Source organism: Dermochelys coriacea, chromosome 1 (genome assembly GCF_009764565.3).
Source record: "Dermochelys coriacea isolate rDerCor1 chromosome 1, rDerCor1.pri.v4, whole genome shotgun sequence".
Classification (NCBI taxonomy): domain Eukaryota; kingdom Metazoa; phylum Chordata; order Testudines; family Dermochelyidae; genus Dermochelys; species Dermochelys coriacea.
The window spans coordinates 295,068,565-295,212,743 of NC_050068.2; the positions used below are offsets into that span (position 1 = coordinate 295,068,565).

General features: G+C 40.9%; 2 protein-coding genes and 1 long non-coding RNA gene across 7 annotated transcripts; 1 reads left to right on the forward strand and 2 right to left on the reverse strand.

The window, feature by feature from the left end:
* Nucleotides 1-3,288: 3,288 nt before the first annotated feature.
* ATP23 (ATP23 metallopeptidase and ATP synthase assembly factor homolog) lies at nucleotides 3,289-15,612 on the reverse strand. The gene is made up of 6 exons (XM_043494217.1): nucleotides 15,438-15,612; nucleotides 12,468-12,513; nucleotides 12,276-12,357; nucleotides 8,655-8,792; nucleotides 6,592-6,675; nucleotides 3,289-3,828 (listed from the first exon to the last, which is right to left on the reverse strand). Exons 1-6 carry the CDS (start codon nucleotides 15,610-15,612, stop codon nucleotides 3,625-3,627), a joined length of 729 nt encoding a protein of 242 aa, XP_043350152.1. The 3' UTR covers nucleotides 3,289-3,624.
* Nucleotides 15,613-15,687: 75 nt separating this feature from the next.
* On the forward strand, nucleotides 15,688-64,219 carry RPAP3 (RNA polymerase II associated protein 3). Of its 5 annotated transcripts, none has more exons than XM_043494197.1 (17): nucleotides 15,688-15,781; nucleotides 26,802-26,960; nucleotides 30,896-31,036; nucleotides 33,331-33,453; nucleotides 37,357-37,484; nucleotides 39,665-39,786; nucleotides 40,232-40,302; nucleotides 41,628-41,762; nucleotides 45,709-45,836; nucleotides 47,085-47,206; nucleotides 50,006-50,076; nucleotides 50,205-50,321; nucleotides 52,237-52,448; nucleotides 55,488-55,683; nucleotides 56,749-56,846; nucleotides 58,515-58,626; nucleotides 61,175-64,219. In XM_043494197.1, exons 2-17 carry the CDS (start codon nucleotides 26,808-26,810, stop codon nucleotides 61,199-61,201), a joined length of 1,956 nt encoding a protein of 651 aa, XP_043350132.1. In that variant the 5' UTR covers nucleotides 15,688-15,781; nucleotides 26,802-26,807; the 3' UTR covers nucleotides 61,202-64,219. The 5 variants fall into 5 exon arrangements, with proteins under 5 accessions (XP_043350132.1, XP_043350122.1, XP_038244386.1 ...); XM_043494187.1 differs by having other exon boundaries at nucleotides 58,515-58,615; XM_038388458.2 differs by having other exon boundaries at nucleotides 15,780-15,928; nucleotides 58,515-58,615.
* Nucleotides 64,112-78,444, reverse strand: LOC122456166. The gene is made up of 2 exons (XR_006274864.1): nucleotides 78,085-78,444; nucleotides 64,112-65,967 (listed from the first exon to the last, which is right to left on the reverse strand). It is a non-coding gene; the product is annotated as an uncharacterized LOC122456166 (long non-coding RNA).
* Between the last annotated feature and the right edge of the window lie 65,735 nt (nucleotides 78,445-144,179).

Here is a 144,179-nt window from a genome sequence, read left to right on the forward strand (position 1 = left end):
CTCAACTGGACAGGGATAAAATGGCTCCTTCAACGCATCACTTCCTGAAAGCTGAAGACACCTGGAAGGGAGAAGACTGAGCTGGCCATCTAAGTACTCGATGTCATTGGCTATCTTGGATAGACACATTTAACCGTCTTATTTTCCAGGAATTCAGATTGCCTGCTAGCACATCAGGACAAGACTATAGTCAGGTCCATCCTTTGCTCCGCCTGTATTTGTGGCATCAACTCCTGCTGTGAACAGTGACTGAGCTGAAAACTGACAGCTGAGCAAAGTAACACACACTTTCTCTTGGTGACAACCCAAATCACTCAATTGACTACTTGCTGAAACTGGGTACTTAATTATTAAGGGCACATCCATGCTTGTGAACGTGCTTTAAAGACTGTCACAGAGTTAGGCTTTGTCTACACTGGCAATTGAACAACAAAACTTGTGTCTTTTAAAGGTGTTACCCTGAAAGACAGAAGTTTTGCTGCAACAAGTGCCAGTGTAAACAGCACATTGTCAGCAGGGAAACCACAAACACTGCTCGTTGGGGGTGGAAGTTTTTTGTCAGCAGGAGAGCAGACAACTAGCAGCTACACTGCACAACTTTTAGCGGCACAGCAGTGATGACACAGCCATATTGCTAAAAGCTGTGTAATGTAGACAAAGCCTTAGTATGTGTCCTTGTTTTGTAACAGGTTCCAACCAATATTGTTGTAAAATAGCTTTGAAATTGAACAAGTTACTGTTGCTAACTAAGATTGTGAAACAGTCTGCATTTGTCTATTATAGTTAAGTTTGAAAATGATTAGATTTGTATTGGTAAATGTCAATAAATGTTGATTTCATCATACTTGCACAAACTGACAATATTTCCATTGATGACTGAATTTACAGAAAGGCAAAGAAAGAAAATTCTGCTTGAAATTATTAGAGTTTGATTTAAGACTATTTACTTTTTATGTTTTGACATATGTTGACGACATTTGTTTTAATAGTTACAAAGCTTTAATTTTTTAAATCTTAATGTCACTAAATAAGTGTGACCCACCCACAATTTTCTGCAATTGTGAACATTTAAACAAACAGAAAAAAAAATTAAACCCAATTTCCCACAGCTGTGAAAATTTAAATTGATAAAAATAAAAAAAAATGCTTAACAAGTATGTTATCCATCAAAATTATAAAAATAAAATAAAAGTTGAATTCAGCCAAGCCTAACTTCAGTTAATGATTTCACACTGGCTTTCAAGTTTTAAGTGTATACAAATGTAAAAGGAGATCACATATGAAAGTAGGAGTTTGTTAGTCAGGAGTGTTAATAAGATCCTGGGGCTAATATAATTTATGTGGAAGCAGGTTAAGAGCCGACTACTATAGATCTGTAGGGAAGGAGACGTGGGGAAAGGAGGGGAGTGGTGTGTAAGTAATTGACCAAATTGTCTTGTTTTAACTTGGGTGGTGGTTCCTCTGTGGTAACACCTCCCAGTTGATAACCAATTGGCAAAAGTGAGTTCCTATTCTGAGGGACTGAGTCAAAATCTAAACAAAGTCACCTTTCCAAGACAATGATTGAGTATCATTGTTGTTTTTCATTGTGGTTGTGTTGATTCTGAAAACCTGGATGATTATTGTATTAATCAATTTTCTAGCCAGTGTTAGCAAAATCATAGTCCATTACTACTTTTACCTTGTATCCTATGCTATTAGTTGATGTTATTAAGGACAATTAATAAAACTCTATAAAAAAAACCTCAGTTGGTTTTTCTTTAGTTAAGCAATTGAAATTCAAATAGTGCTAAGAAAAGCAGTACAGATAATCAGTTTACTTAATATTTGTTTTATACCTTATCTTTCTGATACCCTTTACATAATGCTGTTTGTGACTTAAGGCTTAGCTATGTCTACAGTGCAGAGCCTGTGGCAGCACAACTATGCTACCAGAGCCCCCAGGACAGAAGCAGCATACAGTGACAGGAGGAGTTTTTCTGCTGGTGCAGGAACATCTTGTCCCCCAATGATGTTAGCTATACCAACAGAAACAATCTTCTGTTGGCATTGCAGTGTCTACATTGGTGGTTTTGCTGGCATAGCTATGTCTCTAGGGGTTGTGGGGGTTTTCACACCCCTGACTGACACAGTTATACCATAAGAAGTTTTAAAAGTGTACAACCAACCTTTAGGTTACGATTCAGTAATTTAATATGGGCAGATGTAGGAGTCTATCTGAGAAGAGCCCCACAAGTCACGGCATGGAGCACCCTGCATAGGAGAAGGGCCAAAACTGTATATTTGTAAGTAGTCACCTTAGATGAAAGGGTATCTCATTGTCCCTCTTTAAACATTTAAAAGAAAAAGTCACTATTTTTAAACAACCACTAATAGCATAAAACAGACTGGCTAAGATTTTTAGAAGCGGACCTAAACTTAAGTTAAATACATGGTTAAATGTGCAAAACTGAATGCCTAGAAGTTCCCACTGAAGTCTAGGGGAGCTTCTGTGCTCATTTGAAAATCTAATCATTTATTTAGGGCTTGGATCTTCAAAGGAGTCTAAGGGTTTGTCTACATGACACATTATTGCCCACCAGCTAGGGTGTAAATTCTAGCACGCACAAGTGAGTTGTGCACTAACTGATGCATGTAGACCCTGCTGCGTGTTGACAGTCATGTTTCAAGTAGGACTCTGTCAATGTGCTCTAGGTAACTTTTAGTGCACGCAGCAGGATCTAAACAGACTGTTCGTGTGCAACATGCTGGTGCACACTAGAATTTACATGCTTGCTGGTTCTACACTAACGTACCATGTAGACAAGCCCAAAAGGGAAGATTCACAAAGGAGACTTAGGCTCAGTGTTGCAGCACCTAACTAGGTGCTTATGGAATCACACCACCAATACTGTTTTGTATGGAGCCCAATCTGGTAGGCATCCCCCTAAGGTAGCCTCTGAGCACTACTACTGCATCAGCGAGTTAGGCAGGGGAATGCCTAATTTGTGAATCCTGCCAGGGCTTAGGTGTCAAGATTTGGGCATAGACACTGCTGCCTACCAGCAAAAATTTAGGTGCCTAGGAAATATAGTCACCTACAGGGTTTGGCAGCAGCTAAACAGAGGTTTTGAGGATCTAAATATTGGACTTAGGCACCTGAAGCAGCAGTTAAGCACCTAAATCCCTTTGTGGACCTAGCCTTAAGTGCCCATATGTGGATTAAAGATCCTGACTTTAGGTACCCACTTTGAAAAAGGAATACTCCATTTTCAATATTATATACAGACATATCTACACAACACATAATTTGTAAAAATCTGAACATCTTAAATCACTTTATTCAGTAAAGATAAAAGACATTTTGAAAATAATTCTTAATTGGACTGAGCAGATTTACACATTAATTGAAATGTGTGGATTAAACATTTGATAGGTCAAAAGAAACACTGAAAAACAGGAGAGGAAATACATGGTTTACAGCTCTTGTTCATTTACTCAGATTATTTCTGACTTATCAATGGAACTTGGCTTTTGTGTAAGCTTTCCATAAAAATTGTAGTTTACTTGTCAAAATTTCCTCTCTCCACCAGCACCTTCCTAAGTTTTCAGTGTGATAGCACTGCTAATGATTAATAGTCACCTTTACAAATTTGCATAATATCGATCCCGGTTCTGAAAGTTTCTGTAAGCATACTTGGCATCTGATCTACTGTGTGGGACTCTTCCGAATGGTTCATGATCATTAAAACAGGAGTCAAAAACTCCATCCACAGCTTTTTCTGCTGTTTCTTTGCTTACTTTTCTAACAGCCAAAATGGAGCGAATGGCTCTGTCTCGTACACAGGTCTGAAAGAAATGGGGGGGGAAAAATTGTAGCTACGATTTGAGGTCACAAATTACAAACCATTTTGTACAGATCTATCTAAATGTTAGTTCCTATTGCATGTGTATCAACATTAAGGTTACAGTTAATTATGTATCACAGAAAACTGATACCATTCCAAATAGATCTTAAAAACAAACTTGTGATCATTTAAATGTATTTTTCTTTAATCTAAAATTAACTATTTAATTTTCTTTATGCACCTAAATCTTCATGTAATAAGAAGAAATGCTATTTTTCTTTGATTAGCAATAATTCAAATGCAGTTTAAAACTCTGGCTTTATGTAAAAAAAAAAAGCATACAACTTAGACATTCACATGAGAAAATCTGCTCAAAGTTGAAAAGCCACGTGTCAGTTAGCCTTTTTCAACTATCATCAAATAGAAGATCTAGAGGACTCGACTCCTCTGCCATCACTCTTCCTTTCTGTGGTAACTTTCCCTGATCCCACCTTTCTGTAGCAACTGCTACCTATTGGGCTTTTCCTCTAAAAAGAAGAAAAGGATACACAAGATCTCCAAGCCACTGTCAGTAATTGCTGCTCTAGATCAGCCAGGAATAGATTTATTCAAGTTCAGTCCTGTAATCTGTACTTAAGTAAAAGTCTCACTGAAATCTCGGGGAGCCTTTCCTGACTAAGGGGCTGCATGTCTGACTCTATACTAAATTTATATTGTGAACTGGCTTTAATTTATTTTTAATCCTTTTGAGTCTTTCCATACATAGGAAACAAAAATTAAAACTTCAAAATAAGAGTGACTAGGGTTGACCAGAAGTGTCTTCTGAATTGGATTTTTTCTGTTCTTACTGACTACCCACTGTAATTAATTTATTAAGCAGTAGTTCAAGCTGGAAAAACCACCAGCTCCTAATTTAGCTTTTTTAAAAAATTCATTGGTTCTACCAATGCAAAAATCTTATTTTTCGCGGGAATTTTTCTTCTAAAAAAAATGTAACCCTTTAAAAAGTGTCTTAAAAGATATGTTAAAGCCTGATCTTGAAGGTTCTCCTCCTTTCAGTTTTGTCCTTAATTTAGAGCCCTTCCATCTTCAAAGGCACAGCTCTGGAATCTGTTTTCAGGGCCAGATGCTCCCTACCCAAATTAGAATGATAGAGGAAAACAAATGCTGGTAGAAAATGGACAGAGAAGATGCAAAGATAGCTGATGGAAGGGAGCAAATCCCTGGTATGTTCCCAACCTCTGACCAAGAGAAGCCTCTTGCACAATCACTGGGGGGTCAGGACTCCATGGCTCAGGGCATTCCAGGGACTGGAGTAGAGACACAGTAGTATTCCATTCCACACCCTGTGGCCAGTGAATGTAAAATGATACCAAATGAGAATGCTATAACTTTGCACAAGTGTAAATGACTAGGCAAAGAGTGGGACAACAGAATCCAGGCTTAATTATAGGGACAACCCATCCCTGGCAGCTTTCAAGGTAGGATGGAGGGAATCAACAATGTATTTGCCTCCTAAACTTTTGGCTGGCTAGAAAGGGAAGGAGCAAGGATAGCAGAAGGGACAGAGAGCAGACAGGCTGCTGCTTTGTGCAGCAGCATTCAGCCAGTCTCCTCTTCCTGCCAGCTGCCATTTAGCTCCTGTACAGAGTAGGAGTCTCACTGGAGCCTGCTGCCAGAAGGAGCTGCTTTATCCTTCTGATGAGGCAGGAGAGGCTGTAGCCAGCTCAGCTCCATCCCAGCCCACCTATGCCCCTCCCCTGAAAGGGCCTGGGAGCAATAGAAGCAGGGGGACAAAGAGGAGTCACTACCAAATCAGGCTTCCATCAAGCAGCAGTTTCTTCTCTCTCTCCTCCTTAGGAGACAGATATAAGGGAGGAGAGGAGCCAGGTACATGGAGAAACTGCAAAGAGGGCAATGGAGTGAGGAGACACTGGGGGCATGTCTGTATTAAAAACTTAAGTCAACCTACGTTAGGTTGACTTACAGCCACCACAGTAACTACTGTGGTGGTTAATGTCCACACGACCCTCCTTCCATCAACAGTGTTCATCCATCCTCACAAGGAGCACTTCCATTTACTTAAGAAGGGCAGTGTGAGTGTGGGGCACAAGAGCCCAGGCTCACAGCTCCGCACGCAGCTCCCCACTAAGAGCCCGGCTGCCCCCCATCAGCTACCAGCTCCCAACCTGGTCTCTCAGCTCCCTGCGCTCTTGGCTCCCCATCAGGAGCCCAGCGCGCCCCCTCCCCACAGCTCTTAGCTCCCCGCTCGTCTGTGCAGCTGGGCTCCTCACTGGGAGCCCCTGACTTACCCTGGTTTTCTTGTCAATTTCAGTTTCAGGTGGAACCATGAAATTGACAAGAATGACAGCCAACACCTCAGATACAGGGGTAAGCAGAGGGATGTGGGGCAGTGTATGGAGGCAATTTAGAAAAACAGAGAGGTAGGGATGACTTGAGGAATGGGAAGCTAGGAGAGGCAGAAAGGACAAGGACTGAAGGCAAGAGAGCTAGAGGGGAAAATTTGGGTTTTGGGAAGTGGGAGGCGAAAGTCAGATATGGATGGGTAGGCGGGCAATATAAAATTATATAAAATTTACAATGATTTCCCATCATCTACTGTTTTTCCTGTGGTAAGATTGTGGCTAGGAATTTAATAGGAGTTGGTGTATTGCTTGATGGACTACGATAATAAAGTCCAAAGCCATACTATACTGTTCCTTAACATAAGTCAGCATTATTTACAAGGCACAGTCTTCTTTACCTGATGGTGCTGTTTTAATCCAAATTTAAATCTGGTCATTTCATTTATGAGTGAGCAGTCTCCACTGAGATTAGCAGCTCGAATCTATCATGAAAACAAAAGACCACAGAAAATAAGTGGAAAAGTCAGAGCATTACAGTAAGTCTTAATATAATGAAGCAGTTTCCTGTATTTTTCTGGTGGACTCTCCCTCTTTGTGCTTAACTGGGGAACACTGAACCCTTCTTTGCCTTCTTGGTGTCAGCTATGCCAGGGCACGTTTTATTGACCACCATCTTTTCTCCTGATTTTGCTCTCTCCTTTTCATAGTACTTCTCCGCCCCTATATAAGGCTACATATTGTTCTGGAGGGAATATCCATTGGTAACTCCGGGGGGCCAAGTCATACATGCTCTTGCAAATTAAATGAGTGATCAGGGAGCAGAGAAGAAAATTTAGATATGTGAGCCACTGCTTGAACTTGAAAACCCTGTGAGATGTTCCTGTTGCCATCTGCATTAGGGACTACTGTAAGAGCAAGGAAGGCAGGCAAGTGGCTTTCAAAAAACCACCTGCTGCATTTTCCACAGTAGCAGGAACACAGTTGCGTTAAGAGAGTACAGACAGAGTCATACACATTTCTCTTCCTCTCCCTCCTCCAGACTAGTCTGGGGCTTCCCTGGTATAGCCTATCTTCTGGGATGGGAAACACTGCTCCAGTAGTTTTTGTGTAGAAAAAAATGTGTAGAAAAAAATGAATCTGTTTCATAAGAGGAAGCTAGTATTTGTACTGGTGAATTTAAAAGATTGAAAGGACAAAAGTTGTTTAGACACAAAAAACGGGCCAAAAAGTACAAGCAAGCAATTCCCAGAAAAGTTTGATCCCAATCTTGTGTTAAATCTTATGTTCAGCACATTGGCACTCTATTACTCTCTTAGAGACAAAAAGCAGGTAGGTAGATAATGAAATTTCTGAATTCCAGAGTGGCTTTAATGATATTGTATATGTGGCTACTAGATACTAAACCAAATTCATTTCCAAGAAGAAGAATTACAAGAAATCACAGCTGATTTTCACTTAAAGTGCATCTTCTCCAGATAAAACAAATGCAAACATGATATACAATTTCATGTACCTGTATAAAATCTGACTTTTTTGTAGCAAATTCATTATATTACTTCTCTCATTAGGGCAGAATACTGAATCTGCAGTTTTACAATGAAATCTGTAAGTTTATGCTATCAACTCCAGATATCATTCTTCACAGTTCTTGAAAAGTACTCCTAAATGTTTTAAACTAAAATGACATAGACACCATTTAACTCTATACATTTAGATTATCTTTATTGGCATAGAATAATTTTTTTTTTTGTTACAGTGAGGAAATTTTCGACTTTATCAAAATGAGAAAGATGACATTTACATGGAAATATATACACATAATTCTAGTTCATATTCCAAAATGAACTATTAGTAACCTGTGTAAGTAGCTTAGTTTCGTTTCATAATCCATCAAGTTATCCATGCTACACAAGCAGCTATGTGCCACTCAATCTGGTAATAACATTCTCCAGGAAAGGATTAGAGTGTCATGAACAGAGGTTTATGATTATTAAGGCTACAGTCAACAAAATAATAAGTAAATATTTTTTACAGGAAGAGTCACTTCTGTTATTAACCTTGCCTTTGAGCTCTAATATACTACTATGAAGATTATGCAAAATATCAGTATTTGTAGAAAAAGGAATTTTATAAATACTGTACTATCATCTACATGTTTTTATTCTGTAGCTATTGAAACATGATAATGTTCACTTCATTACATATCAGAAGCAGATAAATATGTATTACATTTGTTTGTTAAACTCCAAAACATAGTATTTCAACTTGTACTTTGAACAAATCTGGTCTCTAGATTGAATCAACAAAAGGTAGGAGGGAGGATGAAGAAGGAGTTATACTGAATTATGTTTGGATAGAACAGAATGTTTGGCTCAGCACCAAAACCTCTAATAGCCACCAGTAAGTAACACTCAGACTCAAGTAAGAAGCCTACTTGTGTGTGACAAGCACATTGACTTACCTCTGAACAGGCTAAATGTTTGACATTGCTGAACCAGTCAACATGTGCACGACAGTGATCAAAAGCATGAATCAGTTCATGTGTAACTACGCGGTTCATATGGGATTGTTGATGAATATTGTTCTGGCATAGAACAATCTGTAGAACAAAAATATAGGAAGTCTTTAGCAGAAAGTTAAAGGAATTTTCATTGCAAGAGTATACTAGCTTTGAACAGTATTACTGGCTTCCAATTTCTCCCTATCCTATTGGAATTATTTATTCAATCATTACAACACTAATTTAACCATAATTCCTTTATTAAAGTCAAAGGTCAAATGGTATTTATACAATTGCTCTAAACCTACCTAAAAGCCTAACTAATAAGCCCTTTACTACATCTCCATAGTAAAAAAAAAACACAAAAACAAAAAACAACATTTTACAAGCATTTGATCAAGATACTTACAAATGGGCTAAACCCAGGGGTTCTTAGACCCATAATCATTAAATCATACATGTGTACGACTGGAAGAGACCTCAATAGATTATCTAGTCCATTCCCCTGTACTTAAGGCAGGACTAAGTAATAACTAGATCATTCCTGACAGATATTCATCTAACCTGTTCTTAAAAACCTACAATGATGGATATTGCATAACCTACCTAGGCAATTTGTTCCAGTGCTTAACTATCCTGAGAGTTAGGAACAACCTTTTATTTACTTGAAAACTGTTATCATAACCCCCACCCCCAGACTTCTCTTCTCCAGACTAAACACACAATTTTTTCATTCTTCATTCATAGGTCATATTTTCTAGACCTTTAATCATTTTTGTTGTGCTCCACTGGACATTCTCCAATTTGTCCACATCTTTCCTGAAACGTGACATCAGAACTGGATACAATACTCCAGCTGAGGCCTTATCAGCACAGAATAGAATGGAAGAATTACTTCTCATGTCTTGCTTACAATACTCTTGCTGACAAATCCCAGAATGATGTTTTCTTCTTCTGCAACAGTGTTAATCCACCTTTCTGCAGTACTCCTTCCTAGACAGTCATTTCCCATTTTGTACGTGTCAAACTGATTGTTCCTTCTTAAGTGGAGTACTCTAAACTTTATAAGTGTACTCTTTACGTCATTATCTAAATCATTTATGAAGATATTGAACAGAGGCAGACCCAGGAACAATCCCCGTGGGACTGCACTCGATATGCCCTTCCAGCTTGACTGCAAACCACTGCTAACTACTCTCTTGAAACAGTTTTCCAACTAGTTATGCACCCACCTTATAATAGCTCCACCTAGGTCAGGTGGGCAAACTACGGCCCGCGAGCCACATCCAACCTACCAGCCAATTTAATCTGGCTCTCAAGCTCCTGCTGGCGAGCGGGATCTGGGGCTTGCCCCACACCCATGCTCCAGATGGAGACAGGGTCCATTCCACGCATGCGTGTTGTGGCTCCCGGAAGCAGCAGCATGTCCCCCCTCCAGCTCCTACATTTAGGGGCAACCAGGAGCTCCGCGTGCTTCCCCTGCCCCAAGCACTGCCCCTGTAGTTCCCATTGGCCAAGAACTGCAGCCAGTGGAAGCTGCAGGGATGGCACCTGAGGTCAGGACAGTGGGCAGAGCCACCTAGCCGTGCCTCCACATAGGAGCTGTAGAGGGGACATGCCGCTGCTTCCAGGAGATGCTTGAGATAAGCACCACCCAGAGCCTGCACCCTTGAGCCCCTCCCGCGCCCCAAGCCCATGCTCTGATCCCCCTCCTGCCCTCAGAACCTCTCGATCCCAGCGCACCCTCCTGCACCCCAAACTTCTCATCCCCGCCCCACCCCAGAGCCTACACCCCCAGCTGGAGCCCTCACCCTCCCTTCCCCCCGCGCAACCCCCTACCCCAGCCAGGAGCCGCCCCATCCCGCACCCTGAACTTCTCATTTCTGGCCCCAGCTCAGAGTCCACACCCCCAGCCAGGGTCCTCACCCCCTCCTGCACCCCAACTCCAATTTTGTGAGCGTTCATAGCCCAGCATACAATTTCCATACCCAAATGTGGCCCTCAGGCCACAAAGTTTGCCTGCCCGATCTAGGTTGTATTTCCCTAGTTTGTTTATGAGGTCACGCGGGACAGTATCAAAAGCATTATAAAGTCAAGGTATATGGCATCTACCGCTTCCCCACTACTCACCCTGTCAAAGAAAGCTATTAGGTTGGTTTGACACAATTTGTTCTTGACAAACCCATGCTGATCGTTACTCATCATCTTATCTTTTAGATATTTGCAAATTGATTACTTGATTATTTGCTCCATTATCTTTCCAAGTACTGAACTTAAGCCGACTGGTCTGTAATTCCCATCTTGTCCTTATTTTTCTTTGTATAGATTGGCACTACAGTAGAATCTCAGAGTTATAAACTGACCAGTCACCCACATACCTCACTGGGAACTGGAAGTACACAATCAGGCAGCAGCAGAGACCAAAAAAACAAAAAACATAGAAAGCAAATACAGTACAGTACTGTATTAAACGTAAATGTAACCTAAAAAAAAAAAGGAAAGTTTAAAAAAAAAAAAAAAAAAGATTTAGCAAGGTAAAGAAACTTTGTGCTTGTTTCATTTAAATTAAGATGGTTAAAAGCAGCATTTTTCTTCTGATAGTAAAGTTTCTAAGTTGTATTAAGTCAATGTTCAGTTGTAAACTTTTGAAAGAACAACCATAACATTTTGTTCAGAGTTACAAACATTTCAGAGTTATGAACAACCTCTATTCCCAAGGTGTTCGTAACTCGGAGGTAAATACACAGTAGAACCTCATTCCAGGCCTCTGGAATCTCTTCCATCTTTTTTCTAATGGCTCAGATATTGCCTCAGTCAGCTCCTTGAGTATTGGATGTATTCCATCATATTGGTTGGCTCCAACATGGTCAGGCAAGTATTAGGCAATGTACCCTTTAAGAGTTTACTTTTTATACCCTTTAACAATCCAGAGATGTCTTGCCAATTACTGACATCAGCTAAAAAATAACTTGAGATCGTGCACCCTTATTTCCAGTCTTAATCCAGATAAGATTTACAATCTCTTCCCCTCCTTCTTGCTGACTAAATGGTTTTTCCTTCGCATCTGGGTTTACATAGGCCCCAATTTTTAGGTAACATTGGTATGTGGGGTTGTTAGGGCCGTGCTGGCTCATTTTAAGACAGATTCTCTTTCTTATTTAAAACCATCTGCAGTCACCCAGTCGATTAGAGGCCTTCTTTTCAGAAACTCTCTTTTATTTTATTATTCTTTGAACTAGACATCCTCCCTTAGTTCATTTCTTCTGGCCTGTAACTCATTATTTTCAAGGCCTTCCTTCTACCATGACTTCAACCTGCTGGGTACTAATATTAGTGGTGTTATCTCCAAATAATAACTCATACATAGTGCTTTTCATTAACACAGCTCAAAGCACTTTACAAAGAAGCATCAGTAGCTAAGCACAAGCATGGATCTACCAAATTTTAAAGTTAACTTTCTTTTATGTACTTAAATCAAACTTCCAACATTATTTAAAAATCTGATTTTGATTATAAATACATGTTTTTGGAATCTTCTTTTTCACTCTGTAGGGTATTAAAATAGACAACATCAACGCCCACCTGTGATGTTGCAGCATCAAAACCTCCACTGACACACCCATCACAGTCTTCACAGGCAAAGTGCCGATCTTTATGAACAGTGCTGAAAGGTCAAGAAGTATGATGTTAGAGGCAAATTTTAAATAAGATTGCTAAGGAAAATCCATTACTATAGAAGTCAATATAGAATACACAAGTCAGAGGTTGACCTACCAGCCAGACTGCTTCATAGCATCAAGAAGTAGTTGAGCATAAGGACCTAGAAAAACAGTGCTGCAATCAATTTCTCTACACAAAATTTTGTATAGCAAGTAAAAGTTCAGTTATTAATTACATAAAAGATAATTTCGAAGTGAGATGCAATTAATAATTATATGGTGATGAATTGACACTGCATCTTAAATAAAGTGCATTATGACTTTCTTTGGAAAAGCACTAGATGAAAAGTCAATTTACAGTTGTCCCAGTTCAGATTAATTAAAAATGACATTCAAAGCCACACAATGCTCAACTCACTGCAGGGCACACAGACATAGTTTAAATAGCAAATGCTTGTGGAAAGGCCACTACTTCTGAATTCTGTATAAAACTTAGTGTAATGTAATGTCAGGCCAGACCTCCACCTAAAACTTTGGTCGACCTAGCTGTGGCCTCCCTTTCTGATACTGCAGCATGGTGTTGCATATGTAGTGTACACCCAGCCTCAGTGTATAATAATGGAGACTAAATGTAGAATTAGCATATGTCCTCAATCTACAGAAAAGGGCCTTCTGGGTAAAAAGAACATATAGCAGCCACTTCTGGAAGATTATTTTCTTAATTAATTAACGAGAATTAGTGCAGATATGGAAGATGAATAAGGAAAGTTATATAGCAAGACAAGAGCCCAAGAACAATGAAGGGGCTTTTTAGAGGTGATCCCTGTAACAGAAACATCCAGTTACTCACAATTAAACCAATTCCTACAGTATCGTCACAGATGCCAAAAGCTCCAAATATCCCCCACCCCATCTCTGCCCACTGCACTGCCAAAATCAATACAGTAAAATCTCTTATCCAGCACTTCACCAACCAGCAAGCTCTGTAAACCGGCATCTCTGATCTGCACGGAAAGTCCGATTTATAGTGCGGTTGGTGTGGGGCCAGCAGGGGGCTGGGGCATGGGAGGGGCTGCAGGGCGCACTCTGGGAGGAAGTTTGGGGCAGGTAGTTGGGGCACAGGGTGCTAGATGGGGGGGGGTGGGGCTCCCTCCGGCAGTTCCCTGTCCCTGCTATGGCTGATGGAGGCATGGCCAGGCAGTTCTCCAGGCACTCTGCCTCCGTCCCCCAACCCCGAGTACTGACTCTGTGGCTCCCAGTCCATGGCCGGGAACTGCAGCCAATGGGAGCTGCAGGAGGTGGTGCCTTCAGACAGAGACAGCCTGGCACATGCCTGCTTGCAGAGCTGCCTGGCCGCACCTCCGCCAGGAGCAGCAGGGATGGGGAGCCGCCGGAGATGAGCGCCTCCCCCCACCTCCTGATGTGGTACCCCGAGGCCTAGCCACACCTCTGGTAAGAGCTAGAGTGAGGATATGCCACTGCTTCTGAGAGTTAGTTGAAATAAGCATTGCCCGGAGCCTGTACCTTTGAGCCCCTCCCGTGTCCCGAGCTCCTGCCCTGATCCCCCTCCCGCCCTCCAAACGCCTCGATCCCAGCCCGGAGCCCCCAGTGCACCCCAAGCTCCTCATCCCCAGCCCCACTCCAGAGCCTGCACCCCCAGCCAGAGCCCTCAACTCCCCTGGCCCAGCCCAGAGTCCCCTCCTGCACCCTGAACTCCTCATTTATGGCCCCACCCCACAGCTTGCACCCCCAATCAGAGCCCTAACCCTCCCCCCATGTCCCAGTCCCCGCCCTGGTCCCCATCCTGCCTTCCGAACCCCTCGGTCTCAGCCTGGAGCACCCTCTTACACCTCAAATCCCTCATCCCCAGCCCTACCCCAGAGCCCGCATCTCCAGCCGGAGCCCTTACCCTGTTCCCCTCCCACCCCCTGCATCCCAACCCCCCGCCCCAGCCTGGAGACCCCCATCCAGCACCCTGAACTCCTCATTTCTGGCCCCACTCCAGAGTCCACACCCCCAGCCAGAGCCCTCACCCCTCCTGCACCCAAACCCAATTTTGTGAGCGTTCATGGCTCGCCATCCAATTTCCATACCCAGATGTGGCCCTGAGGCCAAAAGGTTTGCCCATCCCCGTCTTAGCACTTCATCATTGACCTTTGTAACTGTGCAGATGCTTGTCCCAGCGATATTTAACGTATATTTTAATAACAAATACTCATTGAGAATACGTACAAGTACACGCTCATAGTTTTAGCGAGGACACCTGCGTTTCGGGTATTGCGCTCGCCATGTTGCGTTCGCACAGTAAATGACGCCCCAAAACAAATGCTGTTTACCTGACCTCCCTCTATTAAGAGGTACCTGACGCTTATGGACACCAGGCAGGGTCCTTCGGAAGCCGAAGACTTTGCTCCCATCCCACACCACGGTCAAGTTTTTAGCAGATTAGGGACAAGTCAGCAATGGGATCTGAGTTACTATAGAAAATTCTTTCCTGGGTATCTGGCTGGTGAATCTTGCCCATATGCTCAGGGTTTAGCTGATTGCCATGTTTGGGGTCGGGAGGGAATTTTCCTCCAGGGCAGATTGGAGAGGCCCTGGAGGTTTTTCGCCTTCCTCTGTAGCATGGGGCATGGTTGACTGGAGGGAGGCTTCTCTGCTCCTTGAAGTTTTGAACCATGATTTGAGGACTTCAGTGGCTCGGACATGGGTGAGGTTTTTCATGGGAGTGGGTGGGTGAGATTCTGTGGCCTGCGCTGTGCAGGAGGTCGGACTAGATGATCAGAGTGGTCCCTTCTGACCTTAGTATCTATGAATCTATGAATAAGAACAACCTTCCCGGTCAGTATCTGCCACTGGCCACAGTTCGCTACCCCGGCCCAGCGGCAGAGGAGGTCAGAGAGCAGCTTTAACAGCGGTAACTGCGACTGGTAGCGAAGGACACCTGACCGCCGTTTTTCACACGACACCCGGCCCCCGGGGGAGAAGCTCTGCGCCCCCGGCCTGGCAGGCCCCTCCAACCCCGCACTCAGAGCCGACCCCGCCGCGCCCACAGGGCTCGGGAGCCCCCCGCCCCGGCGCCTACTTGTGTCCAGGGCGATCTTCAGCATCACCCGGCACTTGTGGTTGAAGGTGAAGAGGCTGGTGGCCAGGAAGCTGCGCTGCGGCTTGGCCTCGCGGCGCCGCTCCGGGAAGAGCCGGTAACCGAAAGCCTCCCCCTCGGCCACCTCCGGCGGCGGCGGCGGCTCGCTCCGATCCATGGGCCCGGCTTCCCGGGCAACTTGGAGACGTGCCCCCGGCAGCGGCGGTTCCCGGGCAAAGGTCAACTCCGGCACCGCCCCGCCAATCCCCGGGGCGGCTGCGCACCACGTGCCGCCAGCCGAGGGGCGGCGCGGGCAGCCATGACAGCGGCGGTAACGGTCGCTCGCGGTGCGCGGGGGGTGCGGGCGGCAGCTGGGCCGAGGCCCCGTCGCGGCCGCCGGCACTAGGAGCGCGGCGGAGTCTGTTTCCAGCCCCAGTCCCAGCCGCGGTGCACTCGGGGAAGCGCCGGCCGGAGGAGGCGGTACCCGGCGCCAGGTGGGGTGTGGAGGGCGCGGGGCGGCGGTTTCAACCCCTCCGGGGGCTGGGTCCCAGGTCTCCTTGCCGGGGGTGGGCGCCTGGGATGAGCCCGAGCAGTCACGTTTGCTTCCGCACCGCCAGAGAGCGGCTGCAACGGCGGGGCGCATGTGAGACGCCAGGGACCCTGGCCTGCCCCGTCTCTGCCTGCCCCTTTTCCCGCCCTCATCAGGGCAGCGCCTGAGCCCCTCGGGGCACCAGTGGGCTGTGAACAGCGCTGCGGGCCCAGCCTGTAGGTGGGGAACTGAGGCAGAGTAAGGCCTGGGGTCAACAAAGGCACTTAGGCGCAGGGCTGGTGCAAGCACTAGGCAAACTAGGCAGCTGCCTAGGGGGCCAAGATTTGGGGGGTGCAGAAAAGTGGTCCCCAAAAGTAGGACCACATATCAATCAAGAGGCTGGCAGCAGATTGCAGACTGGAGGGAGGACGTAAGAACCACGTTCCCAATGACTTGCTCTCTTGCGCTCACCTCCGGGGGATGGGGGGTGCAAGGTGGAAGTTTTGCCTAGGGTGCAAAATATCCTTGCACCGGCCCCACTTAGGCGTTGCAACGCCGAGCATCCTAGGAACAGTCTATGGATCCACTGAGCCCGAGTCAGGTGCTGAGACGCCGCTACCATGCATGAGAGAGTTAGGCACCTTAAACTGTGATTTACACCAGTGCTTGTCAACCAGGGGTACATGTACCACCCGGGGTATGCAGAGGTCTTCCATGGGGTTACATCAGCTCATCTAGAGATTTGACTATTTTTTTCAAGAGACTACATAAAATGCACTAGTGAAGTAACTGCAAAGTAAATGACTTGTTCATACTGCTCTATATACTATGCACTGAAATGTAAGTATTATATTTATATTCCAGTTGACTTATTTTATAATTATATGATAAAAATGAGAAAGTATGCAATTTTTCAGTAGTAGCGTGCTGTGACAGTTTTGTATTTTTCTGTCTGATTTTGTAAGCAAGTAGTTTTTAAGTGAGTTGAAACTTGGGTTACGCAAGACAAATCAGACTCCTGAAGGGGGTACGGTTGTTTGGAAAAGGAGAGAGCCACTGAGCTACATAGCCAGCATTCTAGGAAGGAGAAGCTTGCGTAAAATAGCCAGGGGTGTGTATGTCTAAGCTTAGTTGCTCTCAAAGGGGTAGGTGCCTCAGTTTGGGCAGTGAGGAGGCACCTGTCTCTGTTAGCGATCTGTAGCTAGGAACCCATCTCTTGGGGTATGTCTACACTACACTCGAAATTAGGTCGAGTTTATAGAAGTCGGTTTTGTAGAAAGCATTTTTATACAGTCGATTGTGTGTGTCCCCACACAAATGCTCTAAGTGCATGTAGTCGACGGACTGTGTCCAAAGTACTGAGGCAACTGTTGACTTCCGGAGCTTTGCACTATGGGTAGCTATCCCACAGTTCCCGCAGTCTCCACCGCCCATTTGAATTCTGGATAGAAATTCCAGTGCCTGATGGGGCTAAAACATTATCGCAGGTGGTTCTGGGTACATATTGTCAGGCCCCCATTCTCTCCCTCCCTCCGTAAAAGCAAGGACAGACAATCATTTTGCGTCTTTTTTTCTTGAGTTACCTGTGCAGACGCCATATCACAGCAGGCATGGAGCCCGCTCAGCTAACCGTCACCGTATGTCTCCTGGGTGCTGGCGGACATGGTACTGCATTGCTACACAGCAGCAGTTTATTGCCTTTTGGCAGCAGACAGTGCAGTATGACTGGTAGCCGTCATCGACGTAGTCCTGGGTGCTCTTTTAACTGGGTGCCTGGGCAAACATGGGAGTGACTCAGCCAGGTCATTTCCCTTGTTTCGTCTCATGGCGATTGAGTCCTACCAGCAGTGCACTGTCTTTTAATCTGCAGCTAGCAGAAGATGATGGCCAGTAGTCCTACTGCACAGTCTTCTGCCGAGCACCCAGGAGGTGACGATGGCTAGCGGTCATACTGCACAGTCTGCTGCGAGCATGATGTAGAAAGATAGATGAAGTGGCTCAAAACAAGAAATAGACCAGATTTGTTTTGTATTTATTTTCTCCTCCCTCCTTCCCTCCCTCTGTGAAATCAATGGTCTGCTAAACCCAGTTTTGAGTTCTATACTTGAGGCGGCCATTCAGTTTCTCGCAAAGCCACCCCCTTTGTTGATTTTAATTCCCTGTAAGCCAACCCTGTAAGCCATGTCGTCAGTCGCCCCTCCCTCCGTCAGGGCAACAGCAGACAATCGTTCCGCGCCTTTTTTCTGTGCAGACGCCATACCACAGCAAGCATGGAGCCCGCTCAGATCACTTTGGCAATTAGGAGCACATTAAACACCACATGCATTATCCAGCAGTATGTGCAGCACCAGAACCTGGCAAAGCGAAACTGGGCGAGTAGGCGACATCAGCGTGGTGACGAGGGTGATGAGGACATGGACAGAGACTTCTCTCAAAGCACGGGCCCTGCCAATGTGGGCATCATGGTGCTAATGGGGCGGGCTCATGTGGTGGAACGCCGATTCTGGGATCGGGAAACAAGCACAGACTGGTGAGACTGCATAGTGTTGCAGGTCTGGAACGATTCCCAGTGGCTGCGAAACTTTCGCATGCGTAAGGGCACTTCCATGGAAATTTGTGACTTGTTTTCCCCTGCCCTGAGGCGCAAGAATACCAAGATGAGAGCAGCCCTCACAGTTGAGAAGCGAGTGGCAATAGCCCTGTGGAAGCTTGCAACGCCAGACAGCTACCGGTCAGTCGGGAATCAATTTGGAGTGGACAAATCTACTGTGGGGGTTGCTGTGATGCAAGTAGCCAACGCAATCAAAGATCTGCTGATATCAAGGGTAGTGACCCTGGGAAAAGTGCAGGTCATAGTGGATGGCTTTCCTGCAGTGGGATTCCCTAACTGTGGTGGGGCCATAGACGGAACCCATATCCTTATCTTGGCACTGGAGCACCAAACCGGCAAGTCCATAAATCGCAAGGGGTGCTTTTCAGTAGTGCTGCAAGCACTGGTGGATCACAAGGGACGTTTCACCAACATCAAGGTGGGATGGCCGGGAAAGGTACGTGACATTCGCATCTTCAGGAACTCTGGTCTGTTTCAAAAGCCGCAGGAAGGGACTTTCTTCCCAGATCAGAAAATAACTGTTGGGGATGTTGAAATGCCTATAGTTATCCTTGGGGACCCAGCCTACTCCTTAATACCATGGCTCATGAAGCCATACATAGGCAGCCTGGAGAGTAGTCAGGAGCTGTTCAACTGCAGGCTGAGCAAGTGCAGAATGGTGGTAGAATGTGCATTTGGACTTTAAAAGCGCGCTGGCGCAGTTTACTGACTCGTTAGACCTCAGTGAAACCAATATTCCCTCGGTTATTACTGCTTGCTGTGCACTCCACAATATCAGTGAGAGTAAGGGGGAGACGTTTATGGCGGGGTGGGAGGTTGAGGCAAATCGCCTGGCTGCTGGTTACACACAGCCAGACACCAGGGCAGTTAGAAGAGCACAGGAGGGTGTGGTGCGCATCAGAGAAGCTTTAAAAACCAGTTTCATGACTGGCCAGGCTACGGTGTGAAAGTTCTGTTTGTTTCTCCTTGATGAAACCCCCCCGCCCCTTGGTTCACTCTGTTTCCCTGTAAGCTAACCATCCTCCCCACCTCCCTTCGATCACCGCTTGCAGAGACAATAAAGTCATTGTTGCTTCACATTCATGCATTCTTTATTAATTCATCTCACAAAAAGGGGGATAATTACCCAGGTAGCCCAGGAGGGGTGGTGGAGGAGGGAAGGACAAGGCCACACAGCACTTTAAGAGTTTAAAACTTATTGAATGCCAGCCTTCTGTTACTTGGGCAATCCTCTGGGGTGGAGTGGCTGGGTGGCGGGAGGCCCCCCCACCGCATTCTTGGGCGTCTGGGTGAGGAGGCTATGTTACTTGGGGAGGAGGGCGGTTGGTTACACAGGGGCTGTAGTGGCGGTCTGTGCTCCTGCTGCCTTTCCTGCAGCTGAACCAGGTGCTGGAGCATATTAGTTTGATCCTCCAGCAGCCTCAGCATTGAATCCTTCCTCCTCTCATCATGCTGCCACCACCTTTCAGCTTCAGCCCTGTCTTCAGCCCGCCACTTACTCTCTTCAGCCCACCACCTCTCCTCCCGGTCATTTTGTGCTTTCCTGCACTCTGACATTGTCTGCCTCCATGCATTCATCTGTGCTCTGTCAGTGTGGGAGGACAGCATGATGTCAGAGAACATTTCATCGCGAGTGCGTTTTTTTCGCCTTCTAATCTTCGCTAGCCTCTGGGAAGGAGAAGATCCTATGATCCATGAAACACAGGCAGCTGGTGGAGGGAAAAAAAAAAGGGACAGTGGTATTTGAAAAGACACATTTTATAGAACAATGGGTACACTCTTTCACAGTAAACCTTGCTGTTAACATTACATACATAGCACATGTGCTTTCGTTCCAAGGTCGCATTTTGCCTCCCCCCACCACGTGGCTAACAGCGGGGAACCTTTCTGTTCTGTTCATAGGCAAACAGCCCAGCAGCAACGGGCACCTCTGAATGTCCCCTTAAGAAAAGCACCCTATTTCAACCAGGTGACCATGAATGATATCACTCTCCTGAGGATAATACAGAGAGATAAAGAACGGATGTTGTTTGAACGCCAGCAAGCATACACTGCAATGCTTTGTTCTGCAATGATTCCCGAGTACGTGCTACTGGCCTGGAGTGGTAAAATGTCCTACCATGGTGGATGGAATAAGGCTGCCCTCCCCAGAAACCTTTTTCAAAGGCTTTGGGATTATATCCAGGAGAGCCAAGAATGCCAGAGCAAATAAATCATTAAACAATCTAGCTTTTAAACCTTGTATAGTATTTTAAAAGGTACACTCACCAGAGGTCCCTTCTCTGCCTGGTAGGTCTGGGAGGCAGCCTTGGGTGGGTTCGGGGGTACTGGCTCCAGGTCCAGGGTGAGAAACAGTTCCTCGCTGTCAGGAAAACCGGTTTCTCCGCTTGTTTGCTGTGAACTATCTACAACCTCCTCATCATCATCTTCCTCGTCCCCAAAACCTGCTTCCATGTTGCCTCCATCTCCATTGAAGGAGTCAAAAAACACTGCTGGGGTAGTGGTGGCTGAACCCCCTAAAATGGCATGCAACTCATCATAGAAGCGGCATGTTAGGGGCTCTGACCCAGAGCAGCCGTTGGCCTCTCTGGTTTTCTGGTAGGCTTGCCTCAGCTCCTTAAGTTTCACGCGGCACTGCTTCAGGTCCCTGTTATGGCCTCTGTCCTTCATGCCCTGGAAGATTTTCACAAATGTTTTGGCATTTCAAAAACTGGAACGTAGTTCTGATAGCACGGATTCCTCTCCCCATACAGCGATCAGATCCCGTACCTCCCGTTTGGTCCATGCTGGAGCTCTTTTGCGATTCTGCGACTCCGTCATGGTCACCTCTGCTGATGAGCTCTGCATGGTCACCTGCAGCTTGCCACACTGGCCAAACAGGAAATGGAAATTCAAAAGTTCGCGGGCCTTTTCCTGTCTAACTAGTCAGTGCATCTGAGTTGAGAGTGCTGTCCAGAGCGGTTACAATGGAGCACTCTGGGAAGCTCTCGGAGGCCAATACCATCTAATTGCGTCCACAGTACCCCAAATTCGACCCAGCAAAACCGATTTCAGCGCTAATCCCCTTGTCGGGGCTGGAGTAAGGAAATCTATTTTTAAGAGCCCTTTAAGTCAAAAAAAAAAAAAAAGGGGGCTTTGACATGTGGATGGGTGCAGGGTTACATCGATTTAATGCTGCTAAATTCGACCTCAACGCCTAGTGTAGACCAGGGCTTGGAGTTATCAGAGGAGTGCTCTTAGTCTTCTCTGTTGAAGCTGCTCCACTTCGAATCAATGCTTAAATAGCCATTGGGCCACAGAGAAAATGGACTGACTGTAAACTGGTGGTTAGGGCACCCCAGGAGATGTCAGTTCCATCCTCCCTGCTCCAAATGATTATTTAAGTATTTATCCAAAGCTGAGCACCTACCACGGGGGAGATTGAGGGTGCTTTATGTGACCCGGGGTGCCTATGGTAGTCCTCACTGAAAATGCTAAAGTTGGGGCAGGCTGCCAAAAGGAGAGCAGATGCTCTCAAAACTGGTGGTTAACACTGACATTAGACTCCCCAACCAAACTGTTCTGATTCCCCACACTGGTTATCAAGAAGCTGAAAAAAGAAATCCCACAGCTCTCTTTATTGCATTCCAATAAGGTGAGGAATTATTTTAAACAACTGCTCACTATACAAAATGTTCTTCTGAACCCCAAAAGGCCATTACCAGGCCAATTTTAGTTTGGATCTTACCCACAATACCATGTTGCCAAGCAATCTTTTGGTATCTAAAACTAAAGGTTTATTAGAAAAGAAAAGGAAAAGAACAAGAAGAGAGTTGCTAAATGGTCCAAGTAGTCAGATACATACATAAGACTTCATAGTCCATATATCAGGTTCTTAGCAATATTGGTAAGTTTGCTGGCTTGAAAGACCCTGTGGAACTAGGGACGTAAAATATTAAACTGTTAAATGGTAAACCAATAAGTATTAGTCTTACCGTTCACCCACCTCCTTCTGATCAGCGGGTAGAAGTCCTTGCTGGGGGCGGGGCCTGCATGCAGATCACCAACAGGTTCTTCTGCAGTAGAGATACCATTTTGGACACTGGCAAGAAGTGAATTATGGCACCAGGAAGGAGAGGGTATCACAAGAGATCACTGGGAGCCCAGCTCCTTCTTAAAGGGGCCGAGTCGATATTAACGATATTAAAAAAAAGTCCCTCCAGCCCCATGGACCTGAGGGGAAATACTTGCACAGACCCAGGGGTGACGATCCTGGCGGAAGGATACTACTCGCTAGGCCAAGAAATGCCTGGCAGGGCAGGGAAGCAGGATGAGCAAACTGCCAGTCCGGGGGCTTCGCAGGGAGTGGCCAGCCAGGCATGGGGAGTACATTTAGAGTGGGGGGGCAGGGGCTGGAGGCCCTGTTGAGGGGTAAAGTAGTCCCTGACTTCCCCCCGTGTCACTGGAAGGGGTTTGGCTGAGGAGGGGATGGCGCGCTGGTTGATGCTGCAGTTTCAGCTGATAATTGAAGGGAAAGGAAGCTGCTGCTGGGGTAGCATGGAGCATCTATGGAGGCCACATCAGCACAACCTAGGTACCTGGGGCTCCTCTCCCTTTTCCTGGGTACTGAGGATGCAACCAGGTGCTGGGCCCTCTCTACTGCCCTAAGCTCTCTTGGCTAGGCCTGTTGTGTCACCCCCCGGTATGAGCTCAGCTGTCCTTCCCCATCTGTCCAGGACAAGTGGGAGGGGAGACATGCCATTGTAAGCATTGTGAGGTCCAAATTGGTTAACTGGTTAAATGATACAATTTGAATTGTTTAAAGGGGTACTTCTTAAAATGATATTTACGTTCCTGTCTGGAACACATCCAAAGATTGGCTGGGTCATTCAGTCCTTTGTTCAGAACTTCAGTTTGTATAGAATTTAGGATTGAAGATAAAATGGAGACGATGCAGCTGCCTTTTATATCCTTTGGTTTGTGGCTTGCAAACAGCATCACACCTCACATCAAAATATCCCATTGCTCAGTGATTAGAGCCCCTTTCTGAGATTTCAAATCCTTCCTGCCAATTAGGCAGAAGGCGGAGTTGAACCTGAATCGTCCACATCCCAGGTGACCACTGCACTAAATATTGGAAGACGACAACTCCTTTGAGCAGATTTTGGATGGGACCTGATCTGATAGGTACCCGCAGTCCACCTACCGGATTGGGCTCTGCACACAAGATAGGCAAATGAATACCTGTCTTCTCCCAGTTTGTGCATCACACTGGCATTAGGCATCCAGATGCCTGGAGTGAGGCAGCAGTGTAAGTGCCCAGAGACAGGAATTTATATGCAGAGGTAGCCTGTAAACTTACACACCAAGTAAATTTAGGTGCCTGTGGGGTTTGGTGGGAGTTTTGTGAATCGTGGTTGAGTTTAAAACTGGGTTTTAGGTGCCTAAAGTGAATTTTAAGTGCCTGAATTTAGGTTTAGGCACTCAAGTGCCTTTGTGGATCGGGGTGTAAGTGACTTGCCCAAGATTGCACAGGAAGTCTGTGGCAGAGCTGTGAATTGAATCTAGGTGTCCTGACTAGATAACAGGGAGGAAGAGGAGTTATTTTAATTAAGGGCCAATGTGGACACAAGAACAAATGGATATAAACTTGCCATTGACAAGTTTAGGCTTGAAATTAGGCAAAGGTTTCTAACCGTCAGAGGAGTGAAGTTCTGGAACAGCCTTCCAAGGGTAGCAGTGGGGGTAAAAAAAACCTAACTGGCTTCAAGACTGAGCTTGATAAGTTTATGGAGGGGCTGGTATGAGGGGACTGCCTACAATGGTGTGTGGCCAATGGGTGACTGCTAGTAGCAAAAATCCCCAGTGGCTGGAAATGGGACACTAGATAAGGTGGGCTCTGAGTTACTACAGATAATTCTTTCCAGGTATCTGCCGGATGGGTCTTGCCCATATGCTCAGAGTGTAACTGATTGCCATATTTGAGGTAGGGAATTTTCCCCTGGCTCATCTGCAGCATGGGGTATAGGTCACTTGCAGGTTTAAACTAGTGTAAATGGTGAACTTTCTGTAACTGCAAGTCTTTAAACTACAATTTGAGAATTTCAGTAACTCAGCCAGAGGGTACGGGGTCTATTTCAGTAGGTGGGTGAGGTTCTGTGTCCTGCAATGTGCAGGAGGTCAGACTGAAGATCAGGATGGTCCCTTCTGACGTTAGTCTATGACACTCCCAATCCAGTGATTAGTCTACCATAGACCATCCTTTCCTCTTCACTTCCCTTATGTATGTAACTGTATATGTTAATTTTAGCAGCATGTCTTTTCATCACATGATTGAGGAATCCTATGCCAAAATATCATAATTTGTTCAGAAAGAAGCCTTACCTTGTTCACCTGGTTAAAGGCTTCTCTAATTAATATCTCGTCCTCCACAGGTTGAGAGGTATGAATAGAGAAACTTTAGTATGCAATGGAATTCCAAGGTTTTTGTTTAGGTCCCTATCCTTCAAACTCTTAAATATGCTAGTACACTTTACAGGGTTCTAAATTAACAGGATCAGTGCTGGAAAGGGACCTGAACGTTGGTGTGCTCAGCTCAACGAAGACCTCTGCTCATTTGCAAAAAAAACAAACAAGATGTTCGGAAGCATAAGGAACAGGCTATAAAATAGCAAGAATAAGAGAAACAGAAGAGAGCCAAATTCAGTCCTAATATTTTTTTTTTTTCAAATAACACATAATTAGATTATAGAACTCATTGTAACAGGATGTCAGCGAGGCCAAGAAATTAGCAGGATTCAAAGATATTTATATAGATAGTAAGAATAGCCAGAGTTATAATAGTTAATGGTTACCAAAAAAATAAGTAGGGATATAAAACTTCATTTGTAAAGGTTTGAAACAATTTGTAATTTTTACAAATTAAAATGAGACCTTCATGGAAGACAGATTATCCCACATCTGTCTATTACTGGGTTTCTTGCAGTTCCTCTGAAGCATCTGTTGCCAGCCACTTTGGAGACAGGGTACAAGACCACTGGTATTGTCTGATCTGATCTGGTCTGATCCAGTGCTGCAATTCCTACGTTCTAAATTCATTGCAATGATTTAGTAAAATGACCTTGGCATCATTCAGGATAGTTCAGGGAGAGCATCTGTTCAGTGTGCAGGAGTAGTCAAAAACAAGCAAAAAGTTACACTGTATAAAGAACGTGGATTAGTGATCATGAAAATATTAGCCTTACCTAAAATAAAGATATCTAATGTTAAATTCTGGTCATCCTGTCTCAAAACAGATATACGAGAAGTAGGAGTCTAGGACTCTGAAAACTTTAAGGTGTGGCAAGAGTAAAGAGATTAGTAATATCTAATTGAAAAAGCATAAAAATAACAGAGGACATAATGCTAATATACAAAATAGTGACTGGAATAGTGGAGAAAGGCCCCATCCGCAGGCGCCGTCCCTGCATCTCCCACTGGCCTCAGTTCCCAATCAATGGGAGTTGCGGGGCAGCGCTTGGGCCAGGGACAGCGTGCGGAGCTCCCTCGCTGCCACTACACATAGGAGCCGGAGTGGGGATACACACCTGCTTCTGGGAGCCACACAGAGCCATAGCACGCGCAGAGCAGGGCAAGCCCCCGACCCTGATCCCTGGCTGGAGCGCCAAAGCCGGACCCTGCTTCCTGGCAGGAGCTCGAAGGCTGGATTAAAACATCTGAAGGGCTGAATGTGGCCCTCGGGCCATAATTTGCCCACCTCTGATCTATAGAATGAGTACATTTTATAGTTGCAAATTTTTTGTTAAATGTTAACTTTAAGAAGCCAATTTCCTTGTTTTTTCACACAAGATTGTGTGATTACGACGTTTTGAAAAATTATTGGAGGCATATTTCCTTTAATACAAGATCACATAGTTGTCACCTTCTGGATATCTCCTTGACTTGCTCCTTAAAGAGATGATACACCTTATCCATAATAACGAAAAACATGACTTGTTTCTTTCTTTTGAAATGTTTCAGTATGTCAGAAAAGTTATAACTTTCCTTCATTTTAATAACTTGTTCTCTTCTCATCTCCTTACTTTTTCCTACGATGTCTCTGCTTACACTGGTGGGAAGATTCAATCATCCATGCAAAGTAATTCAGTCGAGTTCAGGCATGATTTTTTTCTCATTTTATAGAAACTAGTTTTCTTCAATAATTGCTTTTGATTCTCATCAAAAACCTGTTTTTCCCCAAATTCAGCAGGTAACAATGACTTCACCAAATAAAGCGCTAGAGCTACAGCTGCAAATGAAGCAAAATGCTGAAGAGCTGCATGATTTTGTGAGAGAATTAGAAAGCTGGGAAAAAGATATTAAGCAGATGGATTCTGAATTGATGAAACAGACTGGTGCCCCAGAAGAGGTAAATTCAAGAGTCCAATCTCAATATTAACACAGCTATTAATAAAAAAATGGTGGTATTTGTTTAATAATTTATCATTTAGTTTTGGAGTTTTTTTGCATAGGTTATGATCCAAAGTGATTTTCATTTTAATAGTCTAGGGATACGTTACTCCTGTTCCTCAAGGATATTTCATAAAGACTAAGGATCAGTGTCTCCTAAAATCTAAAGTTAGAGAGAGTACCATGTCACGACCTAACTATCATCATGGGAGACCTGAATGCTAAGGTCAGTAAGGACAATACAAACAATGACAGAGCAATGAGAAGACATGGGTGTGGCACCATAAATGAAAACGGAGAAAGGCTTGTTGATTTCTGTAATATGAATGAACTAGTCATCGGCAGAACCCTATTTGAACATCGTGAAATTCACAAGCTGACATGGTGTTCTCCAAATGGCGGAGATAAGAACCAGATTGACCATATCATGATTAATGGCAAAAGGGGATGCTCACTAACAGATGTGAAAGTGAGAAGGAGTGCATATGTTGGCAGCGTCCATCACCTTGTGACAGCCTCCATCAAACTAAAACTGAGAAGTGTGGGTCCACCAAACAAGGGACGTAGAAATTATGATATTGACAAGCTAAAGTCCCTGAAACACTGAAAGCCTCCATTCTGCAGTTAAAGAACAAGTTTCAAGCACTTGCTTGATGAAGAGGAAGGGAATACAGATGAGGAGATCAGCAAGAAGAGGGACAAAGTTATAGCAATTTATAAACAGAGCAGTGAAGCCTGTCTAAGCTACAGGCAGAAGAGAAGGAAGGAGTGGATTTTACCCAGCACGTGGAATATCATAGAAACCAGATGAGCCCTGAAGAAAAAAGTTTTAGATGCAAAATCCCAGAAGCTAAAGGACAAATACCACGAGCAGTATAGCAAGGTACGCTGGGAGGTCAATTTGTGAAAGCAGACAAATAGCGTTATATTGATAATCTGGCAACAGAAGTAGAGGATGCAGCTGCTTGTGGTGAAAAAGGAACCATCTAGAAAATGATGCATCTTATCAGTTACCAACAAACACTCTCATCAGGAACTAACAAGGACAGAACAAGAAATACACTGGACAGAGCATTTCAAAGCATTGATGAACAGGGAGTCACCTAAAGAGGAAGCAAACATCCAGGAGGCAGAAGATCTTGATATCAACATAGACACCCAACTAAGGAAGAGATCATTCAAGCCATCAAATCCCTTAAAAAATGGGAAAGATAACTTGAATGCAGAATTGTTCAAGGTAAATCCTAAATTAGCAGCATGTGTCCTGGCCCCTCTATTTACATCAGTGTGGGAAAGAGAAAACGTGCCAAATGAGTGGACCAATGGGGTTATAGTGAAGATACCAAAGAAAGGAACTCTCAGTGATTGTAATAACTGGCATGGTATCACACTTTTATCTGTGCCAAGCAAAGTATTGTGTAAGATTATAGTCCAGTGAATATCAGAAGCAATTGATAGTGTTCTCAGAAAAGAGCAAGCTGGTTTTCAGAAAGGGCATGGATGCACAGACCAGATCTTCACTCTACGAAACATAATAGAACAGTGCTTAGAATGGCAACGGCAACTTTACATAAATGTCATAGACTTTGAGAAGGCTTTTGATAGCATTTACAGGACCAGCCTATGGCGCATTCTGTGGGCATACGGAATCCTTTCCGTACAATCAATGTAATCAAAAGCTTCTATTTCAACTTTACATGCAGTGTTGATTACAGTGAGCTCAGTTTTGAATTCAAAACAGGAGTACGTCAGGGGTGTGTCATGTCTGCAATCCTCTTTCACATTGCCATCGATTAAGTAATGCGGCGTACAACAGAAGACATTACAAGAGGCATTAAATGGACACTTCTCATCCCTTGAAGACCTGGATTTTGCAGATGATGTCGCTCTCTATCACATACTCAACACTCAGGTTTCAGAGTAGCAGCCATGTTAGTCAGTATTCGCAAAAAGAAAAGGAGTACTTGTGGCACCTTAGAGACTAACAAATTTATTAGAGCATAAGCTTTCGTGAACTACAGCTCATTTCATCGGATGCATTGGATGCTGTAGCTCACGAAAGCTTATGCTCTAATAAATTTGTTAGTATCTAAGGTGCCACAAGTACTCCTTTTCTTTATACTCAACACTATATACAAGAAAAAACCACTCAACTCAACGCATTCAGCCAGCAAATTGGAATAAAAATCTACCGCAATAAGACAGATATCGTGATCTTTAATATTGTCTCGCCATTACCTGTATGGATAGAGGATTATGTCCTCACCAATGTAGGTACTGCCAAAGAATGTGAATGTTTCATCAGCCAGGACAATGGAACAAGCCAGGATATCCGGAACAAAATCAGTAAAGCCAGGAACACCTTCAGGAGCTTAAATACTGTCTGCAAATCCTCAAAATACAACACCAAAACCAAACTTAAGATTTATTAGAGCTGTGTACTTTTAACACTACTTTATGTGCAGAATGCTGGAGAATGAGAAAGTATGACATGTCCAAACTATCTTCATTCCATACAACCTGCCTCAGAAAAGTCCTACATATCTTTTCGTCCAGAACAATCTCAAACCAAGATCTATTGACACAGTGCAGCCAAGAGGATCTTAGCACCGTCATTTCCAGGAGGCGTTGGAGATGGATTAGTCATGTGCTTTGGAAACTGGAAACTGATTCCATTACCAGAATAGCAATAAGATGGATACCTGAAGGCAAGCAGAAACAAATCCTCCTGAAAACAACATGGCAAAGAGTTATGGAAGCCGACCTGAAAAACCTGGGGCAGAGCTGGGGAACCGTTGAAAGACTTGTCAGAAACAGACCAGAGGTGTAATAAAAACATGATGATGATGAAATCCTCTTTGATGTACTCTTTTGAGAAGTCCTGTTGATATCACGGGGCTCCCTGCATAAGTAAGGCAAATAGGATTTGGCCCTCTACAAGCAAACTGATGCTTCAGTATAAAACTGTAAAAGAATTTAACAATCACTACAATATGTGGAGGTGTATGGTTTCTTTCTATGCAGTGTAACTTTGTGTGGAATCCTGGATCCATTGAAATAAATGGCATAACTCCATTGATGTCAGTGAGGACAGAGTTTCACTGTCTGCACTCAAATGGATAATTAATATTCGTATGAAATGTGCCACTGGCTTTTAAAATGTTTTATGTTTCAGAGGAAAGAAAACACATGGAGACTTACAGAATCAGCACATTTCCCAGTCAAACATGCATATTACAGATTTTTTTTTTGCTGTTCTTTCCTTTTTATCCAAAATAATATATATCTATTTATGTCTGAAATTCAAATCCAAAAATTAACTGAATCTTGTTTTACATAATCACAAAGAGGTTCAACCATGGTAAACATCTTAATGTCTGTATTTTTTATATTGCATTTAAAACTTCCTGTTAGATTTATATTATCCATGAGGAAGAACTTTGTCAGCTTGTGGAGCAGCATCAACATGAACATTATTTGAGTGGACCTACAAAGCCGGGTGACAAACAGTTTTCTTCAAAATGTTTTGGATTTAGGGAAACCTAATCTAAAACAAAACTTGAGCCTATCTTACCTCAAAATTGTGACACTATAAGGTCTTACGCACTTTCATTTACATTTATGTACAAAGATTTTCATTTTCCAAAATATTTGTGAGTATTAAAGTTTACAGACTCTCAGAAGAGAAAGCCAGTTATGTATTGATAGTAAGAAAAGCTGTACTGCCTTAAATCTGCCTTCATCTTAAGACGTGCAGTTTTCAATCATCCTTTGTTTTAAAAAATAAAAAAAGTATTTTACTGTAAATGTTGTCCTATCTCATCTGAAAAAAAATCTCATAATTATTTCTCTGTTAAGTTAAAACTACACTGAAATAACTGTTGTTCTACCTAGAATTTACCACCAATTCGAAATGAGGTATATAGGAAAAAGAAGAAGAGCAAAGCTAAAGTACCTTCTAAGAAAACAACTGAGGAAAACAAAAAAAACAAGATAAAATCTTATGACTATGAAGCATGGGGAAAGCTTGATGTGGTACGTTATTCCAGTAATATGGTATACTTAGTTCATGTGTCATGCCTAATTGATACTATTGCTTAATGTTATATTTCATTAGTGCCTAGAGGCCTGCTAGGTTGGTTCCCAATTGCACTAGGTATTGAAAAACAGAAAATAATACCCCCGCCCCCAAACAGCTTACATTTTGGTCCTTGAAAAGATGTGAAATAGGATACTATAATTTATTTTAAATACAGTAGGTGTGAATTATTCCACAGTAATTACACCCTGCTCTGGCTCATATCATAAATTTTGGCATTAAGAAAAAAAGGTTTTAAAAATAGTGTTTTATTTTAAATGTAAAATAATTCTGCGAGTAGTAGTTCAGAGTAGAAGGAGAAGAGCATGTGAGGTGAATATTTAACATTTTTATTGTAAGTTTTTAATTAATAGAATGGAGGTATTGGTAAAAGAAGGTGGTATACATATTTTTAAAACATTTTTGGCATCTCTTTTTATTACTATTATGTGTGAATAAGCTTTGTGATGAACATGGTTTTTAAAGCAAAATATTTGGAAAATAGTTTCTTAAAGTACCTGCCAAACCCTGAGTTCATGAGCTCATGCTGCTTCTGCTGCTATTGATATTGTAAGCATCCAGACCGATGCAAGAAGTGTATTGAATTAAGCTGTTGTGTAAAGGCTGCATACATTCTGTTAATTATTTGGAATCAAACACATTTAACCTGTGAAAGTTTTGGAGCTGAAGACTTACTAGTGTAGTGTCTCTTAACTAGCTTCCTGAAGTGTAAGCAGCATCGTGTTTAAAAGGAATGGAAACCTTCAGGATACCAATAGGATGCCTCTTATGAATTTTAGTGTCAGGTTTCTCATTGGATATGTCTGAATAATGCTACACAGTTAGGTTTATCCAAGGAGGTAACAACTTACAGAAGCTGGAGATTTGAGGATGGCTATTTTTAAAAAATAACTTTGATTACAATTTTTTAATGTTTCTGTAGCTTTGAGGTAGATATATGCTATGTTTTTTTAAAAAAAAACTGATTAACTTTCTTCTGATGGGAGTCCAGTATTTAAAACTTTAATCTGATCTGAAAACTAAAATACTTAGTAGAAAGAGTATTAAGATACTAAGCTCATCCCACTTCTATTGACATTTCAGAAAAGGGTAGTTCTATGTGAGGTTTAGCATGTTATCAGCGATTAAAATGTTTGAATAAGCATTGGGTGTGGAGTGGGTTTTTGGGATGACAAATATTTCCCTGTAAGAGTGAACTTTTTTCATTGCTGTGTGGTGCGTTTAGCATGGCTGTACATATACTAAATGAAACATGGTAAGTGCAGAGAGACATCTTGTTTGTATATGAATAAATTTTTCCAAGTACAAAATTGTAAACTGAGATTCACTAAAACTAAGTGCAGTGAATACACAGTAATACTGTGAAACAAATCACAATTTCATAATCAAAACTGCGTGTGAAAGCTTTTCATTTAATCATGACTTATTGTGCCACGTACACATTTTTAAAAATGATAATGAAAAACCGATACCACTGTCAATTTCAAATGTTACGGTTTGGATTACAGATTACAAATTGAGTGATCTCCAAACATACATTGCAATCCCTGCTGCAAAAAGCTGTACAATTCATTAAGGCCTGAATTCAGGAAAACACTAAAGCATGTGCTTAAATGCTCTCTTGATTTAGAGAAACCTGAACAGGAATCTAAAATGCCTGATGTAGAATGGACATTCAGGTAGCTCAAGGTTTTTTGTGAACTTCATGGAGTATGGCTGTGTTTTAGTCACAGAAAATAATTCTGTATTTCAAACATTTGATGGTGTATATTTTCAAATTTATGCAATTTTATACTGTATGTACAGCTGTTAGTAAGCACCAACCATAGCACCATTATCAGTGTTTAAATATCTGTAATAACAATGAGCATTTTATAAGAACCCAAATAGAATAACTTAGTTTTACTATTTTTAGTGTGTTGTTGTCAGGGAGTTGTTTTATTACCTTTGAATATTTCAAAATCAGCTTACAAAATTGTAAGTCCATACATTCTTAGGCCTCAATGTTGTATAGAGATCTGCACAAGTGAACCCCTGTGGCTGAGCAAGATCGCAACCTTAGTTAAATAAAGACAAAACAAAGTACTGCCAGTAGTATTTGTAATAATTGACAAATGTATTTTTAAAAATCCTATATCTAGTTTGTCCTTTATCGATATCTAGTTATAATTTGTATGGAGTCGTGGATTATAATGAACATTATACACGTGAATTTATTTTGTGTTTTTAGGACAAAATACTTGAAGAACTTGACAAAGAAGATAGTACCCATGATTCCTTATCTCCAGAATCGGACTCTGAAGAAGATGGAATTCATATAGATGCAGAAAAAGCTCTTGCTGAGAGAGAAAAGGTTATTGCTGCATTAAATGACCCTTAAAAAAAAAGACGCAGACATTTGAACATTGGCTGCTGCTTCAAGTCGTTGTCCACATGGATTCCGTTTCTGGTGAGCATGTGCCCATAACAGATTCTTTTAGACAGCAGTATCCGTTGGGACCATGCTCATGCCCTACATACACTTGAACTGCACCACCCTCTCCACACTCATACTCCCTGACCCCCGGAAAGGACATAAAGGGTGCAATGGGCCCAGTTATCCCTCACTTCTTTCTTACTGCTCCTGACAGCAAGAGAGAACTGTTGCAGTGTCCACATACTCCATGCACTGAACTGTTAGTTGTCAGGATAATTAGCATTGTTTATTAATGTACTTAGTTAATAGTTACTTTGTTACACCATTTGTCTCAAAAAAAAAAAATAGATTAGATTTGGAGTTTACCTGGTACTTAGTTGATATGGCTAAAAATAAATCCCTGGGATTTAAAACTTGTCCTTCTTGAGAGGCAGCTATGTTGTTTAATGGTGGACAGTCTTGGTGTTTCTTCTGCCTTGGTGAGGGACTGAACACTTATCAGGATTCTATCTGTTCCTATTCCAAGAGTATGCACAAAGCCACTGAGGCTTATCTTAAGCTCTACTTTTAGAGCACTAATGAGGGCCTTTTCAAAGCCCAAGGCTAAAAAGTCCTGCTTCCTCGGTCTATTTGAATGAGCTCTACACCAAGCTCCTAGGCACTTTCTTAATCTAAAATTAACGAGTCTGGCAGGACAGACAAGAACTCCTCTACCCAGTCATTGTCTGAAAGTGGTTGGAAGCAGCGCCGCTCCAGGATCAAGCACACACATGGTCACCTGTCCTGGTGCCCAATAAAGACAGACAAAAGACCTACCATGACTCAAGATCTGATGCCCCTCAGGCAAAAGGCAGTTGGTAACCCAGACTGGGTTCCTCTGATGCTTTGACACAGTTAGTCATCAGGAACTCATGGCAACATCTGAAACCATGGTCTTCACTTCCCTCAGTACTGCCATTGGAACATCTACACTTGAGCCTCAGTGCCCGTGACTAAGACTTCATCTCCACAGTGCAGATGTTCCCAGCACTGACGTTTTAGGTACCCATTCGTCTAATGGTCACCAGGCTATTGGAGTTACCCCTGCTATCTGCATCATTTAGCAGAGGTGCTTCTGCCTCAGTGTTGACTTCTGATGTGGCTATGGTAGTGATGAACTCACCTGTTAAATCCTGTCACTTGGGTGTGGGAGGGCCCTAGAACACCTGACAATATAGCTTCCCCCATTAAAGGAAGCATATTCATTTTCTTCTTGCCCTTCAGAGCATAACAAGAATAAATCTCCACATACATCTCACTCTTCCTTGTATAAACCTTACTGGTCAGATAGATTCCAGAGAGTGCCATTATAGGCATAGACATCAAGAAACTTGAGGAGAACATTTTTTGTGGCTTCACCCCCATGGCCTCCACTCCTCTGTAATTCCAGGACACATTGTGCTTCCCTTATCCTCACTCTTCTCCTGCTCTGTAGTTGTATCTCTCTCTCCTACTAGAAACCATAAATTTACTCAGCAGGGTCAATTAGTACAGTCTCACAGTCTGCAACAACAAGACCATGACAATGAAGAATAGCAGCTGGAGATGTAAGAACACTTATTCTAAACAGCAATTCCTTCTCTTCACTTCTACTCCTAGCTAGATAGATAATTTCAGGATCTTCTGAGAGCTTTAAAGGCACACAGCAGATATGTTAGAAATTTCGGTAGAGGTAGTATAGGAAAATCCACACAAACTACTAGGTATCCTGCACTCTTTCATGTCTTCAAGTAGCCTTACCATGCCCATTAATGAAGGCTTGTTAGAACAGCTAAAATCTTGTAGCAGATCCCAGCACCAATGGCACCTAATTCTAAAAAAGACAAGCAATATCAGGTTTCCTTTGAGGGATCATTGAGCTCATTCTGCCTTTTGATGTCCTTGGGTGGGTGGGAACATCACAGAGATATCTAAGGCACAGATATGGCCCCAATGGATGCGGCTGAAAGGATCTGATCTTACATGCATGGGACACATGCACACCAGAAGCAGAATCTGGGTGGACAACACAATCTCAAAGAATCACAGTTGCTGTAGGTTAAGTAACCATTCTTTTCTCTCTCCCCTCCAATTTCAGCTAGGATGTATGTCGTCTTCATTTTGCCAAGGCCCACGATTCCTTATATTCTGAGTGAGAAGATTCTCTTCTGATCTTCGCACAGCATTTAAGTCAACTTTCTGCTTGTTAAAGGGGCTAGGTTGTTGAGACTGAACTTCCCTATCTTAGATATAGCACAGCTGTAGAAATACTGTTCTGTCTCCCCTTCCTCCACCACCTTGCCAGCATTCCTCATCCTGGACCTAAAGTAGCTAAATCTAGGAGTGAGAGAGTAGTTCAGTCTTTGTCCATAGGTCTTATCCTTGGTCCTTCTGTTGACTTCGAAGAAGGATGCCAATTCTGATTGGGAATTTTTTTTTTCTCCATTTATTTATCTGCTCGGGATTTGAGGTGGGAACACTAACTCACTATATATGACTGCACAGAATTCAGATGGTACTAACTCTTTGTCACTATCAACCTTGGCTGGACTTGAAAGTCTTCATATCCTGTTGTCGATCTCCTGACCTTTCCATTTCTTTTATGAAGTATAAGTTTTTGATTCACTATCTCTCAATTCTGAGCTTCCAGTTTACCTGTATGAGTCTGGTGCCTTGTACAGCAACTGATCCCTGGGCTCAGTAGCTTGCAGAATTGGTAATCTTGTGAGGCGGCAGCAGGCTGTTAAGAGTAAAAAAAAGTGTGATGGGTATATTGTCTTCCTTCCTAGAAATTGTGTTCCCACAACTGTCCTAGATCCAACCATCTGAAAAAATAAGAACCATTACTTCTGAATTTCTTATACCTGTCCTGTATTATCTTAGTCTCTCTCATTTATGAGTTAACCTTGTAATCACTGTTTTCATGGGACACTTTTTTGTGGGACACTTTGTTTTCCCATTATAGATTGGGACAGTTCATCTTGACTGATGGACTGGACAAATATTCGTCACAGGATTTTACATTGGCTTATTTCCTGTACTACTATTATTTTTGTAGCAAATTTTGTTTTAAAATGCTATGTAAATTATTATTGGAGTATTATTGGCAGAAAACACATGAATGTAGAAAATATACACAACTCTCAGGGTGCGTCTGCATTCAAAGTGGTGTCAATTATGTCTTAAATGTTGCTTTAAAATCTAACCCAGACTGACTTTTCTGAATGCAAATAGAAAGCTGCTTCCATAACCGTGGAAACAATTCCAAAACAATAAGTTCTTCTTTCCCATCTCTTCTCCAAATTATACTTGGGCAAGCCAATATTCTGGCCTCAGAATAACTTGTAACATAAAAGGAAAATACAGAAGGTACTATGGCATGATATCATAAACCTTCTTGGAAAGCTAAAATACTGTGATATTTGATTGGATTTTCATTGGTAACCTATGAAGATATTTTAATAATTACGGGAATTCAAGCAGCAGTGGTCTGTATTAAATTTAGTCTTAACAAGCTGGATTACCTTGAAATAATAGTTTAGGACAAAGTAAACCATTTTTATTACAGGGATATTAAAAATTATTGACTGTAGGAAGGTGAGAAACATTTTAGAAATGTTTTGTAAGTAATAGACTAATGATAGCAGTGCTTGGAGACTTTAAACTGGAATGTTTAACCCAAAGTATAAAATGCTTGTTCTCTTTGCACCACAAAATTAATAGACTGAACTGAAGTGTGTACAAAATGTTTCTTTAGCAAAAGACTATACTGTGACAAATTGACAACAAGCTGCTGGTTTTTTGTTTTTTGTTTTTAAACAGGGCAATATGTACTTTCAGCAAGGAAAGTATGATGAAGCAATAAAATGCTACACAAAGGGGATGAATGCTGATCCGTACAATCCAGTCCTCCCCACAAATAGAGCATCTGCTTTCTTTAGAATTAAAAAGTAAGACTTGTTATCCCATTTTTTCTTTGGAATACTGTTTTGCTTTGAATTGTAATCATAAATATGTTGTTTGTCATGCTAAGATCCACAGGTCTGTTTATGTGCATTTTCAGCCAGCTTGCAGCTTTGGAGATAGAATTTGATTTGCCAGGATGGAAAGTGTCTTTTTCTGAAGTTATCAGTTTCAGTCTGCCTCCACAGCTTCAAACTGGAAGTCCCAAACTCCCTGTTGTAGAGTATTTGAGTGAAGACACTTTTTTGCCCTCTAATATAGCCCCAAATTTTCACAGTGCTTCCAAGGGTTCCCATTTTTGGCAGAGGGAGATTGCTTTTCACCCTACTGCTGAGGCACTGTGGTGTCTAGAGACCCTGCACACCTATTATATTGGAGTGCATCATAAAAAAGAAAAGGAAAAAATATTTTTCTTAGGGATCATCTATACAAACACTTAGATTGCAGCAAGCTGGGGTGTAACTAGCCTGCCGTACACCAAGTGTCCATGTGGACCCTGCTGCTGCACATTAGCTATTTCCTAGTATGCTTTAATTTGCCCTGTTTGGGAGTAGATTAAAGTGCACATGGGAATTTCTAGTATGTGGCAGCATACACGCAAAGTTCCCTAGCGCAGTGCTTCTCAAACTATCTGATGTGGCAGACCAGCAATTTTTTTTTCCGATGTGCCAGGGACCGATACCACATTTGCCAGGGACTGGTACCATATTTGTGCCATATTATCATATTCGCATAGGCACGTAGCATATCCGATCAGAAAAACTAACATTCTTCACTGTGTTAATTGGAATGGGAATGTGGCATACTCACGGAGATGTTCCTATTTAAATACATTGAAGACTGACTGAAAGGCTGTGCATCTGTGCGGATCGTATAAAATTACTATTATTCATTTACGATCCAAGAAAATATTATTTGAACATTCACAGTAATATTAATTATTGTCAGAAACAATATAATGAATATAATAAAAGTTGGCTGACATTTTTTAGGGGACTTATCTGCTCCCACCTGACACCTGCTGCTGTGTCTTTTTCCTCCACCAGCTCCGCTGATCAGTGCAACAACACCAACAATAATAATTAATCCTCCTCTCCCCAAACCTGCGCTCAACTGTCTTCCAGCATCAAGGGGCTACTTTTTTTTTTTTTTTTTTTTTTTTTTTTTTTTTTTTTGGAGTGGGTGGAGGGGTGAGGAAAGAGAGGGGATGGCAGCCAAGCCCCAGAAATTGCCAGAGATGAATGAGTCTTCTCCTTATTAGTGTGTCCGTAGGCTTTGTCTGCTTGGGGCTGGTCGGGGACGTCGTGAATGGATGGCACAACATGCAGGAAACACACATTACACACGCTGCAGCTCGTGCAGTGCCTCTCCCTCTCCGTGGCATAAGGGTGAGGGGTGGGGGGGCAACCTGGCCAATGGCAGCAGCCGCAGCAGAGTCGCTGGCAGCTGCTGTTGCAACAGCTGGGGTCGAGCCAGCTTGAGTCGGGGCAGCACGCGGGGAGTGGAGCAGAGCCGGCGCGAGCAGAATGTGCTGCCTCGCGTCCCAGGCGCCGCGGACCGTCAGCCGATGGTTCGCGGACCAGCACCAGTCCATGGACCACCACTTTAAATAGCACTGCCCTAGCGTACTTCAGTCTGCTCCCATTTCAAAGCAGGCTAGGTTAAAGCTCACTAGGCAACTTTTAGTGCACAGCAGTGTCTGCACGGACACTTAGTGCACAACAGTTTAGTCTGGGGTTGATTTACACCCCAGCTTGTTGTGAACTAAGTGTTCATGTAGATAAGCCCTTACTGCTCCTTTTTATCAAGTACCTCAACTGAGATCTAAACCTCATTTCTGGGCATGATCCAGGCAGTTTATTGAGAATTCAGTCTGGGCAGCAGGTATTGCTCTAGCCTCCTCCAGATGTCAGGAAAAGTCTCAGCTGTTTGTTTTTTGCCCTTTTACTCCCAAAGGGGATTACCATCAGAATAGTGCTGAAAATACTTTGAGGAAGAGTCAGAGTTCCTGTCAACAACTAATGCCGAATACCGCCTCTACGCACCATCTTTATTTAGAGGGTTAATGTCACTGAATCCCCCCTCTAATGTTCTGTCATACTTTGGGTAAATGTTTCTCTTTAATCTAAATTGTATTCAAAATAAATAATTTCCAGTATTGTTATAGGTTTTCTGTTGCTGAATCTGACTGCAATTTAGCACTTGCACTAAATAAGAATTATACAAAGGCTTATTCCAGGAGAGGAGCTGCTCGCTTTGCTTTGCAAAATCTTGAGGGGGCCAAAGAAGGTTAGTTGTTTTTGTTTTTTTAAACAATTCTTATTGTACGTGCAAACTATTTTATACACTTACTACGCTAAAGCTTCTTTTTGTAGATATTTGTTTTGTTTTTATCCCTGTTGATAAAGGACTCTTGATTTCCATTTTCAAGAAGAAATCAAATGGGATGCCAGATCGAGTTTATCTGGCAAGTTGAAAAGGGATAGTAAGTCTAAATAAGAAGAGTAGCTACAAGTAGTATATGAAATAATAAGATTTTTAATGGCTTAGAATAGTAAACTCTGTGTGATATCTTAAGCCAGCTAGCTAGGTTTTTTTGTAGTACCACAAAATGACTTGATAGAAGCTGTTAGTTCGTGTTTTGGTAATAGTTAAATATGCTAGTTTCTAATTTCTCACCTGTAATGTTGTTATATTAAAAATATGGAATTTTGATGTCCTGTCTACTATTTAGATTATGAAAAGGTTTTAGAACTTGATCCAGATAACTTTGAAGCAAAAAATGAACTCCAGAAAATCGATCAGGTAAGAGAGATGAATCGTTGCTAAAAGTCTAATAAACACCTTTTTTTATATTTAACTTGATTCATGATGCCAAAAAAACCCTTTGTTAATTTTATGTTTGTTTTTAGTACATGGCATATTTCCCCCCAGGATTTTAAGGAAGTTTTTAGCCTACTTCTTGCAAATTAATAAGCATTGATCAATGAAATGGTAGCTCATTGATCTACAGTGGACTAACCCATATAAATCTTGGTGGAAAAAATAGTGGATACCAATATTCTGACCATGTCATGTTTCTAACCTGTTTTTGATATCTTAAACAATTTTCATCCTCCTATCTATTCGTGTGTTGTTTTTTTGTTTTGTTTCGTTTTTTTTAAATGTTTGTGATCAGTCCAGCACAAGTCACATAGTAGCGCTGTATATAAGTGGACGAACTTTACATGTTCTGTTAGCTACAAAGTAATTCTGGCTGAATGTAAGCTTGAATGCACTCTACTTATGCCTCAGACTAATTTTTGTAGTTGGGAAGCGTGGGTGAGTGGGTGTAATCATGGCAGGAGATCAAAAATCTATGTGGATTAAAATCTATGGTAGGTCCACCGTGCAAGCAGTGTACTGCAAGAATGTACATTATAATGAGCTGTGATAAATACAAGTTTCTCAGAGTCCAAAAATATACACCTGTTATTTTGGAAGCATTTGGAAAAGTTACTTTTAAAACCAATCTTCACCCTTTAAACATTGTAATGAACTCGAAAATGATTTGCCAGCTGGAGCTATGTTATACAGACAGTGCTGGGAATAAGCTACAACTGTGCTTCAGAAACTGGAACATCAGAATAAGAATTTTACTGCCCTCTGCTAAATATTTAACAAAAATCAAAGGTGTGCTTCACAGAGACGCTGTGATGGAAGCATGTGGTAGGTAGACACTTCAACACAATGAAGAGCTCTAGTCCCTTTTAAAAAGCTAGTCCCTTTAAATGTTTTTATTTCTAACAGTGAGAAATTGTATGCAACCAAATTATAACGAAGTAGCTTCCTTAAAAATAAATAAAATGCTTTCCAAGATAGTTTTGATTAGACTACAAATTGTGATATATTCCAGTTGAAGAAGAGTGCATGTGCGTGTGTGTGTGTGTAGATTTGTCTACATGGTGCCTTAGTCCACACCAGAAGGGGTGTAAATTTTAATGCGTGCCAGCATGGTGCGCACTAAATGGCCTGTGTGCATCCTGCTGGCATACACGTAGACAAGAGGTGTGTGTGTGTGTGTGTGTGTGTGTGTGTGTGTGTGTGTGTGTGAATAAATTGAATAATATTGCTGATGCTATCTATCCCAGGCTCTAACATCAAAAGAAAATTCACAACAAAATGAAGCTGAAGAAGTCAGAAAGAAGCTTGAATTAACAGAAGAAGAAAAGAAGCAAATAGAAGAGCAGCAGCTCAAGCAGAAGGCTATTGCGGAGAAAGATTTGGTAAATCATATAACCTTTACACATGAGGGGAAAATGAACAAAACATTTACTCAAGATATGTAATAGTATGCTATAATTTTACTGTGCAAGTATGAACAACAAAAGTACATAGTATCTTTTTTAACTTTGTACTTCATTCCTTTGTTCATCTGTACGAAGTGTGTATTTTTTAAGTGTGTATTTCATTCCTGTGTTCATCTATACGTAATGTGGATGGGCCCTGGATTGCCTGAGAGGAGATAGTTAAAGAGGGAAAGGAGACATAATTGAATGGACCAGGAGGAAGATTTTAGAGCATCATTTCAAATGGAGTGGCCGCATTGGATGCTGGGAAGCTCAGCAAGGAGAAGATGGCAGTAGGGAAGATAGGTGCCAAGGTTCCAAGAAGAGGGTTCTAGTAGTGTGGAGAACAAGAAAAAGTCAGATCTTGGAAATAGTATGGGAGGAAGAAAATTTGGACGTGACTGGGCTCTGAGAGGGCTAGAGAGAGGGCAGAGTTGAAGATGGCACCAAGGTTCTGGGCCTACATAACTCTCAGGATAGTGGTCATGTCAACAGTGACAGAGTGGAGAGGGTTTAGAGGGAAGATAAAGTTTCATTTTGCTCAGGTTGAGTTTAAGTTGATAGTAGACCTCCATGAAGAGATGTCAAAGAAAGGGACTGAGTGGCAAGAGTGGATGGAGACAGAAGTGTAAATGTACACTTGTTACTAATTGACATAAATAGCACAGGTGAAATCATATGAGCGCTTAAAATATCCAGACAGAATGCAGAGGAAGAAGAGAAATGGTCAAAGAGTGGATCTTTGTAGCAGGAGGAATGAGGTGTTTCCACCAAAGGAGATGCTAAAGGAAGGCAAGGAATAACACTTTCATGAAGCAGGATATGATCAGCTGTTAAAAAAGCAGCCAAGTGATCAAGGAGGATGAAGATGGAGTAGAGGTCCTTCAACTACTGTTATGAGTTCTTTAGAAACTTTGATAATTGTATGGAGGTAGATTGGAGAAAGAACTAGGATGGAGTTGAAAGAGAGGAACTTGAAGCAATGAGTTTAGAAACTGAGGGCTAATGGTAAATGGAAAGATAGGTTAGGGTCAAGAGTGAGTTGTTTTAGGATGAGGGAGACCATAGCAGGCTTATGCTTGTGAGGGGAAGGAACCTGAGGAAAGAGAGAGTGAGGAGGAAGTAAGAGTGGGGATCAGGCGATAAAAGATGGGGTCATTGGTGCAGATGGAAGAGTTGGAGAAAAACAGCGTGTGAACCTTTGAAGTTTTGATCTTGAAATTGAGGAACTGGAGTAAGATATAAGAGAGCTGGGTTCAGTTCCTGGCTCTGCCACAGAATGCCTTTGGACAAGTCACTTAATTTTACTGTGACTCAGTTCCCTATCTGTAAAATGGAGTTAATACTTCCCTAATTTATAAGGGAGTTGTGAGGATGAATCAATAAATACAAGGGAAACACATGGATATTCAGGCGATTTGGGGAGTGATTAAGGGTGAGGTGAAACATTAAAGTACATAGACTAGGAGGCAGCTGCAGATTTGGCCCTGGAATAGAACTTGGCTTTTTTTTGTTTGCTGGGTTGTAAAGTACTAAAGATGTGCCTCCTTGCTGCCATTTTCAGGGTCTCCAAGAAGGAAAATGGAGAATGTCTTCTTTGGAGCCATCTAGAAAAAATCTCCACAATGACTCCCTTATCCACTGTAGTATCCTCTCCTTTCCAGCAAGAAGGCAGAGTTGGAGAAAAACAAAGGCACTAATTGCCTGTCTTCTATCTCTTGCAGCAAATGCTGCCTTTCTTGTGTTGCTGGAGTCATAAGCAGAAATGAGGCTCTTAACTTTCTTTTCTTCTAGGTTTTTCTTCTAGGTTTATTGCGGGGTGAGAGGGTGGAAGGAGTATTGTCTCCAGATAAAATAATTAGGAGCCTTTTTTTAAAATGGTCTCTTTTTCATCATTTTTCAAGGCAACAGTGGTGCCAGGTATATTTTTTTCAGAATAGCCATAATAACTAGAGATACAGATCCCTATAGTCAGGGGGAGGAATTGTGCATTGTCAAAGCATTTTGTGATCTGATGATGATGAGTTAGAGGGCCTACATAGAGAAAGGGGATCTCTTGGCTCTTCTTACAGCTAAGTCATAGACCAGGGTGGCCAACCTGAGCCTGAGAAGGAGCCAGAATTTACCAGTGTGCATTGCCAAAGGGACATAGTAACATATCTGCAGCCCCCTGTCAGCTCCATCTACTACCCACAGTGTCTCCCACCCACCAGCAGCACTGCCGATCAGCACCTAACCCTCCATACCTGCACCTCCCACCCGCTGCAATCAGCTATTTTGTGGTGTGCAGGAGGCTGGGGGCGGGAGGAGGAGGAAGAGGAGCAAGGATGCAGCAAACTCAGGGGAAGGGCCAGGGGCCTTGGGGGAACGAGTGGAGTGTGACTGGGGCCTGGGGCAGAGCTAGGGTTTGAGCAGTGAGCACCCTGTAGCACACTGGAAAGTTGGCACCTGTAGCTCCAGCCCCAGAGTTGGCACCCATGCAAGGAGCCTCATATTAACCTCTGAAGAGCCGCATGTGGCTCCAGAGCCACAGGTCGGCCCTGTCGACTATTTTTAAGGATTCCTTACGCTGAAAATCCTGGGTGCTTTTGTTTTTCCTCTGTGCTTATGAGTTTTCTTCCTTCTCACTTATTCTGCAACAGGTGGAACTGTAGGTTATAGTTGGGTCATATGGAGCCATACAATCTTGAAGTAACTCAGTAAGCTTTTCTATAGTTGATGTCCTTTAACTATCTGGAAAAAAAAATGCATCATAGATGTAGATTTCTACCGTAATGCATTAGAATGTTTTGCCACATGCATTATTTGTGATTCTAGATTTTATTTCTTCCTAAAGTATTATTTTCTAGTCTTCTTCCAAAGAGCAGGGATCTGATGAATAAATTGCTCACCTCTACCCTTATCTGAGCAATGATTGAGTCCTTCTTTTAATAGGGCTGAAACAGTGGAATCTCCCATCGGACTTTAAAAAAAAAAAAAAAAAGTTTATACTTTTTTTAAATAACTTTCTATATGAAACATAATGTAAAACATTTTTTTTTAAATTCTGCAAGTTATAATACTTATTTTTCATCAGTATTTTTGTCACATTTTCTAAATGAAGTTGCGTCAATTTATTTTTCATATAAAGTTAGTGATAAATTTTATCAACAATTGACATTTGGTCTTTTTATCACATTCTCGTATATATATTTAATAGAATACAGACACACACGTATAAACAATAGAAAAAAAATATATGTATGTATATGTATATGTGTATATATATGTGTGTGTGTTTGAGTATGTGTGCCTGTATTCTATTAAATATAATCATCCGTTCTCCTGCTGGTAGTAGCTCATCTTAAGTGATCATTCTCCTTACAGTGAGTATGGTAACACCCATTATTTCATGTTATCTGTGTATATAAATCTCCTCACTGTATTTTCCACTGAATGCATCAGATGAAGTGAGCTGTAGCTCACGAAAGCTTATGCTCAAATAAATTTTAGTCTCTAAGGTGCTACAAGTACTCCTTTTCTTTTTGCGAATACAGACTAACACGGCTGCTACTCTGATACCATCTCACACAATGGTGCTGGTCTGTTGTGAGAAATTAATTTTGTGAAGAATATTTGAGTAGTGGTAAGGTTAAAAAGTTAATCCATGTTTGACAGTTTTTCCAGTGTGTTATTTCTAAATATGCAAACTAAGTAGACATCTGGCTACAAAATGTCTCCCATTTAATGTAGGTACTTTAAGTACTTCTCAAACCTAGCAAATTTTAAAGTGCATCACTTATTAATGTGACTCACCTTGTTAGTATTTATAAATGCTCACCAGTGTATAGTGTTTGTCAGAACTTCCTTAATATTATACAATTTTTCCATTCAAATATATCAGGGAAATGGATATTTCAAAGAGGGAAAATATGAAGCAGCAATTGAATGTTATACACGTGGTATAGCAGCAGATGGCACCAATGCACTTCTGCCAGCTAACAGAGCTATGGCCTATCTAAAGATTCAAAAGTAAGTGGTGTTAAGTGTATACTTCTCTATTCTTTGTAAATTGGGAAAAAAAATGATACATCAGTTTCATTTAAATTCAAACCGTTACTGCCATTCATTCTACCTTCTACTTAGAATTCAGTGTAAAATATATTCAAACAAATGTTCAGTTCTTTTCAATATCTCCTTTAATATACGCATGTCATCTTGTGATTAATTTTTAATGAAAACATTTTGAAAGAGAGAAAAATGGGATTAGGTTGAAACCACAATGAAACTTGAATCATTGTCTCACAATTTGACCAGTCCTATTTTTCTTACTTTTAAAGTTCTGTGCAACTGTACTCACGTCTTCAAAGGACCTGGATCAATGCTGTTTATGTATGACAAAAAAGATAGAAAGTTGCTAGATGTCTCATATAGGATGTAAGAGAGCTAATTTTGCTAAAGAAATTAATTCAAATTTCAAACTTCTGAAGGAATGGTTATAAACAGTCTATAAAACATTTTTTAACTGTACAAATTCTTTTCAGTTATGGACATAAGAAGGTAGTTGGGTTTTTGTTGTTGTTGCTGTTTTGAGTAAACCAAAAAGTCCCAGTAACAATAGACACACGTGCTTGTCTCTGGAATTTAATTTTACAATCAAATGAGACAAATGTTTCTACCATTTGTAAAGGCTTTTTCCATGTAGTATGTGTTCTTCTGTGTGGCTGTCACAAAATTCAGGTATAGAACCAATATATTAAAGTGTATAATATAGAAAATTTTAATAAGTCTGCTAGATTACACTTATTTGGAAAAATACTGCTTTCTAAAACTCTGTAGTTTTGTTGTGTGTTTCTGTAAAATAAAAAAAAAACAGTCTAGAAATAAATACTGTAGACAGAAGCTGGGGATTTACATCTATGATATCACTGGATGTAAGAAAAACTAAGGCTAAAATTTTCAAACCTAGGGGCCTAAAGTTTAAACCCTTACATTGAAAGTCAGGCCTCTTTTTTATTAAGTGATTAAATATCAAAGGTGTACTGAGCTCCTGAGCCTCCCATTGACTTAATGGGAGCTGGGGATGCTCAACACTTCTGAAAACTAGGCCACTTCTATTTGTGACTAAATATGGATTTAAGGATTTAATTTTAGGCATCCGGATAGTAAGCTTTGGTCCAAATGTTTATACCTTGGAGAAACTTATTTTTTTTAATATTGAAACTGTGTTTTCATTACATGATTAGTATAATAATCTTTTAAAATTTATTTTCTACTGAGATATAAAGAGGCAGAAGCAGACTGCACACAAGCTGTACTACTAGATGTTTCCTATTCTAAAGCTTTTGCCAGAAGAGGGACTGCCAGATCAGCCCTAGGAAAGCTAAAAGAAGCTATGCAAGGTGAGACTTTGAATGCAAGTAAATGTTGTGATGGGTTAGGTACCATATGTAGATTTATTTAATCCTGGTACTTTAAACATCCAATAAACAACTAAACCAATTTATTGGCATTTCCAGTATATTGGGGCACGACTTCTAGGAAGACCACTTTTTTGGTACTATGAGTGTCAAATCTCTAATTTTTTGTATTGGTAGGCCAAATTGAAGATTTATTTCACCTGCCACCCCTTATTCATTTGAACAGATAATTTTATGTCGCTAAAGATTGCAATGGAATGTATTATTTAAAGAGTGTTGTAGAAGGGTTCTAGGTTTGGATTCCTGCAAGGAATTGGGGCTCAACAGCATGGGACATGAATACTGGGAGAGAGGGAGACATGAAGACTGATACAGTAACGGTCATTAAATAAACCTAATTTTTAAGCTTCAGCATGTGTTTTTAGTATTATCTCTAACCAAAAACTACATTAAGATGGAGTCTAGTTTGAGAATAGTAATTTAGGGGAAAATACATCACAGGAAAAGTGTGACTGTTACAGAAAGAAACATGATAAAACTAGGAAATTCAGAATTAAGATTAAATTTAAAAAGAATCCAGACATGTTAAAGGTATGGAAATGCAGAGTTAAGGCACCTAAACAACCTTACCCCTCTGTACTAACACGGTGCAATAACCACATAATTATAATTAAAGCATTTTAGTATTTATAGTTCCATTTTAGGTAAAAAATGTTTTAAAGACACACTCGTTTGTTTTTTTTCTCAGCCCTGCTGCCTTGTGGTATCACTACAAGACAGAGTTATGGCTGTTTGGGTGCCCTAATTACATATTTGTAGTTCCTATTTAAGTGTAACTTGCCAATCAGTCTTAAGTATGGAACTGTGACTGGTACTTTCCTAATAAGTCTTATTTTAACATAAAATAATAACATAACATAATCTTTTTCCCACCTAGTTATAAAATGTTTCTTATATTACATATTATTAGCTACTAGGAAACAGTCTAGCTTTATATTTTTCCAATTTAAATGGAGTTAATTTTTATATTTTTAATTTATTTTAGGGCTGTTGATTGATTAACTCAAAAAAGTTAATTGTGATTAATCAGACTGTTAAACAATAGAATGCCAACTGAAATATATTAAATATTTTTGGATATCTTTCTACATTTTCAAATTTATTCATTGCTATTACAACATATAATACGAAATGTACAGTGCTTACTTTAAATTTTTTAACACAAATATTTGCTTTGTAAAAATGATAAAAGAAAGTGGTTTTTCAATTCACCTCATACAAATACTGTAGTACAATCTCTTTATCGCGAAAGTGTAACTTACAAATATAGATTTATTTATTTTTATTGTTACATAATAGCACTCATAAACAAAACAGTATAAAACTTTCAAGCCTACAAGGCCACTCAGTCCTCCTCCTTGTTCAGCCAATCGCTAAGAGAAACAAGTTTGTTTACATTTACGGGAGATAATGCTGCCTGCTTCTTATTTACGATATTATCTGAAAGTTATAACAGGCATCGCATGGCACTTTTGTAGCCGGCATTGCAAGGTATTTACGTGCCAGATATTCTAAACGTTTGTATGCCCCTTCATGCTTCAGCTACCATTCCAGAAGATATGCTTCCATGCTGATGATGCTCGTTAAAAAAAATGTGTTAATTAAATTTGTGACACAGTTTTCCCCCAAGGAGTTCTATATCTCCTGTTCTGTTCTGTTCTACCTGCCATATATTTCATGTTATAGCAGTCTCGGATGATGACCTACCACATGTTGTTTTAAGAACATTTTGACAGTAGATTTGACAAAATGCAAAGAAGGTACCAATGTGAGATTTCTAAAAATAGCTACAGCCCTCTACCCAAGGTTAAAGATTCTGAAGTGCCATCTGCAATCTGAGAGGGATGAAGTGTGGAGCATGGTTTCAGAAGTCTTAAAAGAGCGACACTCAGATGCGGAAACTACAGAACCTGAACCACCAAAAAAGAAAATGAGTCTTCTGCTGGTGGCATCTGACTCAGATGATGAAAATGAGCAAGCATTCTGCTCTGCTTTGGTTCGTTATCAAGCTGAACCCATCATCAGCATGGACAGGCCCTCTGGAATGGTGGTTGAAGCATGAAGGGACATATGAATCTTTAACACATCTGGCACCTAAATACATTGCGACACTGGCTACAGCAGTGCCAGACAAATGCCTGTTCTCACTTTCAGGTGACATTGTAAGCAAGAAACGGGCAGAATCATCTCCTGCAAACTTGTTTGTCTGAGCAATTGGCTGAAGTAGGACTCAGTGGACTTATAGGCTCTAAAGTTTTACGTTGTTTTATTTTTGAATGCAGTTATTTTTTTGTACATAATTCTACCTTTGTAAGCTCAACTTGCATGATAAAGAGATTGCACTACAGTACTTGTAATAGGTCAATTGAAAAATACTATTTCTTTTGTTTTTTATATTGCAAATATTTATAATAAAAATAAAGTGAGCACTGTACACTTTGTATTATGTTGTAATTGAAATCAATATATTTGAAAATGTAGAGAACATCCAAAAATATTTAAATAAATAGTAGTCTATTATTGTTTAACAGTGCGATTAATCATGATTAATTTTTTTTAATTGTCTGACGGCCCTAATTTACTTGTAAACTGATTATTTTGGAGGCAATTACATTTGGAAAAAACAGATCGTTTAATAAAAAAAAAAAAGAAAAGAAAAAGACCAGAAATGCTTCAACATGAAACTTACACATTTTTTTCTCATATTTTTTATTCACTTAGATTTTGAAACAGTTTTGAAGTTGGAACCTGGCAATAAACAAGCAATAAATGAACTAACCAAAATACAGAATGTATGTATGTTTGTGACTATATGTTGCAGTTTATTAACAGAATATTTCTGTGCTTAGATTAGATGTATAAATGTAATGAATTTCATAACTAACCTTTAATTTTAATTATCTGAACAATTATCTTTAAGGAATTAGTTGAGAAAGGGCTGTGGACTTACCAGGAATGTCCTGAACCATCCGCAGAAGAAACAGAAATACGAAACCTGGTGCAGCCCATTGATAAGCCCTTACATCTTAGATCAACTGTAAGTGGGGGAGAAGGAGGGAAACATTTTGAAAATATAGAGGGGCATGGAGAAATAGTGGGGTTCAACATTTAATTCCTTCCTTACCTGTTGTGTTGTAAATGTAAAGTGATATTTGGCATGCACGCTTTTAGTGTAAAAATGCCTTATTTAAACATATGTTAAGATAATGAATGCAGTTTGCAGATACAGATTTCTTCATGCATTAACTTACACTATTCATAATTTTAATTTTTTTCTGTTTCTTATAAATATAAGGTAAATTCCCTGGGACACAGAGTATTTACTGTGTTTTGTACAGTGTGAAGCACACTGATGTTTGATATACATTGTATATTGTATACAAAAATACATTTTTTCTTAATTTAATTAACTTCCAAACAGTTTTGTTTCTTGATTCCGTTCATTGTAGTATAAACCAAAATTGGTAACAGACTAAAGTTAGGTAGAAAATAATGTCCTTTACTTTAAATTTTAAAAATAAGTATTGGATTAATTACATCCAACTAATAGATATTGTATAATACAAATGTAATAGAATATATCCTCTATAATATTAAATTACACTTGATTACATCAGCTGTAGCATTATTGACATGCTAATTTTCAGCTTAAAAGCTGCACTAACTGGAGATACTAAATATAGATTAATTTGTCCTTCGTGGTTGTATTAAGGTTAGACATTTACTGACAGTTACAGATTTACTGTCCTACTCTGCTCTCTTTTCATTGATTTTGCAGTACAAAGAGAACAGAAACCACTTGTATCTCCCCGGTGGAGACCCTACGCCTCTCCTGACACGGGACAGGATGGGTTGTGTCCATAATTGATTGCATTCTGCCTATCCCATGATAGAGGACTGTTCTTTGGAGATTGTTTCTAGTTAGCCTAGCTGTTAGAGCAATTCACACTGTTCTAACCTAAGGTGGGGCTGGGCCAGAGCTGGGGACTGGAAAGTCATAACTGGTTCCCTGATGGCCTCTTCACTGGGTTAAGCAGATCTCAGTCATGACAGAAAATCTGCCCCAGAATCTTTTGCATTCTTCTGTTCTTCCCTTTAACAGATTAATTGGCTGTTTGAAATTCAGAGTCCCATTACTAATAACTGTATATAGCCTTGCATATATGCATAACACACTCTGCTCCCAAAAGATTACATTCAGTGGATGGAATTCACCCTTCATTTGGGTGGCTGGTAAAAGACCCTGAGGTCCTGTGGAGGGCCTGTAATATGATGTCTGCAATTTGTTGGAGATCAGGCAGGGATCAAAGTAATTATTAGCAAAACTGGAACAAATAACAAATTATTTCAGTAACAATGGGTAGGCACACTATGGAATTCACTGCTTCAGGATGTCATTTAGTCAAATAGTATGGCTGGATTTTAAATTTTGTGACCACAGATGCATTTGTAGTTATTTATGCAAAATAAAGCCAATCAAATCTCAGTGCTATGTCTGTCTTTGGATACAAAATTTGATTGACTAGTGGACTGGCCAAATATCTTAGATCCTAAATTGAAAGATTAAAGAGCCTCTCAGAAGAAGTGTTTTTTTTGGGGGGAATGGGGGTTGTTTTTTTTAATTGTCTGGGAAAACAGAATATAGAAATGGAATGACTTTGAGGTGAGGACGCCCCATAATACATACAAATAAAGTAACATGGTAGCAGGGAAAAGAGCCAAATGAGAGAGAATATTTTTAATTTTATGATGAGTTTTGAAGTCACAAATTTATAATAAATATGTAAACAATTTGTATATTTTTATTGTAAAGTATCTGCACTGGACACCAGCACACACTAACATGGTGGCTCTGGGATTCTAGTCCATTGTAAACAATAGTCTTTTATTTGTAGTCTTTACAAAGAATAAAGTAGAGTATCCCACTGACCTTAGGTGTTTGTTCTATTTAGAAACCTTTGAGAAGAATATTCATTGAAGAAGTTGGTGATGAGATGCAGAATATTGATGTGCCTAACACTACTACTCTAGTCAGTAATTGGATTAATTCTACAAGCGTAGAAACAACAAAGAATCTAAGTCAAGATGACCTCTTAACCACATCTGATACTCCTAGAGCAAAACAGTTGAAAATAGAAGAAATCGGTGATATACCAGCCTTCCAGTGAGTATAATAAACTCTTTGGTTTCTCGGATTTGATAAGCAAACATGGCAGGGTATATAATCCTTCTCAGATTATTACATGCTTTGAATATTGCACCAAAAAACCTTGCTTAAATGTGGTTGTAATTGAAATTTGAAAACTTAATTACTGTATTGTTTTTATTAAATAGTCTTGTAGCTATATACACCTTGTTTGAAGATTTACTTTGGAAACACAGGTTCACAGAATGTATGTATGTGTGTGAGAAGGAGAGAAACTTCTGAAACAAATATGAGCCTTTTAGATACAGGTGGACAAGTTGTTAATTTAGATTGTTTTGTTTAGGTATTCCAAATATCTGAGGGAAGTTATGTAATTTTGATGTATAAAATATACTACATTTCCTATGCACTACATCTTACCTCAATTATAGAAGGTCATTGGGAATTTTAGGGCAAGATTCTCAGGAGTGCTAGAGGTCTGCTCTGGACACTTGGGGATGGGAGGCAACAAAGATGGTATTAAGCATTTTGCCACCACTTCTCCAATTGTGGAGGCAGCCAGGAGCCTCATGTCTGCTCTAAGTTCTGTTGACTGGTAAGAGCTCCCAAGGAGCCTGTGGCAGGGTCAGATTCCACAGCACCCCCTTGTGGCCCACAATGGCACTATTCACCATCTCAGTTTTCTCCCAAGGAGTAGTCTCCATCAGCCCCACCCAGCAAGGTACTGGTAACGAATTTAAACAGTAATCCCAGTGCAACATAAACAGAAAGGTATCGGGGTAGCCGTGTTAGTTTGCATCCACAAAAACAACAAGGAGTCTGGTGGTACCTTAAAGACTAACATAAAAACTCCACTTCTTCAGGTGCATGGAATGAAAATTACGGATGCAGACATAAATATACTGACACATGAAGAGAAGGAAGTTACCTCACAAGTGAAGAACCAGTGTTGACAAGGCCAACTTGATCAGGGTGGATGTAGTCCACTCCCAATAATAGATGAGGATATGTCAATTCCAGGAGTAGCAAAGCTGCTTTTGTAATGAGCCAGCCCCTCCCAGTCCCTATTCAAGGCCACATTAATGGAGTTAAATTTGCAAATGAATTTTAGTTCTGCTGTTTCTCTTTGAGGGGCATTGATGGCATGTATAACGTTAGTAGACGTGCAGGTGAATGAGCCTCTGATGGTGTGGCTGATGTAGTTGGATCCTCTGATTGTGTTACTAGAGAAGATATGGGGACAGAGTAGGCAACGAGGTTTGCTACAGGGATTGGTTCCTGGGTTAGTACATTGGCCAAACTGGACAGTCCTTAGGTAAAAGAATAAATGGACACAAATCGGACATCAGGAATGGTAACATACAAAAGCCAGTAGGAGAACACTTCAATCTTCCTAGACAGTCCATAACAGATTTGAAAGTAGCTATAACTTGAACAAAAAAACTTCAGAAACAGACTTCAAAGAGAAACAGTAGAACTAAAATTCATTTGCAAATTTAACACCATTAATTTGGGCTTGAATAGGGACTGGGGGTGGCTGGTTCATTATAAAAGCAGCTTTGCCTCTCCTGGAATTGACACCTACACATCTGTTATTGGGAGTGGATTACATCCACCCTGATCAAATTGGCCCTGTCAACACTGGTTCTCCACTTGAGAGGTAACTCCCTTCCTTTCATGTGTCAGTATATTTATGTCTGCATCTGTAATTTTCATTCCATGCATCTGAAGAAGTGGGGCTTTTACCCATGAAAGCTTATGCTCAAATAAATCTGTTAGTCTTTAAGGTGCCACCAGACTCCTTGTTGTTTTTATAAACAGAAAGGTTCTTCACCCTTCTTGGCCAAGCTCTCAGGCCTTTCCCACTCTCCACAGAGCACTGACTCAGGGCATTTCCCCTCTGGGAGCCATCTTCCTTCCAGGGTCAGTCATAGGAGCCAGTCTCCTTCCTGAAACCCTCAGTCCACCAGGCTGTTTGTCTGGGAGCTACCCTTCTTCTGAGCCTACTAGCAGAATCAGCCTGCCTCCCCCAAGCTCTTGCAACCCTTTGAAGTCATCCCATAACCCCTTCCCAGCTGGGACTAATAATTAAACAGGGCCATCTGCTCCCTAGCTGAGCAAGATCAGCTGGAGGAAGATGGTAGCTGACCTGTTTTGACTAGGCTGAGCCCAACTCCCCTTAAAAGGCCAGTAAGCCTGTGACAGAGTTATTACATTGGCTGGAATCATCCCTGGGATGACTCCTAAATTGGGGGTGTGCTGGGCTGGGTGATAGCTCCCTACACCCAGGTGTTGGGAATCCTTGATTGGCTGTTTAAGCCAATTTCCCAGGCTCTTCGAACTGTCGGAGAATATTAATATGTTATTCCTTGCCTTTTTTAACATATTTTTACTAATTGGAAAACGGTCTGGAAAAATTTAGTTCTTTTTTCCCTCCCCTGAACAGCTGAATGGATTCAATTTATAGTGTTTTTAGGGCAAAAATATATTTTTACAGCCATGTTCTAACCTCTAAAAATATACTGATTGAAATGACAAATTATAGGAGAACAAATGGCTGCACTGTAATCAGTGTTGAAAATGTTTTCACATTTGACATGCTTATTGTTTTGAATTATGAAATTGCAAAGAAAACTTATTTTCTTATTCTTGCAGCTGTGGAGGAAAGAATTTCTATAATGCTGATATATATTGAATGGTAGAAGTGTTTTGTGCTCTAAAAACAGTTATTTCTGGAAATATAATAAATATGTAGCACATACTTCTTTACAGGACTGGAAAATCATTTACATTGAGCAGTCAAATCATATTTTAACAAACATTTAATTAGCTCAATTTAAATATGTTCGTTTGCTTTTATTTCAAAGCTTAGGAATATTTTTGTCTGAAGAAAATAATTGCTTTTTATACAAAATATTACTAAAATCTTGAAAGTGAGGATATTTATTAAGGCTCAGATTTGCAAAAGAGATGGTACCCAATAGCTCCAACTAAGACTTCTTTATGAAATGGACAGAATTTTTATTTTAAAATGTACAATTAAACAAATATTTGTAGGTCCCCTACCAATATGAAAGAGATGCCATCAGCTACACTTCAATCATCCAGTCTGAAAAATCATCTAGAAAAAGAAAAATCATTACTTCCTGCATCTACATCTGATGTTCCTGCAATCCCTGCAAATTCATTCCAGCTTGAATCTGATTTCAGAAAATTGAAAGGCTGCCCAGATAAGATGTACATGTACCTAAAGGTAAGAGAAGTAGTATTCCTTGACTACAACTGTGCTTAAAGAAATAGTGTCCTTTTATGTTGGTGGATTGGGAAATTTAGTGTCTAGAATGATTTAACAGTTCACAAATGGCAGTATCTTTATCTTCATTAAAACCCTTTCCCATGATATCAAGGAGCTTTGACTCCATGTGAAAATAATTTTCATTCTGTGCTTGATTTTGTTTTATTTCACATTTACAATATAAATCTATGAATGGTGTCCTCATTTTTTTTTTAATCCCTTCCTTCTAATTTAGGCCCAAATTATGTAGGTTTCAGAGTAGCAGCCGTGTTAGTCTGTATTCGCAAAAAAAGAAAAGGAGTACTTGTGGCACCTTAGAAACTAACAAATTTATTTGAGCATAAGCCTTCATGAGCTACAGCTCACTTCATCAGATGCTTCCGATGAAGTGAGCTGTAGCTCACAAAGGCTTATGCTCAAATAAATTTGTTAGTCTGTAAGGTGCCACAAGTACTCCTTTTCTTTTTTTCCAAATTATGTAAACACACATCTTGGTATCCACATTGAACTCCAGTTACTCACATGTGTGTTTACCGGATTGGAGCTGTAGCATTGAAGAATACCAGCATTCTTATTCCTTTATAGGCTGTATAGATATTTTAAAGTGCCTCAACCTACTTTAATGTATATTTTAATTCAATAGTTTTGAAGGAAAAAAGTAATTTTAGTTCCTCCCTTGTTACCGAGGGTTAATGTACGTTTTTTAAAAACCTTTAACAATCACTTGCAAAAATGTACAAGTAAATAAAATAAAATGAGTAGCTCTAAGAAGAAAAATATATTTCCTTGTAACTTCAGCTATCTTTTCAACAGAATGTAGAAGGCTATATGCACAATAGGCCAAAACTTATTCTTGTAGCTTTTTTTAACTTATTTCCAGGAGTGCCCATGATGTTGGTAGGCACTATAAAAATATGTGGAAGGGAATGGATCTTGCTAGGAGAACTTAAAATGATTAGTTTCAGTTTTCACAATTCAATAATATTTTGTCTGTAAATAACAGTGTTTTTTATTCTTCCAAAGCAAATAGAGCCTTCGCTTTATCCAAAGCTGTTCCAAAAATCCTTAGATCCAGATGTATTTAATCAGATTTTGAAAATTCTACGAGACTTTTACATTGAGTAAGTTCATTTCCTCACTAATTATCCTAGGGTTCTATATTGCTTGCTGCCAACAGAGGCTTTTTCGGTTTAGTATACCAAACATATAGTCTATAGTATATAACGCTGGCTTATCAGGATGTAGTTATTTAAATGTATTCCTCAAGAAATTAATTTTCAGTACAGAAGAGTATTTCAGAAGGACCAGCTAGGAGAAAATTGGTAATGAAATAAAAAGCCTTTTGCATTAAGGCATTGGTTTAAATTCAGATTGTGTCATTATTGGCCACTGATTGACTACTTGGTGGCCTATGTGAAGTGATTTGTTTCTATTGGAAAGATAGCACATTCCTTGAGCTCAGAATTCATTTTTAAAACAGTAAAATGTAGCTCAAAGATGAGCAAAGAACTAAGAAATTCCATTATTTTATGCTATCTTCATTGTGATGCCTTCAGTGTCTTGGTTTTTATTTTTCCCCCTTTAATTATATGCTTGTATTCTGTAACAGAACACTTAAAAGTAGCAAGCATGTGTATGGGAATAGAAGTCTTAATAAGAAAATAAAAAGCACTTGGCAGTTATTTCTGAGATATTTCAGTGCTGCATTACTTGAGGCTAAAAAGTTCATTCCGCTCATTATGAACAATGTGCCACTCCTCTGAATTAATCTGAGCTCTAAAAATATGTTATGTTTTTTTATTATGCAAAGTAGCAAGTGTAAATTAAAGGGGCCAGGTATAGGCCAGAAGCAAGTATTGTCCAAACAACAACAAATCATGAGGGTGAATCACCACACCTGAAGAGGCATGTCCTTCATTCAGTGTTACTACTTGGATGGCTGCTAGAGAGTGAATTTGATGAGAGCAGAAAGTAAAAACCAGTTTTTAAAAGGAGGGGAATGTGAGATATAAATCAAAAAGATAATTTGTAGTCATTGGGAGTGAAAGAGGAAGGAAGGTGGTCAAATATGCTCTCATTGTCCAAAAAAAAAAAAAAAAAAAAAAGATTTTTCCATACTGCTGAAAATGACAGCAACCATACATTCTGATGACTGTACATCCTCACAATCAAATTACTACCCATTAAAATCCCTCCTTATTTTCCTCCTGAAATCCTCTGGATTTGCATACACTAATCAATAGATCATGATCTGTAGATGTCTAAAGTTGTGAATGAAATGGATTTCTTAATACTAAGGCAGTTTAGTTGACATAGTCTGTATGAGCATGTGTTTCCTTAGGAAAGCCAGAGATAGTGTTTTTAAGTGGTGATATCTGTTGCTTCCATTTTTGGTTGAAAACGAGGAATTTGATTTCTCTCTTCGTTATCATGAGCTAAGAATAACAACTCAGAAAGGTGCTGTGGTTATGGAAAGGTTCAAAAAGAAACATGTACCACAAGCACCAACCTTTTGGGCACTGAAAAGTATGATTTGATATTTAGAATAGCAATAACTAGTGCATGATTTAATGTTTATGCCTTGTCAGCTTTCCTCCTTCTTCCTGTATTTTATTTTACCTTTGTTCACTAGTACTAAAAATATTTGCATACAGACTGTTTGTTTGTTTGAGTTCATCTGTTCCTGTAGCTTGAATTTCCTGAATTCCGTAATCCTGCTGGTAGCTATTGGATCTTTCTAATCAGAGGTAGTTATTTTTAAATATATTTTTAATATATTGCTATTTTAGGAAAGAGAAACCATCACTCATCCTTGAAATTCTCCAAAGGCTATCTGAATTAAAAAGATTTGACATGGCAGTGATGTTTATGTCAGACTTGGAGAAAAAGAGTAAGTACAAAGTAATGCCAAATCTTCTTCTTCTTCTTTTTTTTTTTTTTTTTTTTTTTTTTTCAAACTTGGATCTTGGTATAGGTCTCATTTCAGTCAGATACTTCAGTATCAATTCAGTTTACAGCCAATAATGCAAATAGACATATGAAATCTTATTTATTTACACTGCAGAGGCTGCTTTAACTACATGTTTCTAAAAAGGTTTCCAGTTTGATTTCTTTTTTTAGGGGTTGATGGGGAGTGGAGGGGAAGATATGTGGATCAGACTAAAAGAAGTGAACTCAACCACTCCGAGAAGGGAAATTTTCCACCACTTTGTAGTGACCATTCTTGCCTGAGCAGTTGTAGAGCTGACAGGTTCCAGGCAAATCATATCTTTCTTGGCTGGGAGATCAGTTTATATAGGGATTTTGTAAGTGGGGAAAATAAAGGAAGAAATGGGGACAAATCCTTGGGTACTGTGCGGGGCGTGAAGAACCCTCCCTGAAACAAATTATTCTTCATAGATTTTAAGCCCAGAAGGAACCACTGTGATCATCTAGTCTGACCTTCAGTATAACACAGGCCATGACACTTCCCCAAAATAATTCCTAAAGCATATATTTTAGAACAACATTTTTGATTGTCTTTGAAATGTAAATGATTTTTTATAGATTACTTGAAATTCCATCTAGATTTTAAATGACATATGAATGCTTGATCAAATCAGCTGTTTTAAATGTCCTGCTCAGAAACTTTCGGTTTTTAGGATCTTCTTAAAACTCCAGAAAAGACATGCTGGTTATAACTACCTTTTTCAATAGCAATGTTGTGTACAAATCCTGGTAGCTGCAATTGTAATTGAGCACAATATAGTACCAAAATACATGATGTCATACCTGATTCTCACTAAATCAAATTTGGGAAGAAAATGTTCAAAATGTTGCAGAGTCAAACTCAGGTTCTAATTGCAGTACTGAGTGCTGCCACCTTTGCATTTTACCCATCACTGTAATATCAAGGCACTAAAGGCTTGATTCTGTCTTGGCACAGGAGAAGGTTGGTGGGTTGAAACGGCTCCCTGATTTGCATGGCTGGCCCCAGCTCTAATACAACTTAGAGCTGCTTCGTGGCAGTTTTAACTTGTGCCATTGGAAAAGAATCACTAATATAATATACCCTACCAATGGATTATTGCCATGATAGAGCTCCTCTGTGCCCCTGATGCGTTTCTGTTCCCCACCATTTTAGTCCCTCTAGGTTCTGTGGTGGGATGTCTGGTGCAGGGCCTGTGAAAGCACACATACTCCAACAGAGTTCCTGTACTTCTGGAACATCTCTGCAGGGCATTTGCAGCTACATTATGATCCCTCTGCACCACTTGAGTTGTGTAAAAGGCTGTAACCCACCTTGAGAATTTTGCCCTAATACTCTTGTTAGTAAATTTATTTTATTTAATATTGGTTTTCACACTTGTTACGTGAATCAGATTCTGTTGGATCCCTCTCAGCATCTTTTGAACATTAATCTACATTGTAATTGTTTTCTGACTTCTAATTTTTTTAGTTGATTTTATTTTTAATTAGTGTTCATGTATGTGCTAGTCAATCTCTAGAACTGAGAAATCATCTTCTGTTTAGCCACAGAGCACATTTAAGCAGAGACAATGCAAGCTTCTCAAAATTGTTCTGCCTGTATGTGTCAGCACTGTTCTTGAAGGACCACCACAGTTAGTTCACAGGAATTTTAGTCTTTGTGCCTTGACCCTCCTTTCAAACAGCCCATTGAGGTGTGTGTTTGTCATCTGAATATTTGTCTACTTCAGACCTAGACTGAGACCACCAGTTTTGTGCACACAAGCCATTTAGTGCCCTATGACAATTATTGCTGATAAATGGTCATTTTAAAAATCAATGTGGAAATTACTGAATATAGCTGAGCTTCACTACAGTTTACCATTCTTTCATTGTAATAGAAAACAAATCTGAGCCTCTTGGACAAATAGTTTCCTTGTAAAAGACATTTTCATGTTTTGAAACTATTAGCTTTTTCAACTTTTTTACTTCAGTATACTTTTCTTCATTACAGCTCATAAATTTGAATAAACAACTTTATTTTTATGCCAATTTTGTCTGACATCTGGCACAAACTTTTTACCTTCTGTTTTTAATAGCATAAGACAAGATAGCTTATGTCTTGTTTGTTTTTTTCTGTTTTTGTCATCAAGAATATGCACCTGTTTGAGGAATTACGGGTTTTTTTGCCTAACCACTTGCTGTAAAAGGACCTTTATTCGTTGTATAAAACACCAAAACAAAAATGCTGGCTGTTGCCATTTGTGGATTTTTGTTTTGTTTTCAGTTTCTTATAGACAGAATATTGAGTTTTAACTAATTACTATTGAGATTTCTTCTTCTATTGAATCCAAATGGCATATTCAATATATTGACAGTTTTCAGATAGGGCATATTTATGTTCTATAACGATTTGTCTGTAACCTTAAAATCACACGTTTAAAAAATAGTGTCTGAAAGTCTAAAAATGGAAAATCATGTTAATTTTTATCCTCTCTTACAGCTGCACATGTATTATTCAGTCACGTGAACCAGTCTGGATTGGAGGATAATTCTGTTGAAGAGCTGAAGAAGAAATATGGTGTTCAGTATTAATAGATTACTGATGTTACATATTTGTATGTGTAAACTAGTCTGATTCCGCACCTCTTCTCTGAGCTACTTGCACTGAAGTCAGTGAAGAGTTAAATCCATAAAGTTGCATTTATGTAGGTAATAAAATCCTTATACCAGACAAAACCAAATGGCAAGTGCCTAGAAAGGATAATGGCCTATGCCCCAATTCTGCAATTGTGCCCATTATTTAAGAGCCCTGTGGCTCCAGGAGGACTCTCCCCAGGTTTAAGAGTCCGCTTGAGTAGATTGAATTGCAGGATTAAGGCTGACAGTTATTCAGAAATAAAGTTAATTATTTATAAACGTGGGTTTTGATAACTTGATGATTATTAAAAGATCAGCGTGAATTTTATTTTGGGAAATAAACTTAACAGTGTTTAATTCAAAATATCAGAATTGGCTGGTATATTTTATTTTAACATAAAATGTACTACTTAATGAACTTACATTTCTCAGATAAGCTAAATTGTTGTTTATCTTTTAAATAGATGCCACGCAGGACAATATGAAAACTTCATCTAATGCTCTGCAAACTTGGGGTCTGAAGGCCAGTAAATTCCAAATTTCTTTAGCTGAGATTGCCCTAAAGCTGAGTTGCCCATTGCAGTAGTACAAAAGGAATCTCTCTTAAATAACTAGGTTCCAGACAATGTAAGATTTTTCAAATAGTCACTAAGACCCTGAATTTCACCTATGGCTGAATGAAAATATATAAAAATATGAATGAATATTGCACCACACAGAGAGCACAATTCTTAACAGTCCTATCAATCCATCCCCTTTACAAGCAGGTAGCTATGCAGTATTTCTTTTGATTCTTTTTCGATGGATGGCCCCAGGTCTTATTTGCCAGTTTTAATGGGACTTGTGCTCTTAAGTCACTTAGATGCTTTTGAAAATCCCACCCTTTATCCTAATGCCTACACACAAGAGGGCCACATTGAGGTTGTACAGGCAAACTTAATTCTGGCAATTTCTAACTTTTGAGCATTTTGATTTTTCAACCTCAGTCTGTTTTAAAGTTACTTTTTGTATAAATCCAGAACAGCTAACAAACCAATAAAACCTAAGTAGAACAAGATGGATATAGCTGAGATGTGGAGTTTTGCTTGTTTGTTTGTGGGGGGTTGTTTTGTTTTTCATTTTTGCTGCATTCTTTCTATCTACTAGCTATTCAGGTTATAGCAATAGATCAAAATCATTAAGTGGAATCTGTCACGCCAATATCTTTATGGTGTGCTGTAGCTATACAACCCTTTAACTTTACAAGTAGGCCTGTTGCCACGGTTGGTCAAGCTTTGGCAAATGTGTTTTTCGTTTTGTGAAAGAAATGCACCATGCTACATTGTGGGCTTGTCTATTGTGAAATAAGCTAGAGTATGAATTTAAAACACAGTGACTATTCCTCAACTCCCCATGTGGACACTCTCTATTTGTCACTAAAATGGATTGAGTTAAATTGCACAAAGGCTTTCTTAGAGCAGAATAAGAGGATCCATATGAGGAGCTATTTTGGAATATCTATTCCAGGCCATTTTTCCCCTATAGACAAGCCCTATGGGAAGAAATAATGCTGGACAATGTATCATTATGTAGTATAATGCACTAGAGATAGATAGCAGGTAACAGCTGGGGTATGGTGTTGTGGTGAAATATTTACACTTATTTTTCACTCATCACCATAGATCTTTATTTCCTCTGGGAACTTTAATAGGGCAAAAATATCTAAAATGTTCTAACCTCACAGATTTGGGCTAGTGGGGTCCTAGTCTTGTAGAACACCTCTTTACGGTGAGCACCAACAAGCGTGGGTATTGTCTTTGTAGCAGGTTTACTTATTCTAGACACAAGATGACCCACTTCACACTGAGGAGGAAAAAACCCTAGCCCTGTGTCAGAAGATTGCCTTGCTGGGTCTTAACTGGAGGTTTAGGTTCTCTCTCTTCTTTCTGACTTGGTTCAATTTCTGAGCTATGTGACATCATTAAAATTTCATCCCTGACGGATTGACATCAGTCAGCTTGGGAAGACTTCAATCCCATGTTGAGACCACTCCTAAAGATGAAGTTCCCTGCTGAAATTGCAAGAATCCTCTGTAGCTGGATAGGCTACAACACTCGTGCACCTTCCTTAAAACAGCAACCATGAAGACAATTTGGGACTGGATAAAGGCTATTTACTTAGCCCTGGGATAGTCATGCTGTTACCTGGGGTCTTCAGAACCTCCAACAGGGGCAATTTAACTATTTCATTCCAGGCGGTGTTAGTAATAAATCAACAGGAACACAGCAATGCTGTCTGATAAGATCATGCATGTAAGTATGCTCTTTCTAAAACTGCAGTTTATTAGATTTAAGCACACAAAAGCAATAGGTTTAGAACATCCCAGATATTTACCTAACATCTGGAAAGGTATTGAGTAACAGCAGGTTCTCAGTGGCCAGTTGCTCACCCACGGGGGAGAAAGGATGTCAGGAAAAACATTTCTCAAGTTGGCTTCTGAGGACTTTCCAAAGTACTCTCTATTAGCTAATCTTTTATAACTAACTTCTACAAAACACATAGGTCATAATACTCCCTACTATATCATCACTTTTCTAACTTTTAGTAAACTTTTAATATCAAAGGCCTCTAGACTCAAGGTTTTCCAACCACCAAGGTCTCAGTTGTTTTTTCTTGTCTGTCACTTCCTCCCATTCTGATTAGCAGAAAACTGCCAGCTAGATATGATCTTGCTTCTGAAAGTCTGTCTCCAAGTTAACCTTTAACTATGTGGTGTTCTGTTTCATTATTTTAGGGTGGCTGAATGCATGTAATAAGTTTACAATTAGCTTGATCACATTCTGGGGTATACACACCCCTCAAATACAGTGCAACATTCCCCTCCTTAAAGGCCACATATTTTTAATAAAGGCCTTTAGAGATATATATATATATATATATATAAAAAGAGTTCCGTTGGTTACTTTTGAAGGTCCAGCATTAGTCTCAAGGCTCTTGACTGAGACAAAATCTTCTCGCTGGCACTCTCCCGTTTCACTCCTGACTTTCTCGTTAAGTACCAGACTTCATGTACATCTCTCCAGGGAGTACCGTGGTCTATAGAACCGCTGGCTTTGCAACCGATCAATCTTCCTCCAGATCCAGCATATCCATACTAGAAGCACAATCACCAACGCCACCTGAAACATTAGAACCTCACCACAATTAAATGCAAGGCCAAATTAAATCCCCAGTTCTGTGGGGGACCATCTCAATAACATCTCCCACTAATTTTGTTCCGAATTGCTGCTAACCCTCTGTCACTTAATCTAATTAGAAGCGTGGTGGATGGTAACCATGATTCTGTGTGCCTCCTGCCTAGCAACTTACCAATAATTCCTTAAATAGGAATGCTTAGTTAACATTTTACAACAATCAAATTCATTTAAATAAATACAGGCATATTCTCTCTATTCTAAACATAGATCTTGTAGCTGCAAGGTATTTGTGGTACATTCATATTCAATCCCAAATTCTTCTAAGCAGGTTCCTAATTTCCAATGTGAGTATCCCATTCGTACCATCTCAAAAGAATCTCAAATGTAAAGATTCTTTACATATCAGTAATCCACATCTGCATTTGCATGCATGTCAGGGCCAAGGAAACATTACTGTGGAGGGCACCAACAGCTTGCAAGAGGTGGAAGTGGTCCTTTTCTTGGTATTGCGCCCATTTCTCTAAAACCTGTCACCCCATCCTGTATGCAGCTTAGCTGATCTAAAAATACCCGCAGGGGCATTGCTAAATCTTTTAGGTGTTGATCCATTGCATTCATATTATTCACAACCACCTCATGCATATTGTTTCATTGTCTACTGTACATCCACACGCTTACCATAATTCACTTTACTCTTTACCTTCATCTCTGTATGCTTCTTCCCATTGATTTCAACCACACATGCTCCAATCAAATCAATTACAGGTGGTTACAGAATTCACACTTCTATACCTTTTAATCATTTTACCAAAACACCATTTAACCATCCTGTTATTCAGACATCCTTTATCCCTTTTATAAATTTCCTGAGGACCTAGGGCCTCCCAAGTGCAAGGCAAAAGAGCTTCCCATTCCCCTCCTAGTATCCTTATCTGTAATCTTGCCTCACCCCAAACTTTTCTACCCAATGTTTGGGTATAAAAGGGAGTGTTTCAGCCTAAAATTAATTATCTCTTCCCCTGATGCTGTCCCGTTGGGGATATCAATTCATAAATGAACACAACGGGGTTGGGGTTTACAGGTGGAAAAAACTAAAACTTTAAACTAACATTTGTCACCAATTTACAGTCCCAAAGCAGTATTTTTTTTTTCTGTCCACCAAAGCAGATAGCCCTTCATTATGGCATCTGGAGATGAGTCATGGGTGGGATCACTTCTGTCCCACTGACATCTGACCACTTCCAGGAGGCATTGACAGCACTGCTTGAGACTTTTCTGGTCACCGGGGCGACATCAATTTCCACTGCATCATTCCCTTTGCACGGCACTGTCATCCACAGGAAGTTTTCCCACACTGGGGGCACACCAAGTTCTGGATTCATACCATCAGAGGAGTAGCCCTACGATCCAAATGCCAGCCAAAACAGCACACAGGAATGCATCATCTCCAAGGTCTTCCAGCATCCACATAATTAATAATCTAAAACAAAACGTCTGCCCTCCCTATATAGAGGGAGGTATACATTTAAAAACAGAACTTAAACAGTTAACTTATTAACCTGGACTTAGGCCATTTGGGCCTAAGTCCCTCTTTCCCCTCCCTCTTCCCCTGGGAGGGGCTCTAACTCTTAACTGTACTTTGAGCACCTACTTGGGGCTCAGCAAATTCATCAGCTCTAATTTGCTTAGGGCTTGCTGGGGCTGAAGATATGACCATTACTAATCTTGCCAGTACTCACATATTTCACTGGGGAGTGGGCAGTTTTCAATAACAAAGGGCACAATCCCACCAGATAGTCCCACTGCTGCAAAACCCAAACTAGTACTAAAACTTCCTTACTCACAGGGAGTAAACCCCCTCTCTATTTCATTTATAATTTTGGAGGACCAAGGCCTGTTCCATGGTTCTGATTTAGCACCGTTCCCAATCTCCTTTCTGTAGTTGCCAGCAGTAACACACATGGTGGTCACACCTGGGGTACTAAAGCTGGAGCCTAAACTAAGGTCTGCTTTAACTTGATCATGTCTTCCTGCTGCAGAGGGCCCCAGTTCAATTCCACCCCCTCTTTAACAATTCATGTAGTGGGGCTGTCATCTTTAAAAATCCTTGGGAGAAATTAACCCAGAAAGAATCTAAGAGCTGTAACATCTTTGGGAGCTGGTAATTTAGGAACTAGCACCACTCTGATTAGGAGAATGCCCTTTCTGGACCAAAATCACTCCAAAATAATTTACCTGCTGGGAACACAACTGGGCTTTCTTTGGGCTTACTTTAAACCCAGTTTTCTGAATCTTTTGTAATACCCTATCCAAAACTTCCAAACTCTCATCTCTGGTCTAAATACAAATTAGGATGTTATCCATATAAAAAAAAAAGTCACTTTCATGCATCCCATCCCACATCTTGATTACAGGTGGACCCTGGCAAAACACAACTGCTTCATTTGAAAGGTAAAGCAAATTTTTAATAGCTGTCCTGATATAAAGGGATAGCAAAGAAAGCATTGGCCAAATCAAAAACTGAAAACCACTGTGCCCTCTGCCCACCCTTCCTGCCCCCCCACTCCCAAATGGAGGCCATCACCACCTAATACTTAGTGACTATGGGGGCCATCAGTGGTATAACCCGATCAAGGAGGTGAAAATTAACTACCAGCTTCCAGGTCTTGCAATCACTTTTTAGGACTGGCCAGAGAGCAGCATTACTGGGTCTTGACTAAAACCCCTTGGCTTAAAAGCCCATCAGTTGTTTCTTTCAGACTGGCTTCTGCCTCCTTTGGATAGTCATACTGCTTCTGGGGTGGGGGATAGTTCCCTTTTATGAGGGAGTTGTTCTCTATTTGCTTTACCTGTAAAGGGTTAAAAAGTGTCCCTGCATAGGTAAAAGGAAGGGAGTGGGCACCTAACCAAAAAAGCCAATGGAAAGGCTAAAACTTTTAAAAATTGGGAAAAAACTTCCCCTTTGTCTTTCTGTGTTGTTCTCGGGGAGAGAGGGAACAGGGCAGAACTATAGAAAGCTTGGGCCAGGTATGAAAAATCATCAAATCATACCTAAAAAGGACTCATTTAAAACCCCAAATATGTAAGTAAATCAGGAAATGTCTAGGAAAAAGCGATTAGGTTTATTTCTTTTATTTCTTTATGGCTTGTAAATTCCTCTCTGCTAACCCCAAATGTTTTTGCTGGTAACCTTTAAACTGAACCTCAAAAAAGTTATTTTAATGCTTAATCCTTGTAAGTGGTTCTTTTTAAAATATAGCAATAGTCTAAGTTTTCTAATGTATTTTCTTTTGTTTTAATAAAATTTACCTTTTTTAAAAAACAAAATTAAATTTGTGTCCTAAAAGATTTATGCACATGTTGTTTAATTAGCTGGTGGCAACATCTGATTTCCTTTGTTTTTCTTTCTCAGCTCTTCCCTGGAGGCGGGGTGAAAAGGCTTGAGGGTACCCCACAAGAAGAAATTCCCAAGTGTGCCTTCCTGGGTCCTCAAAGGGTTTTCACACTTGGGTGGTGGCAGCATCTACCCATCCAAGGTTTAAAAAACAAAAAACAAAAAAAAAAACCCTCTAGCCTTGGAAGTTTAATACAAGCCTGGAGTGTCCAGTATTCATTTTTAAAATCCTTGCGTGCCCCCCGCCTTCTGCACTCAAAGTGCCAGAGTGGGGAATCAGGCCTGTAACTAGGATTTTTGCCTCAATTTTATCACATTCTATTTTATTCTTGGCCCACACCTCCCGGTATTTCTCTGAAATTGCGAAAGTTTCTGGAGTACACATGGGCCACTCCAATTCTTCAGATGCCTTAAGGGCTGCTATCTGGTAGCTAGCTAAAATCTTCACTGGTTCCTAGGATGTGCCAGAAGGCATTTCCCATAGAACCCTGTTAGCAAAATCTGCTAACACTCTCTTAATTTTATTAAAACATCATTTCCCAAAATTCCCCCTCCTCCCAAATTTATTAAGCCAAAGTGCTCTTTATTTCTCCTCTTCCACACCTAATACAAAATATTTCTGCAAAAGGGAACACTTTGTTTCATTTGTTTTGGCCAGAGGGCCAAACAGGTTCTTATTCTGGATACTCATCAAGGAGTAAGTGGCACCTGTATCTAAAACAAATTCTGTCTGAATGTCCCTCCTTCACACACAAACCACAAATCTCCCCCACCCATCAGTGTCCAAATGTGCCAATGCTGGGGAGTTGGGGGCAATAGATTTAGAACATCCCAGATATTTACCTAATGTCTGGAATGGTATTGAGTAATTAACAGCAGGTTCACAGTGGCCAGTTGCTCACCCACGGGGGAGAAAGGGTGTCAGGAAAAACCTCTCTCAAGTTGGCTTCCAAGGACTGCTCCAAAGCATACTGTAGCTAATCTTTTATAACTAACTTCTACAAAACAGGTCATAATACTCCCTATATCATAGAACCAGGCAGAGAAAAAGACGGGCTAGTGAAGGAGAAATAGAGCTTAGGAACAGGTTTGCAGAGTTGGAAAATGAAGGGGCTCAGCAGGTACTTGTTGAAGGTGGAAGGGTAAGGAAGAAGAGAAGAGAGGCTAGTCCTATAGAAAAAGGGGAAGAGTAAAGGAAGACTACACCAAATATGAGCCCCAGGAGGATACAGGATGGGTTGAAGAAGATTGTAAGGGAAAATAGGAATGGAAAGAACTTGCAGCCAGAGGGAACAGGGGAGAGACTGGAGAATAGCACTGTCACCAGGAAAAGGCAGGTCTATGTGATCGGGGACTCTTTATTGAGAAGAATAGACAGGCCTGTAACTAGAGCTGATCCTGAGAATAGAAGGGTGTGCTGTCTTCCAGGTGCTAAGATACGGGATGTAGACCTGAGGTTGAAAAGGATCCTAAAGGGAGCGGGAAAGAATCCCCTAATTATCCTTCATGTGGGAACAAATGATACAGCCAGATTCTCGCTGGAAAGTATCAAGGGAGACTATGCTAGGCTGGGGAAGACACTTAAGGAAATTGAGGCTCAGGTGATCTTTAGCGGGATCCTTCCTGTTCCTAGAGAAGGGCAACAAAGGTGTGACAAGATTATGACTATCAAAAGATGGCTTAGGCAGTGGTGCTATAAGGAGGGCTTTGGGATGTATGGCCACTGGGAGGCATTCACGGACAGAGGTCAGTTCTCTCGGGATGGACTTCATCTGAATAGGGAAGGAAATAGACTTCTAGGATCGAGGCTGGCACAACTGATAAAGAGAGCTTTAAACTAGGAATTGGGGGGAGATGGATGGGAGATGTCCAGAAAATCTCCACGCCAGATTTTAGCATTGAGAGGGAAGAAGATGAAGTAAGAAAGGATACAGCCGTGGGTAGGAGAATGTATATAAGGAGCGAGGGCGGTGTGGATACTAGTCTAATAGGTTATACTGGCTGTAGAATGACTGTGCCTAATAGGGTACAAAATGTGAGCGAGGCCAAACAGCAAAAATTAAGATGTTTGTACACCAATGCAAGGAGTCTAGGTAACAAAATGGAGGAACTAGAGCTACTGGTGCAGGAAGTGAAACCAGATATTATAGGGATAACAGAAACATGGTGGAATAGTAGTCATGACTGGACTACAGGTATTGAAGGGTATGTGCTCTTTAGGAAAGACAGAAACAAAGGTAAAGGGGGTGGAGTAGCATTGTATATCAATGATGAGGTAGAATGTAAAGAAATAAGAAGCGATGCAATGGATAAGACAGAGTCCGTCTGGGCAAAAATTACATTGGGGAAGAAAACTAGTAAAGCCTCTCCTACGATAGTGCTTGGGGTGTGCTATAGAACTCCGGGATCTAATTTGGATATGGATAGAGCCCTTTTTAATGTCTTTAATAAAGTAAATACTAATGGAAACTGCGTGATCATGGGAGACTTTAACTTCCCAGATATAGACTGAAGGACCAGTGCTAGTAATAATAATAGGGCTCAGGTTTTCCTAGATGTGATAGCTGATGGATTCCTTCATCAAGTAGTTGCTGAACCGACTAGAGGAGATGCCATTTTAGATTTAATTTTGGTGAGTAGCGAGGACCTCATAGAAGAAATGGTTGTAGGGGACAATCTTGGCTCAAGTGATCATGAGCTAATTCAGTTCAAACTAAATGGAAGGATTAACAAAAATAAATCTGCAACTAGGGTTTTTGATTTCAAAAGGGCTGACTTTCAAAAATTAAGGAAATTAGTTAGGGAAGTGGATTGGACTGAAGAACTTATGGATCTAAAGGTAGAGGAGGGCTGGGATTACTTTACATCAAAACTGCAGAAGCTATCGGAAGCCTGTATCGCAAGAAAGGGGAAAAAATTCATAGGAAGGAGTTGTAGACACAGCTGGATGAGCAAGCATCTTAGAGAGGTGATTAAGAAGAAGCAGAAAGCATACAGGGAGTGGAAGACGGGAGGGATCAGCAAGGAAAGCTACCTAATTGAGGTCAGAACATGTAGGATAATGAGCAGCTAAAAGTCGAGTAGAGTTTGGACCTTGCAAGGGATTAAACCCATAGTAAAGGTTTCATGCAATAAATAGAAAAAGACGTTCTATATCGGGTATTAGCTAGCTAAAAAATAAGAAGGAAGAATTAGGGCCGTAAACACTGAGGATGGAGTGGAGGTTAAAGATAATCTAGGCATGGCCCAATATCTAACAAATACTTTGCCTCAGTCTTTATAAGGCTAAAGAGATCTTGGGGATATGGTAGCATGACAAATGGGGAGGATATAGAGGTAGATATACCATATCAGAGGTAGAAGCGAAACTGAAACAGCTAATGGACCTAAATCGGGGGGCCCATAATCTTCATCCAAGAATATTAAAGGAATTGGCACTGAAATTGCAAGCCATTAGCAAAATTTTAATTAATCTGTAAACTCAGGAATTAGAAGCTAATATAGTCCTATTTTTAAGAAGGAAAAAAAAGTGATCCGGGTAACTACAGGCCAGTTAGTTTGACATCTGTAGTATGCAAGGTCCTGGAAAAAATTTTGAAGGAGAAATTAATTAAGGACATTGAAGTCAATGGTAAATGGGACAAAATACAACATGGTTTTACAAAAGGTAGATCGTGCCAAACCAACCTTATCTCCTTTTTTTTTGAAAAAGTAACATTTTTTAGATAAAGGAAATGCAGTGGATCTCATTTACCTAGATTTCAGTAAGGCATTTGATACCGTGCCACATGGGGAATTATTAGTTAAATTGGAGAAGATGGGGATCAATATGAACATCAAAAGGTGGATAAGGAATTGGTTAAAGGGGAGACTGCATCGGGTCCTACTGAAAGGCGAACTGTGAGGTTGGAGGAAGGTTACCAGTGGAGTTCCTCAGGGATCGGTTTTGGGACCAATCTTATTTAATCTTTTTATTAGTGACCTTGGCACAAAAAGTGGGAGTGTGCTAATAAAGTTTGCAGATGATACAAAGCTGGGAGGTATTGCCAATTCGGAGAAGGATCGGGATATTGTACAGGAGGATCTGGATTACCTTGTAAACTGGAGTAATAGTAATAGGATGAAATTTAATAGTGAGAAGTGTAAGGTTATGCATTTAGGGATTAATAACAAGAATTTTAGTTATAAGTTGGGGACGCATCAATTAGAAGTAACGGAAGAGGAAAAGGACCTTGGAGTATTGGTTGATCATAGGATGACTATGAGCTGCCAATGTGATATGGCTGTGAAAAAAGCTAATGCGGTTTTGGGATGCATCAGGAGAGGCATTTCCAGTAGGGATAAGGAGGTTTTAGTACCGTTATACAAGGCACTGGTGAGACCTCACCTAGAATACTGTGTGCAGTTCTGGTCTCCCATGTTTAAAAAGGATGAATTCAAACTGGAGTAGGTACAGAGAAGGATGATCCGAGGAATGGAAAACTTGTCTTATGAAAGGAGACTTAAGGAGCTTGGCTTGTTTAGCCTAACTAAAAGAAGGTTGAGGGGAGATATGATTGCTCTCTATAAATATATCAGAGGGATAAATACAGGAGAGGGAGAGGAATTATTTCAGCTCAGCACCAATGTGGACACAAGAACAAATGGGTATAAACTGGCCACCAGGAAGTTTAGACTTGAAATCAGACAAAGGTTTTTAACCATCAGAGGAGGGAAGTTTTGGAATAACCTTCCGAGGGAAGCAGTGGGGGCAAAAGATCTATCTGGTTTTAAGATTCTACTCGATAAGTTTATGGAGGAGATGTTATGATGGGATAATGGGATTTTGGTAAGTAATTGATCTTTAAATATTCAGGGTAAATAGGCCAAATCCCCTGAGATGGGATATTAGATGGATGGGATCTGAGTTACTATAGAAAATTCTTTCCTGGGTATCTGGCTGGTGAATCTTGCCCATATGGTCAGGGTTTAGCTGATTGCCATATTTGGGGTCGGGAAGGAAATTTCCTCCAGGGCAGATTGGAGAGGCCCTGGAGGTTTTTCGCCTTCCTCTGTAGCATGGGGCATAGTTGACTTGAGGGAGGCTTCTCTGCTCCTTGAAGTCTTTGAACCATGATTTAAGGACTTCAATAGCTCAGACATGGGTGAGGTTTTTCATAGGAGTGGGTGGGTGAGATTCTGTGGCCTGCGCTTTGCAGGAGGTCGGACTAGATGATCAGAATGGTCCCTTCTGACCTTAGTATCTATGAATCTATATCATCACTTTTCTAACTTTCAGTAAACCTTTAATATCAAAGGCATCTAGATTCAAGGTTTTCCAACCACCAAGGTTTTCAGTCTGAGTTGTTTACTTGCCTGTCCCCTCCTCCCATTCTGAATAGCAGAAACTGCAGGCTAGATATGACCTTGTTTCTGAAAGCCTATCTCCAAATTAACCCTTAACTACCTGGTGTTCTATTTCATTACTTAAGGATGGCTGAGTTGCACATAATATGCTTGCAATTAGCTTGATCACATTCTGGGGGTATGCACACCCTTCAAATCCAGGGCAACAATGCACTTTTCTGAATGATGCACGGTGTCATTTCATATGCTGTTATTAACTGTATCAACCTCAAGCAAGCCAGGTTGCAGTAGACACTTTTCTTTTCTTAGACAGCTCCTGTTCTGGAAGCGGACTTTGAGGAACAGCTCTACAGCAGAGATAGTGTTAATGGGGTGGTGTGGTTTCTAAACACCCTCTCCCTCATTCCAGTCTTGCTGTTCACTGATGCCCTGCAAATCTTGAAGGATAGTGGTTAGGGCACCAGTAGTAGAAATCATAATCTCCACTCGGTCATTTGCAATAGCATTTTTAAGCCTTTCACCATAACTGTGGTAGATGCAAATAAAGGTTGATTCTCCACCATAGCTTCTGTGTTGTTTCAGTGCCCTTATAGTCAGTAGACAACCAAGTGAATCTAATGTGAAGGGGGTTTACTTTGTGGTACAGATGGAATTAGATACAATTTGGACAAGACTATGTTAGCAGATGCATAGTCAAATGAAACAAACATGACTACTTGTCTGGTTAAATTTCAGCCAGTCTGTAACTGGTTATAGAAGAAAAGTGCATTACCAAACGACCTTACTGTTTCTTTTCATTTCAGCACCATTATATCTTTGCTTACTTTCTAAAAGCAAGAAAGAGTACGGCTTATTCTTCTAATACAAATTATTGTGAGATAAACTATAGGCCAGTGGTTCTTAACCAGGGGTACACATGCCCCTGGCTGTGTGCAGCAGTCTTCCAGGGGGTAAATCAATTCATCTAGATATTTGCCTAGTTTTACAACAGGCTACATAAAAAGCAGTAGTGAAGTCAGTATAAACAAATTTCATACAGACAATGATTTGTTTATACTGCTGTATATACTAGACACTAAAAAGTAAAATATTTTCTAATTGATTTAATAATTATATAGTAAAAAATAAAGTGTGCAATTTTTCAGTAATAGAGTGCTGTGACACTTGTGTATTTTTATGTCTGATTTTGTAAGCATGTAGTTTTTAAGTGAGGTGAAACTTGGGGGTACACAAGACAAATGAAAGGGTTACAGTAGTCTGGAAAGGTTGAGCCGAAATAGGCAGATTTCAGAGTAGCAGCTGTGTTAGTCTGTATTCGCAAAAAGAAAAGGAGTACTTGTGGCACCTTAAAGACTAACAAATTTATTAGAGCATAAGCTTTCGTGAGCTACAGCTCACTTCATCGGATGCATTTCGATGAAATGCACATGAGCTGTAACTCACGAAAGCTTATGCTCTAATAAATGTTAGTCTCTAAGGTGCCACAAGTACTCCTTTTCTTTTTACTAGAGGCAGAGTAATAATTCAAAGAGCTGCAGGTTTAGTTTCTTCCAGGAGATGGCAGTATTTTTCCTTCTCCTGAATTACAGCTTCTCTCTCTCTCTCTCTCTCTCTCTCTCTCCCTCCCTCTTCTCTCCACACCCCCTCCTCTAATTAAGACCTTGATGTACTGTGGGGAAACTTGTTATGCCTCCTGGTACTGCAGTAAAGTTCACTATACAATAACGAATTAATTTGCATTAAGTACACATTTTAAATTTGAAACAATGGACCAGATCCTTCACCATGACACAATAGTAAACTGGGATAGTTGGTGGGGTGAGAGGTAGCACAACGCAGAGAGGTGAATAACGGGGTTTCCCAAGGATCTGTACTGGGATATGTAATATTCAACATAGTCAAATGATCTGGAAAAGGGGCTGAATAGTGAGGAAGCAAAATTTACAGACAGTACAAAATTACTCCAAATAGTTAAGTCCAAAGATGATTATGAAAAATTACAGAGGATGACTAGGCAACAAAATGGCAGATTAAAGTCAATGTTGAGAAGTGAAAAGTATAGCACATTGGGGAAAAAATAATTCCAATTATACATACAAAATGATGGAGTCTAAAATAGCTGTTACCAAATGAAAAGAGAAATAGAGAGAGATCTTGTCATTGTGGACTGTTCACTGAAAATATCCTCTGTGTTCCATGGCCCACACTTGGAATATTGCATGCAGTGCTAGTCACTCCAACTCAAAAAATATATTAGAATTGGAAAAGGGAAACAAAAATTATTAATGGAACAGCTTCCATAGGAGGAATCATTAAAAAGACTGGGACTGTTCAATTTAGGAAAAAAAGGATGGGGGGGATATGAAAGTCTATAAAATAATGAATAGTGTGGAGAAAGTGAATAGGGAAGTGGTATTTGCCCCTTCGCATAACACAGGAACTAGCAATCACCTGATCACATTAATAAGCAGCAGATTTAAAACGAACAAAAGGAAGTACTTCCCACAACACGTAGTCACTGTGTTACCAGTGGATGTTATGAAGGCCAAAAGTATAACTGGGTTCAAAAAGAATTAGATAAGTTCATGGTGGATAGGTGCACCAATGGCTATTAGCCAAGCTGGTCAAGGATGCTTCTGGATGTCCCTAACCCTCTGATTGCCAGAAGCTGGATGACAGAGGGATGGATCATTCATAATTGCCCTGTTCTGTTCACTTCCTCTGAAGCATCTGGCACCAGCCATTGTCAGAAAACAGGATACGAGGCTAGATGGACCATTGGTTTGACCTAGTATGGCCTTTCTTATGTTCTCATAAAGAATTTTTGCAGACCATCATCCTGGGGCTGCTCTATGCAGAATGATCCCCAGGCATAAGATAGAGTAACTTGAATGCAGCTCTAATTTGCACCACCAGTAATGTCCCTAAGAGGCTAAAATAGCAGAATTTGGTGTATTGTAGGGATATTCCATCTATACCTGTTTCTTCCATCCACATATGCTGGCAACAGCGAAGGGGTGCTGCACAGGAGCTTCTGTGCCACTTCTGCTCCACCAGAATCTCCTCCTTATGTTGGGTTGATCAGCCAGTTTCCTAGCCAGAATGCCCCAGCCGTGTGGCATAGAACACCTTCAACCACACCAGGGGAGCTAGCCTACTAAATTCATTTTTTCCATTTAGTAAATATCATTAAGGGCCTCTATTAGAAGGGCATTGTGGGGCTCCATATTCGTTGTGTGATTCCCATGCTAACCTTGCTCCATTTGTAAGTAGTATGTGTTACACATCCTGCTTCTTCCTCCACTCCACTCCTCTCCTCTCCCCTCCTTCCCTGAGATCTGACAGTCAAGCTGGATTCTGTCTAACTCAGTTCATCACCAAGTTTAGAAATTCTGCAGGCCAAATTATGCCCCCATCTACACCTATGCAACTCCACTGTCTTTAGATTATGCCTTCAGTAATGCCTTCCTAACCTCAATATCTTTCCATTCCAAGGTTTACACAAATGCCTCAGAGCAAAATTTGACCGGCAGAATCATTTTTTGCTGTTGATGATCCAGGAGACGGAGAACCCACTCCCACTCCTCTTGTCCAAGAGTTGATGTTGATACTGCAGGACAAATTCAACCTCAATGTACGCAGGTGTCATTCTGCTGAAAACAATGGAGTTGCACCAGGGATGAATTTGGCCTTACGTCTAGTACTTAGCTGCTGCTTAGGCCTATGGAAATGAAGGTCTTAGAATTCAGGGATAAATTTAATTATACTTTTCGTTTTCTTCTCACCCCTAATCATTCGTTTCAACTTGATTGCAGTAGTGAAGTGCTCTTTTTTTCTCCCCTTTTCTTTATTATTCTCCCTTGCTTCCTTACAATATTTCTCATGCAATCATTTGCACCAGATCTCTCCTGTCATTTCTGTCACCTTGAGCTGGACCCCTCCTTTGATTTTCTCTTTCTCATTGTGCCCTCTCTACCTTCTGTCAAGTTCAAAACACTTTTTCTTTTCCAGTGTATTCCCTCTACATTAATCAATACTGTGGAGCTGAGCCTCTAAAAGTGTAATTTGAAGGCTCTTCTTTGTTTTTCTAAAAGTATTTTCTCAAGGCTTTTTTATATTTTCTAAAAGCAGCTGTCAAGGACTCTGTCTTTAAGGCTTCAGTTTACAGCTATCTTTATTTTCCTCAAGCAGCTTGATTTAGAAACAGAAGCAAACAAATATATCTGCTGGGGGATTCTTTTTCTTGCCTCCTGTTAAGGTAGTTGCCAAATTCCTTAGTGGATGGATACCCTCATGGGAATCTATTCCTTTCCAAACAGTAGCATCAAGCAATGATTCCTTTTCAGCCATCTTCAGTTTTCAGGCCTTCTCTTGCCACTTACACCAGTAGTTTAGTTAATGGTGTTTATCTGGATTAGATTAAAAAGTGAATCTGATTCCCTAATGCTTATACCAATGAAACACCACTGAAGTTGCCATAATAGAGTGAGGAATCTGGTCCAAATACTGGTAAATGGACAAACACCTAACTATGGCAAAGCCTCACCAATTTGTACTAATATCTGGAAGTCTCATTACACATCATTGTGGTTTGTAAATGGTCAAATAAGGGCCCCGTCTTGCTAATGGAGCTACATGGGGTCTGCTCATATGGCTCTGATCAGGGCCAAAGTGAACAAACGCACACAAATACATCAGACTGCATGTCAGAAATGCTCTTTCTTATTTGTATTACATTAGGGCCCATTTGTCCTAGGCATTGTTCAGACACATAGTAAAAGACAGTCCCTGCTCTAAAGAGTTTAAAGTCTAAATAAGTAAAACTGATAAAGAGCAAACAGAGACACACTGACTTACCCAGGTTATACAGCAGCTCAGTGGCAGAGAGGGCAATAGACATCTTCTGAGTCTCAGGCTGGGTCCTATCCACTAGACCACCCAAAGTATTCATTTTTACAAGTGAAATCTAATTTATTAACTGATAAATGTATTGCTACCTATTTTGGCTCCATGGTAGAAAGGGAGGATACAATGGAAGCTAGGATCAACATTTAAAACTGGAACCATCACATAAAAGTATTAGCTTCCTTAGATCAAAGATAGGATGAAAACCCACCATCTTTTGTAGAAAGAAGTACCTTGAATAAAACCACTGACCCCACAAATCTCTGAGAACCTGCTATCTGGATATGGCAGGAGTAAAGATTGAACCTCTGATATTAAAACTCTCTTCTGGGAGGGGCCACTGATTAGGGAAGGTGGGGATGTATTTGAAGAGGGTAAGGACTCAGATTGGATTGAATACTCCTTGTCTATAATTTCAAGAATCTGTCTTCAAGAATCTGTTTATCTGGCCCTATCAATTTCCAGTTGCCGGCAAATTGAACCAGCCTGTCTCCAAACAACAGGCAGGAAAGACTGTGCCAATTCCATGTGGATGAGTATGCTGATTCTATCTCAAAGAGCTCAAGTTACAGCTCCATTTATTTATTCACTAGTAAATGTATTGCTGTCTATGTTGTACTGATACTTAGCCATCTAACTTCACAACGTTATTCTTTAAAATCTTTGCTGAGAAGTGAGGTAAGGCCACTATTTTTACTAATATTATTGGGTTTGCTCATTAGCAAAGTAAGAATCAGTTAAATTCCACTTTAAATTTTTTGATTGCCTCATATTTAAAACAAACTCTTATGGGCTTCTGTTGCTCCACTCCTATTTTTCTTCACATATGGTGAGTGAATTTTAGTGCATGTGAAAATTACATTGGTTATCTCTGGTTTATCACTTTGCAACGATTAAAAAATTCACTATATAGTATTGGATTAATTTAACTGCAATGGGAAAAGTGTCTCACTTGCTAGGGGAAAGCTTTGTTACAGACTTTCCATTTCTTCTACACTTTATAGTCATTCTAATCTCAATGAAAGGTCTATAATGAATTCCTTTAAAACCTAATGTGTTGTTTATGCGAGATTTTCTCCAATTCCATGTCTTCTTCTAGATGGAAAAGTTGCTTAATAGGTTGGGAAAATTGTGTGGAGAAAGTATTGATAATTTGCAGCTCAATAGCACCTTTTAACCAAAAATCTCAGTGATTTATAAATACTAATTCAGCTTCATGAGGATTTTATGAAGAATCTAAATTGGTAAAACAAAGAAGTATAAGCTGATGTTTGCAATGCAGTGCAGGGACTTTGGCCACACACACATCTTCCATTAAAATGACACCCCCAGATCTTTAAAATTAATGCAAGCCATGTGTGTGAGGAGTGGGGAAGGAGGAGGTGACTAAAGCACTTGCACTGCTTTGAAACTGAAACTGTCAGCCTTAGGCAAATTCTTACAGACACTCATGGCCCTGCTCCCACAGAGTGCCACTTGGAGTATAGGTGCCAAACAAGCAGAAGATCTGCCAACATGGAATAGCTTACAGGATGAGGCCTTAGTGACTTGCTCAAGGTCATACAATAAGACAGTGAAAAAGCCACATCTTAGCTTTAACAATTAGACTACCCTTCTTTTCAAATGCTACACAAATATTACACACAACAGAGTATAAAGTAAAAATGTTTAAAGTACTCGGAGTATAAAGTGAAAATGTTTAAAGGCTCAAATTGCAAACATTTGAATCCAGAGGCCTAATACACTAAAGGTAAGGGGAAGAGATCCTTGGGTTTGGCTCAGACCCTTCTCAAATATCAAGTATAAAAGCATAGTTTGTATACTCTCTTAAATGACCTGACTTAAGCCACACAAAACCTGATGCACAAGCCTTCACGAAAGGAGCTATAGAAGACTGGTACAGAGGATCTGCACATTTTTCCATGTGGGTAGCCTGGCTTGAAAATTGCAGCTATTCTTTCCTAACCCATTATTTGCATTCCTAGTGAGGTGGAGAGTGCTAAGGGATCAGAATACACATGCACCACCTTAGCTCTGCTTTGGAAGCATATGTGGGCACTGATTTTGGGGGTAAGTTATGGAAGTAAGCAGAGTCAGGATGAGCTCCACCCTGACATCTGCTGGTGAGTTGTGGCAAGTTGTGGAAAAGAACTTCAAGGGCTGATCTCATTTGCATAGGCACACCCATCCCACCTAGCACAAGCCCATAGCTGCCCAAATGGTCACTTTGGCTGCTGGGGATCCCCAATTTCTCTGTTATTGGGGCAGGAAGAATAAAGTGTTATTATCCTGATTATACAATGGAACTGTACTTGGCCATTTGTTATGATGGAGGGACTCGCCATCAACTAAGTAGCACTCGCTAGGCAAGGGACATGGGTTCCAAAACTCAGTGAATAGAGAGAGAGGTATTAATATCTGGTTGTATGGGCTCCCTGGTGAGGACCTTACATGCTAATTGCACTGTCTCCTCTTGCTACTATGAATGTCAGAGCTAATTTTGATTCTCTTAGTAGTCTAATTACAGGCTGCTGAGCTGAATTCACTTTGGGCCAATGGTGTACTAGCACTGAGGCTCCCCTACTATAAGCTGAAATCAAAAAGAGCTAAACTTACTGAGAGTTGAAATCACTGAGTGTTGTGTTAAGTAGTGGGCGAACCTGAAGATATATTGCTGAGCAGTTTGCAGGATGGCTGGAGTGGCTCATGGGACAGTGAGCAGAGCGGCTTTTGGAGCAGAGCAGTTCACGGGGACGGCTGGAGTGGCTTATGGGACAGCTGGCAGAGCAGAGCAGCTGGTGGAGCAATTTGTGGGATGGCTCATGGGGGTGGCTGACAGAGTGGAGCCATTCGTGGGATGGCTGGCGGAGCGGAGCCCCATGGAGAGGTGGGGCAATCGGCTTTGGATCACATAAGGTGCCCCTTAACCCCCCACCCTCACATCTCCACCCAGTTTGGGAGGTAAAACTGCAGATAAACTTTTGAACTTTGGGGCTGCACTGACCAGGGACAGAGACTTTTGGGTTGTTGGACTTTTGGGACTTTGGGTGACTTTGCAGGACTCAAGAACCAAAAGGAAAGGACATGCCCTAAATTTGCGTGGGGTGGGTTTTTTGCTCATGGGTTGTGTTATGAATCCTGCTGGTGGTGTTTCCCCAACATAATGCCACATTATTTATCTCTGATATTAAAAGGCTTTTGCTACACTCAGACTCTGTGCTTGCGAGAGGGGAAGTATTGCCTCTTGGAGGCGCCCAGCAGGGGTGGTATATATTTGTCCCAGGTCACTGGGTGGGAGGCTAGACCTGGTTTTGCATTGTGTTATTGGAATGGAACCCCTCGATACTGAGCATGGCCCTTGTTGCTGCCAACTCTGATGGGCAGAAGGATTACATGAAGGAAAGCAGAACTTGATCATAGTATCTACTGCTAATTGAATAAAGCAGAAGAGAGTGAGTCAAAATACTATCACACAACTGAGAACAGTAGAGGATGTTTAAGGAGGGTGGCAGGAGAAGAACAAAACAATGAAGCTATTACTTTGTAAGTTTGCTGAATGTAAGGCTCTGACTGAGCAGGTATGTGACTGTACTGTGTGACCCCACTTCTTTCAGTGCTGCCTTCATGTCCTTCAAAATCTAAAATTTAATTTAAAAAAGTCTCTAGTTGTTATAGTTACTGAGATATAGTTGTGTCAGGTTTTAAAGACTAATTCATGCAGAGATGTCTGCCTGCATTTGCAGAACCTGAAAGAGTATCCCTAAGAAGGGTGATCTGCCCCATCCTTTTCAACGGATGCTAATGCAGATGCCAATGATAACACTTTAAAAGTCAATGTTGTTAACACATGCTTCGAGCAGTGAAAGTAAGGAGCTGGAGGATCATGGTATGAAGATATACAAGCAACTGCTAGTGACGGTTCATTTTGGTACCAACAGTGAGTGTAACAGGGCTATGGAGCCATTTTTTTCTACCCTCAGTCAAGAAGGAGTAAAGTCGAACAAGCCTGGCAGGAAATCTGAACATCTTCCAATGGGAGCCAAGTTCATGGTACTCAGGCCTCACTAATGAGGAAACCAAGCACAAGTTGCCCAGAGACCATGCATGCTCATATTTTGAACCCCTGCACATTCTACAGAGAATGGTCTCTCATGTATGTGAGCCTTGCTTGGTGGACAGAGCTTTCTTCCCCCTTCCATTCTCCCCAAATATGACCCCTGGACAGAATGAAAAAACACTTTAATCCCTGGAGTGACGACTTGCTTACAACTTTCGTAATGCAACCATATAGTGCATCTTGAAATCACTACAGCATGAATGCACAGCCATCATAACCTCTCAAACTATTATTTCTAATTTGCATTCCAGTAACACCAAGTGATTCCATCTGAGACTGAAGCCCCAGAGTACTAGAATCAGTTCAGACATAAAGGAAGTATCTTCCTCCAGGAGCTTGTAATCTTAATAAACAGCACTGATAAACGAAGCATTATTATCTCCATTTTTAGGGGTGAGGAACTGAGGCAACTCGTATCCAAAGTATAACATATGAAGTAAAGTGGTTGAAAAATAGGGAAATAATTTTATAAAATCTTTGAAATGTCAAAGTTGTTTCCATTCCATGGGGTTAGAAATCTTTTTTTGTTTTTGTTTAGGTTTTTTTGGTTTTGTAATATTTGTAATCACTGCTTTATTAAATTTTTACTCAGCTATGTTAAAAATCATTAGATGTTTTCTGTTAATTGAAATAAATTTTGAAAACAACACTGATAAAAATGTAAATAGTGATAAAAATGTCACTGAAAATTTGGCAAAAAATGAGAATTTTAAAAAGTTTGACAAGTTTGAAGTTTTATTATTAAAAATGCCATTTTTGACCAAATGTGTGAAAATTTTCAACTTGTTCTAATGGAAAAGCTGTGGTAGAGCCAGAGATTCAACCCAAATCCCTCTGAGTTCCAGTTCAATGCCTTTAACCATAAGACTATCCTTTTCCTTCCTGGGTAGGGCAAACATAGGCGCCGACTCTGTGGGTGCTCTGGGGCCGGAGCACCCACAGGGAAAAAAATGGTGGGTGCTGAGCACCCATCGGAAGCCTTCCTATCAGCTCCTCCTCCAGTGCCTCCCACCTGCCAGCGGGGCCAGCAGATCAGCACCTCCCACAGTTGGTGCCTGTGATGGAAAACAACCACCACCCACAGAAGCCACAAGAAGGAGCTGAAGAACTCTTATGGTGACAATCAGCCCCAACCCACTGCACCTGTGTAGCTTGTCACATCTGGGGCAGGCCCTTAAAAGGGAGGAGCTCAGACCAATTGGCTGAGCTGGTACTCTGAAACAAGCAGAGCCAGAATGTCTAGAAGAATGGCTTGAGAGAACCACCTGAGAAAAAATGGGCTGGTTTGTTTATTTTCTTGAAACTCCCAGGAGTAAGTCTTGGCCTGGTGGGAGCTGAGTGTTCCTGGGGAATCTGAAAGACAGATTCCTCTCCTTTGCATGATGCGGGGGTTTAGCCTGGCCCCTTTCAGGCTATGAAACTATCTTTCTTCTTTTTTGCTTGGACTGTTTTTCACTCACACTGGGGTGGATTTGTTAAGAGGTGCAGCTGATTGTACACCCCAGGTTTGGACCACAGGGTTGATATGGCCCAGAGAATCATGTATGAGGTAAGTAAGGCACCTCCCTTTACTCAACCTTGAGATATAACCTTATGTTTCAGGTGCATGCCCATGACAAGTTGGCAGTGCATTGAGACGGAGGTGTTAGGGAGGTGTGCACTGCTTCTGTTGTTAGATTCTGTCAGAATAACTTTGTTCTTTGAGTGCTTGTGTAACCAACACACCTCATGGGTGTGATATTCTGTCCCATCTAGTGGCACCAAGACCACTTAGAGAGTTTAATGAGTTTGCTCTATAGCCAGTTAGCTAATGGCCAGTTGGCTTTTAGCTCATGCTGTAGAGGCTCATGCACTAAGCTCCAGAGGCCCCCAGTTCAATCCTGCCCATTGACAACCGGAGTCTGTTGGCGTTACCCTTGCACATGTCCATTCCCTTAGTGGTACCTGTTGGGATGGCTCCAATGCCCTCTGGTGCCACATACTCCTAGTATCAGTATAAAGGGTCCTGCTGACCCCATACTCCTTCAGTTCCTTTTTACTGCCCATGATGGTGGCTGGAACTTCTCTTATTGCTCAGACAAGCTTCCCAGTGAGGTGTTTTTGTTTTTTTGTTTTTTTAAATCAATGTGTAATGAGGTAGAGTGGTCTCCCTCCAGACTGTAGAGTGAGGGACCACTATACTCCCTCTGGTGGGCAGAACTGAACCCTCCCTGCCCCCCTTGCCAAAAGTACCAGGGGGGACAGAAAGTATAAAGGGAGGACTTTGCAGCTGAGTTGAGGAGGAGCCAGGGAAGAAGAACAATGCCTCCACTGTGCTACCGCATCTTGGAGCTGAATCTGTGCTCTGCAGCACCCTGCCCCTGGAGGAGACTGGGCAGTCCCGGCAACTCCTCTTCAGGCCATCTGCTGTGTATCTAGAGGGCCTGTGGATCATAGAGGTACCAAACCCCAGGGAGGTAGGAAGTAGCCCGGGGCAGCCAACGACTGTCCGGCTAGTTTGCTGACTGACTCTAGGTCAGTGTGTTGCAGCTGGATCCCCGCTGACCCAGTGGTGGATCATTCCACCACTGTTAGGGCCCTGGGCTGGGATGTGGTGGAGTCAGGTGGGCTCAGATTCCCCTACCCCTGGGGCAGCAGACTCCCCATCTTAGGCCAGGACGCCTGTGTGAGTCTACCGTCCATCAAGCTAGACTCTGTTGGTGCTCACCCCTGCTGAAGTCCCTAGATTGTGGTGGTGCTCCCCCCTACCTGAACCCCTAGACTGTGTGTTTGCTGACTGCCTTAGCCTACAAGCTGAGACTAAAGCTTGCTCCCTGCTTTGCCCCAGCCCAGGGGCTAGGACTCTAGACTACATGTGTTTGATGGCTGCCTTAGCCAGGAGGCTTAGGCTACAGCTTGCTCTGCCCCACCCAAAGGGTTAGAGCCCCAGACTGTGTGTGTTTGCCAGTCCCTCCTTTTTAGTGGGAGCTGTAGAAGAGCTTCTGCATCACTTAAGAGGAAAGGGGTTCTAGTCCTGTTTCTTCCTAAAAGCCAAGGGTGGTCCCATAACTATCCTAGACCTGCATCATCTCAACCCCAATCTGAATAACTTAATGTTCCCCATGGTCTCCTTGGCTTCCATCATTCCGTCCTTGGATCCAGGGGATTGGTATGCCTCCCTCAATTTTAAAGGACACATACTTCTACATATTGATTCCCGCCCCCTCCCCCCAAGGCGACAGAAGGTTCCTAAGATTTTTCCTGAACCAAGTAATTACCAGTTCACAGTGCTTCTGTTTGGCTTATCAGCCACTCCACTGCCTTTTACCAAACGTATGGCTGTGGTGGAGGCTTTCCTCAGGAAAAGGGGAGTTCATCTTCCCATACCTTGACAACTGGCTAGTCAGAGGTCAGTCCAGAGCTCAGCTGGAATCCAACATCCACATTATCCAATTAACCTTCGGGGCACCAGTCCTACTGATAAACACCCAGAAATCCATCCTTATCCCAGTGCAAAGGGTATATCAGGGCAGTTCTTGACTCCATATAAGCAAGGGCCTTGCTTTTGGAAGATCAGTTTTGGGCAATCACGGTCCTGATAAGGTCCCTCTAGACCCATCCAGATGCAACAGTTCAGAAATGTTTGAGTCTTCTGGGCCACATGGCATCATGCACTTATGTAATGCAACATGTGAGGCTACGTCTCCGACCTCTCCAAGCCTGGCTGGCCATGGTATACTCACCTTTGCAGCATCATCTGGACTTGATGTTCATGATTCCCGCTCAAGTCCTGGGTTCGCTGATGTGGTGGCTGAACCACCAGGCCCCCTGAGCAGGAGTACCCCTTTCACAGCCCCATTTTTTACATCAACAGGCAGGGCAGAGCTCACCTTCCCCCCCTCCCATCCCCCCAACCATGTCAGGAAGTAATCCAACTCTGGGAGTTCTGCATAACACATTCAAACCATTTAGAAGCCTCATAGCTCTGGGGAGTACATAACCAGCTGGCGGATCGCCTCAGCAGGTTTTTTTCCTCTCACCATGAGTGATGCCTTCAACTGGACATCACAGAGTCATCTTCCAACAGTGGGGGACGCCCCTTATAGATCTGTTTTCTACCCACAACAACAGAAAAGTCACCATTTCTGCTCCCTGCAAGGGGCCACAGCTCAGGGTCTCTTATAGACTCCTTCCTGCTATCATGGACAAATCACCTGTATTACACCTTTCCACCTATCCCAATGATACACAAGGTCCTGAAGAAGATCAAGGAGGACCGGACAGGGGTCATTCTCGTAGCCATGGCATGGCACATCGGTTCGTCACCTTCTTCCGCCTCTCAATGGAGACCCTGCTCCTGCTTCTGCTACACCCAGATCTGATCGCCTGACACCATGGCTGGCTGCTCCACTTAAACCTCAGCTCTCTTCATTTGACGGCCTGGAAGCTCCATGGCTGAATCCTAAGGAGCAAGCTGCTTGGAGCAAGTCCATAAAGTCCTGCTAGGCAGTAGAAAACCCTCCACCAGGATCACTTACCTTGCAAAATGGAAGCAATTTTCCATCTGGTCCTCCCAATGTGGAATTCCACCTACGCAGTCCTCATTGCAACTCGTATTGGAGTACCTTCTGCTTTTTGAAACAACAGCCCTTTCTTCAGTCAAGATCCATCTAGCGACAATTTCGGCCTTCCATCCCAAGGTCGACAACCGGTCTGTCTTTTCACATGAGATGGTTATCCATTTTCTTAAAGGCCTGGAGATGTTATACCCCCAAGTAAGAGATCCAGTTCCTCCCTGGGATCTAAACCTGATCCTGTCAAAGCTTACAGGTCCCCCATTTGAGCGATTAACAATGTGCTCGTTGGTTCACCTCTCCTGGAAAGTGGCTTTCTTAGTGACCATCACCTCAGCCAGAAGGGTTTTGGAGATCCATTCCCTCACATAGGAGCCCCCATCTATGATTTTCTTCAAGGATAAGATGCATCCATACCCGGCATTCCTCCCAAAAGTGGTTTAGCAATTCCACTGCAGCCAGGAATCTTTCTGCCTGTATTCTCCCCAAAACAGCATGTGAACCAAGAGGGGCAGTGTCTACATTCCTTCAATGTTAGATGCACTAACTTTCTATATACAAAGAACCAAACCGTATTGCAGATCAACCCAGTTGTTCATAGCGATAGCAGAGAGGATGAAAGGCCTTCCCATCTCTGCCCAGAGGATTTTGTCCTGGATTACAGCATGCATCCAGACATGTTATGAATTTGCTGGTATCCCACCTCCAGCTAACCTGACTGCTTATTCCACAAGATTGCAATCCTCTTCGGACACTTTCCTAGCACAAATCCCTATTCAGGACATCTGTGGTGCAGCAACCTGGTCGTTGGTGCACTCATTTGCAATACACTATGCCATCACCCAGTGGGCCAGAGACAATGCCAATTTTAGCCATGCAGTCTTGTATTCTGATCCCACTTCCTGTTCAACTGCTTGGGAGTCACCTATATTGGAATAGACAAGTGCAAGCACTTGAAGGAAAAAAACAAAACAAAATGGTTACTAACCTTTTTTAACTGTTGTTCGAGATGTGTTGCACATGTCCATTCCAAAACCCAGTCTACCCTCTGTCAGAGGGTAAGAAGAAACTAAAGGAGCATGGGGTCGGCAGGACCCTTTATACCAGCATTATGAGCTCACCTCACAAATACCACTACGGGGAAAAATTCCAGCAACTGTGGTCAGGGCATGCACACACCTACATTGGAATGGACATGTGCAACACATCTTGAAGAACAACAGTTACAGAAAGGCTAGTAACTGTTTGTTTTTTCCTGTGTAGTATGTTCAGTAGTAGCGTAGAAATCCAGGTGGCTAGAGATACCCACACTCAGGAAGTCTTCAGCCACTGTTCCTACATGTTTTGAATTAAAGCCTACCAGAAACAGATGACCACATAGTCAGAAGTGAGTTCACAGCCATTAAGTATTGGTCCCGTCCCGTCCTGTCCCAGCCCCCCGCGCCCAATATAATTCAAGTAGCACCTGTGATAGATAATGTTGTGCAGATACCTTGGAAAAACTGCAGAAATCAGAAAATGACCAGTGGCCTAGTTCTTTCCCATTGGTCTGCCAATAATAATCCAAGGCTCTGCCTCCAAACCTCTTAAGCTTTAGAGCAGTGAAGACAAGTATGCCTGTGCTCAGTTCTGTTTGAGCAACTGGAGATGATAGTGATTTCAAGCATCTTCTCCTTTCAACCAAATGAAACTTCATAATCTCTCCATCTCTCCTGTAGCCTCCCCTGCTGAGCTCTGAAACCTGCCTCGCCTCACTGCAGGCTGATACCCTCACACTGCCTGCTTCCACTCTCCTCCCCTGCTGCCTCTTACCCATCTCTGGCTTCCACAGAACCCTCCATCCTTATTAGTTCTAGACACAAGACAGAAACTGATGGAAGAGGAGGTGGTTTAAATCACAATAGTAGGATTTTGCTAATAGATTAGAGTTGATTTAAACAGTTGGAACTATTTGAGGATCTTTCTCCACATGTCCCACTTCCCAGCATCGAGAAACCTTCAGTCCTCCCTGCCACAACACCACCAACTGATTCATATAAAGCCGCTATGACGCTGGGTGTCCTCAAGCTGATAGACATCTGGGGAGAGATTGTTAAAGACACTAAAGGCAGTTCCCACTGACTTTCAAGAGGAAATGGGCACTAACTGCCTTTAGTGTGTTTGAAAATCTGTCCCATGTGGAGTAGTCATTGTCCTGGAAAATAATGATTTCCTTTTCTTTGTTTATTACATTATCTGCGAGGTGCAGCTATGCTGTGTTTCTTTTCAATGACTACACTCTTGTTTCAGTACTTATAATTAGCTTATTTATAAAAGAGCAAAATAGGTTTTACAATATTACTGTTTTAAAAGATCACTCAAAAGCCATGTGACGTTTTAAAGAAAAAACACAAAAGGTCTAGCCTTTAATGGTAGTTGCCCTTTGCCTTTCTAACATTATATTTAAATTTATCCACAAAGCATAAAATTTCTTTCAACTTTACAAATGGGAAGTTGTAGAAGCTTTTATTTTTAAACAACTTTTCTATGCTGTCTCATGCAGTGCAAGAATTCAATGTAGGAAATTCCATGCATCAGCTCTGACTGTGCAAAGACTGAGTGTTTCCCCATAAAACATCAGGAACTATCAAGGAACTCTGCTTGAAGATCAATTGATCTGAGAAGTTTTTTTTTTTTTTTCTTCTATATTCACATAAATACTATCTTAAGAGGACTGTCCTGGGAAAGTAAGTGAGATATGTATCTTTGCCATGGATTCCCGCTCCTCCTCCCCTTAGTTAAAGAGCATGTGAGGCTGTGATATGGGTGCTACACACAAGTGGTGGCAGAAGACAACTAAACTTTTTTTCTGGACCCACATCACTTGACTTGGGTCAGATTACAAAGGTTAATACCCTATTACATGACAGAGATCAGACTCCAGTGGTTATTGTTATTTAGCACATTATTCAAATTAAAAATGGGAGGCAATGTATGGCCTGACTGTGTGTGACATTTTCTTTTGTCTCATGAAGGTCGCTTTCCTGCCACAACTATTTCAATCTACTCTGATTTCCTCATTATCTCTAGATTGATAATCTTAAATAACAATGTTCTTCAATTACTGGTATTCACAACTGTCTGAAGCATCAGAACTGATAATCAGTATTATCAACCCCAAGCATTCAAAAAAATCATGTCAGTCCTCAAAATATCAAAATGTATAGATATTTTCTTTTTATTGGTCTTCTGTTTTTTTTTTTTAATCCTTTAGCATTCAGGTTGTTTTGGAACTTTACTCTGCAACCAAATGAGTTACAAATGTACTTTTTAAAAAATGAAAGGTGAGATTCTCATGTAATCACTTGACTCCAGGAGCTGGGGCTTTAAGAAAAATATTATGAGACTCATGATAAAATCTTGAGCTGGCAACACTGCATTAACACTGCACCATAAGCTTAGTGGAACACATTGTTCATTGTCCATCTCCAAATGGTGGAATCAGGTGGGAATGAGAAGAGCGATGAAGGGTGGAAAGAAGCAAAAGAGCATAGAGAAATTAGGCAATGGTGACCAACAAGGTATTAAAAAAAAGTATAGTATAGTGTAGATGATGTGACAGGAAGCAGATGGGGGAGGGAGCAGAGAGTGATACCTGTCAGTCAACTAAAGCCCTGACTCTGCTCCATATATGAGACCCTACTGATTTTGATATGAGTTCTAAGTTGAGTGGCTAGAAAACTTAACCCTAATGAAAACGATGGGAAATAAACAAAACCTCATATTTTAAAAAATTGGAAGAAAGGAGAAAAGAAAGTAAAGATTATTAAATTTCTTTTGTCATTTAGCTGCTTTCCTAGCTGAACTTCCATATATCATAATCTTTATAAATCTACAGAACATTGTGAAGCAAAAGTTTGACATTCCAAACTTCAGGCACATTCAGCTCCTTGCTTTGCATCTCTGTCCTGCTCCCTTCAGAGAATTGTATTCCATTTAGGTTTTTGTACCACCATCCTCACAGTATTGCATTAAATCATATGATTAATATCAGTCACATGTAGTGTGTTCTTTCTGATATTTTCTTCTCGGGGAGAGAAATGTGTGTGCAATGTAGGGCTTTGTTTGGTGGGATTTATTTTTTGACTTTTTTAAAAAAAGGTACGTGCTGCTGCTGTATGTTTGTTAGAGAAGACAAGGTCAAAGAAGTGCACCTTGAACTTTGAGAGTGGAAGGTGGTGTGGTTTGTGATGGCCCTGCAGGAGTTTGTTCCACACTCTGGGACTGGCCCAAAGAAAGCTCTGTCTCCTGCAGACAGGCTTTACCCTTATGGTAGTGACTTAGAACATAAGAACGGCCATACTGGGTCAGACCAAAGGTCCATGTAGCCCAGTTTCCTGTCTTCTGATAGTGGCCAATGCCAGGTGTCCCAGAGGGAATGAACAGGTAATCATCAAGTGAGCCATCCTCTGTCACCCATTCCCAGCTTTTGGCAAACAGAGGCTAGGGACACAATACTTGCCCATCCTGGCTAGTAACCATTGATGGACCTCCATGAATTTATCTAGTTTTATTTTGAACTCTGTTATAGTCTTGGCCTTCACTACATCCTCTGGCAAAGAGTTCCACAGGTTAACTGTATGTTGTGTGAAGAAATACTTCCAGACCAATGATACAACACTGCCATGTAGTCAAGATCTAACTCAGGAACTCTGAGTTTCTCCTCCCAGATTTTCCTGGGACATCTGTACCTCTCATACAAGCTTTACCAGAGGACAGTGTGATGGGACCCATTATTCCTATGGCTTTATGGACTCTGTGGTTGTACAGATGCATAATTTGCCAGAGAATCAACTTGTTGCCACAACATATTTAAGCCTTTATTTTTAAAAGTTCCATTGCTAGACCTCCTGGCTTTGCCAAACATCCAAACTGATGTAGTGCTGTCTGCCATCAGCCTGAAAAAATAGCCTTGAGAAATCCCTGCCCTGACTTCCTTTGTGATGAATGGTGGAAGCTGTCAACCATAGTCTTCATCCCAGAGCTTTAGGTGATCTTTTAGGTATGCTGGGCCAAGGTCATTGAGCACCTTGAAGGGAAGAGACCTTGAACTTGATTCAGTATCCTATGTGAGCACAGGTTTGATGTGCCCATGGTAGTCTTTATTGCTGAGGAGACGTGCCGCAATGTTCTATATTAAAGCATTTAGACAATGAGCTAGGTCCCCTTCATAGGGCTAGAATCACAAAGCAATTAAGACACCTGTTGTTTTAGGTACCTAAATCCTAAATTTAGATTCTCAAAACACCTGCTCAGCTGCCACCTAACCCTGTAGGTGCCTAAACTCCCTAAGTGCCTACATTTCTGCCAGTTAAGTCCCTTCAGCCCTTAAAAATCTACCACTGTGCATGAGCACAGATGGCTCAATCATGGTGCCTGGGCACCTGACTCAAACCTAAACCCCAGCAGGATCCTTAGATTGAGCATGCCCTCATCTGTGGAACTCAATCCAGCAGGTGTGCTCAGAGACAATCTAACAGATTTGGAGCCCTGTACAAAATACCATCATTGGGCTAGTGAGAGTTAGAATGATTCTATAGACCAGTGTTTAGGGCACTCACAAGGGATATGGGAGACTCAAGTTCAGGTCCAGTCTTCTACTGGAGAGATTGAGAGATCCCCACAATACAGTATCCTATAGTCCAGAGGTTAGGGCATTCTCCAGACATGTGGAGCAACAATTTGAACCCACAACAGGCAGGAGAGGTCTCCCACATCCCAGGTAAGTGCTCTAAACAGTGGGTTAAAAGTTATAAGGGAAAGTTTATGAGAAAGGCTTAGGTGCCTAACTCCAGGAGATGGTTGAAGGCTGTGACTGAAAAGCAGAGAGGTGTGCCTCCCTCTGTCCTGGCCATAGGTGCCTAAGCCCCTTTAAAGAGTTGGCCTTAGGCCCCACCCATCTTCTTGGCATTTTCTGTTGGCTAGCCATGGTGGCTTACCCCGCAGTGTGCTGGATTTTGTGGATCCCATTCTTAGATGCCTTACTCTTCCCATGCATTGTGCAGGAACCTTGGGCACCTAACCCGGGGCTGTGGCTTCCATTGGGCAGCAGGATGCCTAACATTAGGCATTGAAATTCTGATTGTAAACCCCCTTTGTGGATCTATCTTGTACCTTCTAACATTTGAAAAAAAACACCCTCAAACCCTTTTCCAAATCAGTTTTTCAATATTGAATTGATGGGATATTTCTGTCATGTATCTCTAACGATACTGTTCTCTCGCCACCGTTGCCTGAAATATAAATTGACAGGAGCTGTGTGAAATTGAAATGCAGTGGTAGGAATGGAGTCATTATTGCACTGTCATAATATAAAGGGAAGGGTAAACACCTTTAAAATCCCTCCTGGCCAGAGGAAAAACCCTTGCACCTGTAAAGGGTTAAGAAGCTTAGGATAACCTCACTGGCACCTGACCACAATGACCAATGAGGAGACAAGATGCTTTCAAAGCTGGAGGGGGGGAGAAACAAAGGGTCTGTGTCTGTTTGTGTGATGCTTTTGCCGGGTATAGAACAGGAATGGAGTCTTAGAATTTAGTAAGTAATCTAGCTAGATATGCGTTAGATTATTATTTCTTTAAATGGCTGAGAAAATAAGTTGAGCTGAATAGAATGGATATTCCTGTCTTTGTGTCTTTTTGTAACTTAAGGTTTTGCCTAGAGGGATTCTCTCTGTTTTGAATCTAATTACCCTGTAAGGTATTTACCATCCTGATTTTACAGAGGTGATTCTTTTTACCTTTTCTTCTATTAAAATTCTTCTGGTAAGAAACTGAATGCTTTTTTCAGAGTAGCAGCCGTGTTAGTCTGTATTCGCAAAAAGAAAAGGAGTACTTGTGGCACCTTAGAGACTAACAAATTTATTTGAGCATAAGCTTTCATGAGCTACAGCTCACTTCATCGGATGCAAATGCAAATCCGATGAAGTGAGCTATAGCTCACGAAAGCTTATGCTCAAATAAATTTGTTAGTCTCTAAGGTGCCACAAGTACTCCTTTTTCTTTTTGTGAATGCTTTTTTTTTCATTCTTCTTAAGATCCAAGGGTTTGGGTCTGTGGTCACTTTTATGCAAATTGGTGAGGATTTTTATCAAACCTTCCCCAGGCAGGGGGATGCAAGGTTTTGGTGAGGATTTTGGGGGGATAGACGTTTCCAAACAATGCTTTCTCAAAAATAAACCTGGTTAGACGTTTGATGGTGGCAGTGGAAGTCCAAGGGCAAAAGGTAAAATAGTTTGTACCTTGGGGAAGTTTTGACCTAAGCTAGTAAAAGTAAGCTTAGGAGGTTTTCATGCAGGTTCCTACATCTGTACCCTAGAGTTCAGAGTGGGGAAGGAACCTTGACATGAGCGCGCACACACACAAAAGTTGTCACGTAAATCGATCAGGGTTAATTCAGATGTATTTCCCTGTCAGAGCACGATGGCACAGACGGACTCTCTTCAGTGGCTGGCAGGAAAAAGTTAACACTTTCCCTCTGAGCAAAATAGCCGTTAGGGAAAATGGCCATGAGGGGAATTTGAGTGGCCTTATCTGGAGGGCATTACGTTAGTGTGGGAAGTACAAGAGAACTGAGCTTGGGAGGAGAGAAAAGAATCATGCTAGGAGTCTAACTAATGCCAATGGCGTGATCTCATTGTATAATTTCCTCAGTGGTCATGCTGTTACTAGCCGTTTATAGTTGTCTCCCAGTTATAGAGATGGGCTGATAATATATATATATTCACAAACATATACTATGCATTTTGTGAGGAGAGGGATAAAAATATATTTGCCTTTTTTAAAAAAAAACCAACTTATTTTCATAAGCTTCAAATCGGTGGCAATTTAGGGGGACAGAAAAATGCAGGCAGAGAGAGAGGGAGAGCAAGCAGTTTGTTTTCACTAATTTATTTCTGGTGGGAAAGAAACCCCATTGTCTTCCATTAATTTCAATCCAAGCCCTATGTTTCCTTCCTATGTTTTTTTTTTTTTCTTCCCTTCAGTTTAATTCTAAAAAATTAGAAGCTTGATTTCTCTGCTTACTCTGACAGCCTAGCAGCAAGCCACATTTTGTTAGAAAGTTTTGGAATTGAGTGGATAGGAAGGTTTTTCCCAACTAAAACTAAGTAGGTTGCTCAGAAAATGTAGGTATCACAACAGCAGAATAAGTAGAATTTGCTCTGTGCCTTTCTGAGCTTAATCTTAATATACAATTGAACACAAAAAAAATGTAAACAGAACAGTAAGGTTGCAAACTCAAGCATTCAGAAGTTAGGAAATGCCAACGGCTGCCTGTGCAACCTTAGTTTGGCCATAATACATTGTGCATATGCATTATGATAGTCTTTAATTACATGATTACATACTGTTTTTACATTCTTGCAGCAAGGCCTTATGTGTCTTCATCATCATTCACTAAATGGATACTTGAATGACTATATTTCTTGCAGAGAAGAATTAAAGGATTTACAACTAGTAGTGTACAGGGAGACCTGTAGTCTTAGGCAAAAATTGTACTGTATCAAATTCTTGCAGTACTGTCGTGATGAAGCAGGGCAGCAAATCTAATTGGGAGTTTGGGGAACGGTGGGGTTTTTTAAAAAAAATTCCTGATAGCACCCGTGAAAGCCCCTCACGCCCTCCTCTCTGTGGGTGATTTGAAATAATCTGCCTTCTACTGGCTACTTTGCAAACACAAACTGAAACACCTGTGTGCTTAATATGCACATTTGTATGTGTGCTGTGGCTCTGTGGATGCAGCTGCAGCACACGCCAGACGGCAGTTGCTTTTCATTGGGCAGGTTGGGAGAGATTATCATTAAGAAGTCTCCAGCATAATTAAACACTTCTTTCTCACTGCTTTGCTCTTGTGGCCTTTCCTTCTCCAATTAATTTGTTGTTACTGCAGCTCTAATTTCTCTCCCTACTTTTAATTTATTCATCAACGTTAGTTAATTGTGCTTGTGAGCTGTAATAGCTTTTATTAGTGAGCTCACTCACCATGTGGGTTTTCCAAAACTACCTCTACAGATATGTTTATAGATTCATAGATATTAAGGTTAGAAGGGACCATTATGATCATCTAGTCTGACCTCCTGCACAATGCAGGCCACAGAATCTCACCCACCCGCTCCTGCAATAAACCTCTCACCTATGTTTGAGCTATTGAAGTCCTCAAATCATGGTTTAAAGACTTCAAGGAGCAGAGAATCCTCCTTCAAGTGACCCATGCTACAGAGGAATGCGAAAAACCTCCAGGGCCTCTCCAATCTGCTTGTTTTGCATTTAGAACTGATTTATTAAACAAAGCAAGTATTATCTGTAGTTAGTGAATTGAACTGATTGTTTCTAGTCACCAGGTCGTTCAAGATAGTCATGGAACTGAACTAGCTGAAAAAACTAAAACGAAGAAAGATTGTATGCAGTGGTGTTGTAGCTATGTTGGTCCCAGGATATTAAAGACAAGGCAGGTGAGGTGATATTTATTGGACCAACTTCTGTTAGTGGAAGAGACAAGCTTTCGAGCTTAGGTAATAAAAGATATTACCTCACCCATCTTTTCTCAGTAAACATATGCAAAGAGCTGTTGCTGCCTGAGACAAAGCCAGCACATCTTACTAGCTTAGTCAGAGAGGCTCAGGTGGTGGAATTGTTGCTGCCTCTGGACCTAATAAGAGACCTAGAATCTCAACTGACTGAAATTTCAACATTAGCTGCAAAGCTCTCCTAGTAGCTGTGAGTGTTCTCTACAAAATGCTGCTTTTCTAGCTAACAAAATTGGTGAGACCACCTAAATAATGAGAGGGACTTATGACCTCACACTGTGACGTTCTCCTTGTGTTAGCTGGACTGGTGATCTGCTAGGCCACTCCAATCCTCAACTCTGGGAGCCAGCCTGACCCTGCTCTGCTGTAAGAACCCCCACTCCAGGGCTGTTCACACACAGCCTCTGGCATGTAAGCTGCTCCTTGGATTGTGCAACTGAATGACTGTCTTGCAGTATCCAGTTATGCCTGCTGGACGCTGCAAGCTTATATGAGTTCGTCAATTTAACAAAGAAATTGATATGTCCCAGGCTTGTTACCCCAAGGGGAGTCTCTGACATGCTTCAAACCAAACACACTGCTTCAGGTAGAATAAACAAACATATTTATTAACTACAAAGTTAGATTTTAAGTGATAGGCAAAAGTCAGAGTGGTTACCAAAATTAAATAAAATATAAGCACGCAGTCTAAACTCTTAACCCTATTAGACTGGGCAAATCTAGATTAAGCAGTTTTTTCTCACCCCACTGGATATTACAGTCCTTAATATACAGGTTTGTTCCTTAAACCTGGGCCAATCTCCTCTGTTAGAGTCTTGTCTTTTTCTCAGTGTCTTAGTTGCTTGCAGTGAAGGTGGGGGGCAGGAGAAGGGCCCAATCTGTGTCCACTCTGTCTGTTTTATACCCTCAGTCCATGTGCTTGGGGAGCACAAGTTCAGGCATGTCTGAGGGGCATTGCTGAGCCTCTCCAAGGGAGGCTGAGCAATTCCCCTGGTGTGGCCTCATGCAGGTGAGTCATTGCATTGTAGCTCCCTTGCTGGACAATGACTGTTGATGGGTTGTTTGATACCCCCACCTGGGCGTTGGTTACTTTCCTTGCTGTTGCCTCTGGGGAGCTAATATCTGACTGATTCCCCAACTTACACATGTTTTAGTGACCACCGTACAACACAGTTCTCATAACTTCATATGCACTAATGATACACATATATGGATAGAGAAATGATTTTCAGCAGATCATAACCTTTTCCCTGACACCTTACAAGGCATGCTTTATATGTAAGATCCTGATTATATGAAAATGAGGAATATGGGGTTACAGTACGCTCCCCCAACATATAGAATGTCACACACACAAACTATGTGGTTTTGATTTGCTCATTGTGTTTGGATAGTATGTGAAAAGTTACTCCGAACTCTGAGTTTCAGAGAGAGAAAATGAGTTTGTTTCCTTAGACCCCCTCCTCATATTATTTGTTCATTACATGAAACAAAAGTGAGTCAAAGCAATGTTGTGTACTCTTTTTAAAAATCTCTGAACACAGAGGAAAAAAGCAGCAATAAAAATGTCTGACTGGATAGCCTTAAACAAAGGTTTCTCTCTTCTCCCCCTCCCAAAGAAAGAGTTAAAAAAGCATTGCTCCATACCAAAATGTGTGCTACTTTATTACACACAATAGCTTGATTGGTAGGTCATGCTTAATAAGTCCGCATGAGATTGTTTAGACTCAGAATCTGACCATAAATAAATATACACTGAAGAGCATCTAGCCTGAGGACCATGACTGCTGGTTTCATCATTACATTTATGACCTGTAAGGAATTTTTCTAAATACTGTACACCTCCATTCCCAAAGAATCCTGAAGGATAAAAAACACATGAACATGTAAAACTGAAGGAAAGTGAACATAGATTATTAGTAATATCAAAAAGCAAATCAAAGCTTAAAAACAAAGTGTGGATTTTTAGCCTTCACCCTGTAGAATGCTTGGCTACTTTTTACTTGTATACCTTGTACTTGGAAACATTGAGTTCTCACAGCTTGCTCTCTTTTTTTTTTTTTTTTTACATCTTTGTTTAACAAGACTCCATATCCAAAGGCATTAAAATTCCAATATTCATGCTGTAGTCTCAATGTTATTTTAATACTTCTCTGGTTTAATTACTGAAATAATTAAAATTTATGCTCAGTAAGTCCTGTAGTGTGATATTGATTTAGAGTGTGTGTGTGTGTTCTCAGTACTGGAGGAATCATAAACAGTCATCAGTCATGTTACATCTGCTGCCCTATCACAGAAAATAACACTTAGGAGAGAGATTTTCAGAGGAAGTGTCTTTCTCTTCTCTTTACTCATCTTCTTCAGCCACTAATGAAGACAGGCAGTTGCGAGCCAAATGCTAGAGTATTGATACATTTAAACATGATATGTTCCATTTTTTGGTGGACATATGGAGTGAAATCTTGCATCTTTGGGGTTTTGCCACTGAATTCAGTGAGGTCAGGTTTTCACTCACTCACTCTAGAAGTGATAACACAGAAGCAAAAACTCTGTAGAACGATCAAAGTGTTATTTAATTTAAAATGTTGTAAATTCAGCTTTGTATTAACTTCATAATAGTGCTTCTAGAGCTGTCTTCATTTTCAAGTGTATAAATATTACCTAATTAATCCACAAGGGGCTGTGGGAAGGGAAACTGTCCCATCTCATAGAAGAATACAGAGGATGGGACCTACAGGGGGAATAGTATATGTCCCCAAATTGGATGTAGTGTAATAAGTTGTGGGCACTATGAATCCCAGTTGCAGGTGGCTCTGTATCCATTTTCAAAACCCTAAGATTTATCTGCCAAGCTGGCCAGAGGTGTGAACTTTGCAAAACTGTATATGACCTAAGGCTGTCAAGACTAAGCGTTAGAACCAGATTCAAAACATGCCATACTGTGCACATTCACAAAGAGCTGTGCAAGTCAGGAATATTCCTCTGTGGTATTGCTAAAATGCTTGCAGAATTTCAGCAAATAATGCATCAGTTGCTCCAGAAGATAAAAGATGGAATGCCTGTTTTTAAAATGTTGGCTATGTTTTGATTAAACTGTCTCTTTTGAGAGAACCCAATCACATAGCAAATGAGAGACTTTGTCCCTATTTAACCAGACATATGTTGCTGTAAGTAGAGAATTATTGTTTACCATGAGGTAAAAAGGTAATACCCAAACATTTCACAGACGAGTGTTTGTTGGAATACATGAATGGTATCAAAGCAAAATTAAGTGTGGCAGGAAGTTATTTTTGGTGGCCATATGTAAACTCGGACAAAGAAATGGAACATCCATCACTCTCAGTTACTTGGTAACCACAAAAACTTGCCACAAGCCGCTCTTTGTCATCCATGAAAATGGGCCATTAGTCTGATGGCTATCAGGGTACCCAGGACTGTGAGTCACCTTGTTACCCGCTGCCTGTAACAAGAGGGAGTCTTTCTTGTAGTAGCTGGCTGTCAGCTCCCTGACACCACCATCCCTTCAAGCACTCTCTTCTGGGCTCTGCCAGCCCTAACTTTGCCTTGCAGGTTAGCAGTAGGGGCACCCCATTCCCCACGTCCCTTTGAATCATACTTCTGTGATATCCAGCCCCTGACACTAGCTACTCAAAGAATTTCCAGATCCTCTGTGCCCAAAGGTGCAAGATACCGCAATTTGCCAATTTTATCATATACAACAGCTCTTGTCAGCCACACAGCACTTGTGAGCACTTACAATAAAACAAAATAAGGTTTATTAAAGTAAGAACAAAGATATTTCTAGAAATGAGAGTGGTGGAAACAAGTGGTTACAACACAAAAGAAAATCATTAGGGCAGTCAAGCGATAAAAAATTAATCATGGATTAAAAAATTTAATCGTGATTAATCACGCGGTTAACCGCACTATTGAATTGTAGAATGCCATTTATTTAAATATTTTGGATGTTTTCCACATTTTCAAATATATTGATTTCAATTATAAAATACAAATTGTACAGTGCTCACTTTATATTATTTTGATTACAAATATTTGCACTGCAAAAAAGAAACAAAAGAAATAGTATTTTTCAATTCATCACATACAAGTACTGTAGTGCAACCTCTTTATCATGAAAGTTGAACTTAGAAATGCAGAACTTTGTTTTATTTTTGAATGCAGTTATTTTTTGTACAATGTAAAACTTTAGAGCCTACAAGTCCACACAGTCCTATTTCTTGTTCAACTAATCACTCAGATAAACAAGTTTGTTTACATTTGCAGGAGATAATGCTGGCCTCTGCTTGTTCACAATGTCACCTGAAAGTGAGAACAGGTATTCGCATGGCACTGTTGTAGCCAGTGTTGCAAGATATTTACATGCCAGATGTGCTAAAGAGTCATACGTCCCTTCATGCTTCAACCACCATTTCAAAAGACATGCGTCCATGCTGATGATGGGTTCTGCTCAATAACAATCAAAAGCAGTTTGATGATGGGTTCTGTTCAATAACAATCCAAAGCAGTTGGACCAATGCATGTTCATTTTCATCATCTGAGTCAAATGCCACCAGCAGAAGGTTTTGGTGGTTCAGGTTCTGTAGTTTCTGCATCGGAGTGTTGCTCTTTTAAGACTTCTGAAAGCGTGCTCCACACTTCATCCCTCTCAGATTTTGGAAGGCACTTCGGATTCTTAAACCATGGATTGAGCGCTGTAGCTATCTTTAGAAATCTCACATTGGTACCTTCTTTTTGCATTTTGTCAAATCTGCAGCCAAAGCATTCTTAAAATGAACAACATGTACTGAGTCATCATTCAAGACTACTTATAACATGAAACGTATGTCAGAATGCAGGTAAAATAGAAATGGAGACATACAATTCTCCCTCCAAAGAATTCAGTTGCAAATTTAATTAACGCATTATTTTTTTAATGAGCATCATCAGCATGGAAGAATGTCCTCTGGAATGGTGACTGAGGCATGAAGGGGCATAGGAATGTTTAGCATATCTGGCACGTAGATACCTTGCAATGCCAGCTACAAAAATCCTATGTGAATGCCTATGCTCACTTTCTGGTCACATTGTAAATAAGAAGAGGGCAGCATTATCTCCTGTAAATGTAAAGTTTCAGAGTAGCAGCCGTGTTAGTCTGTATTCACAAAAAGAAAAGGAGTACTTGTGGCACCTTAGAGACTAACAAATTTATTTGAGCATTAGCTTTCGTGAGCTACATGCATCCGATGAAGTGAGCTGTAGCTCACGAAAGCTTATGCTCAAATAAATTTGTTAGTCTCTAAGGTGTCACAAGTACTCCTTTTCTTTTTGTAAATGGAAACAAACTTGTTTGTCTTAGAGATTGGCTGAACAAGAAGTAGACTTGTAGGCTCTTAAATTTTTCCTGCTTGGATGGGCCATCCCTGAGGCCCTTTACCTCTTGGTGATTAATTTCTACTCCAAATCCATAAAGCAGTCTTTCAATAAAAACACATTATTCCTTAATTACCCTTATGTACATCTCACAATGATTGAGTCTTGACAAGTTTTGAGCTTTCTACAGACACCTCACATGATAACCCGTATGGATAAATACCCTGCAAGATGTTTGGTGTAATGAGTTTGTCATGCCTGAAATGAGAGCTATTTACAAAGAACAGGGGGTCCTTTGCCAAGGAGTCTCTTTGTCATAACTATACCACTGATTCTGCAGAATTTTTTTTTAAATGTATATAGTTGTGGTTGATACTTCTGGACAGTTTGGAATAGGTAAGAAACATAAGCAGTACTTCTGCTGCTGAGAGTATTGAGCACTGAGATTAACTGAAGAGATCATATCAGATAGTAGTTATCATTCTAATGTAAGAGAATCCAATGGGGATGTTTCTAGTGGAGTCCTGTAGGGATCTATTCTTAGCCCAATGCTATTCAATATCTTCATCAATGATCTGGAAGAAAACATACATTTATTGCTGGTAACTATTTGCCGTTAATGCAAAAATTGAGGAACGGTAAATAGTGATTGGGACAGCTCAGTTATATAAACTGTTCTGGATCACTTGGTAAGGTGGGCTTGTGTAAGCAATAAGTGTGACACTGAAAAGTGTTTAGGAGCTTTTCATAGATAACCAGTTGTATATAAGTTCCTTGTGTGATATTGTAGCTACAAGGGCTAACATAATCTGGGATGTATAAGCAGGGGGAATAATAAGTAGGAGTAGGGACATGACATTACCTCTGTATATGGCTGTGGCAGGGTGGACTAGGTCCAGAGGCCCCCTGCTGGAGGTCTCATGGCCCTGTGTCACCCTGCCCCATAATAGAACATCGAGAAGTCCTCCAGACAGCCTAGAGTGGCTGCAGAGGGAGAAGCCAATCAGAGGGGCTGCTGGAGCAACCAATAGGGGCCGGAAGGGTCAGATAAAAGGCAAGCAGCAAAACAGAGTCTTCAGTTGCTGTGTGGGGCTCGATGAAGGACAACTGGCTGGTAAGATGAGCAGCAGGTCTGCAGACAGCTCGCTGCAGAGCTCTCACCAGCAAAAGCTGCTAAAGATCGGCTGGCTGGACGAGCAGTAGGAGCATCAAAAGGGCGGTGAGGGCAGGCTGAGCCCAGGGGACTGAGCACAGAACCTGGCCAGACCAGGTGAGGGTACTGAGATAGGCCCTGCTAGTGTGGTTGCAGACTGAGCTCAGGGAGGCCTGCTGAAACACAACCAGCTGCAGGTACCAAGATGAGCCCTAGCTGGGTGGTGGAAGAAGGCAGTGCCTCTGGGAAGAAGCCTAAGAACTACAGCCCCATCCCAGGGCCGTGATAAGAACTTGGGACTGTATACCCTGGAAGGGGAAACAGTGTATACAGCTAGAGGGCTGCATTGCTGAAGACCAGCTGGGAGAATCGTCGGCCGGGGGATTGCCTGCAAGAGGCAGTTGCCACTCCATTGAAAGAACAAAAACTAAAAGCAGGCTCACACCCAACCAACCAAGGAGGGGCTGCCCATGAAAGGTGGATGCCACCTCATGAAAAGTCTATAATTGCAGGCTTATTGGCCAGAGAAAGGGGGGCACTCATGAGAGGTGGGAGCTGACCCTGTTGCAATGGCATTAGTGAGTCCATAACTGGAATATTGTGTGTAGTTCTGTTGCCACTAATTCCTAAAGCATGTTGAAATATTGGAAAGGGTTCAGAAAAGAGCTACAAGAATGAGAAGGTCTGGAAAACATGCCTTACAGTAAGAAACTAAAGGTGCTTCATCCATTTAATTTACCAAGAGATTAAGAGGAGGCTCGATCACAGTTTACAACTACGGGCCTCGGGAAGAGGGTCTGATATAATAGTCAACTCTTTAATCTAGTAGAAAAGGTCATAATGATTGGAAGCTGAAGCTAGACAATTTTCAGACTAAAAATAAGGTGCAAGGTTTTATAGTGAGGTAATTAACCATTAGAACAACTTCCCTAGGAATAGGTTGAGTTCTCCATCACTTGAAGCTTTTAAATCAAGACTGGATGCTAAATCGACACTAGCTCAAACAGAAGTTATGGACTTGATTGAGAAATTACTGGCCTTAATCTTTTGGCCTTAAACTATGGCCCAGATCCACAAATGTTACTTAAGTGTTGTAACACTGAGCATCACAAAACGTAACTTTGAAGTGCCTAGAAAATCACAAAAACGCTTTGATTCATAAAGTCTGAACTAGGCACCTAGACTTCCTCTACAATGAATGGGGAGAGACAGGTATCTTAGAATGTGATCCACAAAGCCAGAAAGCTAGGCAAGGAGCTACCTACACTAGCCAATGTCTGCTTAAACTACAACATTGATACTCAATTTTTGGAGACTTCATTCACAGTTTATTTATACTGGTATTACCCATGTAAATCCATTTAATGCAACAGAATCACTCCTGTTTTACACTATTCTGAGAGGACATGCAGGCCTTTGATTTTCTATGTCAAATCCCTTAAATAAAAATCTCAAAAAGATGCTAGTGGATATTTTAGTAGTTTCCATTATAATCTTGGGGTGAAATCCTGGCCCCATTGGTGTCAATGGGAGTTTGGCATCGATCTCAGTGGGGTCAGGACTTCTCCATTAGTCTCTTTGTTTGATGTCTCTTGTAGGACCAGGAGTTCCAGAAATCGGTAGACTAAACAACTTTTGTTTCTTTCTAAAACCTAGTTGACCATCTGAAATCAGGTAAAAATTCTCAACCAGAATTTCTACCATGGGAGCAAACAGAGAAAGAATTTCCATTAAAATAAATGGAGGGGGGGCCGAAAGTACAGCATATCAAGAAACTCAGATAACGGACAGATGTTTCCTTCTAAGTATATTCTAAGTCTTCAGTGCCGTGTTCTAATCTCTTTTATTCTGGTTTTACACTTATTATTTTAATGTGTTTATATTTATTCTGTTTACACTTAACTATAATGTATTTATATGACAATAACACCTAGAAGCCTACATCAAGCCTGGGCCTCATTGGATGAGGCACTATAAAGACAGAATAAAAGGCAGTCCTTGCTTTAAGAAGTTAATAAAAACAAACTTTACTGCTGTTTCTTCAGATTTCCATTGGTATAAGTGAGGTCAGAATTGGGCTCTTAAACTTTATTGTTTTCAAATAAACCCATATCTTAAATGTCCACTCCGGCTAAAGAACTTTAAACTGCCTGGTTTCCATCTGCAATAAAAACTTTAATTTGTGCCAATAGTTTAGTACAGGCAAAACAGGTAGAAATTGTGCCTCAAAAGGATGGACACAATAAACTAATTTTAGTAAATTTTAAAAAAAGACAAACAGATAATTCCATTAATCAACACAACTAATATCTCTTGAAGAATTATTCATACAAGAAAGCAGCAAAACAAGGTCACTAAAGGCTAGTTTTTCTTTCAAACAGATTTTAAGTTACAAAAATTTACTCTCTCAAATATTTAACAAAACAATGCAAATAAACTGAACCAGGGAAAAGACTCCAGAAAAGAAGTCCTGAAGATCAGTAACTTGGAAAGAAGTTCTTGAAAAAACTCTGCAGAGCCTAGGAGAGGATGGAGAACCTGGTGGGTACTGAGCTAAGAAAGGGTGGAAGAGTTTGTTCTTTTAATTTTAGTTTGCACTTCAAGTAACCCAGAAGGGGTGTGTGTCCAAGGAGGAGAGCAAGGCAAAGAGGCTATAATGCTGTGTCTTCCCACGTGGGGTGTTTCAAGATAAGATTATCACAATAATTTAAAATATTAGATATAACATATATTAAAAATAGACATTACAAAATGAGAATGAACAAATGATTTACTTTCTCCCCCCCCCCCCATGATGGCTGGAAATCTATTTCAGTTTTGTATGCCTACCATACATACCGACTCTGAAAGATTTGCCTTCACTCACAATTCTGACACTTTCCGACCACAGGAATGCTCATCTCCTTGTTTTGTTGTGCTGTGATTTATTTTGACTTCCTTGTGTCAGTGTTAAATGAAACTCTTAACACTTTTAGATAAGTGGAGATGTAATGAAGAGAGTGCCAGCTTTTCCCTAATAAGCTGTCATTACCTAAATAACTGCACACGTTTTGCACATATTACTTTCAGGCAGCTTAAGATGTCTCCACTGTGGACATTATTCCTCTGTGTGGTTAAGTTCTCCAACCAGCTTTAATAATGGCATGCCCCCAGATTAGTTAATGAACTCTATTCAGTATGAATTATATACCCAACTCATTATACTTTTTTGAACTTTTAATGTAGACCATACAAATGTGCCTGAAGTTTTGCTAATTTACAAGTTACTGGTCTGCACACTGAGGCCAGTGGATTCACTTAATTTTCATATGTAAGTCTTGAGACTGTATGAAAATAAATTCATTTACACCCTCCTCTTCAACTTTGTCTCATGCAATATTTATTAGCTTTTTAAATGGAATCATCCTCCTAACAACGGCTCCTTATAGCACCAAAAATGTGTGTATTGGGTTTTTTTATTCTATTTTAAAGTGTATTTATAGCGGGGAATCTCTCACAAAAATACCGGGATAGATTTTCTGCTGGTAAAAATCTGTTTAGCTCTACATAAGTCACTGGGGTGACACAAATGTACATAGGCTGATGATCTGGCCTCTTGGATAGGAAATGCACCTTAGAGGTGCATATTATAAAATAACAATACAGAACAATTACAACTCAACATACTAGAACTGCTTCCAAGCATAGACAAAGTTGCAGATATTACTTACACTGCTATAAAAATGGTGTAAGCAATAACTCAGCTGGGCCAGATTCTCAGCTGCTATAAAACAAACTCCACTGATGTTATGCTGGCCCATGGCTCAACAGAGATACACAGACATTGAACTGGAATAACACATACTTGCAGTAGTGAACCAACCCCAAAAATAATCATGAACATCTGTTTTTCCTCGCTATCTGAAGACCACCTAACCAGCTCTATGACATGTATGGCATCGTTCCAGTATTTCAACAAAAACTGATAAATTGTGTTAACTTTTTTATCCCTTGAATCTTTGCACATATCATAGGCCTATATTCCAGTCAGCAACAAAACTATCTGAAGTGATACAAAGGGCCATATTTTTAAATGGAACTCAGGCCAGTCTCCCTTTTGATTTCAGAGTAGCAGCCGTGTTAGTCTGTATTCGCAGAAAGAAAAGGAGTACTTGTGGCACCTTAGAGACTAACAAATTTATTAGAGCATAAGCTTTCGTGAGCTACAGCTCACTTCATCGGATGCATTTGGTGGAAAAAACAGAGGAGAGATTTATATACACACACACACACAGAACATGAATATCAGAGGAACAGTGGGGGGTGGGGTGGGGGGGAGAAATACCATGGGGAAGTAGTTTTACTTTGTGTAATGACTCATCCATTCCTAGTCTCTATTCAAGCCTAAGTTAATTGTATCCAGTTTGCAAATTAATTCCAATTCAGCAGTCTCTCATTGGAGTCTGTTTTTGAAGCTTTTTTGTTGAAGTATAGCCACTCTTAGGTCTGTGATCGAGTGACCAGAGAGATTGAAGTGTTCTCCAACTGGTTTTTGAATGTTATAATTCTTGACGTCTGATTTGTGTCCATTCATTCTTTTACGTAGAGACTGTCCAGTTTGGCCAATGTACATGGCAGAGGGGCATTGCTGGCACATGATGGCATATATCACATTGGTAGATGCGCAGGTGAACGAGCCTCTGATAGTGTGGCTGATGTGATTAGGCCCTATGATGGTATCCCCTGAATAGATATGTGGACAGAGTTGGCAACGGGCTTTGTTGCAAGGATAGGTTCCTGGGTTAGTGGTTCTGTTGTGTGGTGTGTGGTTGCTGGTGAGTATTTGCTTCAGATTGGGGGGCTGTCTGTAAGCAAGGACTGGTCTGTCTCCCAAGATCTGAGAGAGCGATGGCTCGTCCTTCAGGATAGGTTGTAGATCCTTGATGATGCGTTGGAGAGGTTTTAGTTGGGGGCTGAAGGTGATGGCTAGTGGCGTTCTGTTGTTTTCTTTGTTGGGCCTGTCCTGTAGTAGGTGACTTCTGGGTACTCTTCTGGCTCTGTCAATCTGTTTCCCCATGGTATTTCTCCCTCCCACCCCACCCCCCCACTGTTCCTCTGATATTCTTGTTAACTGTTGGAATTAGCCTACCTGCTTGTCACCATGAAAGGTTTTCCTCCTTCCCCCCCCCCCCCCGCTGTTGGTGATGGCTTGTCTTAAGTGATCACTCTCCTTACAGTGTGTATGATAAACCCATTGTTTCATGTTCTCTGTGTGTGTGTATATAAATCTCTCCTCTGTTTTTTCCACCAAATGCATCCGATGAAGTGAGCTGTAGCTCACGAAAGCTTATGCTCTAATAAATTTGTTAGTCTCTAAGGTGCCACAAGTACTCCTTTTCTTTCTCCCTTTTGAGTTTGCAGTTTTGTATCTGTGGCTAATTATTGATGCAGACCTCAGCATCTAGGTGGTTAAGTACAGTACTTGACTTGCAGGTGCAATGAGGTAGCTAGCTACCTGTATGCTGGCATTTGAAACCAAAGTTATTTGTGGGGACAAAAATAAGACTGTTTTTCCCCCACTAAAATCAAGCACAGAGTCCCTGGATTACACAGGTGCTGTCTGAACTGAAATGCAATGGACCCCTGTAATCCTAATGGCATCCCAATGCAAGAGGCTCACTGATATCTGGCTGTGAGTTTCAGCCAGCCTGATGAGTTCAGTGTACCCCAACTCACTAACATCACAGCATGTAGGTTGTCATGTAAGAGATCAATAGAAAGCTAATAACATACTGATCAGTTACATTATTGTTGGTGTATGTATAGAGGACAAATTCAAAATGACAAATGTATAAGGGGGCTTAGGCACTCAGCCCCAGTCCCAGCTGTGAGCAACATGGAGCTCGGGTGCTCAGCCCCAGCCCCAACTGCGGGGGGCACAGAGCTCAGGTCAGCCCCAGCCCCAGGCAGCATGGATCTCAGTAGGGATCAGCCCCGGACAGCACGGGGCTCAGGTGCTCAGCCTCAGACATGAGCAGTGTGGAGCTTGGGGGGAGTGGTCATTCCCAGTTGTGGGCAGCACAGGTTTTGGGGGTCAATCCAAGCCATGGGCAGTGTGGGGGAGTTGGGGGTGTGATCATCTCTGATGAGCCCTGCAGGCAGAGAGGGTGGCTTAGGTTAGCCCCGAGCCATCCCAATTTTACTTTAGGAAATATGGTTACCCTGTTTGCTGTACTTGCATGTTTGTGGACTATCTGCATAGTCTATTTAGGTTTTATATAAGCAGCTGAATGCTTTGTAAACATGGGTAAGATTCAGAAGTCTAGCCAACTAAAATAGTTGGGTGACTTGTTTTTCCTCCTGCTGTACAATCCTGCCTGTAGAGTTCAGTTTTCACTATCATTTTGTTTCAGCTCAACGATATGAAAACCCGAGTAGATGGAAATTTTCACTTGTTGAAATGAATCTCTGCATTAGAAAGCTATCTATAATTCCTTCCACGTTCTTCTCAAAGCATTTGAAGTGATAACACCAAATCTGAACTATGGAAAGAGGGTTTTCAGTCTTGCAGAATTAGAATTGTCAGTACAAAAATATAAATGACTAAATACTGAACTATTTCTTTAAAATGCCAAAAGAAAAGGAGTACGTGTGGCACCTTAGAGACTAACAAATTTATTAGAGCATAAGCTTTCGTGAGCTACAGCTCACTTCATCGGATGCATTTGGTGGAAAAAGCAGAGGAGAGATTTATATACACACACACACAGAGAACATGAAACAATGGGTTTATCATACACACTGTAAGGAGAGTGATCACTTAAGATGAGCCATCACCAGCAGCAGGGGGGGGAAGGAGGAAAACCTTTCATGGTGACAAGCAGGTAGGCTAATTCCAGCAGTTAACAAGAATATCAGAGGAACAGTGGGGGGTGGGGTGGGAGGGAGAAATACCATGGGGAAATAGTTTTACTTTGTGTAATGACTCATCCATTCCCAGTCTCTATTCAAGCCTAAGTTAATTGTATCCAGTTTGCAAATTAATTCCAATTCAGCAGTCTCTCGTTGGAGTCTGTTTTTGAAGCTTTTTTGTTGAAGTATAGCCACTCTTAGGTCTGTGATCGAGTGACCAGAGAGATTGAAGTGTTCTCCAACTGGTTTTTGAATGTTATAATTCTTGACGTCTGATTTGTGTCCATTCATTCTTTTACGTAGAGACTGTCCAGTTTGGCCAATGTACATGGCAGAGGGGCATTGCTGGCACATGATGGCATATATCACATTGGTAGATGCGCAGGTGAACGAGCCTCTGATGGTGTGGCTGATGTGATTAGGCCCTATGATGGTATCCCCTGAATAGATATGTGGACAGAGTTGGCAACGGGCTTTGTTGCAAGGATAGGTTCCTGGGTTAGTGGTTCTGTTGTGTGGTGTGTGGTTGCTGGTGAGTATTTGCTTCAGATTGGGGGGCTGTCTGTAAGCAAGGACTGGTCTGTCTCCCAAGATCTGAGAGATCATCAAGGATCTACAACCTATCCTGAAGGACGAGCCATCGCTCTCTCAGATCTTGGGAGACAGACCAGTCCTTGCTTACAGACAGCCCCCCAATCTGAAGCAAATACTCACCAGCAACCACACACCACACAACAGAACCACTAACCCAGGAACCTATCCTTGCAACAAAGCCCGTTGCCAACTCTGTCCACATATCTATTCAGGGGATACCATCATAGGGCCTAATCACATCAGCCACACCATCAGAGGCTCGTTCACCTGCGCATCTACCAATGTGATATATGCCATCATGTGCCAGCAATGCCCCTCTGCCATGTACATTGGCCAAACTGGACAGTCTCTACGTAAAAGAATGAATGGACACAAATCAGACGTCAAGAATTATAACATTCAAAAACCAGTTGGAGAACACTTCAATCTCTCTGGTCACTCGATCACAGACCTAAGAGTGGCTATACTTCAACAAAAAAGCTTCAAAAACAGACTCCAACGAGAGACTGCTGAATTGGAATTAATTTGCAAACTGGATACAATTAACTTAGGCTTGAATAGAGACTGGGAATGGATGAGTCATTACACAAAGTAAAACTATTTCCCCATGGTATTTCTCCCTCCCACCCCACCCCCCACTGTTCCTCTGATATTCTTGTTAACTGCTGGAATTAGCCTACCTGCTTGTCACCATGAAAGGTTTTCCTCCTTCCCCCCCCTGCTGCTGGTGATGGCTCATCTTAAGTGATCACTCTCCTTACAGTGTGTATGATAAACCCATTGTTTCATGTTCTCTGTGTGTGTGTGTATATAAATCTCTCCTCTGCTTTTTCCACCAAATGCATCCGATGAAGTGAGCTGTAGCTCACGAAAGCTTATGCTCTAATAAATTTGTTAGTCTCTAAGGTGCCACACGTACTCCTTTTCTTTTTGCGAATACAGACTAACACGGCTGCTACTCTGAAACCTTTAAAATGCCAGTAATTTTGAGAAACATTAACTAATCTACTACTTATTCCCCATGTTATCAAAATAAGCAGTTAAAGGCTAAATGGTCCTAAAGGAACACTTTTTAGATAAAACATGATATGAATGGAATAAAGTGTTACTGAAAGAAGTATGCTAAAAATGTAAGTCTTAGTTTTGGGGTTTCTTTCGACATTTAAAACACCAGTTGGAATGGTTTCTAAGCACTCAATCCAAAGCCAACTTAAGTTAATGGAAATGCTTCCTCTGATTTCAGTGGGCATTGGATGAGCTATATCTTTCTCTGCTAATACTCTATGTGCCATCCTATCCTCATAAGTTGGAGAGAGCAGAGCATTTGGTCTTGGGGTGTGTGTACAGGCGTAGGAATGTTATAGTTTATAATATCTTTGCCTTTGTAGCCTGGGTTTTTGAAATTCCCTTCTTAGGTACACGCTTAAATTGTAGATCTTACCTAATTTAAAAGGGGCACAATGACTTTTTCATTTGGTAATGTTTTATTCTTTACAAATAGGGAATATAGCGCTCATGCAACATGCCGAATTGGCAGCCCTGGAGTCCTCTCTTTATTCAGAGTGGGCAAGATCAGAGCAGATTCTTTAACAGCACTACTCTTTCTTAGCCTAAAAGGACCAAATCTATACGGATGATTGGACCATTCCATTTTGATGTTCCATGAATCCATGGCCTCCCTGCTGATTTGAACTTGTAAGAAAATTTTGATGAATATTTGCAAAAATATTTGTCACTTTATATTCTCCATTTTCTAACCAGCTCTATTGCTGAGTCTGCTGACAAGGGCATGCCATTTAGTGCTAATGTGGTAGTCACCTACATGTTATGGTCTACTAGGAACTGGAGAGAAGACAAATTCATTTCACACTATTCATAGATTCATAGATACTAAGGTCAGAAGGGACCACTCTGATCATCTAGTCCGACCTCCTGCACAGCGCAGGCCACAGAATGTCACCCACCCACTCCTATGAAAAACCTCACCCATGTCTGAGCTATTGAAGTCCTCAAATCATGGTTCAAAACTTCAAGGAGCAGAGAAGCCTCCCTCCAAATCTCCTAAATCCCCCAGTAGAGTGATATTGTAAAAGGTCTGCCTGGTTTTCATACTGTAACTTAGTAACTGTGAAGCACTTTCAGAACTTCTAGAACACCTCCTCCCTGCCGAGAAGCAGGCCAGGGCTTTATGAAGTGATGTCATCTAGGCCAGGGGGATTTTAAAGCTGTGATTTTAAAAACTGATCACTTGAATCAGCACAGTGGCCAAACAAACGGCAGCAGGTGCTGTGTTATCATATAGGAGTCAAAGCAGCCTCAAAGCATTTGCCACTTGGGCCAGCTGGAATTGTGAGCCTTAAAGAGGTGATGTCAGCCTTTGACAGAGTGAGGAAGTCATTGCACTTTTGAATTCCCTAGCAGCTGGTCAGCAAAACCTCTAGCTCAGAAAGTCAGCTGTCCTCCCAACTACAGGGGTGCTATCCATACGACTGCTATTGGAGCAGGAAGAGTGAGTTTATACAAAGGAAAAAGTGGCTATTAAATAAGTCATGGATGAACACTTTAAAGGTGAACCTCAACATTTAACCAAATAACCCACCTCAATAAGATACCAAGAGGGAGGGGGAAGTCATTATTAAGCAATGGAAGCAATGCTGTACTTGAATAAAACTCACCCCTTTAGATGCTCAGAGATCGGAGAGCACACTTTATGGTTCTTCTACCCAAAAGAATGACACACACTAGGCAACGGCAGCTCCGATTTCTCGGTTATGAAGGTCAATCCTAGCACTAATTACACGGTTTTACGACATGTAGTTCCCCCCCCACCTTAGGCATCTCAAAAAGCAAGTTTTTCACTAGCAGCAACATATTTGCAGTCATGGCCTGGCTAACATTAGATCACTACACTGAGAGGAGGGTCCGCAAGGAAAGAGCAAATCCATATTTGGAAGCCTGCACTTGCTGGCCAGCTCATCAGAGTAACTTTCTCACATTGGTGCTGCCTCTCAAGAGCTAATTGACTAGTGGTGAGTCCTAAGGGCTTATTTACACAGCGTGGTAATGCACCAGTGGGGTGTGAACTCCAATCCGCACCAGCGTGTGTCAAGCACCAGCCGGCCCATGCGGACCCCGCTGACGCACACCAAAAACTCCCCACTGTGCGTCAACGTAGCCCTATTTCAAACAGTACCACGTTAACGCACACCAGGGAACCGTCAGCGCGCGCCAGAAGGGTCCACATGAGCCAGCCAGCAAACGACACGCTGGCGCGGACCAGAAGTCACACCCCACTGGTGCACACTAACACACCATGTAAACAAACCCTCAGCAACAACATTAGGATCTGGATTTTGGGGTTGGCTAGATCAGCCTCAACTCCAAAATTAACCACTATAGATAGATAGCACCTCATGACTGACACCCACACATGGGATGCTAGTCTTTAAAACGAGGAACAGGCAAAATACTGGAGTCAAAGACTCCAAATGACTTAATATCCTGAGCTAAACGGGTTGCTCTAACCTGTTGTCTGGAATTTAATCTCTTTGAAACAATCTGCAGAAACAAGCAGCAAGACGTAACGGATATACGATAGAGGAGAGAGATTTAGGTCTAAACATGACACAATCACACATGAATATGAACAACTTCTCAACCACATCTGACAGCAACTTGATTAAAACAGGAAATTAAAGGAAAAATTCAACTATACCAAAGTTTCTGTATTTCTTGCCTTTTCAAGAACATCTCCTTCCACTTCCCCAGCCAGTGCCAAGAACAAAGCTGATCCTGCCAACGTGCAGAATTCACCAAAGGGCCATCAGATGGTAACAATCCTTGAGTAGTAGGCAGTAGGTGGGATGAGGTGGGGGACAGGTTAAGGAGCAGTGAGATGGAATGGGGATGGAGGCACACCATCTCTCCTCCAGTTCATGGAGATAGAGCAAGAGGCTACATTAAATTTGCTGCGAAGCTCCTCCCCCAATCACAGGCCCATGTGGCAGCAGCAATCAAGATACAGTCACTGGTAAAACCCCCTTCTTTGGAGCCACACTGCCAGGAACCTAGTGGGAGGAGAGTCACCAGGGGTTAAAACTTGTGCAAAAGTACCTAAGCCTTGATGCAGTTGGTTTAGGCCTATTATTGATCCCTGGAGATCTTCCAGCTTAGGAGGCAGACCCCAAGGCTCTCTCCATGATAGTGGAAACTTTGCCTCCTCAATGGAATAATGGGAGGGGGACACAACAATGGGGATATTTGTGGAGATTTCTTTCTCTCTGACCCTCTTCTGTGTGGGTTTTACCATGGAGTAAGAGGGGCAGGTGTGGTACAATACAGTAAGGGCATAGATTTGGCATCCATGGCATCTACTCCCCTATGTAGCCCTCCATTCACAAAATCTCAAGTATGAATGCTGTGGTAGAGCAGAGCTACAAAAAGAGAACCTTAAGTAGTGGCAAGTCAGAACTCGGGATTAGGAGAGAGAGAAGACACAACAGGAGGAAGAGAAAAGGACAGAGGGACAGAGTCAGGAAACAGATTTTCTAGGTCAGAAAGCAATGCAGTAAGGGGAACAGATGGGAAGTCATTCATGTGAGGAGAGATTAGCAGAATGCCTTTACTAGGATATTCCTTTCCTGACCACAGTCGAGCGTTTACTCTTGATTGTTGTAACCCCCTTTTCCTTCCCTGGTTAGTCGGGAGCAGGCAACACTCACCTGTGTGCTGGGTATCTGAAGTTGTTGACAGTAAAGGAGATCCTGAGTATCCCAGTAGTGATGTTGGATAGGTGGGAAAGCTCTACTGACCCCTCTGCTGCAGTCCTTTTACTTATAAGGACATTAATCTTAGCAGTGCCTCTACCTGGTTGAGCCTTGTGCACATACACAGTGGTGTGCCATGGGAGCTTCCAGGAATCAACCCAAGCTGATCGATGCAATGTGTCTAAGCCAGAAGTACCACTTATAAACCCTGTACAGACAATACACTTGGGGCAGGTGACTTAGGTGACCGCTTGGGGAACCCAGGGCTCACAGATTTACAGATCCTAGCATGCAAATTTATCATATTACATGACAGGGTTAAATCATGCGTGCAAATTGTGCATCAAAGTCATGAAATGGGCTACAAATGCAATAAAAATAAGGTATTCAAAAATTTAACAAACGGAAGGTGGGGCGCCAAAGATACTTCTTGTGTGGGGTGCCATTTGGTCTAGGGCTGGCCCTGAATACACAGTTAGACTAAAATTAACACACCTTTACTTAACAAATTAGAAAGAAATGAGAATAATTAAAATGTCACAACCACTGTAAGTCAGCAAGGGGCACTTAATAAATGCAGTTTATAGTGGTAAATAAGACTTTTATACTGCCACCAGTTATTCCATCCCTGAGCATGTGCTCCTCTTATAACTTGAAGATCTTGAAGCCGGGGACAGCACTCAATTGGTCCAGTAATACAGGCCAGCCAAGGCAGCAAGGGGTGGAGCAATTCTAACTTGGGATCATTGCAAGCTGCACAACCCTGTGAAGACAGAAGTTATAATCAGAGGTCAGTAACTCTGTCTATGAATCCTGGTTGGACAATAAGACCACTTATCTTCTTAGACTCAAGGAGAATCCTTAAAGTCTCTTCACTATCCCCTGCAGGGACTCTCACCGACAAAGTTGTGCTTACTCACACAGACTTCAGTCATGCCAGCCAAGCACCTTTGTAGAAGTGTGTGTGGTGGTGGGGGGGAGAACACCAGTGCTGGAACTGGGGAAGCCAGGGGACCATGCTCCTGACTTTTTGACTTGGGTATAGTTTGGGAAGTAGGGGGCAGCATTAGCCCCCCCAAACTGCAAGCCTCGGGCAGGTGCAGAGCGGTGCTGGCAGGGGATGCGCTTTGTGACTGGAGAGCTGATGCTGGTGCCGCACCTGCCTGAGGCTTCTAGTTTGGGGGGCAACACTGGCCTCCTCCCCCCAGCCCCAACTATGCCCAGGTTAAAAAGTTGGGGTGGGGGGCATGGCTTCCTGGTTCCCCTGGTTCCTGCACCATTGGTCACAGCAACAGTCTCTACCCTGGCTCCAGTGAAGCCCAGCAATAGCCTCTGTGACTCCCCGCTTGGTCAAATAACAAGTTTCTCTGCAGCTTCTGGTTTTCTAGTAGCAGTTCCTGGCTTGGACAGGACTCCAAAAGGCAATCTTCCTTCCCCTGACCAGGAGACCGGTAACAGTCTCAGCCAAATGCATGCTGCCTCTGCATCCAAACCCAGAATCCTCTCACTCCTGGGAGCAGAAGTCTTTCTTCCCCAAGGCTGTAGCAGTCTTTAAGGCTGGATTGCAGCACTGAAGAGCTTCCCAACCAAAACACCCACAATTAAGTTCAGAGGCCCCTCTAATAGAGAGTGCCAACACAATGTTTCAGTGCTCCTGGTACCTTTGTGCCAAACTAACTGATCTGTCGATAAACAAAAATGTGAATCTAAAGAGTTCATGATACTTACACGATTTTTTAAAGAATCCATAACCTTTAATCTTCAGGCTAGCTTTTTACAGAAGGACTGTGGAGGAGGTGTGATAAAGTGTGTGTGTGTGTGTGTGTGTGTGTGAGAAATATGATGAGGAAACTTCAGAAGGTTCTTTCCACCATGAATCACAAGTGCTATGTACTCTTCCAGATCTGCTTTTGCTAATTTTAATAATTGGTATTGTGACTCGAGCAATGTATATAGCTTTGGATATGTCTACACATAAAACGCTACAGCAGTGCAGTTGCACCGGAGCAGATGCCCCGCTGTCGCACTTCAGTGTAGATACTACCTATGCTGCTGAGAGAGAGTCTCTTGTTGTCATAGGTAATCCACCTCCCCAAGAAGTGGCAGGGTAGGTCAACAGAAGAATTCTTCTATCTACCTAGTGTTGTCTATTCTGGGGATTAGGTCGATACAGCTACGTCTCTCAGAGGTGTGGATTTTTCATACCCCTCAGAGATGTAGTTATACCGTTCTGAATTCCTTGTGCAGACCAGACCTTTGTGTTGTAGTTTATGGTACTATGTGGATACTGAGCAATATACTTTAAATGTAGCTATCTGCAAATAGGACGGCTTGGTCCCAGTGATGCACAAACCCCAAAAATTCAGATTTGGTTTGGATGCTTATCTGTACCTGTGATTTTTGTGAGTCTGTGAAACTGGGGTGGCTCTCATGAGGTTATATTTTCCTGAGGTTTTCCCAGTTCATTCTGCTTCTGGTTGCACCAGAATTAATGCAATAACAACCTCTTTTGCAGTATTTGAGCACTTTCAGTTGTGGGCAAAACTATGGAATACAGAGGAATATAAAAATGAATTAAATAACTTATGTAGACATCAGTTTAACCTCAAAAGTAGTCTGTGTGAGCTATGTTATCTGGATCAATTTGCTCATCCTAATTAAAATGATCAAAAAACTTTAAGTAAACAAAAAGTACTGCTTCTGGGAACTTCATTGTTGTTGTCACAACATTTAAAACACTAGCTGTTAATTTATTAGGGTGGTATGTATGTATGTATGTATGTATTTATTTATTTATTTATTGCAGATATATATAAAATGACTGCTTTGTTCCTCCTATTGTATTTCGTATTTTAGACCATAGTTTCAACTGTTGGCAACCAGTGAACAGTAACCACTTATTACATGCTATCCATTGCTTTTGCAAGGAAAATTGTTTTCAGTTGAGTTCCTTGAATTTAAAACAAACAAACAAAACTTACTTATCAAGAAATCCACTTACCTATTGGTCATGACAGATGGTCACTACTGGGCTGATATGAAAAGATCAGTCATGTTTGACATTTACCTATCATAAGCTGTTGATTTGTGTATGGTGCAGATTGGGCAAGAACAAAAAAAATTCTGGATAGATCATAGAAAGTGGAATATTTTAAAAAGGTTATCTTTGATAACATGATATAATCAAGGACTGGGATATTCTGCAAATTGCTTCTGATAAAGTGCTGCATAACTCTGTCACTCTTATTCACTGAAATCAATGGGGATGTTCTGCTTACTATAAATGGAGGTTACAGAATCTGGCCCAAAATCAAAACATGAGGTGCTTTATTCATGCAAGTCTGGCTTCAGTGTTGCTTTTATTTGTGGTAAAGAGAATTTAAAATCAAACCCTCATAATGAATTGCTGATGATTATTTTAAGATAAATGTAAATGTGCTTTTAATTTAGTTTTTATAACAGACTAGTTATCAAGGTCACTTAACAATGAAACAATTAATGTATGTATTTTCCTTGAATGAAGACTGTAAAATGAACCAAGAACGCACCAGGAAATAAATCACTATCTGGATAAATGTGTTAATTATATGTATCTCACTATGAGCAGCAGATGTGAAAAAGACAAAAGAGTAATTGTCAGCAGTAGTGTTGCTAAATAAATGTTTGACTTATAGATTATAATGAAATGCTACTGCTAGTGGGAGTTTTGTGCAAATGGCTTTTCTTGAAGTATTGCTACTCATTGAAAAGCTTTTCCAGTGGAAAATTTGATATGCAATTATGCTCTTTTGCTATTAATATGCAGCTCATTTTCCCACAAGAAAATGTCTCTCAATGCAAGGATGCTTTTTCTCCCCAATTTGCAATATATATATCACTCCCCTATAAGCAAAATATATTAGTCTAATATTAACGGTATTTAATTTTTAAGCTGTCCATAAGGTTGTACTTTTCTCCATTAGTCATCATTCTTTGATAGACATACATTCTTACACTGAGCATTAAGCTGCTTCTGGATGTCATTTGAGATCTCACAGGGCTCAATAAAGTACAACTAGGGCTTCTGATTTTAGGTTTTAACCAATAAAACACCCCTGACTAAAAAAAAAATGTATTGAATAAACACCAGAAATGGTTACTCAATTCATATTGATTTCTTACCTTTTCCAGGGTAGTTTGTTTGTTTAGGCAATGTATCTTGTCTCTGGTTTGTATCTATGGCTTGTCTAAATGGAGTACTAATATGGACTATGGGTGTGTGATTTCTAAAGCATATATTGTGGCTTGTCTACATGTACAGAGCTGCAGCTGCACCACTGTGCCAATGGCAGAGCTTCTCCTGTGAGTGTCATTAATCCACCTCCCTGAGAGGCGGTAGCTACGTCAATGGGAAAGCTCTCCCGTTGACATAGCACTGTCTACACAGGGTGTGAGGTCCGTATAACTAGTTGCTCAGGGTTGTGGATTTTTCATACCCCTGAGCAACACAGTTATACCCACATGGGTCTGTAGTACAGATCTAGACCTAATGGGTCTGGTAAACCCATTACTAGACCCATTATCTGCTGGTCTATATTAAAGGCTCCCTATAGTACTCTAACATAGTGCTGTTTGAAACAGCACTAATGTATCTACAAAAAGAGATCTGAAAACCATTGAGTTTTTTGACATCTAAGCAGAACTCACAAATTGCTAAACATTAACCCTGAAAAATGAAATTAATCGACCCTGAAAAACAGAAGTCTGAAGTGTAACATAGACAACATGCACGCAAGCCATGAAAGCTTCAGAAGGTGCGAGAGGTTTGCTCAATGGGCATGTTCAAACACCTGGCCTGCCCTGAAACCTTTAACACGACAAAACTGAAATATCTGAGGATCTGTGGCTAGAAAGTGGAAACTCTGTTATTCTCCCACAGCCAGCAATTTCTGGTTTTAAAGACCTTTTAAAACCTCTATTTGAGGTCCTGCTAATATGTTAATTTAGGTATATTTAAGCAGAGGCATTCTCCTTTCCTGACTTTCAAGCTAGTGCCCTATCTATTGGACTATGCTTCCTCTCTTATTCATGTATCTTTTGTGCCATGATCTCTTCCATTGCCAAGATGCCCATAATAAATGAAATCAGACTTTCTAGTATGGTATCTCCCAGTCCATCTGAATTGCCAATATGCATATCTTTTCTAATTTAAGTAGGAACAATAGGGCCTGGTCTTTATTTCTTGATATATTTTCTTATATATTTGTAATACCTAAAATACAGAGATGCAAAGATATTATAATTTCCAATAAGTTTATTTTACTCCATTTTTTTTACTTGAAATTTTCCCCTTAAGCCCCCTGTTGGGCAAATAAACCTCTGTTAAGTGTTTATTCTTTACAAGGCTCAGCTAAGTGAAAAATCCTTTCCTCATAAAGCAGTTATGCTGTATGAGTTTGGTAGGGTCTTAACGATCTAAATTGAGTGGTGGTGCTTCTTGAGGTGCTCTGCAAGCCCATTTTACTTAAGTTTGCAAGAGCTAATTAAACTAATTGGAGACAGGAAAGAAAATTCCAAAAAGAAAAGAAAGGTACAACTATTCACAGAAGAGAAAAAATATATACATAATTTTCTCCGCCAAACTGCAGTGATATTCAGATTGGGGTTTGATTCAAGGCCTCTTGAGAATGCCTCATTGTCTGAATACTTATGGAGTTAGTTGAAATAGGTATAATGTGTTACATTTCAACTCTTATGCTGAGCAGTATACAAACCAAATATACTACAGTATTGCATTGATATCAGAGTGATCTCTCTTTATTATGTACGACTCCCTAGAACCAACCATGCCACTGATAGTGGTCACTTCACTCTATGCTTCCATTTTCTGATCCCACCCTTCTTTTCTGATGTACCAACAATTAATTTCCATCAAGAACAGTCTTCACCCTTAAAAGTGTTTCAGTTGCCATTGGTAACCAAATGCCATTACCTCAAGATTTGCACTATTGTCTATAGTACAGCCCTTATAAGTCAATAGGAGCCGTTGACATCCTTGGGCTTATAATCAGGTCCCTTAGTGGATGATTAATACTGTGAGTATAGAATCTTCGCTCTCCTATAATTTTACAGCTTCCCATATTTTCACTCACCAATGAATGACATGTCCTAAACAATACCCTTGAGGGACTTACCCTAGAACACTTCATTCAATCACACTAAAAGCAAGGCACAAGCAAGTGGCCATATTCACAAACTCTCAGGAACCACGTATACAGGATATGTGTAGGAAATGAGTGATTCCGCTGTTCTTTCAAACTGTTAAAGATGCCAGAGTCATTACAATGCCAACTTAATTCCCATTTTTTTGTACTCTTGTGTACAGTAAACTTACATGATGAGTGGGTGGACAGTGTGTTTGGAATCCACTCCAGACAGCTTTCTATGACTGACTTAAATTGCTGTGGTTATCCCCTGAACACCAGAAACATACACATTACCCAAGCACTTGTGTGGTTATGAAACACACAGAACCAAGTTCACTGGGGTCATTTTTTCTAGAGAATTTAAAATATTTTTTTTACATGGAAGGCACTGTTCAGTAATCTCATGAGATCCACAAGAATAGCTTTGATCAGACTAGCATCTTGAAATAAATCAAATATGGATAATAAGCCAGTAAAAAGTGCAGCTTGATAGGGAGATTGTGTCCTCTACTTAGGAAGTAGGCTTCTACAGCTTCTAGATCAGGGGTGGCCAACCTGTGGCTCTGGAGCCACATGTGGCTCTTCAGAATTTAATATGCAGCTCCTTGTATAGGCACCGACTCTGGGGCTGGAGCTACAGGTGCCAACTTTCCAATGTGCCGGGGGGTGCAGAGCCTCCTGCATGCCATGAAACAGCTGATCGGGAGGTGTGGAGAGGGAGAAGGAGGTGCTGATCGGCAGGGCTGCCGGTGGGCGGAAGGTCCTAGGAGCGGGATGGGGGAAGCTAATGGAGGGCTGCTGATGTATTACTGTGGCTCTTTGGCAATGTACATTGGTAAATTTCTGGCTCTTTCTCAGGCTCAGGTTGGCCACCCTGTTCTAGATGGTGGTGTGTCAGGTAGCCAGGTCTCAAAGCATTCGCATGTTCTAGATAACAGTTATCTCTAAATGCACCCATAAACTAGGAATTATCCCAGATTACAGATGTAATCTGCTTCTTGCAGGCTGTGTTACTAAACAAGTGAGACATTAAATAATGATTTGAAGGAATGTGGGTTTCTTACTGCTTAAGTGAGCATCATAACCACCACACCGTAGAGCCATTTTTCGCTCCCTTTCCCTGGCCCAAAGATTAATCCTTGTCATTATGAATGACTATGATTTACCACTAGGAATGACTACTTCATTATTGTAACAAAGTGGAAAGGCTTCAACAGGGCTGAGAGAGCCCCTTCCCCACCCCAGATATCCTCTAGCTCAGGAGCTAAGATATTTTCTTCCAGTGTGGGAGATCCAAGTTCACCTCCTGTCTCCACATCAGCCAGAGGAGGAAATTGAGTGTGAATCTCTCACTGCCTCTAGCCTAAAAGTTAAAAGAAGAGCTGCTCCTCCTGCATCATTTAGTGAATCTAGCCCTTTACAACTGCTCCAAAAAGTATCAATTTCAGGTTCATGGATTTCCCCCTCCCATTATAGCTTTTTGCCATTTTATTTGTGAGAAAAAATGTGGCCACCATTCCTGCAAATAAAAGGCTGAAATGTTCTTATAAATGACAGCCTGGTTCATATTTTTTCCTGTTCCCATTAGAAATAAAATGTAATTAAAACTTGAAAAGGTTAAAGGCTTTCTTCCTTGATGTAGTTTATCTGGTAAAACTACGGTAATGAAGCAAGAAGTGTTTTTTAACAATCAAAACACTTTTTGGAAGCGGTGTATTCTATCTGTGAATCTCTTATCCATCGTACATTATGTGAGTGGAGTCATATTTGGTTAGATATGATTAAAGCTATCATTGGTTATTTTGGTCCCAAACAGAGAGAGAAGAATGACTCTTTCATTTTGAAAAAAATAGACTGTATGGGCTAAATCGTGCTTGAGTTCCTCATACAATTAATCCCATTGAATGCTTCACCCCATTGAACTCAGCAGGATTATTTTTCTGAATATGATAAACCGGAATTTGTCCTGTGCCTCAGTGCAGTTTGAGATTTAGCCATTTCAGTTGGTGAGCTTTTGCTACCTTTGAATTTTGCTTTGAGTTTCATGTTGAACTGAATCACACACCTCAAAACAAAACTCATCTGAAAACAGCTGTGGTTCAGTTGGTTTTAGTCTGATCTCTGATTTTCATTTGTTTCCCCCTCAAAATATAAATCAGAGAAATATCACTGGAATCTCAGTACAGGTTCACTGAATGATGTGTTGTTCCTAGCAACTGAATTTCAATTTCTATCTATCTGAGGTATTTCTGTGCACACCCCCCATTACCATAGTATCTGGGCACATCTCAGTTTTAATGCATTTATCTTTAATTTAATGCATTTTAAGTCCCTTTTGATCTGAGCAGCTAGCCAAAATTCAGGATCTAGTGAATTGTTTCAGTTAGAAGGTGAAATTGATAATGGAGCAAGGTATCTTTGTATATTCTTCCTAAATAAACAAGATTGCAGCAATGTCCTGTCTCCTGAACGCAGCAGGAGAGAGTTTCTTTGCTCAGAGCTCCAAGCCACTTTGTAGCTAATACTCTGCCCAAAAGCTCTCTTAGCTTTTTCTCAAGGATAAGCTACCAGTGATTCTGTGGGTGTGTTAAGTGTTTCCTTGCAGCCTTCTCTCTGCATCTCTGGTCTTTTTGCCTCACTGTCACAGACACACAAACCGTCACCAAAAAACATCTAGAGAAACTTCTCCACACATGTGCCTGGGTTTTGGGTGGAAGCTACTGTTGCTTCAGCTATCTGTCTCTATAAAGACGCTTAGCTGTTTCTTACATTTATCCCAAATGAAGGATGGTGGTTAAGCCCACCAGTTTCAATGAGGTTGAATCCAACCCAAAGTGGTATTTATTTTTAATTTATTAAAGAAACCTAAAATCAGGTCACAGTTTTGTAATGGAGGCTTAACAAGCACTTATCAGGCTATGGAAATGAAAAAAGGAAGTTATTTGAATTACTCACAAGGCAGTATCTATTTTAAATAAAGGTTATGTCGCAACAATTTAGAAATCTGTCATGGAAGAAAAGAATAGAGTAAAACTTATCATTACCTCAGCCTTTTCTAAAACATGCCTTGAGTGCAGGGGACTGGACTAGATGACCTCTCAAGGTCCCTTCTAGACCTACATTTATATTATTTTATTCTATGATGTCCCATATTTTATATCTAATACGTTCTTAAGCCTGCAATATTTAATTTGTGTATTATGCTAAGAATAAAATAATGCTTCATACTTTACGAGTATTTCAGTTATTTGTTAGTAATAGAAAATACAAATGTGGTAAAATATCCAGGAGGACTTGAATAGCTATGAAAGTAATAAAGTTAAAATAGTATCCCTTACGATTTGTGAGCCCACAGACTATTCATTTTGAGTTACTCTTTTCAGTCTGACACATCATCAGAATTTTGAAAATCATATCAGTTCAAAGTTCTCGTATTCATTCATGTTTCTTAGCATCTCATATTTGGTACATGATGTTATTTTACATAATCAAGCACACCGTGTCACAAATGGAAGCTCCAGTAATTTTTGTCTAAAAGGTGATTACAAGTAATTTTGAAAATAAAATTTCCTGTTTTATGAGAGAGAGAGAGAGAGAGAGAGAGAGAGAGAGAGAGAGAGAGAGAAACAAAGAATCTAGGCAGTAGGGTTCACAAATTGTTTTAATTTTTAATCATATGGTACTAAGAACAAAATGTGCTGCTAGTTAGGAAGATTTAGCAGGAACATCATGCTAGCTGGCCTGAGAAAAATATAAATGCCTCCCCCCCATTTTTCTAAACTTGACACCCTTGGGTGCGATGGAATGTGCATGCAGCACTTACTCTTAAAGTAGTGGGTCTACAGGACCTTGCATCGCCTGCTGCTTAGGGACATTAGCGCCTATTCCAATTGCTTATATAACTCCTCTTGTTCTGCATACATTAAGCATGCCATTAATCACACATCCACCTAGCTCTCTGTTAATTCTTCACTCTCCCAGTCACCATGCTGTGGAATTTATTGCAATATAATAAATATTTGTTGCTGAGTTAAGCTTTGTGATTGCTAGTTAAAGACTAAGGGTGATCCTGAGCTGGTGTCAACAAATGCAGCCACTTTCAAGTCAATGGGGCTATACAGATCATCACCAGCTGAGGATCTGGCCAACAGTATATATTTGTAAAGAAACTAAATTAGTGAGGATGCTATTTTATCACTGTCATAAATATAAAAGGAAGGGTAACCACCTTTCGTATATAGAACTATAAAATCCCTCCTGGCCAGAAGCAAAACCCTTTCACCTGTAAAGGGTTAAGAAGCTAGGATAACCTCACTAACAGCTGAGCAAAATGACCAATGAGGAGACAAGATACTTTCAAAGTTGGAGGGTGGAGGGGGAACAAAGTGTCTATCTGTCTGTGTGATGCTTTTGCTGGGAACAGAAAAGGAAGGGAGTCTTAGAACTTAGTAAGTAATCTAGCTAGATATGCATTAGATTTCTGTTTTGTTTAAATGGCTGGTAAAATAGCTGTGCTGAATGGAATGTATATTCCTGTTTTTGTGTCTGTTTGTAACTTAAGATTTTGCCTAGAGGGATTTTCTATGTTTTGAATCTGATTAACCTGTAACATTTCCGATGCATCTGATGAAGTGAGCTGTAGCTCACGAAAGCTTATGCTCTAATAAATTTGTTAGTCTCTAAGGTGCCACAAGTACTCCTTTTCTTTTTGCGAATCCCATAATGAAAGGCCTACTTTGCATGTGATTTTTTTCTTTAAATCTTATTTTCAGATCTGTTAAATACAGTAGTTGTGATCCTGTTTCACTGAAGCCATTTTAAGTTTTGCCATTTGTCCATGGGAGCAGGATCCAGCACAGCAGGTGTAAGCTACTGAGTTTTGAAAGGGGTTTTATCCATTATCATCTTTTTCACTGCCAGAATTCTGCAGAGTACCACAGGACAATTATAGCATGAAAGATGAGTACACTGCAATCATAGCCAAATCGTTGGTATTAGTCTAGAGCTGTGTTTGAAATAAAAATTGCTGTTTCACAAAAACACTCAGAGAATAGATTTTCCTTGCTAATTTTATTGGATAATTTATTTGTGCAATGGCTGGTTTTTATACAAGGATAGAAGAAATCTAAATCCTCCATTTCTGGGCTCCATTCAGTTCAAATCCATACTATTCTATCTTCTGAAGCTACCATGTAAGTTCCATACCCCCCTAATGACCTCGACCAGCCTAGAAAGCATTATTGTAAAACAGCTGTATATCGTCCACCTCAAGCCCTGGGAATAAATAGCTGTTTTGACAGGCGAGGCAGGGATGCTGAGATGCTAAGAACTACTTTCCACATCATTAAGCACAGCCTCTCCCCTCACAACAGTAGTTGATAAAAAGGTGCAGGCTACTTTTTACTATGACAGTTTCTCAATAGCTCATTTTGTAGGGTATTAATCATGAATGGCTTTTCACCTTTTGATAAAATCATGTTTGCCTGCATAATGGGCTAGGTTTTATGTCTGCCAACCTGGCAAATTTTTAATCTGAGAGCTCCAGCACTTAGCTGAATTATTGCATGTGAGTGCAGCTGAGAATAAGTGGACTGACTTTCATAAACCTCCAACTGGTTCAAAACACAGCAGCTCTCCTCATAAGCAACATCAATAGCTGAGATAAGTGTACACCATTGCTCCACTCTATACTTTGGTTTCCCATAGTATACTGTATTAATTTCAAGATATTTGTCCTCATCGTTTAAGATCAGCTATGGCACGGGAACAAGCTATCCAAGAGAGTCGGGGGGCCACAACCTCCCTTGCCAATTACATTCCACAGGAATGATGAAATGGTCAAGCAAATTCATGAGAGCAGGGGATAGAGCTTTCTCAGCAATTGGCTCAAGACTAGGGAACTGGACTAGATCTACTGAAGTCCCTTCCAGTCCTGGACTTCTATGAGTCTTGAATCTCTGAAGGATGCAAGAGTGATCACAGACCTCCACGTCTTCAGGATCAAGAGCAACATTCCCTTCTGGATTACCACACTGGATGGTACAATTCAAGTATATGCTACTGTGAAGTATTGTGCTTGGTTAGGGTCACAGTTGGAACTGGTCAAGAATTTTTCATCCAAATATTTTTCTCTTGGAAAGTGCCAATTTGTCAAAACAGAAAGGTTTAGCAGGAAAGGATTTCTTTTGCTACATTTTTCAAGTCAAAAAACTTTTGAAAAGAGATTCAGAATTATTGAATCATTTTGTTCTGACACTTTCTAAATCACAAAATAAATTTTTCAGCTTGAAACTTTTCTTCTTCAAATTTAACTTAATTATAGTAAAAAAAAAAGTTGAAATCAAAATGAAACATTTTGGCTGATCCACACTGAAAATTTTGGGGAGATTTTTTTTGGTTTGTGAAAATATTTGAGATTTTGACATTTTGTCCTTATTCAGGATAGAAAAATTTCAAAATATTGACAGTTTTCTTGGATGAGAATACGGGTTCCTGCCCCACTCTACTCACAATAGCATTTCCTAAAACCCACAACAGCCCAATCCCATTTTAATGAATGAGAAACATCCCACAGCATAAAGGGACTCTTTTCTTCATGATTACAACCCCAAATACCTCCTATGATGACTCCTAGCTTTCTGCTTCCCTCTTCTATTTCCTTAATGCACTACAAAGAAGGAAATTCCCTCCCTTTCTAATTTTAAAGGCAAAATACCTTCTATTTTTAATCTATGATAGATCTACACAAAACAGAAAAGAGCCTAATAACAATGGGATTATTTCCAAATATCAATGTTTGGATGCCCGCTGGTAGGATATATTTTGTCCAGCAATTTATTATACCTTTTGAATTTTGAGGCAGTAAGTGCTTACCATATTCTGATGTCTTTACTATAGCACGTTCCAAGAAAGCATTACTTCACTATTTAACAGTATTATAGTATTAGACAATGCTTGGATGACATGCAATGACTACATGGACATTATGGGACGTTATCAGACTGTAGGAGCTCTATAATCTATGTGTGCATGGGTACACTGGCATCAGTGCTGAGGACACCATCGCATAGGTGAGCATTGTTGAGGCTACTTACAACTTTGGGGGACCTAAAAAGAAAAAAAAGAAACTTTTAAGGTCTGATTTAAACTTCACTATTCTAGTTTTATGCTGGTGTAAATCAACTGTGTGCAATGGAGTTATACCAATCCAACATTATGTTACAGCTTCTCAATCTAGGGGTTACAATCCCCAGGGGGTTGTGAACAGGTTTCAAAAGGTCAGACCCACTCCCTCTTTCATATGGCTAGATTATTTTTCTTGTAATATGGGGATAGAGTGTAGAAAAGTTTGAGACCTACTAACCCACCGAAATGCAGTGGCGAATCAGGCCTCAGAATGTTCCAATTAATTTAGTGAATGGAGCCCCCCACTACCTATTGCTGAAGTAAGTAAACCTACCGTCAACTGTCAAAGCATGAATATCTGATCAATACAACTTTGGTCTGGTCTGAAGCCACACTGTTCTTCACCTACTACTTCCTCTAAACTTGCCTTATTGTGTTGACAATTACTTTCATCATGATTTTTCCTAGTATTGACAATAAGTTTATACCCCTTTAATTATTCAGATCAGCAGAATCTTTCAAGATTGATACAACTGTTGCCTTTAGCCAATCATCTGGTACCTCCTCTTAGTCCCATACCTTAGAATTTTGATAGCACTTGTCCTGCCAGCTTTTAGCAGCTCACCCGTTACATTGCTATTTCTGCAATTCTCTCATTTTTAGCTGCTTCGCTGTTCTTTCTATTTCTTCTTCTGATGGTGGTTCAGTGTTGATATCCATTCTGCCTTGCAAGCCTCTTTGTTCATCTAGTATGTGTAGAGTGCTTGCATCTGGATGAACTGCAAGGTTTCTGCACTCTATCAAAATGGTCTTTTCATGCTTCGAGCACTTCATTGACATTAGTTGTCATTTCACTGCTAGCCTTTTTTACTGTCTGCATCATTGGCCGGATTGGGTTTCCATGCAACTTAACCTTTTTGTGAATAATTGTTCCCTTGTCCACAGTTATAGCAATCCCATCTCTATGCTTCATTTGTCCATTTCACTGTCTGGAGTAAAGGGATATTTCCAGCTCATGAGACTGCCATGTCATAGCCTGTTGGCCTGCTATTCTGTTTGCCTTCCAAAGCTAATGAGCTTAAATTGCTTGGATTTGAAATCCGAGTTTTCCTTTTCATACTGTTGGTTCCAGGCACCTTATTCTGAAATATTCAATGCAACTGTCATAAATATAAAGGGAAGAGTAACCACCTTTCTGTATACAGTGCTACAAAATCCCTCCTGGTCAGAGACAAAATCCTTTCACCTATAAAGGGTTAAGAAGCTAAGGTAACCTCGCTGGCACCTGACCCAAAATGATCAAGGAGGGGACAAGACAATTTCAAATCTGGGGGGGGGGGGAGGGTTTTGTCTGTCCGTGTGATACCTTTGCCGGGAACAGATCAAGGATGCAAGCCTTCCAACTCCTATGAAGTTAGTAAGTAATCTAGCTAGAAAATGCATTAGATTTTCTTTTGTTTTTTGGCTTGTGAAATTCACTGTGCTGGAGGGAATGTATATTCCTGTTTTTGTGTCTTTTTGTAACTTAAGGTTTTGCCTAGAGGGATTCTCTATGTTTTGAATCTGATTACCCTGTAAGGTATTTACTATCCTGATTTTACAGAGGTGATTCTTTTACCTCTTCTTTAAATAAAATTCTTCTTTTAAGAACCTGATTGATTTGTCATTGTTCTTAAGATCCAAGGGTTTGGGTCTGTGTTCACCTGTACCAATTGGTGAGGATATTATCATCAAGTCTTCCCCAGGAAAGGGATGTCAGGCTTAGGAGTCGGGATATTTTGGGGGAAGACATCTCCAAGTGGGCTCTTTCCCTGTTCTTTGTTTAAATAGCTTGGTGGTGGCAGCGTATCAGGTTTTTAACCTAAGCTGGTTCCCAAGGCAAGAAGGATTTGTGCCTTGGGGAAGTTTTAACCTAAACTGGTAAGAATAAGCTTAGGGGGTCTTTCATGCAGGTCCCCACATCTGTACCCTAGAGTTCAGAGTGGGGAAGGAACCTTCACAGCAACCTTTTGGGGTTTCCCCAAGATGGACTTCTCCATCCACCACCTGGAGATGTGCCTCTCTGCCTCTGTATCCCAGCATGGTGAGCATAGCTGGTGCTCTGTGGAAAAGGAAAGCAGCAGGTGTTTTGCAGGGTTGGTAGGGCGACAATGAGGGTAAGCAATTTCAGTTACTGTAACTTCAATCCTAAGGGACTTAGAGGAATTCAGAATGAAAGTGGAGGATGCTGCTTTGACTTATGCCCACCTCATACCCTCTTGCTAATTGCTTTCCTTCTACATTGCTCTCCTTTAGCCCCCAGCATGTCATTTACAAGCACTTAGAGTCTCTGTTAGACTTGTTGCACCAGTGAGTGACTCTCCTGTGGGCAACATTCGCCAGAAACATAAATCAAGTGCTTTATATGCATGAAAGTGTAACAAATTGCTTTCAGGTTTTCCCCAGGTTCCCATTAAAAGCACAAGCTACATGCTCCCAACCAGAAGTGTCTGTGAAATCTGTCTCCTTTTTTCCCAGTGTTTAAATTTTATGTTTGTGGCAAATGAGGATCATTCATCAACTATATCCTCTATATTTAGTTCATAAAAAGAGGATGCTGATATTATAGCCTGTTTGGCTGGAGGTTACTGAATTTTAATAGGTCACAGCAGGTAAATAAAAACATCTCCAAGGTTCTGATGCACTAGATTTATTGCTATCCACATTCTTTTATTTTTTTTTTAAAGTTTGTCTCAAATTCAAACACAGCAGTTATGAGCAAGGAATAAATAATGTATAGTGCTGATAAACTTTTAATGGGCCAGTTCCTTGTATCTGGCTGACCTAGATGCAAAGTAAGGAGGGGGAAAGAGGACTGCTATGAATTAGAGTAGCCTCAAGGCTTCTCCAAACCTATGCCAGTTGCAACAACCCCCAAGTGGCCAATCTTCTGTCTGAGGACTGCTGAAATGCAAGGCATTCCAGCTTCATTCCCAACATGACCAAGATACATTCTTTCCCATTCCTAACGTAATGGCCATACTGGGTCAGACGAAAGGTCCATCTAGCCAAGTATCCTGTTTTCCCACAGTGGCCAATGCCAGGTGCTTCAGAGGGACTAAACAGAACAAGTAATCATCTAGTGATCTATCTGCTGTTTTCCCATTCTGGTTAATAGCCATTGATGGACCTATCCTCCATGAATTTATCTAGATTTTTTTTTTGAACCCAGGTTTGTTTTAAACCTGCTGCCTATTAATTTCATTTGGTGACCCTCCATTGTAGGGAGTGGCTTACAGCTGACTATGATAGCTCTACAGAAGGCAAAGATTCCCCTTTACTGCAAGTATCCCTGACTGCCCTATGAGGTGAGCTTTGTGACCCTTTTACATCACAAGGATGGCAAAATATGTCAGACCAGGAAGTGGAGACATTGCCCAAAGTCATCCCTTGGTGTTTTTACTTTGCTATAGCATAAAACTAAGACTCTGCAGAGAGAATTGACAAAGGTTATAATTCATTATGTTAATATAATTGCTGTAATATATGTATATACTTTCAACATATAATGTAATACACTATTCTATAGATCGGGGAAGTGACACAGGTAAAATAAACATCTTAACAATAATTGTCAGTGTTATTTTCCTCTACAACATCTGAACACTACATAATCAAGCTTATCAAACATAGCTAGTAGATATAGATAGCAAATAAGCTGCCACTAGTGATGAAATGTTTATTTGAAGGTCAAAGATCAAATTACTATGTATTTATTAGACTGCTTATTTGACAGTTAATTAGGGCTTGAGGAAACAGCTCAGATCTATCCCTGACCTAAGTGCAAATGTCTGAATTTTAACAGGAGGAACCTATCCAAGCTCTCTCTCCTAAAAGGTTAGATAGAGACTGTTAACCTCACAATTCACAGGGTATGGATTATGATAAAGGGAATTCAGGTGACCCTCACACTCTATTGAATTTTCTGTCCTTGTTATTCAGTTCTGCATAACAAACAGACTTATGAAAAGTGCAGTGTAGTTGAATATATATCTTCTTGTACACATATAGAATTCCTAGTGTGTCTTTTGTGTCACTCACATGTATTGGCCCTAAGCCCTGTATTTTTCTCAGGAAGAAGATGACAATTATTATCCTAGGCTGCTGTCTGTTTTGCATTGTATTATATCCTCTTGAAAGAGGACTCCTCTATTTTTCAGCAGCTTGTTCAGAATGCAGCCATATGTCCTTTTCAGTGGTCTAAAAAACTGAATATGCTATGCCCAGTTTGTGTTCTTTCCATTGGTTGCCTATAAAGTGACAGACTATCACTGAGCTTTACTCTCAGTGACAGTTTACTGTCTATGCTTTGATTAGATGTGAAAGCTCCTTGAGTCATATCCTGATGGGTATTTGCATTCATACGGCAACTGTTCTTGGAGGATCCCATCACCCTACCTGATGGGATGTAGAAATTTTATGCCCCCAAATTTGGCCTTTCCTCAGTTTCACTTAAATTAAGTTCAACACTTTTCTCTGCCCTGCACTTGCCATCTTATGGGGAATAAATCATTGTGCAAACTGGGGTGTTTTTCCCATCTCCTGTGCCAGATTGACATCTCCAGTTCTGAAATGGCTGAAACCAAGGGATTGGCTAGATTCTGATCTCCCACTGGTGTAATTCCACTGACTTCAGTAGAATTACACCTGATTTCTACTGGTAAAAATGGAAGGAGACTCAGGCCCCCACACTCTGTCCATGGAGAGGGGAAGGGCATGGATCCATATGCAAGACTTTATGAATACAGCTTCCATGGTTGTGGAACCAAAAGGGATTGCAAATGGCTCCACAGCCACTGAGGCAGTTTTGGGCTGGATTATACATAAATATATGTGATTTCTTGCCCTCACTGAGTCATCCCATTGTTGGGAATATTGTACTTTCTAAGTTATATTCATACTCACTGATTATTTCAAGGCCCAGTTCTGCCACCATTATTCATGTAGAGTAATATAAGACTTCTGATTTTTTGTTTTGATCAAAAAGTACCAATAAAGCACCCACAAATTTTAAGAAATAGTTTTTTATCCAATCAACACCAGAAATAACTACTTGTATCTAGCTACGTGGAGCAGTAATGCAGACTGTGGTGGTGTGATTTCTAAAGTGCACTGATGTGTCCATTAATTAGCCTGTATAAATCCCGGTTGTGTACACTAAAGGTTCCCTAGTGTGCTTTAACAAAGTGTTGTTTGAAACAGTACTACATTAAAACACACTAGGGAACATTACCAAGAGATCACTCTTTACAGTATATACTACTGTAATAAGTAATGTACATAATATGTACATGTACAGACAGCTGCAGCGGCACAGGAGCTAGCAAACAGAGCTCTAAACAGGGGAGTTTGAGTGGGAGTTCTGTTGGAGGAGAAGGTAGTTGTACTTGGTTTTGTATTTTTAGTATTTGTGTGTGTGTGTGGGGGGGGGGGAGCTTTGTGCTGGGAGAGCAGCTGAGCCCTGCTTAGGGGGTGGGGCTTCTGACTAGAGGTCCTATAAAGGTAGCCAGCCAGTTAGGCAGCGGCACAGACAGCTGCAGCAGCACAGGAGCTAGCAAACAGAGCTCTAAATGGGGGAGTTTGGATTGTGGTGCTTGTTTGGGGTTTGCTTTTGCTGGGGGGGGGTGGTCTTTTTGGTGTGGCTTGTGTTTCCCAGATTAACAGGATTTAGGTGGGAAGGCGATGACAGATACAGAGGCAGCTGTGGGAGTGACTCCTGTAGTGGAAGACACATTGAGGATGACTGGATGTGGAAGCTGTGGTATGTACATGATCCTGGAGGGGGGGACCTGGAGGGGTAAGAGTTTTTTCTGCATGAAATGCCGTCTGATAGAGCTGATGGAGAAAAAGATCCGAGGTTTGGAGATGCAGGTGGAAAGTCTCGTTGAGTTTAGGAAGGGGTTCGAGCAGATGATGGAGCAAAGATATGAGGTATCTGAAGGGAAAAGCTCAGACTCACAGATGGAAGCAGGGCTGGGGAATTTTGAGGGAAGACTGGGTGAGGAAAGTGGTCAGTGGAAGCATGTGACTAAAAGAACCAGGCAGAGGAAAAGACGGGCTAGTGAAGGAGAAATAGAGTTAGGAACAGGTTTGCAGAGTTGGAAAATGAAGAAGGGGCTCAGCAGGTACTTGTTGAAGGTGGAAGGGTAAGGAAGAAGAGAAGAGAGGCTAGTCCTATAGGAAAAGCAGAAGAGTCAAGGGAGACTACACCAAATATGAGCCCCAGGAGGATACAGGATGGGTTGAAGAGGATTATAAGGGAAAATAGGAATGGAAAGAACTTGCAGCCATAGGGAACAGGGAGAGACTGGAGAATAGCACCGTCACCAGGAAAAGGCAGGTCTATGTGATCGGGGACTCTTTATTGAGAAGAATAGACAGGCCTGTAACTAGAGTTGATCCAGAGAATAGAAGAGTGTGCTGTCTTCCAGGTGCTAAGATACGGGATGTAGACCTGAGGTTGAAAAGGATCCTAAAGGGAGCGGGAAAGAATCCCCTAATTATCCTTCATGTGGAAACAAATGATACGGCTAGATTCTCGCTGGAAAGTATTAAGGGAGACTATGCTAGGCTGGGGAAGACGCTTAAGGAAATTGAGGCTCAGGTGATCTTTAGCGGGATCCTTCCTGTTCCTAGAGAAGGGCAACAAAGGTGTGACAAGATTATGACTGTCAACAGATGGCTTAGGCAGTGGTGCTATAAGGAGGGCTTTGGGATGTATGGCCACTGGGAGGCATTCACGGACAGAGGACAGTTCTCTCGGGATGGACTTCATCTGAGTAGGGAAGGAAATAGACTTCTAGGATCAAGGCTGGCACAACTGATAAAGAGAGCTTTAAACTAGAAATTAGGGGGAGATGGTTGGGAGATGTCCAGGAAATCTCCACGCCAGATTTTAGCATTGAGAGGGAAGAAGACGAAGTAAGAAAGGATACAGCCGTGGGTAGGAGAATGTATATAAGGAGCGAGGGCGGTGTAGATACTAGTCTAATAGGTTATACTGGCTGTAGAATGACTGTGCCTAATAGGGTACAAAATGTGAGCGAGGCCAAACAGCAAAAATTAAGATGTTTATACACCAATGTGAGGAGCCTAGGTAACAAAATGGAGGAACTAGAGCTACTGGTGCAGGAAGTGAAACCAGATATTATAGGGATAACAGGAACATGGTGGAATAGTAGTCATGACTGGACTACAGGTATTGAAGGGTATGTGCTGTTTAGGAAAGACAGAAACAAAGGTAAAGGTGGTGGAGTAGCATTGTATATCAATGATGAGGTAGAATGTAAAGAAATAAGAAGCGATGCAATGGATAAGACAGAGTCCGTCTGGGCAAAAATTACATTGGGGAAGAAAACTAGTAAAGCCCCTCCTACTTGGGGGGTGCTTGGGGTGTGCTATAGACCTCCGGGATCTAAGTTGGATATGGATAGAGCCCTTTTTAATGTCTTTAATAAAGTAAATACTAATGGAAACTGCGTGATCATGGGAGACTTTAACTTCCCAGATATAGACTGAAGGACCAGTGCTAGTAATAATAATAGGGCTCAGGTTTTCCTAGATGTGATAGCTGATGGATTCCTTCATCAAGTAGTTGCTGAACCGACTAGAGGGGATGCCATTTTAGATTTAATTTTGGTGAGTAGCGAGGACCTCATAGAAGAAATGGTTGTAGGGGACAATCTTGGCTCAAGTGATCATGAGCTAATTCAGTTCAAACTAAATGGAAGGATTAACAAAAATAAATCTGCAACTAGGGTTTTTGATTTCAAAAGGGCTGACTTTCAAAAATTAAGGAAATTAGTTAGGGAAGTGGATTGGACTGAAGAACTTATGGATCAAAAGGTAGAGGAGGCCTGGGATTACTTTAAATCAAAGCTGCAGAAGCTATCAGAAGCCTGTACCCCAAGAAAGGGGAAAAAATTCATAGGAAGGAGTTGTATACCAAGCTGGATGAGCAAGCATCTTAGAGAGGTGATTAAGAAGAAGCAGAAAGCATACAGGGAGTGGAAGATGGGAGGGATCAGCAAGGAAAGCTACCTAATTGAGGTCAGAACATGTAGGGATAAAGTGAGACAGGCTAAAAGTCGAGTAGAGTTGGACCTTGCAAAGGGAATTAAAACCAATAGTAAAAGGTTCTATAGCCATATAAATAAGAAGAAAACTAAGAAAGAAGAAGTGGGGCCGCTAAACACTGAGGATGGAGTGGAGGTTAAGGATAATCTAGGCATGGTCCAATATCTAAACAAATACTTTGCCTCAGTCTTTAATAAGGCTAAAGAGGATCTTGTGGATAATGGTAGCATGACAAATGGGAATGAGGATATGGAGGTAGATATTACCATATCAGAGTAGAAGCGAAACTCAAACAGCTTAATGGGACTAAATCGGGGGGCCCAGATAATCTTCATCCAAGAATATTAAAGGAATTGGCACCTGAAATTGCAAGCCCATTAGCAAGAATTTAATGAATCTGTAAACTCAGGAGTAGTACCAAATGATTGGAGAATTGCTAATATAGTTCCTATTTTTGAAAGGAAAAAAAAGTGATCCGGGTAACTACAGGCCAGTTAGTTTGACATCTGTAGTATGCAAGGTCCTGGAAAAAATTTTGAAGGAGAAATTAGTTAAGGACATTGAAGTCAATGGTAAATGGGACAAAATACAACATCGTTTTACAAAAGGTAGATCGTGCCAAACCAACCTAATCTCCTTTTTTGAAAAAGTAACAGATTTTTTAGATAAAGGAAATGCAGTGGATCTCATTTACCTAGATTTCAGTAAGGCATTTGATACCATGCCACATGGGGAATTATTAGTTAAATTGGAGAAGATGGGGATCAATATGAACATCAAAAGGTGGATAAGGAATTGGTTAAAAGGGAGACTGCAACGGGTCCTACTGAAAGGCGAACTGTCAGGTTGGAGGGAGGTTACCAGTGGAGTTCCTCAGGGATCGGTTTTGGGACCAATCTTATTTAATCTTTTTATTACTGACCTTGGCACAAAAAGTGGGAGTGTGCTAATAAAGTTTGCAGATGATACAAAGCTGGGAGGTATTGCCAATTCGGAGAAGGATCGGGATATTGTACAGGAGGATCTGGATGACCTTGTAAACTGGAGTAATAGTAATAATATGAAATGTAATAGTGAGAAGTGTAAGGTTATGCATTTAGGGATTAATAACAAGAATTTTAGTTATAAGTTGGGGACGCATCAATTAGAAGTAACGGAAGAGGAGAAGGACCTTGGAGTATTGGTTGATCATAGGATGACTATGAGCTGCCAATGTGATATGGCTGTGAAAAAAGCTAATGCAGTTTTGGGATGCATGAGGAGAGGCATTTCCAGTAGGGATAAGGAGGTTTTAGTACCGTTATACAAGGCACTGGTGAGACCTCACCTAGAATACTGTGTGCAGTTCTGGTCTCCCATGTTTAAAAAGGATGAATTCAAACTGGAGCAGGTACAGAGAAGGGCTACTAGGATGATCCGAGGAATGGAAAACTTGTCTTATGAAAGGAGACTTAAGGAGCTTGGCTTGTTTAGCCTAACTAAAAGAAGGTTGAGGGGAGATATGATTGCTCTCTATAAATATATCAGAGGGATAAATACAGGAGAGGGAGAGGAATTATTTCAGCTCAGCACCAATGTGGACACAAGAACAAATGGGGATAAACTGGCCACCAGGAAGTTTAGACTTGAAATCAGACGAAGGTTTTTAACCATCAGAGGAGGGAAGTTTTGGAATAGCCTTCCAAGGGAAGCAGTGGGGGCAAAAGATCTATCTGGTTTTAAGATTCTACTCGATAAGTTTATGGACGAGATGGTATGATGGGATAATGGGATTTTGGTAAGTAATTGATCTTTAAATATTCAGGGTAAATAGGACTAATCCCCTGAGATGGGATATTAGATGGATGGGATCTGAGTTACCCAGGAAAGAATTTTCTGTAGTATCTGGCTGGTGAATCTTTCCCATATGCTCAGGGTTTAGCTGATTGCCATATTTAGGGTCGGGAAGGAATTTTCCTCCAGGGCAGATTGGCGAGACCCTGGAGGTTTTTCGCCTTCCTCTGTAGCATGGGGCATGGGTGACTTGAGGGAGGCTTCTCTGCTCCTTGAAGTCTTTAAACCATGATTTAAGGACTTCAATAGCTCAGACATAGGTGAGGTTTTTCATAGGAGTGGGTGGGTGAGATTCTGTGGCCTGCGCTGTGCAGGAGGTCGGACTAGATGATCAGAATGGTCCCTTCTGACCTTAGTATCTATGAATCTAATATATTAATCTACAAAGCAGATACAAAGATCCCTGAAATCCCCAGTTTTTTGGACAGCTACATAAAACCCACAAATAGCTAAAAATAATAACCCCTCAAAATGCAATTAATAAATCCGCTAAACCAGAAGCGCAAAGTATTACCTTACAACGAGAGCAGTCATAGATTCATAGATACTATGATCCCATCATACCATCTCCTCCATAAACTTATCAAGTAGAATCTTAAAACCAGATAGATCTTTTGCCCCCACTGCTTCCCTTGGAAGGCTATTCCAAAACTTCACTCCTCTGATGGTTAAAAACCTTCGTCTGAGTCCTGTCAGTGTCATATTACCCATTTCAATGTGGATGACTTTATCTGTTTTCTGTGCTTGAAGTTTGTTGTCTATTGTAAACCAAAAAAGTCAAGAACTTTATTTTACTTGCAAAATCTGGATAGCTAAAAGCGTGGGGCCTGATTCTCTGAACCATAATAATATATCATCACTGGTACACTCCTGTATTAAGGAAATACTCAGTATAGGTAAGGATGGCAGAATTGGCCTTCCATTTTTTAGTCACATCGGAGTTTAGATGTAAAATTATAGACAAAAAGGAACAGATCCTCAGCTGGTGTAAATCAGTGTAGTTCCTGATAAGTATGTGGCCCAAGGTCTCAAGAATAGAACACTGGCAATGTCACGCATGTAAAAACTGGTGATATTTAATCATAGGAGATTATTTGCTAATAAGGGGCCAGATTCTGCCATGTTTACTCATGTTGGGTAGTACTTCCCTCCCCACTGAAATTTAATAGATTCTTGGACTTACTTATGGAGTTAGGTGCTACCCAGCATGAATAAGGATGACAGAAAATGCCATAAAGGAAGATAGGACATATGATAAATCAAAATAAATCAAAATAATCTCACTTAACAAAAATCATTGGCAGTATGGCCACTTCTATATATTTTAATTGAAACTTAGGTTCAAGTTGCAATGAAATGCTAAGGTTGATAGTAATAAGTAGTAGTAAGTACTCGGTAGGTATACGCTTTGTAGAAAATAAACTCTGATGTTTATTTCTAATGGAAATGTTTAAAAATATGGGATACATGCTAAACACTGCAGGAATCTTTGTTATAACCTAAGTAGTAGTTGTGGCATTACAACCCATATTCTTCATAGTAATATTATTATGATATCGTTATGGCATAATTATGATGTATTTTATGCAAGACAGATCATGAGAGATATCATTGGAAAGGTTATGATTCACTGAATACAATTATGATAGTTGTATGCATGTATCATTTTGGTATCTGAAGTTGGGAATATTGTCTATGCATCTATTACAAATGTGTTTACACCTGGGGAATGCCCACTAGGCAGAATGCAATCAGCCTAGATGGCTGGCTGGGAAGGGCCATTAGGAAAAACAACAGGTCTTAGAAGATGATGATCTCCTGCTGTGGAGCCTTCCTGACCTTTGAGTTATGGCTGCTGTAGCCCTATAGGGACATGTGACTAAGTCACCTGGTACTCGACTCATTCTTGGAATACCAGTGTTTTTCCACTGATGGGGATGGGAACTAAGAAGGGAGACAAAGGGTTTCTGCCATATGCAAAAGCTATTTAAGGCAGGGAAATGACATCATCGTGGTTCTTCACTGACTCACCATCCAAGACGATTTCTCGAAACACCTGAGGAACAAAGACTGGACTAGGGGAGAAGGGCTGAACCCAAGCTAGAGGGATTTCTAGCCTGTGAAAGGAATACCTGGGGTTTTAAACTGCAAGCAAGTGCAGCTTTCCCTCAAGAATCTCTGCAAACTGCCTAAAACAACAATTATGGTGAAAATTTGCTACTCATATCCAATCTTCTTAATATATTATGCTTAGATTGTGTTTTTGTTTATTTGCAAGGTAATCCGCTTTGATCTCTTTGCTATCACTTAATATCTATCTTTTGTAATTAATAAACTTATTTTTGTTTTGTCTAAAATTAGTGTGTGGAAATCATAACTGGGGGCAAAAACTGCTGCATATCTTCCTCCACATTGAGGGAGGGGGCGAATTTCATGAGTTTACGTTGTACAGTTCCCTGTGCAGTGCAAGAGAGTATAATTTTTGATTTACAATCCAAAAGGGGGTGTGTGCCTTAGGACCTGGGAGGTGCCTTAGCTGAGCCTTCCCATGCACAGCTGATCTCAGCATCTGTGTGTAGCTGCAGCTGTGTGTGTCCCTACCTGTATGTGTGCTGGAGTGGGGTTGTGGGCCTGTCACAGCAGTACAGTGTAAAGGGAGCCCAGGCTGGTGAGTCAGGTGGGCTCAGTGTTACCCAGTTCCAGGTGGCACCCCAGGGGGAACCCATCACAGTAGTCTACACTTAAAATGCTACAGCAGCAGAGCTGTGCCATTGTAGCACTCCAGTGTAGACACTACTAATCCACCTCCCTGAGAAGCAGTTGCTAGGGTGATGAAAGAATTCTTCCATCAATTTAGTACTGTCTACAAAGGAACTTAGATTGGCTTAACAACGCTGCTCAGTGGGGGGGAGAGGGCGTGGGTTTTTCCTACTCCTGAGCGACATAGCTAAACTGATTAAGATTTGCTCCCATTTTGTGATTTCAACAGAATAACATCACTTTAATTTTTGTTTCCAGCAAATAAGTGTCAGCTGAAAATCTGAAGGAATAATGAACAAGTTCTTTTGTACAATTTAAAAGGGTAGTCAGCAGATGTGAGTTTATGAGAAGATAAGAACATGTGTGTTGGTATCAATTTAAAATATAAATGAGTGAATGAATGAATGGAACTGCTGACTTTTTGTTTATCCATTTTATTTGTTTGCCAATAACGCATACTGTTGGCTGCCAACATGTTACTGCCTCATCCCAGGAAGATAACACTTTTTAACTAGACAAGATGCCAATAAGGTGTTCTTTTAGCTGCCAGATGACATGTTTGGCTACAAAAGTTCCCAGAGAAACCAAAGCATTTAACATTTAGTTACATCCAGACTATCATTCTGCAATCCTCACAAAGAATGCAGGGACTGCAACAAATGAGGAAAATGTTTTTTCTTTAAAGATAGAACAGAAATCTCCTAAAATGTTATGGATTTTGGGGGAGGTACAGAAATATTATTAATCAATTTAATTACATAATAATCCAAGTGTGACACTGCACCCCATATTCATCATAGTAATATGATTATGATATGATTATGACATAATTATGCTGCATCTTGTACAATATATGTTTTGTGAGGTGTATATGGAAAAGTTATGATTTGCTGAATATGATTATCCTATTTGTATATATGTATCATTTTTGTATCTGAAGTTATGAAAATTGACTATGTAGCTGTATTTCAAATGTGCTTACTCTGGTAACACCCACAACTAGCCTTTCAGGTACAACAATGAAGAAGGTAGACAGTGCTAATGACTTGTCAACAAAGACAATGGACCATGGAAGAGCTTAGCCTTCTTGTGCACATTTCAGCCAGCCTATGAGTAATGATTGCTATGACTCAGCAAGGCAAGCAAAGACCAGACCACATGACACTGAACTCCATTTTGGTACCTATATTTTTCCACAAACTGGGCTGGAAATTTAACTTGAAACAAAGGGTTCCTGCCATAAGGAAAAACTATATAAGATGGTGAGTGACATCATGACTTGTCTTCACTCCCCTAAAACTCAACATTTTTATTGTTCAAAACACTTTTATTGTTCAAATTTCCTTAGGTAGCTCTGATTGAAGATTGAAACAGAGCCTTTGGCATACAAAGGAGAAAAAAAGCTCTACTCTGCAAACAGCATAATTTGAGAAAGGCAGAAGTTCCCTGGAACAAGCACATATTAAAAATAAATGGATTGTAAAGCATTCAAGAAACAGAGATAGCATATTATTAGTTCCTGAACAAGAATAGGTTGGTAGTGATTTTGTCTTCAAGGTTGGCCAAAGTTCTTTTAGAGAACTCTGACTTGTGTGTTGAAAAGTACTGCATCCACTGACAATAAATCGTGTCCATTTGTTTCCAAGCAACTCTAGCATGCAGGAGCACTTGGGTGCAGATTTATTATGTCTTTGTACAAGGGAAGCCTGCTTTTGAATGTGCTTATATTGGCTTTTTGTAGAAAAGAACAATAATGTTACTAGTGTAAGCAGCTGATAAAGAGGAGCATGTTGCTCCAGGAGCCATTTCATTACTGAACACCTCATTTCATCTCACTCAGACACAGACATGGGCTTTTAATAACTGGAACCAAAACTATGAATATAATTTAGGTCCATCTGCAGAGCTGGAGTGGTGTGTGTGTGTGTGTGTGTGTGCGTGCGCGTGCATGAGACACACACACACACATACACATATAAAAGGTGTAGTATAGGATAACTGTCTCTTTACTAAACCAAATTAACTGAAGAGGGATAACTGAGACTCAAATGTGTGCTAAGCAATGTAATGTAAAGTATACATTTACTTTCCGTAGGATGTTCAGCACACACTGAGTCTCATAATCTCTCTTTGTTTAGTTTGGTACAGTAAAAAGAAATAAAGCTATTCTATATAAAAATGGAGATGCTCTAGAATTTAAATGTGTGTTACCTGCTCTTACCACTAGTTACCAAATGAAAATATCAGAGTTTCACTAATAAGTTAATTCACGTCATTGAAAAAATTCTTTTGAAGGAATAGAAGTCAATGGAAGTCAATTGAATGCCATAGGAGCTGAGGGCAATTGGGACCTCATAGGAATGGCTCAGCCCCTTCTAGAACTGAGCCCTTCATTGTAGGCAGCAATGCTATTTTGGAACATGCTGCCCTATGAAGAAGGTTTGAAGAGTGCACATCTATGTGCAAGGGTTAGGACAGTAATTAGATGTAGAATTTTGTTCCATTCCATCATTTTCATAAAATCGCTAAGAAAACAAATGAGTATAAGGTAAAGAATACTGTGGGAGTAATTAATAGCCAGGAAGATCTGCTGTAGTGGTCTGTCAGAAAACAATAACAACAGCAAGTAAAACCTGCAACTGCTTCAGGGGACTATTTTGAAAATCTTTCACTAGGGTCTGATACAAAGCCCACTAAAATCAGTAGGAGTCTTTCCATTGACTTCAGGGCTCTTTGGATCAGGCCCTATTACTCCTGCCAATGAATCAGGATGGGGTGGGACCAAGGATGGCTGAATTCTCTGTGAAAGGTGTTAGCCAATGAGTTCTGAGTATGTCTTTTGCTATGTACTTTATCCTTGGCCAACTAGAAGGAGGAGTGTGGAGTATAATTTAAGAGTACTATACATTAAAACTAGGCTGCCTTGTTTAGGATTCCTTAAATTAAATGAGATCTAACACTGTGTTTATTAGATGAAGAGCAGCTCCTTTCTTTTCACTATGTGTTTTCATGTTTTTGTT

What these genes read in the sequence shown, in the direction of transcription:
- ATP23 (XM_043494217.1), bottom strand. Translation starts at nt 15,612, where the DNA reads ATGGATCGGAGCGAGCCGCCGCCGCCGCCGGAGGTGGCCGAGGGGGAG. An exon ending in AACATTTAGCCTGTTCAGAG is followed by an intron (nt 6,676 to 8,654) that starts GTAAGTCAATGT and finishes TTTTCATGATAG; the next exon opens with ATTCGAGCTGCTAATCTCAG. An exon ending in GATTAAAACAGCACCATCAG is followed by an intron (nt 3,829 to 6,591) that starts GTAAAGAAGACT and finishes CATTTCTTTCAG; the next exon opens with ACCTGTGTACGAGACAGAGC.
- RPAP3 (XM_043494187.1), top strand. Translation starts at nt 26,808, where the DNA reads ATGACTTCACCAAATAAAGCGCTAGAGCTACAGCTGCAAATGAAGCAA. An exon ending in TCTTGAGGGGGCCAAAGAAG is followed by an intron (nt 39,787 to 40,231) that starts GTTAGTTGTTTT and finishes TCTACTATTTAG; the next exon opens with ATTATGAAAAGGTTTTAGAA. An exon ending in GTCAGACTTGGAGAAAAAGA is followed by an intron (nt 58,616 to 61,174) that starts GTAAGTACAAAG and finishes CCTCTCTTACAG; the next exon opens with CTGCACATGTATTATTCAGT.